Source organism: Nematostella vectensis, chromosome 5 (assembly GCF_932526225.1).
Source record: "Nematostella vectensis chromosome 5, jaNemVect1.1, whole genome shotgun sequence".
Classification (NCBI taxonomy): domain Eukaryota; kingdom Metazoa; phylum Cnidaria; class Anthozoa; order Actiniaria; family Edwardsiidae; genus Nematostella; species Nematostella vectensis.
In genome coordinates this window covers 11,622,833-11,737,357 of record NC_064038.1, presented here as the reverse complement: position 1 = coordinate 11,737,357, position 114,525 = coordinate 11,622,833, and the positions used below count along the sequence as shown (strand labels likewise).

The window sequence follows — 114,525 nt, the reverse complement described above, 5'->3', positions numbered from 1 at the left end:
AAATTCATAGGTATTGAAATAATTCGTTAAATCGTCCAGGATTGAGTAATAAAGGCCCGTGGGAAAAGGCCGTGGATTTAAAAGGCAAAGAAAACATCTGTTTTCATTTAAATCTTGAATTTTAATTGTCGAGGCATTCGGCGATAATTAAACAAATTTCTTATTCAGAATGCATCGGAGCTATTCTATTTAGCTCTTGCCGCCTTGACTATGACTAAGATCATCTGCGCGCCATCACGACGCGCGGTGGTTGATAATATGCTTTGACGAAGTGCATCATGGGAAGGGTGTCAACCACCCCCCCCCCCCCCCCCCAATCCCCGGGTTTTGTTGTTTGTGTTGTAATTACTGCGTAGCTACCACGCCTCGTAATTTCACAACATTTTGATCATGGGGTGACGAATATCGTGGTGTATTAGAGTACATACCACGAAAAACTATGGGAAATTTGTTAAATATACTTGGCGGGAACTTCATAAGAACGCGCGCTCTGATTGATTCGCTATCTCGGAATAATGGCAGTATTCACTGTCACTGAAATTACCATAAAATAAACTTGCTTTTAGCACCCGAAATTATCGAGCTTCACATTAAAACGGCTTTTTTGCTAAAATTTATTTAGATTCATTGTCCTTAACGGAAAATCGGCTTCAAACTCCATGTGTTTTGACAATTTTCCGCCGAAATAATTTTGCATCGCGCGCGACAAATTCAAAGTTTGCTGAAATTTTATTTGCAATAAACAAGTGCAGCACATCGTCACTTTATACAAAGGAAAACGACAAGATACTCAAAGTTTAGGCCTGCATAATGTATCCACACTCAGGGAAGTATTTTAGTAAATGTACCTTCTCGTCTGTGGAGGATTCAAAGCAAAAGAAATATAATTTCTAAGATCAAATTTGTGAAAACGACGTGTGAAACGGGACTAAATTAGTCTACAAAATAATATTGGTCAAAATTCGTATATTGTCTTCATTGGAGGTTCTGTATTTCGTGGTGGTTAAAAGCAATGTGTGGAAAAACAGAATGGATTTGGTGCCCTCAAGTTCAGAGAGCGAGCAAAATCTTCACAAAGATCATCAACAAATCTCAGAAGCGATACCTCGTTTCGCGCGACCATTACTTATTAAAGGTAAACAGAGTTGGAAATTCGATAAAATAATTACAGCAAAATGTGACTTGTTCAGTCCCCGCCAAGTATATACTGAAACAATTATTCACATCAGGATCAGTAAATAGCGGTGGATAGTCCCCGAGACGGGAAGCGTCGACTATCCACCGCTATTCATTTCGGCTTCGGCGATTAATTGTTAAATAGTCTCAAGTGAGGTTGCACATCTAGTAACTTGGTTTCTATGTGATCGAATAGTAACCATACCGTGAGTTTGGCCTTAAAGTCCCCGACATCGCATAAATTTAGGCTTTCTAGCGTCATAAAAATTTTCACCATATAAGGTAGGGTGATAATTGTATAAAATTCTTAGATCCGATTTGAACATTATAAAATCATATATATTGTTTCTAATAGAAATGCTACTTGAGATTATAAAAAAAAGAAGTCCCGCTTTGCAGATAGAAGACGGCTCACCAGGGCCCATAAAAGCAAAATGTACCGGGCGTTCCTCGCTTTAAGTGGCCGAGAGGGGCTTGGGCCCAAGGCGCAAAATCATAACGGTCCAACGAAAGCCATTATCACAGCCTCCAAACGGATAGCCGTTTATTCCCGTCTTTTCTACGCGTAATTCACTTTTTTTAAGGATTTGATGGCAGAAAATGGATTGAAGTAAAAGGTTAGTGTGTAATCGGCTTTATAATGTGATAGGTTCAATAGTAAATGTGATTTTTGCGACCACCTTCAGCATCAAATCATCGTTCGTGAGCGGATTTCTCGAACTAGACTGATATGTTTTGTGATTCTTTGTTATCTTCCAAAGCAATACTACCTTCTTATGTGTTTCTCTTATTATCTTCGCAGGACATTATGATAGAGATAGTAAAATGTGCTCGAGTTGCAAAGCCAGAAAAGAAAGAAGTTTGAGGTATAAGGAATGTATCAATGCGTAAAGTTATTCGCTAATCACTGTACTTACATCTAAAGCGCCTATGCTTTATAAACTGTTACTTGAAGCACAAAATTGAATAACTTAGCTTAGTAAAAACCTAGTAATCAGTCTTGCACCTAAAATTTGTCCAGATATTTATTTTGAATATCTAATGTTACTGTAGTTGGTTTTTGTCCGTATATTCTGTTCACAGTAAACCCTTTATATGAAGAACCTAGTTATCTTTTCAAGCTAGCCTACCAGGTTCAAATTTAAATGGTGCATATAGAGGCATTAGGCTTCTAGCTTCTTATCTGAATATACAAAGATGGAGGAGGAGGCAGTTCTTTTGGAAAACCGTAATGACGCCAAAAAGGGTAATGTTCAAAAGCTGTTAAAGTTGTTATAGAAAAATAATATTGTGTATGTTTGTTTCAGCTTTGTTATGTTGGAACACTTGTTAGTAATTTTGCCCTGGATACCTTATGTCAAATGACTATTATTTTTCAAACATTTTTTCAACTTATATTTTGTTATTTTTTAAACTGAATTGTTTAATTAAATGATTTGTCAAATTCATAATAACGTCTTTTCCTTGGTGTTTCTAAATTACTCTGATTTCTCCAGTATTAACCCCTGAAGTAGGTGTAGTTTAAACAGCCATTTTGTAAAAACGGGGGAGGGGGTTGAAATCATCCCTTTAGTTACCCAATTAGTAGGGGGAAATAACAAAATAGGGAGTAAAAATTGACTCCCATTTTGAGGGTGAATTGTACTCTTTTAATGGAGTAACAACAAGCAACTTAGTAAATTACTCCACTTAGCTACCCCCTAAAGTGGGTAAAATTTACTCCCCTAAGAGAGTAGGAAAAAAAGGAGTAAAAAATAACTCCATTTTGAGGGTAAATTGTACTCCTTTAATGGAGTAATAGCAAGCAACCTAGAAAATCACTCCCTTTAGTTACTCCCCTACAGGGGTAAAATCTACTCCCTTGAGAGAGTAGAAAAAAGGGAGTAAAAGATTACTCCAAAAAGGGAGTCATTTTGTACCTCGGTTTTTTACTCCCTTTTTGAAACTAACAGTGTACATTTGAGAATAAGAGACAAACTTATAATGGAGCAGAAAAATTATGAAGGCTTCAGATTTCCAGAAAAATATAACGGACAGGATAAAAAATTTAGGGATCTTGTTGAGATCGTTATAAATTATTTTTATCAAAAACACTTTTGCACTAACTCGGATAAGTTAATATAAAGAATAGCACACTGGATAAAACTCTTCTGGAGTAAAAAATGAATAACTTTTTGTTCTGAGATGAATTTCAGACAATGATTTTTCTCCTTCTGATTCCCGATTTCCTGTGTCCCTAGAAAAAATTAATTGCCATTTCTTACATGACCGATAGCATATAAAAACCTGGTTTCAAAGCTGACGAAAAATGGCACTATACTAGAAATCACTAAAAAAAAAATCCGGCCGATGTGCAAAAATAATACTCGAAACCGATTTTTTTAGATATATTTCACAATTTGGAAAGCCTCTAGCTCAAGGGTTTTGAAAGAAATAAAGAAAACTCATCTTTATTTTATCTTCCACTGAATTATTTCATAAAACGTTTGTGCGAGAACAGTTCTGACTAACGTCCTGTTTCAAAAAGACATAAAGACAGAGAATTTTGTAAAACCTACCGTTTTTTGTTTGTCGTTGGTGTAGTAAATGTTATAATCATCAGGGACCAGTGCAACTGTCGAGGAATCCTCTTCGTTCATCTCACAATTCACGTCACCAACAAGCTTAAAGTTTATGCTATTGCACCGAGGCTCTTGGTGGCATTCGTCAATGCAAGATCGTATACTTTTTACCGATACTTTTCTCACTACTTTTTTGCTCAACAGTCGCCGCTTTTGCAAGGTTTGTCCACTTATAACTTCCGCAACACATTGGCACGAGATAAATAGAAAAACGGATAGATAGAGCTTCATATCTGAAAACAAAAACGCAATTCAGAATATAAGTATAGCAAAATACATTTTTATAGTATTTGTTTATAAACTTTTACGATATTATTTTACAACCTTTACTTATTTTGTATAGTACAAATTGTGAAAAGCTCTCTGTACGTTGGAAAGCGCGGAAAACGGATAGATAGAGCTTCATCTGAAGACAAAAACGCAATCAGAATTTAAAAAGAAAAGTACATCGTCATGTCCGTGGTCTTTGTAAAATGTTATTATTCTACAACCTTATGACTTTAATTTTTATCAGATTAGTATCAATGCAAAATAGTAGTAAAAAGCTCTGAGCAAGTACTTTTTTCAAGCAGAAAGCTATCAAAATCTTTTGAAGCAAATAGTTTAGTAGGGCTCACCAGTAATTGGTACCCATATTATTTTTTTAATACACGGACACTCTTTCAACTTACCTGGTTCTTTAAAACTTGATAACAAATCAACTTGGTCGGGAGTTTGGTTTGTTAAGTTCGGCTTTAAGACGCTACTTCTTAATAATTAATCAGTTTCCCCCCCTAAATATTTGATTGTATTCAGAGTGGAACTAATGGCAACAACAAAAATAGGCCCGCAATGAATGCCTGTAACTACTGCAATAATACAGATCTTTTAGAAGTTAACGGTACAGCTGTAATCTCAAGTATACACATTAGCACGTTGTCAGTGCAACGGCAAATGGGGATTGACAAGTTCAAAATTATAAATAAAAATGAGTTGAATAAAAATTTTGAGCTTATTTTCACCTTCATTTTTACAAATAATTACTGTCTATAAGCACCTTTGGTCGTAGAACTGCCATTTTGGCAATTGCCATTTGCCTTTTGCGCTGACAACCATTTTTTAAATAGGTGTATACAAAGTACATATAACAATCTAAAATAAATATTAGTGTGTACATTTAGATTATAAAAAGCAAGGAAATGTTTTCAAAAGGTTTACGCTATTTGAAAGAAATATGTTTGCGTTATTATTTATTGATTATGGATTAACCTGGACCAAAATGTCTAGAAAAAAAAGTCATCACCAATGTCATCTGTTGTTTTGACAAAATCTTTAAATCTTCAGTAAATTTAAACAGTATCTTTTTTAAGAGGTTCTAGCTAATCAAAGACACGATCATAATCCGAATCTAGCCTAACTTCCCAGGAAACCCTGCGAAAAGCGAAAACGCTAGAGGAAACGATTTGGGATTATTTATTTGACTCAGAAATCATGCATCAAGGAACTCTGCCTTACAACCCTCCCCCCCCTCTCTTTTCCGAAGTATTTTGACTATCCTTCCACGACACATTTTTGTAACACCAGACAAAAAATCTGAAAGCGGTTCTGTGAGATAGAAAGCACAGAGCTGCCAATCATAGTATGCCAGCGTGGTTATGCCTGGTGCAAACTAGTGACATTACGATATAATGACATAGACGCTTGCATCCTCATGTTCATATGTTCAAGGTGAATGGTTCGACATTTTGACATAAGCCCGACATAACGACATGAACATAACAACATAAGAGAAAAAACACGGTTTTTTTTTTTCTTTCATGTCATTATGTCCATGTCATTATGTCGGGCTTAAAAGAGTGCGCGCGACTATGTTGTTATGTTATTATGTCACTAGTGTGCACTAGGCATATTACCAGCGCGTGGCTAACTGTGTGTCAAATTAGCGCGTTTGTTAGCGTCATAATCAGTAATTGGCGCGCGCATTGTAGGCTGTAGACAAGTCTATTGGACTTTTATTAGCATGACAGAAAATTTGTCAAGATTATTAACTAATGAAGAAAATGCGGTGGTCAAGGAAACGATAGGGGAAAAACGAATCGTAAGCAATCTAATTATCTCTCTTGATTTCTGTTGCCCAGATGAAATTTCCTGTTTGTAATTATGCTTTTACGGGATATTTAATTTTTTCTTGTTGATTTCTATTACCAGACATTCTCACATGTTTCATTTTATTTATTTTTAATGGTATTCCAGTTCCTTATGTTATGCGTTTTTCATGGTAATTCTGTTCCCAATCCCTTATGCATTGAAAGTGTTTCCATAGGGTTCCTTGCCTGGGATATATTTTCATAGCATTGCAGTTCCTTACATGGGTTGTGTTTTAATGGTATTCCTGACTTTGCACGTGGCATGTTTTTCATGGAATTACTGTGTCTTCAATGTCATTGCTTTTATGCCATCCTAATGTCTTTCATAGGATGTCTTTTTTTATAGAATTCCAGTGTCTAACATGTTATGTTTTTTTCCATGGCATACCTGTGCTTTGCACGTGGTTTTTTTTTATAGAATCCCAGTGTCTAACATTTTTTCCCATGGCATATCCCAGTGCCTTGCTTGTGCAGTTGTCCAGCTCTTCCTGGCCGTACCAGAAGATCGCACCAGATGGCAGATATCTGCTATTGGTGTGGCGTGCCTTGTCAAAGATGGTATCGCTCGCTCGTACTACATCCGCATTGTAGACATAGACGTAAGTGCTAGAAATGACTTAATAAATACGATCATGTCTAGCTATTCTTTCAAATATTGCCTAAATTATCAGATATCGGGTTGAAATCATTTTACATCATTCAGATATGTCAAAATCATCCTTTTAACGGGTTTTCAACGCAAAAAGGTCATAAAAACGTTATAATCAATTTTTTGTAAGAATTTCCGCCATCTTGTGTCCGCCATTTCCAAATTTAACCACCCCTCCCCCCAAATATCCGAGGTAAAAATATTCTAGCGCTGTTGTGAAACTTGTCACTTAGACAAACTAATAAAGTCAAAAAAGGCATATAATTCTGAGAAAGAGGACCAAAATATGAAAAAAAAATCATTACATTTTAGTTTTTGGGAAACCTATGGGTGAAAAAACGGCTGTGATTGTATTGTGCCATGAAGCGTCTCCTCGACATGTCAATAGCATCAAAACGTCCGCAGATAAGTTTTAGGAAAAGTCTCCAAGATTTAGCCTCTTAGCTGCTATGGTTCACAAGTTATAGCAAATTTTCCGGAGGGGGGGGGGGCTTAAAAATCCCCCCCCCAGTTTAAATAGGGTTAGGCCAGGTCCTCCTCCATGTTTCACCAGTTTTCCCATACCACTCTATGCAGGCACATAAACAGTGTGGGTACCACTCCATACAGGCACATAAACAGTGTGGGTACCACTCCATACAGGTACATAAACAGTGTGGGTACTACTCCATCCAGGCACGTAAACAGTGTGGGTACCACTCCATACAGGTACATAAACAGTGTGGGTACCACTCCATACAGGCACATAAACAGTGTGGGTACCGCTCCATACAGGCACGTAAACAGTGTGGGTACCACTCCATACAGGCACGTAAACAGTGTGGGTACCACGTCATACAGATACATAAACAGTGTGGGTACCACTTCATGTAGGTACATAAACAGTGTGGGTACCACTCCATACAGGCACGTAAACAGTGTGGGTACCACTCCATACAGGCACATAAACAGTGTGGGTACCACTCCATACAGGCACATAAACAGTGTGGGCACCACTCCATACAGGCACATAAACAGTGTGGGTACCACTCCATACAGGCACGTAAACAGTGTGGGTACCACTCCATACAGGCACGTAAACAGTGTGGGTACCACTCCATACAGGTACATAAACAGTGTGGGTACCACTCCATACAGGCACATAAACAGTGTGGGTACCACTCCATACAGGCACGTAAACAGTGTGGGTACCACTCCATACAGGCACGTAAACAGTGTGGGTACCACGCCATACAGGTACATAAACAGTGTGGGTACCACTTCATACAGGGACATTAACAGTGTGGGTACCACTCCATACAGGCACATAAACAGTGTGGGTACCACTCCATATAGGTACATAAACAGTGTGGGTACCACTCCATCCAGGCACATAAACAGTGTGGGTATCACTCCATATAGGTACATAAACAGTGTGGGTACCACTCCATACAGGCACATAAACAGTGTGGGTACCACTCCATCCAGGCACATAAACAGTGTGGGTATCACTCCATATAGGTACATAAACAGTGTGGGTACCACTCCATACAGGTACATAAACAGTGTGGGTACCACTCCATATAGGTACATAAACAGTGTGGGTACCACTCCATACAGGCACGTAAACAGTGTGGGTACCACTCCATACAGGGACATAAACAGTGTGGGTACCACTCCATATAGGTACATAAACAGTGTGGGTACCACTCCATACAGGCACGTAAACAGTGTGGGTACCACTCCATACAGGCATGTAAACAGTGTGGGTACCACTCCATATAGGTACATAAACAGTGTGGGTACCACTCCATACAGGCACGTAAACAGTGTGGGTACCACTCCATACAGGCATGTAAACAGTGTGGGTACCTTTCCATACAGGCATGTAAACAGTGTGGGTACCACTCCATACAGGCACGTAAACAGTGTGGGTACCACTCCATACAGGTACATAAACAGTGTGGGTACCACTCCATACAGGCACATAAACAGTGTGGGTACCACTCCATACAGGCACGTAAACAGTGTGGGTACCACTCCATACAGGCACGTAAACAGTGTGGGTACCACTCCATACAGGCATGTAAACAGTGTGGGTACCTTTCCATACAGGCATGTAAACAGTGTGGGTACCACTCCATACAGGCACGTAAACAGTGTGGGTACCACTCCATACAGGTACATAAACAGTGTGGGTACCACTCCATACAGGCACATAAACAGTGTGGGTACCACTCCATACAGGCACGTAAACAGTGTGGGTACCACTCCATACAGGCACGTAAACAGTGTGGGTACCACTCCATACAGGCACATAAACAGTGTGGGTACCACTCCATACAGGTACATAAACAGTGTGGGTACCACTCCATATAGGTACATAAACAGTGTGGGTACCACTCCATATAGGTACATAAACAGTGTGGGTACCACTCCATACAGGCACGTAAACAGTGTGGGTACCACTCCATCCAGGCACATAAACAGTGTGGGTATCACTCCATACAGGCACATAAACAGTGTGGGTACCACTCCATACAGGCATGTAAACAGTGTGGGTACCACTCCATATAGGTACATAAACAGTGTGGGTACCACTCCATACAGGCACATAAACAGTGTGGGTACATCTCCATACAGGCACATAAACAGTGTGGGTACCACTCCATACAGGCACGTAAACAGTGTGGGTACATCTCCATACAGGCACGTAAACAGTGTGGGTACCACTCCATACAGGTACATAAACAGTGTGGGTACCACTCCATACAGGCACATAAACAGTGTGGGTACATCTCCATACAGGCACGTAAACAGTGTGGGTACCACTCCATACAGGTACATAAACAATGTGGGTACCACTCCATATAGGTACATAAACAGTGTGGGTACCACTCCATACAGGCACGTAAACAGTGTGGGTACCACTCCATACAGGCACGTAAACAGTGTGTGTACCACGCCAAACCCCCACTCTCTGGCCGCCAAAAAGTGGGCCATTTCAATAAAGGGTCTTCAAATATTATTACTTCTCCAGATGATACCAATGACTGCGCATCCACCTTAGTCACAGGGTCTGAATGTGGGGGTCCGCATGTCCGTAGTCAGTTAAAACTTCCATAATTTGTCGGTAGTCGGTAAGAATTATTGGTCTTTGTTGGTAGTCGGCAAATCTATCCTAGTACGTCGCTTTTGTACTAGATTTTTATGCCGTTTGTCGCTAATCGGTTAACCCCATCCATACCTGTAGTCAATCCGGGGTACCCCCACCTTGCCAAACTTACCCACTGCCACCCCCACTGTCACCCCTTTTACCCTAGGTGCCATAGTACAAATTCCCATAACTATAGTGTTTTATATATATCCCAGAACAAGCAAATAAGCTGGGAGCAGGAGCTGTATAAACAGTTTAAGTATCGAGCCGCCGCGAGCTTCTTTCACACATTCAATGCTGAAGTAAGTAGTGACATAACTCAAATACGAGAAATATATCAGCAAATAAAGGGTCCATTCACCCTAACAGGGTCCTGAAGATGTATGACGGGCATGCCGCCATTTTACGTTCACAAACTCAAGAGATTCAAATAAATTGTCCATCGGCTAATTCAAACAAGTAAGACTTCAATCGTTATTTTGAAGTTTTCCTTGCTAGTAAGACTCTGCATTTTCAATTGTAAAAAATAACAAAGGAATGGTTGATCGACGTTCTTTAAGACCATGGAGAAGGGGACTGGGTTTCTAACGACGTAATTTTAGATAATACTGATGGGAGCAGGGAACGATTTGGGTAAAAATAGCAATCAGAAAGAAGAAAATTGGCCTAGAATTTGATCCCTTACTCCCGCCAGGAATTTGATCCACGCAAATATTCAGTTCACGGCGGAACTTAATAATGATCTCATTAGGATCAGGTAATACGAGTACCACGATACTGACATCGTTTTTATGTAAGATCACAATATTTTATGTAGATATTTAAGTATAAGTATTTTGTTTAAAATATTTTAGTTCGATTAATGCTTATATGTGTATTAAGCCAAACTGATGTTTTCCTTTTTTATTTTCACTGTCCTCAGGGTTGTAGGGCGGGTCTCAACTTTTGTGACGAGGTGGAAGCCCAAGCCTTTCGCGTTGCTGTCAAAGAGAGAATCAAAGCATTCAAGAAAAAACGAGAAGGTATCACCGGTTACATACATTGATACTTAGTATTGCCTTGTCTTTCTTTGACAATTCGTCATGTATTTGATGGCTTGGGGAAGTTTTTAGCGTGATTTGGCAGAATACAAATTGCATTAATATGTTATATTTGCGTGTTATCCTAGAGGCTCGGGCGCGCAAACTTATCGCCCAGCAACAACAACAGATGATGATGATGGGATCGACCGCCTTCGTGGCACACCCGAGTGGAAGAGGGATGCAGATGGTGCGCATGAACATGCCGGCTTATCCTAGCTTCGCAGGGTTGATCCCCATGCAGTCAGGGATAAGAGGAGGCATGAGAGGAGGTAGGGGGAATTAAGAGAGAGAACAAGCCGTGGTGTAGGTAGGGGGGACCTAATGGAGAGATAGGGCCGTGATAGAGATATAGGAAGTCCAGAAGGGGAGAGGGAGCGGGCCGTGGTGTAGGTAGGTGGTCCTAAGGGAGAGAGGTGTCGTGATGGAGAGATAGGAAGCCCTGAAGGGGAGGGAGCGGGCCGTGGTGTAGGTAGCTGGTCCTAAGGGAGAGAGGTGTCGTGATGGAGAAATAGGAAGCCCAGAAGGGAAGAGGGAGCGGGCCGTGGTGTAGGTAGCTGGTCCTAAGGGAGAGAGGTGTCGTGATGGAGAGATAGGAAGCCCAAAAGGAAAAAAAAGAGAGCGGGCCGTGCTGTAGGTAGGGGGACACAAGAAGGAGATGTCGGAGATGCAGGTAGGGGGACACAAGAAGGAGGGTCGTGAGAGAGAGAGAGAGAGAGAGAGAGAGAGAGAGAGAGAGAGAGAGAGAGAGAGAGAGAGAGAGAGAGAGAGAGAGAGAGAGAGAGAGAGAGAGAGAGAGAGAGAGAGAGAGAGAGAGAGATAGGAAACCCAAAAAGGGAGAGAGATCAGGGCGTGATATAGGTAGGGGGACACAAGGGGGAGAGAGGTTCATGATGGAGGAAGGAAGACTCGAGAGGGAGAGGTCATGAGGGAGAGATAGTATAAGATACCACAGACGGAGAGAGAGATGAGCATTGAGGGAAATATAAAGACCAAGGTGGGAGAGCGGAGCCTGTAGAGGGATAGGGAGGCCCAAGGGGATGAGAGAGGGTCGGAATGGAGAGGTGGGGAGACAAGAGGTGGAGAGAGAGGGTCGGAATGGACAGGTGGGGAGACACGAGGAGGTGAGAGAGGGTGGAATGAAGAGGTGGGGAGACACGAATGGTGGGAAAGGGTCGGAATGGAAAGGTGGGGAGACACGAGGGGGTGGGAAAGGGTCGGAATGGAGAGGTGGGGAGACACAAGGGGTGGGAGAGGATCGGAATGTAGAGGTTGGGAGACACGAGGGGGTAGGAAAGGGTCGGAACCGAGAGGTGGGGAGACACGAGGGGGAGAGAAAGGGTCGGAATGGAGAGGTGGGGAGACACGAGGGGGTCGGAAAGGGTCGGAATGGAGAGGTGGGGAGACACGAGGGGAGAGAGAGGGTCGGAATGGAGAGGTGGGAAGACACAAGGGGGAGAGAGATGGTCGGAATGGAGAGGTGGGGAGACACGAGGGGTAGGAAAGGGTCGGAATGGAGAGGTGGGGAGGCACGAGGGGGTAGGAAAGGGTAGGAAAGGGTCGGAATGGAGAGGTGGGAAGACACGAGGGGGTCGGAGAGGGTCGGAATGGAGAGGTGGGGAGACACGAGGGGGGTAGGAAAGGGTCGGAATTGAGAGGTGGGAAGACACGAGGGGGTGGGAGAGGGTCGGAATGGAGAGGTGGGGAGACACGAAGAGGTGAGAGAGGGTCGGAATGGAGAGGCACGAGGGGGTGGGAGAGAGTAGGAATGGAGATGTGGGGAGACACGCGGGGGAGGAAGAGGGTAGGAATTGAGAGGTGGGGAGACACGAGGGGGGAGGAGAGGGTCGGAATGGAGAGGAGAGGAGGTACGAGGGGGATAGACAGGGTAGTGAGAGGAGAAAAAGAGACATGAGTGGGATAGAGCGGAGCTTAAAGAGAGCTAGAAAGTGCATTGTACTTTGTCTCAAAAGTGCTTTGCAGTTTGTCTCAAAGTGTTGCATGTTGTTTGTCAGGTCCGAGAATGCAGCAGCAAATGAGCATGATGCGACCGCAGATGAGTATGATGAGGCCACAAATGAGTGCCATGGGTGGACAGATGCGCGGGAGAGGGAGGGCGAGAGCCAGAGGGCGTGGCAGACCACCAAGGCGTGGCGGAATGCCAGCGAGAGGCGGCCAAGCGGGAGGGGTACCTGTCGAGGGTGAAGCCTCCAAGGCTACGGCTCATGGTCACCCTGATTCTGCCCCTGTTGAGTCGGGCATGATAACTAAAGAGGAAGTGGATGTCCCTAAGCCCCCGCCACCTCCCGCCCCTAAACCACCAGAAATATCAAGCAAGTAGCCGTTAAATTAAAAAGTAGTTGTTCTGTTTTGTTATAGCGTTGGAAGAACTAAAATTTAGATCAGGTTCCGGAAGTAATAAATATTTCTAAAACAATCAGTTGACCGTGATCTGATTGCTCCGTTGACTCATGTATACAAAAGTAGAACATTGATTTGGGTAACCAGATTGGTGAGAAATTGAGCTAAAAACCAATGGAACGGGGATTTATAGATGACATAGTATAGTATTTCTTTATAATGTTAACGAAATGAATTAAACAATAATGTCAAGGTTTAACGGCATAAATGAAGCCTAGCGAGTGCGATTGCAAAACATAGTGCTTATCTCACATTTTTCTGCTTCCACAACAGCTTCAGAAGAAAAGATAAAGAAAGAAAAGAAAGGAGGTGAGCAAACATGTCAAACGTTGATCGCACGTTCTTTACAAAAAAAAATAATTTTCTGCGGAAAAATTGATACAGGTCGAGCTACAGTGTATATAAATTCTCGACAGATATGTAATGGCGCAAAAGTACTATCTTAAAACAAGTGACCTACAGCCATATAGAGAAGTGCAGAAGTCCGCTCGTAAGGAATAACAGGATTGGCTAGATTACCTCATTGTCCTATTGTATTCTCGTTATTCTTCTGAGGTGCACCAATCCAATGTGGTGAAATCTTTTGATAGCTTCTTCATGACCCGACATAAAGCTGACGCTTGAAGAGTGAATCGTCGTTTAATGTTTCAGGTTTCTTCTCGTCGCTTTTTAAGAAAAAGAAACAAGCTCCAACGCCACAAACACAAGCCTCTACGGCCCCACCCTTAGTACCAGCTGGCGTAGAAGCACCAACTCCTACCCCCATGGTAGCACAATCAGTAGGTAAGTAAAAAGTACCACCCCCACCCCCTCCTCCACTGTAGCACCATCAGCAGGTTAAGTAAAAAGTACCACTCCCTCCTCCACGTAGCACCATCAGCAGGTTAAGTAAAAAGTACCGCCCCCTCCTCCACGGTAGCACCATCAGCAGGTTAAGTAAAAAGTACCACCCCCACCCCCTCCTCCACGGTAGCACCATCAGCAGGTTAAGTACACTTTTTTTGCTCTTCATTAACCGCGAAGGGATATTCAATAAGTATATTCAATAAGGATTTTATCAATGAATTTGACATTCATTAGTATTCTTCCGTTTGCTCGTTTACATTTCCAAACTTTTATTAGCGCTTTTGTGCAATCAACAAACAAAAGCACGCATTCGATAAAGTGTTTTTAATTTCTTTTCGACAGCCCCTCCGGATCTAAGTACAGCAGCAACTTTACCTTATACTGCTAAAGTATCTCAACCACCACCAGCAGCGCCTACACCTGCGCCACCACCAAGAGCACCCGAAACACCATCTCAAGCTCCTCCCCCTCCACCACCGCCCACATCTCAGGCTACAAGGGGACCTCCACCACCACCGCCTATAGCTCCGGCTACAGGGGTACCCCCACCACCACCGCCTATAGCTCCGGCTACAGGGGTACCCCCACCACCACCGCCTATAGCTCCGGCTACAGGGGGACCTCCACCACCACCGCCTATAGCTCCGGCTACAGGGGGACCCCCACCACCACCGCCTATAGCTCCAGCACCTACAGTTCCTGCCCCAGCCGTACCCTTAGCGGCTGCTTCCCCGCCACCTCCTTCGGGGGGACCACCACCACCACCACCCCCGCCGCCACCACCACCCCCTCCGCCTATACTCGAGCTTGCGGCTGCCCCTCCTCCCGGATCGGTGCTTGGCGCAGCGCTAACCGGGATAAAGAGCGGAGTGGTCTGTGGAGGGGGTGAATCCCTGATGGACAGCATCCAATTGGGACACCAACTGAAAAAGGTACGTGCGGGAGCAAATGGGGTAGGTGGTATGGTAGGAAAAGATTGCATGGGTAATGCGGGAGGAGTTCAGATCGCACAATCAGTTCTTGGGAGGGAGGGTACACAAAAAGCAGATCCGGGGTCTTGTGGGAGGAGATGAGGGGGTACCTCAGGGCAGATCAGGAGTCGGGTACCCGGGAAAAAGTAGATAAGTAAAGTACAAGGACATAGTAGATCAAATGGTGCCTGAAAATATGATCCGGTGTACTCCAAAAGTTGATAAGTAGGACTTAATCCCTGTTGCAGACCAGGGAGGCGTGAAGGGAGGAGGTGTGTAGGGTAATAAATATTTCAGAGAAAGGCTAGTGCCGTTGTGGTCGGTGTTTGCTTATGCACGGCTAATGCGCGTGTTTGATTCTCGGTCTACCAACTTTCGACTTTCAACAGCCTAGGGGTTTCAATGTTGTTCACGTTTAGCCGGGAGCTCGAATTATCCGTGTTTGAGTTATCTCGCCATCAACTTTATCCTGCCATGGTAGGCTAAACCTTTAACGGTCATTCAGGTTTGGCGCAGACAGGTCTTTGGTTTCGGTGTTCTTGCTCATTCGCGATGTATTTTAAGGCTTGTTCTGACAAACTTGCCACATAGAAGCTGTCACCCTTTACATCACTTTTCAATCTAAAAGATTGGTATAACTGTTTATTGCCGATGTAATTGTCGCTTCGTGTTGTACAGGTGGATCGAAGCAGGCCTTTAAAGCCAAAGCCTGAGCCCGAGGATGGGGGTATGGGAGGAGCTATTGCACGCGCAATGGACCTCCGCTCTAGAGTAATGCACTCATCAGGTATTTATGATAATACGAAAGAGGTAAATGTAAATTTTTAGTAAAAAGTAATACTGCAAGACCATATAAAAACACGCTTCACTTGCGACATACATACGGCATACTCCGCTGAGTTTACATTTGTGCGCGTGTGCAAACAATTATTGACAATGCGGTAGAACTGACCAGCGTCCCTCCGGGAAGCTAATTAGAGGCGATAATACCGGCTTGACATTCTTAGCCGAGAAATCAAAGGCTTCATACTTCCAAATAAAAGTGAATTCAAAATAATGCAAAATATACCAAGTGAAAAATGTGCATAAAATGATTGCTGACCTAGTATCTTTTACCGCATTATGAACAGTATTTAAGTTTTGAAGGTGAGCGGAACAACGCTCGCTATACCTGGTTATAGAACTTTTAGCTTGGCTAAATATCGCAAAGCCTCATGGGCTCATTGTTTGGCTTGTCTTTAACTGAGACTACGTTTACACGAGATATGCTTTGTTTGGAACCCGGCGAAGTCTAGGGTCGGATCTTGCGCGCGTTCTCGCGAGGACTGTGGATCCGGCTTTATTTTGGGTTAAAGTTATCCAACTCTGGGCTGGCAAAAGAAAAGCTCCATTTCAGCCAATCATTGTCTAAAGGAAGAAATGCCATAACAACACCATGCCCCCATGCAAACACTTCTTCGCTCTTGTGCTCCAGTAAAAGTAGTAAAATTACGAGCGTTGAGTTTGCGTCCTATTAGGAGACGGTAACGTCGTCTTTTTAGAAAACTATTCTTCAGAGCGCGCACCGTTCCTATTGCTATGGTTGCAATAAGTCATGGTACAGTAACATTCAATTCCTCCCTTAGATGAAGATGACGACGATGATGACGATGATTGGGATGATGACGATGATGATGATGACTGGTCGGACTAGCCGTTATAATCACCCAGCTATCAGCATCTATATGATGTGTACGTGTAGCTTAGCATTTATAATAATAAAATACACGGGCGTTTTTATTGATTTGTTTAAGAATGATATTGGTTGATATTTCTGATTTAATTAAATAATTTTAATTTCTTTGCTTAAACAATTGACTGACAGCTTTGAACCAAAAGACATATCATCATTATAAGCAAATTTCACTTTTTGGAAATAGTTCACTTATTATTTGAAAAAAAGTAAGGATTTGCGTGACAACAAGACTCGTTTCAAGATCTGCCACGAGTAGTGTGAGCTTGCGTGACAAGATTTCTAGTCACCTGTTTTCGGATCACGAGAGGATTGTGTGACAGGTTTCGTGACGAGATGCATAGCCCGTGACGTAAAACACGTAAGCTGACAGGTAAACAACAGGTATTGTAATCTAAAAACACTCACCCTAAAAGAGGCTATACAACAAAACAATTAAATCACCTTAGAAACCCTTGAATGGGTTTACGATATCCCAGCATGAAGCGCCACTCTTTGGCTCGGATAGCACAGTCCAACAAGCATGATCTTTATAGCATGGATCATGATCCTGGGAAACCCTTCCTGCTCTGATCAATATGGCGCCGTCAACATCTTTGCCTAACTTGTCATTGTTTAGTGTTTTGTTAACTGCCAGTGTTGTGTTTTCTTCCGTGAGGCCTCAGTCCCCGTATTTGTACCAACCAGAGATGCGGAAATATGGCCATCAAGTCGAAAAACGACAAGCAGAAAAACAAAACCAACAGTTGAGCCAAACTAAGATAAGACTGATACAGAGTCTCAGCAATAACAAACCTTTACGGACACTCAATTTTCCGAGAAATATCAGCGAATTCCTATGGCAGCTTGACCAGTCTTACTTCAAACATGGTGTGTACCCGCGGAACACAAGACGTCTACAAAAAGTACTTCGCAAAGCGCTTGATAAAAAGCCTGTTAATCTTCTTATCATAGGCGGATCTAACAGTGCGGGTGGCGGAATTGACCGGCGAGAGGGGAACTTAGAGAGCACTTATTATGGCATATTCACTCGATGGTGGAGACGAACGATTGCCCCAATCACTGGATCGGATATCAAGGTCTTCAACATCGCTATCGGCGGCACAGGGGGCGCACTTTTTGCGTATTGTTTCGATGCGTTTATCCCTGTTAATCAAATCATTGACATTGTCTTGGTTGAACAGTCGGTGAATTATAAGTTACCAGGGAAGGCGAAACCACTTGAGCAGTTGACCCGTCGATTACTTCGCTATTTTTCGGCTCCTGATGTTCTTTATGTCAATGCAGTGGGGTCATTCAGTGGGCAATCAAATCCTGAGTGCGTGAACCTTGAAGACCTGGGACAAACAGAGTTAGCAGAGCATTACCAGATAACCTCGTTTAGCTTACGGGATATTATATGTCCGATGGTCGGCGGACAAAGAGTCAAGAATTCGGACATGGCGTCCAAAATGTCGAGCCGAGACTCGAACCATATATCGATAAAGGCGCATGCGCACATTGGGACACTGTTGATCAATTACATACGTAAAGTGTTCCTTGCTCAGATACAGAACAATCAGTTCACTACTGCAGTCCCACGATTGCCTGAGCCGCTACTGTTAGATAATCCATTAGAAATTATCACAAATCCAAAGTGTTCGACAAGTGTCACTCCAAACTACAAACAAGACTTCTACCATCGCACGCTAAATTTAAAGCCCTTATCAATCCAAGGATTCACGTTTATTGTCAAGCCTTACTTGAACTTCGACAAGAACACTGACTATCAGGAAATGGCGAGAATGGACCGCCAGCGAGGATGGGTTGGGAGTGGTCCCGGGGCAACTATCAAATACGGGGTCCTTGTACCCCCTTGGAGACCCGGCACGGAAGAGGTCCAGTCTAGATCAGTTAGTCTCATAATACACTTTGAGAGCGAGGGAAGTGAGGGACTAGTTTTCCTGGACCAACAAAGAGATACAGGAATCACTGTTAACGCAAAGGAAGTACGAAGTACGAACGATGTTTATACGATTGCTACACGAGTACCTCCCGGATATCATACGATCACCATCGAAGTTCTGTCAGAAGGAAAGTTGATGATAACAGGATTAGTTGTGGGACCCCCTGAGTTTTGCTGCCACTTTCTGTGATATAAAGATACTTCGGGAAAAAAAAGTATATAATGATTGCTACTCAAATACCTTCCGAATATCACACGATCACTATCGAAGTGCTATCGAAAGAAAAGTTGATGATAACAGGGGTAGTGTTGGGAACATCTAAAGTTGCTGCCTTTTTCTTTGATATAAAGATTCTTTCCGTAAAAAAGAAGTATATAATGATTGCTACTAGAACTCCTTTCCACGATCACTATAGACGTCCTTCGGAGGAAAAGTTGATGATAATGTCTGAAGCCCGGGGTAACACAGCGTATAGCAGAATCATTTATACACAATAGCCACTCCCCATAAGTACGATAATGATTTCCAAAACACACTTGCAGGTTCAAAGACTTTTTATGAGATATTAGTAAACGCTTTTTTTGTGTGTGTTTTTTGCGTAATTGTTGCTTATTTGGATTTGTATTTTGCGCTGATATACGAGTCATTAAACGCGTCTCATTTTGGGCAGGTCTCCAGCGTTGTTCTGCAAGTTATCAATGTTTTTGAGGGTCCATCTTATTATAAGGATATCACATAACATCGTGATTGTTTCACGGACAAACCAGCTAGCAGACGACACTGGCTGTTTCGTCGACACGTTTCAAAGGGGCAAAATCTTTGCTCTGTAGAATCAAAACTATAAACACAAACGCCACTCGAACTTAAGCGGTAAAAGTAGAATAAATACAAATTATTGTTTTTTCACCTGCTTTTTTTTTCATTTTGGTTTTTAGCAGTTCGTATCAAATAATGTTTTATACAAAACTTATTACAATAAAACATGTCATCTGTATGTGATTAAAGTGCTTAAAGACTTCAGCTAACAGGCGTTTGAAGGCCACCTCCTCATTTCCGTTTGATTGACAGTTGTCAGGTGACACGTAGTTCACTCCAAGTGTGTTATAGCAGACCTCCGCGCATGCTCTAACTGTATCTTGGACGCTGACTTGCTGTTTTAGCTCACTCTACACACAGGTATCCCAATCGTTGGTTGAGATCCACGCCTGCTCTAGCTGTTGTCGTATTTCCGAGACTCTGAGCTTCCAATTGGTCGAATCCCAGTAGCACATGTCAATCACCTCTCGTATCTATGGATACGATATGCATTAGCATGACAAACGTCAATCAAATATCTATCTATGAAGACGATGTTTAAGTAATTTCAATCGCTTTTCGTATATATTATGGTGATGAATTATTAGCACATGTCAATCAATTCACAGGCATAAAACCCTATTGTCACTATTCGCAAAAAAATAGATTTTAGCGAAATTTACGGTTAATTGTCCAAGGAAATTGCTCTCAAAAAGGAATGGTTTGAAAACTCTTAGACATTTCCCGAAAAAGGAATCAACGACTGGCAAAAAGTCATTCAAGCAACCATAACACAGCTACAGTAAAAAAAATAGAAATGTACTGAAATATAAATCCATTGCACGTGTAGTTTAAAACTTCTGCATTGAAAATTATCTCTATGTTAATACATAACCCCCCCCCCCTATCCCCCCGACCTTGTTTTGGTCACCTGACCTGCGCACTTAAGTCTTTGTCGTGTCCACAGCTGCGCAGAGTCAGTTGTTGAAGCTTTCCAAGTAGGCGGACGTCTTTCCGATAAGCATCCGTACCTCTCCCGGAAATTACCCGAGCTGTCTCGTAACCTCCGATACATGCTTTGCTGAAAGGAATCTGTGGTTCACAACATAACGTCAAAAGCTAGGACGGGTATACCTTAGTCACACTGCCTTCAGGCCAAACATTTTATAATCACGCTAACGTCACGTCACGTTACACCATGTCACGGTTATAGAACGCCACACTATACCATGTCACGGTCACAACATTGTCACGTTTCAACTTGAAACAGTCACACCGCCGCTGCGCTTACTCGTCCAGAGAATCCTCACGCTCAAACCACTGCCATGCGATAAAATGCTTTACAACACTGTCACGGAGGCCGTAGATGGTGGGTGGGTATGAGGGGGTTGGTACACGCCCATTTAAGTTGTAATATGATAAAGGATATACGGAGGAAAATCCTCCTTTTCCCTTAAACCCTCAACCGGACAAAGGTCTCTAGCTACTACCATAGTCACGCTCACGGTAACGTTGATCCACACTTCGCCGCAGTCACTTCACTGTAACACCATGTCAGTTAGGAAGAAGCGCCATCCTCATCATGTCACGCCTAAGGCACCGTTTCAAATGCAGTCCAGCCTCGCGATCACAGACCTTACCTTTCTCGTCTGACAGACAAGCACAGTGTCTTGATTGATGTTGCCATGGGCGACGCCATGCTTGTGAAGGTGCTCGACCCCCATCAGAGCGTCTAAAAAGATTGCTAGAAGAGTCTCTAGGCTCACTTTGAACCCAGCCTCACGCAGAAAGACCCTCAAGGCTGACATGGATGGGGAGTAATCGAAGCAGATTACCCTGACGAGACAGAGAAACGAGATGGAGGGAAAGATCTTCGTAAAGTGCAAATCAGCATCGCCATACATGATCAAATAGCTCACATACAGCTTCCCCAGTTCACTTGAGACTGACTTAACTCCACGCAGCTTATATTCATTCACTTCTCAGATACATGTCAATGAAGTACGAGGATTCACGGCTCCCATTTAACACCTCTAAAGTTCCCTTAGCTTGACTCTGGATTGAACCCGGAAGCAGCTCCTTACAAGAGGACTCGCGCAAACACATACTTGTTGTATGGCATGCGTATCATCACATACGAGAAAAGGTTCTGATTACTTTACAAGCATACCTGTAGTTAGAGTTCAAATTAATCCCTTTTGCGCCGTCCAAGTCAAAAACAAGAGATTCTCCTGTAAAGAGGATCATAAGCAAGGTGAATAGCTAGCTTTTTATGCAAACAAACAAAAATACAGACACATAGACGGGACAGACAGACTGACGGCCTAAAAAAACAGCATGCGTTTCCTTTGGCACACCTTTCTGGTGCCAGCGATAGTTAAGCAGGTTGTCGTGGTCTCGACCCGAGTTTATTTTCGTCAGCACTGCTACCTCTCGTTTGAATTCTTTCGAGTTCTGTCCAGGAAACACCTTTAGCAATCGCTCTGTCGTCGCGCCAGAGACCAAGCATTTGATATAGCCCTTGAGAAAGATAAAGAATAGGACTATGAAGGCAGTAAAAAGCTATAACAGCAAGGAATCACAATTTATCATAAATAGTAAAAAGAAGGAAAAATTTAATCTACAAAGAAGGGGATAATATTGCGTAGAGGCAATCGTGTAAAAGGGATTTGCTTTCATTCGTCTTGATAGAAAGGTGTCGAGCATCAGGAAATAGTTCCCTATCAGATATCATTTTCCCGCCCCACCTACCTCACGTGACCTTATATGGCTCATTTCTCTCCCATACTTACCACCCCGTTGCCTGTTTCCGGTAAAATCTCTGCTCTTCCAGTGATCTTGAGAGTCGTTAAGGAGCCTATAGGCGACACTTTTTTTGCAATGACATGTTTCTTGTCTGCCCTGCGGGGACTGTGACCAGGACTTGCTTGAATGGAGGCTGAATTGGGAGAACACAGTTGAGGTGCAGCTTTTTTAAGTCCTTAATTTTTGCCGTTAGAAAAGTGAAGGGGGGGAGGTTTGAGTCGTGAATTTTTCCTTGTCTCCAAGACGTGCATGAATCCGTTAATCCCTCCCAAATCTGACCTTTCCTTCCCCTTATTCGGGAAGGAAGAGGGTTATGTATAAAAGTCTCTCATACCTGACCTTCCCCTCTGACCTGTAAATGATATTGTGCTCTGTACAAATCTCCCTTATCCGGCCCTCCCTGTTCATCTCACCTGTTGATGACATCGTGTTCTGCACGAATCCCGACATGCTTCGGCTGTACTGCGTCACCCGCTTCTTGACATGCGCAGTTGAAAAAGTGTACAAGATGGGGTTGATGCTTGAGTTTACGGGCAAAACAAACACCGCTATCCAAACGTATGCTAATTTTTGCGGGTCATGAAAATTTCCAGTAAGCGATAATATCCCAATAAGAATCACGGGCATCCAGCAACAAAAGTCAGTCAAAATGATAACCATTAACTTTCTTGCCAAAGCAGACTCTTTCTTAGCGTTCCTGGATCCAACCGCTGCTGAAGACTTCCGCACTGTCCAAAACATGGCGATGTAAGCCAGCAGTATGAACATGAAGGCGATAAAATTTAGCCCAATAAAGAAAGAGACAGAGTACTCCCATCCAGCCGGGCGGTCTGAGCTAAGCTGAAGAGGAAGACACACGGAGGAACGGCCATAGAATCCAATATCCAATTGCTTGTCATGGAAATATTCAATCCCCAGAATGGGCACAACTGAAATGAGAGTCCCAAATGTCCAAAGAAGAATACATATTGCAATAGCTTTCTTTAAGCCAAGTCTGCCAAACCTCATAGGGAACACGATACATATGAATCTGTCTAAAGTTATGATGGTCAGCATAAGCACCGAGACTTCGCTTGAGATCATTGAGAGCGCCCCTGCGAACTGACACAATCCGCTGACTTGCCAACTCAGATCGTGCTTGAAGTACTCTCCTTGCCACTGCACATCTTTGAAGGCAATAATAAGCAAATAGAGACCCATCATGAAATCAGAGATAGCGAGGTTCGTCAATAGAAGGGAGTGAACCCGATTATCCTCACGCACGACTAGACGGTAAGCCACAACGAATATATTCCCGAAGAACGCAAAGATGCCAAGCACCCAGATGCAGACTTGAAGGGTCTTGTCTTTCATCAGGTCGTCACAGCTCGAGAACTCGTTAGCTGGTGCTTGGCAGTCGACGTTTGGAAGAGCTAGCGAGGCGTAGCAGCAAAGAGTGAAGTGGTCAAGTTTCCTACGATTGATAAAGTATGATACTTTCATGGGTTTTTATAGGGTGATTGCAGTGCCACAAAGAAATGTAACGGTGGGTGCTACAAAAACAGTGCCCTAGAACAGTCATTTTGGGGCGGGGCTGAAATTTAATGGGTTTTAAAAGTATAAGGGGACAAACACCCTTGGAGCAACACTTTTTGTCATAGTCCTTAAAAGAGATGGTTGAAACAAGTCTGTTCAGAAGGTACAGGAATTTGTCAAGAGAACAAAAATCTGGAAAGTTGTAAAGATTCTGGGTCCTTGTTTTTTTCCAAATCTATCTAAAGAAATGTCTTAATTCCGCCTTTGGGCTAGGATTGGTGTGAAAATATCAATCAAAAGTACGTGAAGGAAGTGGCAACATAGACGGTGGACCAAGGGGTAGAGGGGCGTCAACCTATTTTCAATCTCACAATTTCTATTCTGAGTCTCGTCTTGAGTTTTTCGACCAAAGTTTAAATATGCAAAATTTAAATCAAACTAGTAATGAGACTCGTTTCTATAACAAATCAATCAGCGATTTATTGATGCTAAGATGGTAAGAGAAAAAGAGAAGAGGTGGATGAGTGTAGAAAAAGTGTGCAAGAGAGGTAATAAATCATAAAGACGTTGCTTCACAAATCTTAGTTATTTTGATTAAGTACGATTATTATAACTTTTTTTTCCTCGGTACCTTATGAGAACTTACAAATATCGAAGGCGACCCATACTTCTAAACGAGTCCTTTGTGATTGTTGAAATCTTGTTGTTATGCAGATATCTGTTTGATTAACCAGGGTTATAAATACCCAACTGACAGCACAATTGAGTGATTAACAGGGTTAAAGGATGTTATAAAGCATGATTTTATAGGTACAATCTTCGAGAGAGGTGTGTAAATGTTGAGAGGTTGTTAGCGGTGTTCACTGATCTATAAACAATCTTTATAGTGGATAAATAAGGTAAACGATTTGTAAAGAATTAAATAGCCGGGACGAGTACCAACCCCCTACCCCTCAGATATATAATTGTCCCTCCCGTATAGAGAAAACGAACAAGTACTGAACTAAAGAAGCAAAAATAAAATAAATTTCGGTGGGATCTCATAGTAGCAAGGGCGTTTTGTTACAACCTTACCGAACTATGGATATCTTGACTGGATTTAACAAGATTTAACTCAAATAAGATTGAACTTAACAACATGAGTTTAATTCCAAGATGGACACTGTACGCTCTCTACTAATCGTGTCCAGGCCCCCACGACCGGCACTGCCACAGGCCTTTACAGACACAACAGGCGTGGTGAGGGAACACGACACAGAATGAAAGATGGCCATCTATTTTCGTATTACTTGTAGAATCCTTTCTGGTTGCCTATACTTACAGTGTTTGCAGAGACTCCAACCCGAGGAACGAGTCTTGGCTGATTCTCTTGATTTTGTTGTTGTTTAAATATCTAAATAAAGTGAACTTCCGTTTTGTCATGTGAAATATTTCGACTATGGTACTTGTGGGTGGTTCAGCCACCAATTATGAGAGCTTAACAAATGCTACCACGTGTGTTGGATGAGTCAGTGGGAGTAATCGACTGTAAGGCGATAAGGAAAAAAAAGGTGGCCGATTAATAAATAAACTATACACTAGGCGGCAAAATCATACTTACAGAACTCTTAGGTTTTTGAGTGATTTCAACGTCTCGTCTGATATCTGCTCGATTTTGTTATTTTGAAGGTAGCTGCAAACAAAAAACAGTTTTATATCAACCTTTTTACAAAAGTTGCAGGCAATAGTACACAGTGGGTATGCGAAACACTTCACTCGGATCTTAAAAGTTTACTCACAGATGCGTTAGATTAGTGCAGTTCTGGAACAAATCCTCTAGCAACGTAATGTGATTGTCTCTCAGACTCCTGGACAAGAAATGAAACAAAAAAGCCTTTGATAACTTGTTGTTGGTGGTTGTGATATTCTTGCGCTGTTGACGATGTGGTTGTTCTAGAATTTTCTCTATTGTGTTTTTATCTGTTTATCTATTTGTCTATTTGTCTTTTGTCTATTTGTCTCTTTGTCTATTTCACTACTGGAAAGTAACCTGTGAAAAAACCTGTGAGAAACCTATGAGAACCCTGTGAATATGTAAATCATGTGAAAAAAAACCCTGTGAATTGATATTGTTGTCTATTTGTCTAAAATAGACAAATAGACGAATTTGTCTATTTGTCTGTTTGTCTGTTTGTCTCTTTGTGTTGGGCACTGGACACATGTTCCCTCATATAATTAAAAGCCATAGTGCACTGATAACTAAGTATACTTACAAAACTCTGAGGCTGGTCATTGAGCTGAAAGTGGCGGGTCCAATATCGTCTAGAATGTTGCTCGATACATCTCTGACAATTATTAAAAAGAATCATCACGTTAGATGACGACGACATTGGTGATGCAGATGGCGACGACGGTGGTAATAGTGAAGGCGACGCAAATGGCGATGGTTATATTTGACGATGAGGATTGCGATGGTTATGACGATGGCGATGGCGATTTTGTCAATGACAGTGATAACAATGATGATTTTGAGCTTATACTCACAATGTTTCTATGGATGAAAGACCCTTGAAAACTTGGTGCCGCAGCTTCTGTATAAAGTTGGAGGACAGCTTACTAAATGGGAAATAAGTATTCAGGTAATTATGATACCGCACTTACAGCTGTTAGGATTCGGATACGACTAATAATGCTTTCATTTGTAGCTTACATATCCTTGATGGAGGGAAGATTAGAAAATGCTCCATCTTGAAGGCGAAGGATGATGTTTCCGCTGAGATCACTAGAGAAAAAAAACATTGATAACCCAAGGCACTTGAAATCTGTTGCAAAGCAAAACCGCTGTTATGAAATAGCGGCCATTCGCAACAAAAACGCGAGTAGGCACACGCCTCTTCCACCAAAAAGCGATCTCTTCATATTGAAGAATCGGCGGATTATTTTTTACATATTGTTTTTGCTTGGCATGTTCATATATTTGCCTGTTCGAATCTTGTCTAGGCACCCTGTGATTTAGAGTGAATAACAGAGTGAATAACACGCATTTCAAGGATGGGAGCGAGAAAAATGCAGAGAAGCGTAACTTATTACAGGTATTCCAACGATGCGAGCGAGGCAAAGTCTGACTTCTTGACTTCGATGATGCGACTGCGTTTAAGTAACCTTGAAAAAAAAAGAATTTTATAAATTAAAAACGTCTTCTAATTGTTGTTTTTGTGTTGTTGTTGTTGTTGTTGATGGTGGTAGTATTATTTATTATAGTGTATTATATCAAAAATTGAATTATTAATTTTTTGATATTTCATTCGTTAGTTCTTTATTTTTTTATTTTTGGGTGTCTTATTGTTTTGCCGTATATCGAAAAAACTATATATATCATCGAATTTATAAGTGCAGCGCATACCTACATCACCCTATGCCCAGCCTAGGCCAGACTTCCTGGTACTTACAATACCGCGGTGTATTCTGGGATGTCACGTGGTACAGCGGATAGCAATCTGCCCTCAACCACGAAGCGAGGGGTGTTTCCTGACGACTGGTAGCACGTGCAGCTGGCAGGGCATTCAGCTGATGGTAGTACAAACATATGGATTAAGCCCTTGAGCACTAGATGCTCTAGGTCATTATATTTATGTTTTTTAAATTGAAGACAAACAACAGTAATACAACTCCCTAGGAACACCAGGTCAAGGGTAGCCTGGGACTACCTCTGTAAGGGTAATGTTCGTGAGGTTTTCATATCTATCAATGGCTGTCGTTTTTCTAAATGGTCTAAAAGAGCCTGGGGCGAGCGCGCGGGAGACCTGTGATATTCTAAAACGTTAGGGACTAGGGCCATTTCCAATATGGCTGCCAAAATCGTAGTAAAACACGAGTGAAGAAAAACGACAGTTTTTAAAACAAGATTGACTGATATGTTTTAATTATCGTGAATCGTGGAATGGACGAATAATATTTATTGATTACTGCCATTGACCTTACTCGTGAACATGGATATCTTAATTTTTATGTTTTATGTTGGTTTTTCAATCGAAAATCTGATTATCAATTCCTCAATTCTTCATGAATCCTGAATGCTCGGAAAAAAGTGTGGGAACCCCATTCCCCGAACTAACCGCCCCTGTTAAAAAGTAGACTTGTACATTTTTCTTTAAGTTAACACCCGGTAATAAAAGCAGTTTATTTTAGTTGTCCCGAAAGTAACCTGCAGCCGGCTCGCGCACGCCACAGAATTCCCAATATTCGAAAACAAAATATTTCCGAATAATCCCGATGAAGAGTCGGCTAGCAGGATCCCGAAAGTTCCCTTATAAGCTCGGATTTTCAATATTTTTTTTAATAATTACCATTACTCCCAGAACATGATTTTACGTCTTTGTTTTCTGCAACAAAATAAATCAACATTGCAATAGATAAAATGGTAAGATAGCTAGAAAATTTTTTGATCATATGTGACGCAATATATTCATTCGACTTGGCCTCGTACTTCACTGAGACGGTTCCGCATAATTTCAAGTAGTTTCAAGCTTACCAAAATAACGATGAAACCCTAACCCTTCAGCCATGCAAGTGCCCTTCAAAAATATTTACCGAAAACCTCTGAGACGATTCCGCATATATTTCAAGTGATTTCGGTATTACCAAAATTACGATAAAATCTGACCCCAAACCTCTAGCCATGCAAGTGCCCATTTTAAACATCAAAAATATTTACCGAAAACCTCTGAGACGATTCCGCATATATTTCAAGTGATTTCGGTATTACCAAAATTACGATAAAATCTGACCCCAAACCTCTAGCCATGCAAGTGCCTATTTTAAAAATCAAAAATATTTACCGGAAACCTCTGAGACGGTTCCGCATATATTTCAAGTGATTTCGGTATTACCAAAATTACGATAAAATCTGACCCCAAACCTCTAGCCATGCAAGTGCCCATTTTAAAAATCAAAAATATTTACCGAAAACCTCGTAATAGAGCCAGAATCCAGATGCTGCGGCAGCGCCGCTGCTGCTGCTTTTAAAAACAACAGCCATCTGATTCGCCGACGACTCAACGACAGGTGCGTAGTAATTGCCGCAAAATCGTCCAATCACCGACGATTTGTGAGAAACATTAGGTATCCCGTCATGCAGCTCGAGATAGTCTCCCGTGCAGCGTAGTAGCTCAGCCAAATGGAAAGACCGGAATGTAATCCTGATCACATGGTCGACAGGGGCGGTTATCCGCCACTCGCAATTGGTGTCACGTGGGTAATATCCGGGGTAGTTTGGAGAAGTGATGTTCCCGTATGGCGCTGTGAAGTGTTCATTACATGCTGCAACAAGCAACAAATAATAATTTACAATGCAAAAATTGTCGTCTATCAACACTTTACTTTTTCGAATATTTAAAGTTGATAGAAGACAACAAAAATCAATGTTCTGAATGTGCTTTATACCTGAACCTGCTATTGGAGGCGTGGTTGCGCAATACCCAGAGCTAAACCAGACACCCCCCAATGCAAACACGGACGAGTGGTCAGCGGACTCCGCTTTAAAGGAGACCTGAAAATCAATTTTAGATTGTTGATTTAGAGAAGCAGATTAGCGAGTTACAGGAAGGCGAAAACAAGTGCTTCCTTTTATGCTGGACAACTTGTGCGTACAATTCAGTGGCGGATCCAGAAATTCAGCCAAAAAATTATAAAATCAGCCATAAGCACCAAATTCCCATGTATTGTTCTCTGTGACTCATTTTAGAATTTAAATATAGGGTGGTTAAAGTTGTCCTTCTTGCTCCCTTTACTAGCTACGACTCTGTTGACATACCTGATATCTAGTGACGGTGCCGATCACTACCTGTCCGTACCGCCACGCCCTTCCGTCATCTCCTCCTACCCCCCACACCGGCCTCTCGCCCATAGGATCCCCCTCAACTCTCAACGAGACGACGAGTCTAGCGGTTCTTCTTCCCGTTGCTAGGTAACGAAATCTCATGCAAGACTCGTACTCTGAGCCGGAACGGTTAAACCACGGACTGGATAGAACAGTAGCATTTGAGGAAATGTTCAGAAGCATCCCGCCTGAAATTAAACCAAACTCGTGAAAACGATCGTGCAGTGGCTTTTTCGTGGACGAACCGTGCCTATACCAGCAGATTGTGCTAATTTTTTTACAGAATAATAATTTGATGGACGCCCAGCTGGTATTGCTGTTATTAGTTTCAACCCCGCACTACAAAGAAAAGCTAAGCACAATACATATGAGACTGCCATGCATCTTATACCTTTTGCAATCCTACAATCTGCTTGTCTCTCTGTCCGATACGATACTCTCATTAGTTTGAAGAGACTCTCCCAGTTCATAATGTCTCCCTTGACGTCACCACATCCATATGACATGCGCATTATCTCCTCAGGTACGATCACGTGACCCCATGCGGACAGGCTGGTCAGTTTCGTAGGCGAGGACGAGTTGAACGCATCATGGAATATGGAGATGTGCGTTGTTTCTGTAGACAATTAAAAGGTAAACAAAATACATTTATGCTTAATAAAGGGAGACTTCCCTCTCTTAACGATAGCGTCACCGATCAAACGAAAAAGAGAGTTAATGAGAGCTCATTCATGACCGTTTGACTGTGCACCCAAAAGTAAGCCCCTTTCGAGTATTATGACTTTGATAGATATTGCCATACCTGGTAATGTTAAGCGTGCACTGAGCCAGCGACCAAAACCGACGACCTGCCCATCAAGGTAAATCTCCCAGACTCCGGCATGTGACTTCCACGTGACACACACGTGACGCCATATTTTATTGCAAACACAGTAATCGCAGGAGCTGCCATGAAAACCAAGACTGATTTAAATAACTCTAACATTAACAGCTCGCTCAAGTATAAGATTGTTTTAAAAGTATTGTCTGACAGCAAAGACAACAGGCAAGCTGTAGAATTACAAGGTGGTCTACGGAAGCGAGGGGAGGCAATGGGTATCTCGAAATTGCGCAAAAAATTTGCATTCTCGAAATTTCGGCGTTTTTTTCGCGAATCTCGAAGTCTTGTTTTTTATTTCAAAATTTTAGGGGTCTCGGGAGCCTCGCTTTTTTTTACCACGGTCTCGAACTCTCGGATTTTCAAACACAATCTCAAGGTCCCGAATTCTTGTTAAACGCGATCTGTTTTTTGTTGTAACTATGCAACGGGTTTTCCTTTCTTTTTCGCAGTGTAGCATTGTAAAGAAAAACAAGCTCGAAAAAAAGCTCGGGCTAGGTTGTTAAGAGACCGGTGAAAGCTCGGATTCCAAAATTGACAAAAGTCTCGGGCTTGGATTCCACGGGTCTCGGCAAGTCTCGGATTTACCCATCGCTACCCCTTCAAGGCTGTACCCCTTGAGCGTGGTGGAATCCGGGAAATAAATCAAATGGAGGTTTCAAGGATAAGCCTATTTAGGGGGCGGTTTTGATTATGAATATGCTCTAATTCCCTTGGCGCCTAGAACAAAGTGGTACTACCCCGAGCTTCTTTTGATTATTAATAAAACTGGCAATCAACTATTCACCCATTCAACTTTATTTCTAGACCTTTGTCATGTTATTATAAAACCTAAGTAAAAAGCACTTCATTCTTTAAAATATCTAACAACAGTCTATCCTCAGTGTTCTGCCAGTGCGAGGAATGTGTAGTTCCAGAAAATATCCATACCCCCCCCCCCCCTATTGAGTGGGTCGGAGGTATGACAAGGGATCACACTGTGGAGAGACGAGATCGAATAATTGTACTTACATCGTATTTCCAAGAACTTTGAGCTGAAGTGCGCAGTGTCTCTGGGTGAAGCCTATAACAGTATTTCCGTCCTGTGTTTCCATGGCAACCTCAAGGCGCGAAAGGTCACACGTGACCCAGTAACATAGAGTGATTTCATTAGTCATTTTGATTGGCAGTCTGGTATTGAGCTGTGTTTGGTTGGGGAAAATTACTGTTTCTACGCCATCATCATCACCTAAAATAAAAAGAGGTATTCTCTAAGCGTCATTAGATCTATCTGACGTTTAACGAAAATTATTTGAGGCATTTGTGCGGGAAACCTGTGATATTCTAAAACGTTAGGGCCTAGGTGGCAGGCACAAAAATCGTGGAAACATAAATTCATGTAGAATTCTCGACTTACACAGCGCTACAGCAATAAAAACAGATTAATCAAAGTGGCTTAAATATGGTGGTATTTGATATATCCTATTAAGGAATTGAACAAGCGAACTAAAAAAAACGACAGTATAACGTTTCTGGACGACGAGATCTTGGACATTCTCTTTTTTCACTTACCCCCTTTGAAAGCGTCCCTCAAATCCGTCACATTAACATGCATCCAGGTGCCGTTACCGCCCTTCGATGTCCACGTGCAAAGCTCGTGACCCCACGCACACTCCCTGTGGATTCTATACACTTCGTTAGCACCATTAGCACCGCGCCCATTATCGGCACACTCAAGCGAGCCACCATTTCCGCCATAGTCAGACATGCCTCCAGCCACACACTTGCCGCCATCTTGGATTCCGAAGACTTCGTAACCGCGATGGAACGCAGCGTCAGCGCAGCGCAAAATGGCGCCAGCTCGCTGTTGGTATCCCCCCTCAAGGCCAGGATCAATGTTCTCAAGGGAGGGGAGGGTGGGGTTTGGTCCCTTGCTTTTAAAGCAGCCGAGATTTTCTATTGCTTTGATTCCCTTGGTGACTAAAACACAAGGAGCTCTGCTAAGATATATAGCATGACGAGAACATGACTGATATGAAATAACCGGAAGTAACGTCACAGCATGTCGTTTTTTTACCTACTGAGCAGCTATGCATTTGTATAAACCGGAAATGACGTCACCTTACCTGCTCAGCATCCAAACATCTTCACACGCCTATTCTTAACAGAAAGTGACGTAAAATATGTGTATATACCTGCTAGGCAGCCATACATCTCCACGCGCATGGCAGGGTGTTCGTTCCACGTGACCGGATGAAGTCTGAAGTACCGCCCTGTGATTTGTGGATTCACGTCATTATGCACAACGGAACTGATGTCACTGTTACCGGAGAACTCCTGTTAAAACAGTATGAGGGGTTTATTGCTTAATGGATGGGACACGGAGGAAAAGGCAAGCATGATTCTTATTAGCACGAAACAAGTCATAATAATGGTAATAACAATAGAGATAGCTGTAAACTGCCATACACAACGTTGTCGAGGGCATAGAAGGCACTGTTGGCCTAGCCATTTTTTAAGCCTATAATCTAAAACAGGCTCTTAATTCAGAAATTACACCACACCCTATTAAACTATAAATATTAACTTTAAGCTTTATTTACCTTGTGTATCATTCAGAATTACTTCCTCCACTTACTTACCACGATCGAACCGTTAATTTTATACCACTCGTACGCTCTTCCCAGCTGACTGAAGGACACCTTAAACCTCGTCACCCAGTGCTGAGGTCCACCGCTCACCAACTCCTCCTGCCCCACGTGTCTGCCCTGTGTTGCTATGCGCGTTACCATAGCGACACCACCAAAGTCAATCTGCAGCCACTGGCTTAAATTGGCAACTCCTGAAATTTGGCAATATAATGGAAATCGCTGAAACTTTATAGTCCATATAAACTTTTAGATAAGATTTTTTATTCCGGTTGTTACAGGTTTTGGTATTGATTGGATTTTCCAATAGGTGACATAAGCACCACCTTTTTTATGCTTTACAAATGCTTTAACTTTCACCAAAATAGCAACAATCTTCTGAGAGTAAAGAATTGAGTGGATCCAGGATAGATCCCAGGGTGTCGGCACTGGTGGCCATGACTTTTCCACAAAACACACCACCACCTTCCTTATCGAAGATATGTCTAGATTTATGGGTTATGGACTTCAAGTATCCGTGTCGAAGCAACAGCATCTCATTTCACAGCATCTAACACCTACCTGCAACCCAGGCCCCCGGCTTGCCTCCCTCCCCGACCGTATGTAGCCGCGCGCGATGAGCGGCGCCCTGGGACGAGGAGGCTGTGATGGCCGCGTCGGTAATTCTGCCGTTTTGAATACCCAGCGGAATACCACATTCGGTCTTGTTACTTATCGGAGGGTCTAGAAATGGTATTAAACGAAGAAAGTAGCTATAAAGTAAAGGCTCGATCACAATGTTGTCATCAGAAGTTAATAGTTGATGAACGTCGTCACGTTTTTTATCCGAAAACCAGCGTTAGTCAATCATTTGATTCATCACTCATGTAATTACTTGCTAAATCTTACTTTGTGAATACTGTTTACCTTTATATTCTCGTCATTACCTCTCACACAACGTGATCAAACGGCTCATATGCCGGGTTTAATGTTTAAAGTTAATGAAAGTCATAAGAGATGAGAGTGGTCAAACGGCAATGAGAGTTAAGACTCTCATTTAAATGTGTCTGAATGAAATTTAGACGAAGTTAAACCGAGTCACGGTCGCGCGCCCTGGGGCCGAATGCCGGCCCCTGGTCAGGAGAACGACCACCCCGCGCCTTTATTGCACTGGCAGCGTTTCGAGTGAAGCAAACCTATATGATCCACGCTTTTTAGTCCCCACCCACCCTCCCGAAGCTTATGCTAAGTACATTCCACTGAGAAATCAGTGTGACGGGTATCCCTTGTGGCGGGGAGCTGTGGCCCGGTTGCCATGGTTCCCTGGGTAGCGCTTGGTCGGGCGACCAGTACGCGCTCCGATACCTAACCCCAACTTATCTGACGATGAGTTTAACTATCATTCACCCGTTTGATCGAGGCTTCAGCCTTGTTGCTGGCTTTTGCCATTGATAAGTGCCGCACGATCAGCACGTCCAATCGAATTTTGTTTAATTGTTTTATGTGTTAGTGCATTGCTAAAATTTATTGGAGGGCACTTGTTATCAAGCATTACAATACGAAAAAAATTTGAACAATTTTTTTCTAGATTTCATAAAAGTAGCTTTTAATTTTCATATTGATAACAAGTGAACAAAGAAATAACACTCAGCTGTCTGTCGCTAGTTGTTTGGATAGTTTTAATAGCTTCTATAAATAATCGGGTTTTTTTCTCCAAACACTGTCAATGTCTTACCGATTGAGCAGCCGAAGAAATCGACGCGGAGACACGCATATTTGCTGTATTGCAATGGGTGGATTCGTATATATCGAGTTTGTACAGACGGAAGCAAACGGTGCGATACCACGGTATGTCTGTCAGAGTTCCCATCAAAGTACTGTCAAGAGAATAAAAAGTACCAATTTATAAAGGCAGACGTTATAGACTATCAGCGGACACATAAAAGCACGAAAAGACAGACAGACAGACGACAGACGGATGTACGGACGGACAAACGGACGGACGGACAGACGGACATACAGAAAGACAGACAAACGGGAGGACGGACGGACAGACAGACACTTACCCGTATCTTATTCGATGAATCTATGTACCATGACCACGAACCGCCTTTCAAAATGCTAAGCACGTACTCCGTCACCCAGAAATCGAATTCCTGTTTTCCTTGAGTGGAAACCTTTGTGATTAACTTCTCGCTACCAAGATCTACTTGTAAATACTCAAAACTGCAAGAGAAAAACGGACATTATCGTTTTCAGTATGCATGGTAGACATATGACGATTATGATGCGATGGTGTTTGTGACGTTGTTGATGATTCTGAAAAAGAAAGTGATGTCGATGAATTGTTTTTTGTCTAAATGACAATGATAATGTTCTTGATAATGATGATTAGGAGGTTGTTTGATAATGATGATGATGATGTTGCTTGTTAATGATGATGATGTTGTTGGTGGTAACAGGATAATTATGATTATGAGTATGATTATCAAAATGATGCAGGCGCAAGTATTTGATGACCCATTTTTGGCGGCCTAGGGGACGCGCGCGCACCCGGCGTACTACCCCTCGCCAATGTTATGATCGCATAATCGCCATCATGCGCCTGTGATAAAAGCATGGATTACCCTACTGATTCTGAGAACTACATCCCCCCCCCCCGCACCCCACCCCCCACCCCCTCTCACCAAGGTAGGCGCCTGTAATGGCAATGGTAGCAAGCGTTCCCGTGTGTTTTGGGCGCAAAGAAACCCAGAAAATGACGAGAAGTTTGATGAGCGAGATTTTGACAGCGCGAAAAATGGGGCGAGCGCAAAGGAAGAAGGGGGAGGGGAAGGGAAAAGACAGGAATGCTTGCTGCAGCCCTTGTGGTTTTGAATTATCCCGTTCGCCAACGAACGGGGAAATAGCGGCCTGTGATTGGAGCGGTATCTAGACGGATGATTGACATATCGCACATCAACTCGGCCTTGTTCTTCATAACTTTTAAGATGGCGACGGGACAACAAGACCGAGATATTATAGAAGCGGTAGAATTTCTAGCTACGAAGGGTTTCAGTCGGGAACTGAGGCAAGAGCAAAACTCTGCAATTACGCAGCTGATGAAAGGCGATGACCTGGTGGCTGTTTTGCCCACAAGTAAATACGTCTGCAAGCAAGCGTTCCCTTTTTTCCCCTCCCCTTCCCCGCAAGTACTTTTTTGCGCTCGCCCCATCTTTCGCGCGGCCAAAATGAGGCATATCGAACTTCTCGCCGGTTTCCTCTGTTTCTCTGGGTTTCCTTTCGCTCAAAACCCACGGGATCATTTGCTACGCAGGCTATGACAATGGTAAAGTGATGACTCACCCTCCTGCTCCTAAGCACCAGCCCCCTGTGTAGTAAATGGAGGATTCTCGATATGCGAAGTTCAATCACCCCCCCCCCCCTCCCCCTCACCAAGGTACGCGCCTCTTACGGCGATGATCACGTGATGACTCACCCTCCTGCTCCTAAGCACCAGCCCCCTGTGTAGTAAATGGAGGATTCTCGATATGCGAAGTTCAATCACCCCCCCCCCCTCCCCCTCACCAAGGTACGCGCCTCTTACGGCGATGATCACGTGATGACTCACCCTCCTGCTCCTAAGCACCAGCCCCCTGTGTAGTAAATGGAGGATTCTTGATATGCGAAGTTCAATCGGCCCCAACAGCCCCCCACCCCCCTCACCAAGAAACGAGCCTCTTACGGCAACGATCACGTGATTACTCACCCTCCTGCTCCTATGCACCACCCCCCTGTGTAATCAGTGGAGGATTCTCGATACGCCAGATGCAATCGGCCCATGCGTGGCGCAGATCTTTCTCTTTGGAATGAAGAGGCTGTTATTGCTGAGTCGGGGATTTTGAAGTTCTGCATTCCAAGACTCTCGCTGCACTTTGGCTGCGGCGGAGGCAAAAAGTCTGAAGAATAAAGATAATGAGTATGATATACTTGTGTATGATATACTTGTGTATGATATACTTGAGTATGATATACTTGAGTATGATATCCTTGAGTATGATATACTTGTGTATAAAATATGTGTACTGCATTGCGGCTTCAATCAACTTAAAGAGCCATATCGAGCCACATCTTTTAACTGTTTCCAGAGCCAATGTTGGAGGACAAACTATAAGAAGCAATATTGAAAATAACTAATAATATGACATCTTATGCTGTATTTACCAGATTTTATGGATATTATCGCAACCTAAATCAGCGAATGGAAATGATTTTGGATGAAATTTGTTTATTAGATTGTTTGAAGCAAAGAAAAATGCTTTGCATGTTGCATGTACTGTTGATCCTTGAGAATGGTTGGTTTTACCCGCATAAGGTGTCCAAGGCATGTCTTCACACTGTGTCTCTAGGAATGACACGTCATCTAATGCTAGCGCTGGACCGGTTGAGAACGCTTCAAAGGTGACCTGAAATGGGACGAAAAGTCGTCAGGTGTTGTATGACCATAAGGGACCATTTGACATCCGACGGAAGGGTCTACCCATAAGGAGTTGGGTTAACCTTTATAAAGCCGGGTTTTCACTAGGGAAGGAAAGGAGACGCAGAGAGAAGCGTAGACTAAAGCGTGTGAATAAACATACGCGAGCGCAAAATAAAGGACAGGATTTTTTTACTCCGCTTTCGTATCTGATGCACCGATTTTCACACGCGAAATAAGCATCTTACGTCTAGCCATGTCCATCTCCGTTTCCTTTTCCAGTCGAAATAAACTTTAAAGAAAGTAGAACTATTCATATAAGAAAGTTAGGTCATATAAGGAACTAAGGTTTACCCTTATAAGAAAGTAAGATCTACCCATATAAGGAAGTTTGGTTTACTCTTATAGGGATGGTCGCTCTACCATATGAGGAAGTTAGGTTTACACCAGAAAGCTAGATCTTTCCAAGGAAGTTGTTTAATATTCATTGGGGATATCCCTCTGTAAATTAGGGTAGCTTTATGCATTACCTGTACTGTGTGTGACACTTTTTCCATCGACAACTGCACAAATGTCCATTCATTGGTTCGTCGACTAGTGGCGCCAAGCTGGGCATCAGTCTCATTACCCTCACGCCTCAAGCGTATGCGTAGTTCAGCGGTGTTGCCGAGCCCAATGTAGTACCAGAACCTCAGACAGCGCCACTTACCAGCCGGGAAGATTGGGGAAAGGACCTGACTGGGAGAAGATGCCCTTTTCTTCAAAAATAGATACCTGCCTTTATAAAAAAAAAATGCATGTCTTGCTTTGACAAACAGACTCTTTAAGCTTAAGGTGTCAAGGCTTATTACAACAATAATGTTGTAATTTTTCCATACCTTCATTTGGGCGTAGCGGAATTGCGCTTTCACTGCTTGACATCTCCCAGTCTTCACCGATGTCCCATCCTCCACAAGAACTCTCAAACGAGCAGGAGACGGGCACTTCAAATAAATAGCCGAAATACGTATGAAACTTGCAGCCCCGACTATATTTTACTGGTGTGCCTTTCAGAGGGCAAAAGATCAAGTGCTGGTGATACAGGGGAACAGGCGGATTGGTTGGCTGTCAGCTCTGACTCACGATAGCTACGGCGTCACTTACTTTGCTGCTCAACTTTGTTACATCTTCCCTCCAGCAAGGCGAGGTCATCAAGAGCAATATCACCCAGATTACCGTCACCCCGGATTCCCTCAATAACAAACTGCAAGAAAAAATCAAGGGATCTTGAACATCGTGAAAAGCCATCTATATCGGGATAGCAATTGATAAAAGGAGCATACCATCAAACAGCACTCACCTTGAAATCGCCTTTGATGTATATCATAGTTTGACCAAAAATCCAGCGGTCTCCCTTATTCCCTGCCATGCGCCACACCACCAGTTGGTCAGTTCTAGTCACGGCGAGTACGCTAAGTGAGCCCACGTGCACTCCATACATGTGATACCAGAACTGGATGCACACCGCTGAACCCGGATTCATCCAGTCACTGGAGAGCCAAGCCTTGGATCCCGAAGCCTCACGGGACGCCTCAATGTAAACAAAGGAGCCTAGAAGATTTAGAGGTGATCACGTGAATCAAAAATGAGTATATCAGGTAGGGCGGAACGGGTAAAATAGCTGGATTTGGAATTCCCCCACCCCCTCCAGGACTCTTTTCTTATAAGTACCTTTGTTAGAATACGTAGTATGGTCAAATGACGGACCCGTGTCTTCTGTGGGAGTGTTACCAGTTGCCAGGCTCCAGCGCATGCGCGTAGTGTTGCCATGCCGCAGACCGCAAAGACCACTTTCAAAGTCGCATCGACCTTCAAAGAATATCAAGATGTTGAAATGTCCATGGTCCAGCAAAACAAACGAATGATATGGTATTTAACAGGCCAACATGCTAGTGTGGCCTCCTTGATTGCCGAAGAGGTTATAGCTAATTCTGCGAGAAACTCACATTGATTGGCAGCATACTCAACTTAACTTGAGAACAACGATAGCCTACGTTGGCATACTAATCAGTAGAATTTCTACCTTATCTTAACAAAACAATCTTTGTAGCTGCTGCCTTGTGCTTTTTACTAGTGTAGACTCACCTTTAAATGAGAACCGACACTTTTCAGCATTTTGCGGTATGTTATCCTTGCAATTGAGTGAATTCAGTGGGCAAACACTGGAACCTGAAACAAAGACATTTAAAAAAGCCGTCAAACCTACCAACAATACAAAATCGACATGAAAAATTACAGACACAACTAACCGCACACGGCTGGTCTATCGGCTTCGTCTTGGCAATGGGATGCCTGTGTTGATTGATTGCACGTGGAGCTCCATGGAATGCACGTGCTATCAGGGCACAAGAACTCACTATTTTTACACCCGTCACCTGTGAAAATGAGGGAAGCTTTTAATATTATTTTAAATTTTTATGTTTTTGGAAAAACCAAATAATCAAAAATATAGCAAAAGATATAGCTTTCGATATGTCATTCAAATAATTTAAATGTTTTTAATCTGCCTCAATACAAGGTTTTAAATTCTACTGATTTCAAGCGATAGTATTTTTTTGCGCGCCTTTAGTAGTTTAAAAACGTCCGGGTCGAGTGCGTTGTATTTTCAAATCTGTCTGGTCGCTTTTTAAAGATCGTGGGCAAAACAAAAACGTAACTGATTCCTGTGAGATCCTACGCGTAAATTCTTTACGCGGACAGTTCTAAAGTGATAAAAAAGCGAAAAGATAATTGAAGGAAAATTGACCAATCACTGCTTGCCGAGTAGAAAAACTACTGCTTTGAAAAAAAGATTATGCTTGATATGAACTCACCGCATCTAAGCTCATCAAGACCGTACTCGCAATCTCTGACACCGTCACATAAATTGATTGACTGGACACATCGCCCGGATGAACACGTGAGTTCATTGGTGAAACATTTACACCCATCCTCGTCAGAACGATCCATGCAGTTATAATCACCATCACAACGAGAGCTGCCGCTGATACAATGACCGCTGGTGCATTGAAACTCGTACGGCGCACACTTGTAACCTGGAGCAGTAGGGAACACATAAGAACGGGAAAAAGAATTACTGTATGCTTTTCGTGAAATTACATACACCAATTTAAAGAGTAGATTTGATTTTGAAGAACCGACATATTTTAGTTTAGGGCCCTGAGAAGGAAAGGAGGCAATGGGAAGGTAAGGGTGGGGGAGGAAGGGGGGGGGGGGGAGGGGTGATAGGGCTAATGGGAGGAAGCAAGGTAGAGGCGGATTATAGGGTGGGGAGGGATAGAAATCTCATAGAGGATGACTCCTGACGGAAGTTCGGGTAACATGTGTTAAAATTGTAGTAAATGTATGAAACAAAAATTATTATTAGTTTTTTAATGCTTCAACTGTTTTCAACTGTATAAGACAGACTGCAGCGTCTATTCACTCTTCAAGGGCCCAATTTTATTGTGAGTGGTGCTTATGATGGTGGCGCCGATGACGAGGACGACGATACTTACCAGGCGCAGCATACAAGGGGCTTGTGGCGCATTTCTCTGTCGTGATCATGATGTCATCTATTGCTATGGCAACTGATCCATTAATTGATGAGACACCCATGAACTCGATCTAAACATGTGACCATTGAAAAAATGAAACTTGGAACACGTGCTGCATTTTTACAGTATTTTTTTTCTAATGTACATGTCTATTCAAGTTTCCAAAATACCTTTGTTCCCTGTTCTGCATCCAACTGTACGCTGCCTTGTAACCACTCGGTACCATGGTAACCACTGAGTTTCCATAGCAACCGGGGTTTGGTCGTAGTAGAGTTTAGGTATACTTGTAACTCTGGCGAACCCTCGATTTGTGGCATGAGATAACTGAATCGGACGCATGCGCCGGAGACACGAAGAAAAGGCTTCCATTCCAGGATCGGACTCTCAAGCCGGCTTTCAACAGGCTCAGAGATATATGCATAGGGTTCTGTAGGAATCAAATTTGAATATGCCATTTGCACTAAAAGTAGATCACGTGACCTTTGGCTTGGCGAGCTCGCGCGCTCCAGCTTTTAGCAGAAAATTAACGACAACAAAAAGAAGATAATTCAGCGCTTAACGATGCCAGAACGTTTTCTTCGCCATAAAGGGAATTTTTATTTAAATATATTTTTTCGTCGTTCTCTGGCGTGACGGGCGCAGCCATTTCTATGTTTATTTTGGCTTGAACTCGACACTTAAAAAGTCACGTGAGCGAAGTGCAAATAAGTAACATGGGCAACATGAGTGCAAAAAGCCTTTAAAGAAATGTCAGGGGAATCAGCTTGTGCTGCTAGAAATTCAACACACGATACCTTTACCCCCCAAAAAAAATGTTTATCATTTGAATATCGTGAATTAACATGGCGAGACATGATCCGAGCGTCACATGTAACTGAATTTACTCTTCAGTGTGTATTCACACCGTATTCACACTGTATTCACACTCAAGAGTGTCTGACTCCCCCACACAGTTTACAATCATGAGTGAGTTAGTGTGTAAGCGTTGTCACTGAAGATGGCACCGCGGGCGAGCGTCTCCAGCGGATCTTGGACAGGACAATGTTTTTAAAAATTAGATGGTAGTACCACAATTTAAAAAAAAATTAGAATTGCTGATATTAACATGACTCCACCTTTATGATGTTTCATGAAGAAACCTATTTTCCAGCCGATTAGAAACCATCCTTGAAGGCCGTCCGCAAAAGTAAGATTTTGTAGAAAAGCAACTAGAAACAGATAGGGAATTAGTTGGGAAACGATTGAAAACGTTATTTAAAATTTATTTTACCTTTAACCTGTATCTCCCCCACTTGTTTTTTGGTTGCCATGACAGCACTGTCGTTCACAAAGGAGTAGGCAACCTTAATAGTGAATGAAATAGAACATACTTAGGCGCGTAGCTAGGATCTACGGGGTGTAGTCATAGATATCATATGGGAAAAGGATTTTTGTTGTTATTTTTTTTTTCTATAAAAAAGTTCGTTGCTTCTACTAAAGATTGCACAAAACAACCATTCTTGTGCGCTAAGCCGCCTTACAACAATGTCTCACCTCTAGTAGATGTAACCCCGGTTGAACAACAGCCTCTAAGATGGTCGTAAACACCATCTCCGTGCACGTGGGACGCAGTCCATCGCTGACCAAAAGCGCGTTACCAAAGGCTAGAAATTCCACTTTTATTGTACAGTTAGGACAGTAAATTCCAACGCAACAGAATATGTATTTTGCTGCAAGATAAGGTGTGAAAACATTTGGTTGCTATTATTGTTGTTGCTCTTGTTGTCATCATTATTGTTTTTGTTTTTGTTATCGTTGCTGTTGTTTTTGTCGTCTTCTTAGCGCTCTAGGCCCTTTGTTGTTATGAATACTTACTTGTGTTGTTGTTGTTGCTGCTGTTGTTGTTATTGTTGTTATCATTATTGCTGTTGTCGTTGTTATTGTTTTAGTCGTCTCCTGTGCGTTTAGGAGCTTTGTCGTTATATTGTTACTGTTACTTGTGTTGTTGTTGTTGCTGTTGCTGTTGTTGTTATTGTCATTGTTATTGTTGTTATCATTATTGCTGTTGTCGTCGTTGTTGATGCTGCTGTTGGAGGTGGTGGTGGTTATTGGTCCTTATTGCCATTTACATTGTTCTTTGTTGGTTTAGGTCCACGGCTCTTTGCTTATGTGGTACATGTACTCTGAAGGATGTCAGAAGGCGATATAGTTGATGAAAATCGTAGGCGGGAGTTTCAAAATATTTAAAACCTCAGTAATGGTTGAGTGGGATGGCTTTCCTACCTTTGACCGCGAGGGTAGATCCCAAAGCAGCATGTATTAATGTAGGTCCAATGATGTCGAATTCCATCTGTCTGACGCCTGTTTTGATTGCAGAGTAATAATTAACTCATTATGACGATAGAATACTTGTGGTTATGTATGGTTTTGGTGGTAGTTATATTTAGACTTAGTTATTGCAGCCTACATTGACTTTTGAGGTAAATTTTCCTTGATCTTTATTGTTCCCGAGGCGAGCGTTGCAACGTAGCCTGATGGATGCAACAACTCAGCCAAAACATGACCACAATCTGAACATACATGACTATTATCTAACCATACGTGACCACCATCTACCCATACATTACCACCATCTACCCATTCATTACCACCATATCTAACCATACATAATCACTATATCTAACCATACATAACCATCATATCTAACCATACATTACCACCATATCTAACCATACATTACCACCATATCTAACCATACATAACCACCATATCTAACCATACATAATCACTATATCTAACCATACATAACCATCATATCTAACCATACATTACAACCATATCTAACCATACATAACCATCATATCTAACCATACATTACCACCATATCTAACCATACATAACCACCATATCTAACCATACACTAACACCATATCAAATCATACATAATCACTATATCTAACCATAGATAACCATCATATCTAACCATACATTACTACCATATCTAACCATACATAACCACCATATCTAACCATACATAACCACCATATCTAACCATACATTAACACCATATCTAACCATACATAATCACTATATCTAACCATACATGACCACCATCTAACCATACACAACCACCATCTAACTATACATGACCACCATCTACCCATACATTACCACCATATCTAACCATACATAATCACTATATCTAACCATACATAACCATCATATCTAACCATACATTACCACCATATCTAACCATATATTACCACCATATCTAACCATACATAACCACCATATCTAACCATACATAATCACTATATCTAACCATAGATAACCATCATATCTAACCATACATTACTACCATATCTAACCATACATAACCACCATATCTAACCATACATAACCACCATATCTAACCATACATTAACACCATATCTAACCATACATAATCACTATATCTAACCATACATGACCACCATCTAACCATACATGAACACCATCTAACCATACACAACCACCATCTAACTATACATGACCACCATCTACCCATACATTACCACCATATCTAACCATACATAATCACTATATCTAACCATACATAACCATCATATCTAACCATACATTACCACCATATCTAACCATACATTACCACCATATCTAACCATACATAACCACCATATCTAACCATACATAATCACTATATCTAACCATACATAACCATCATATCTAACCATACATTACCACCATATTTAACCATACATAACCACCATATCTAACCATACATAACCACCATATCTAACCATACATTAACACCATATCTAACCATACATAATCACTACATCTAACCATACATGACCACCATCTAACCATACATGAACACCATCTAACCATACACAAACACCATCTAACTATACATGACCACCATCTACCCATACATATATTATCAAACAATACAAAACCACCATATATTATTAAACAATACATAACCACCATATATTATCAAACAATACATAACCACCATAAATTATCAAACTATACATAACCACCATATATTATCAAACAATACATAACCACCATATATTATCAAACAATACATAACCACCATATATTATCAAACAAAACCACCATATATTATCAAACAATACATAACCACCATATATTATCAAACAATACATAACCACCATATATTATCAAACAACATATAACCACCATATATTATCAAACTATACATAACCACCATATATTATCAAACAATACATAACCACCATATATTATCAAACTATACATAACCACCATATATTATCAAACAAAACCACCATATATTATCAAACAATACATAACCAAAATATATTATCAAACAAAACCACCATATATTATCAAACAATACATAACCACCATATATTATCAATCAATACATAACCACCTTCTAACCAAAATTTACTGTCCTATCGCTAGTGGTCGAACCCAATTTTTTTTAAAGTTCTTTAGGAACTTAATTCATGTAATTTGTAATGATAAACGTCAGCCTTAAGGGTTTGATTTAACAAGGTTCATCTGTATTGCCAAACAGCAAAATCCGCCATGCGACTGCCTTGAGAATTCGAGTTAACAAGGTTCAACCGTATTGACAAAGAGTAAACCTCGCTCACCTGGCGGGACTGCAAACAAATGCTTGTTGCTGATTGGCTCTTCTATGGTGTGTTCAGGTGTTTCCATGCCAACGCCCAGACAATTAAAAGTCGCACCACTTTTGACGTAAAGGCTCAAGACATACATCATACACGATGCGAGACGCACGCGGGAAGAAGAACGGGCCTGAAGACATCTACACATATAGATAAATACAGTGAAACCCTTTTAATAAGGACACCAGTAACAGGCCTGAAGACATCTGCACATATAAATATACACAGTGAAACCCTTTTAATAAGGACACCAGTAACAGGCCTGAATACATCTGCACATATAGATATACACACTGAAACCCTGTTAATAAGGACACCAGTAACAGGCCTGAAGACATCTGCACATATAAATATACACAGTGAAACCCTTTTTATAAGGACACCAGTAACAGGTCTGGATACATCTGCACATATAGATATACACAGTGAAACCCTGTTAATAAGGACACCGTTACAGGCCTGAAGACATCTGCACATATAAATATACACAGTGAAACCCTTTTAATAAGGACACCAGTAACAGGTCTGGATACATCTGCACATATAGATATACACAGTGAAACCCTGTTAATAAGGACACCGTTACAGACCTGAATAAGACATCTTCACATATATATACAGTGGGAGCCTCGTTTATAAGGACGATCGTTACTGGCCTTTTTTAGGAAACGCCTCTGCATCCGCAAGCTCTATATTAAACCATACCGAACACCTCCCTGCTCTTCTATATTTTATTAAATCTTACAATGTCTTACCCTGCGCTGTCATTATAGCCATCCCATTTCTGGATCTGAACTAACATCCTCCCCACCCCATCAAGGGCGCCTTCCATACGCATGCTTGGCTCCTGGTATCCGCTGATCCATAGCTCGCACTCGTCGTCACATGACACCAGGAAATCATACAGACCGCTGGACGGAGGCTTGAAAAGCAAGACGCATGCTCAGAATGTCATCCAACGTCAGCACTGAGCTGTATCTAACCGTGTGTGCTCCGGTACAAAAAAAACAGTATAACACGTAGTGTATAATGGCTCAAGTAAAGATGCGAAGACTGTGCACTTACCGATAAAACAACAGCTGCGCAGTTGCTGCTTTATCAGTAAATGTACATATCTTAAACCATGGTGAAAAAGAAGATGGCTGATTTGATTGTTAATAAGGACGCCGTGTATAAAAATGTATCAACGAATTTGCTTTATATTTCCTTTTTTTTTCAAAAAATGACAACTTTTTGTTCATTAAAATGCCTTATTTTAAAACAAAAAGACATTCAGAATGTCATCAAACGTCAACATTTATGTATATCTAACTGGCAGTGCTAAATAACGCTGGACAGGTTTGTTCTTTTTATGAATCAAACAGGCTGGTTTTAACCCCACAGGTCTAGAAATAGTCTTGATCTTTCTAGCAAAGTCTATCTATAACCTACCACTTTAAAACAAAGATTAGTTTAACCGCACAGTTATAGATAAACAGTCTTGATCTTTCCAGCAAAGTCTATCTCACCTGAAAGTAACTTGTGATAAGCTGACCGTGGTCCTCGGAGACCTCCTGCGAAGTTTCAAAAACTCTGCCCCAGGAAACTCCCTGTGGGGATGAGCTGTACACGTGATTCTCTCGCATGGTAGCCAGGCCTTGCGTGTTGATCAGCTTATACCAAATGTCCTGACGAACACCGCGAAAAACCTCGGCAGATTCTATGGGATATATTTAAGCTTAAGAAAGGGTCGATCCGGCAGCATATCAAATTGTCGTTTATCCAGCTCGATCGGTTATTTCCTTCCTGTGTAAGACTAAAATCTTCACTTAAACTAGTAGGAATTTGTTCCTATTACGTCTGCCGCCCCTTGTAAAAGAAGCAAGGACCAGACATTTTGGATAATCACGGGTCTCCCGCGCGCAAGCCCCCAGGCTCTTTTAGATCATTAAGAATTAAAAAAACACTTTTGTTTGATATGAATGATCATGAGGACGTAAGCGCAACGCACGTAATTTTACGATTTTCACTGGAACGTAAGCGCACAAGCAAGCGCAAGGGAACACAATCGCTTTATTTTCTTGGGCATGCGCTTGCGTTTGTGTTTGACCGATCTACGCTTGTGTTGCGCATGCGTTTGTACTTGCTCTTGTGCTTCCATTCTATAGCTGAAGCTAACCTTGAATTTCTATTAATTTGTTCGAATCGCACAAGCCCACAAAAACTCTTTTACACAAACTCCCACCTTACCATATGCCTGCACGGTGACTTTGCAGAGAATCAGGGTAGTATTCGCACCATCTAACGTAATCATGACGCTGCGGCCTCTGATTGGATAACACCCAGCTTTGAGCCAATCGGTGCTTCCATAAGGCATGACGTCACCACAGCGCTGAGCACGTGCTCCCTGAATGACTAAGACTTCCAAATTTGACGGTCCCACGTGACAACAACCCATGTTGCTTGTTATCTCAACAGAAAAAACGTACATCGACCTCAATAAGTCAACGCTCCACCAGGGGCTGGAGGCCTGAAAAGAAAAGAGATGTCATGACAACGCGTTATAATACACACATGTTGGTATGGAAGTCATGATCCTAACCCGAACTTGCGAGACACCCGTGGCACTTAGAGCCACGGGTTCTTTTCGCGTGACCAGTATATTCGCGTGACTATGACTTTTACGTGAAAATTACCTTTGAGTGATGACGACATTCGCGTGTCTATGTCTTTTGCGTGACAATTACCTTGGTGTGACCAGTATATTCGCGTGACTATGACTTTTGCGTGACAATTACCTTGGTGTGACCAGTATATTCGCGTGACTATGACTTTTGCGTGACAATTACCATTGAGTGACTAGTATATTCGCGTGGCTATGATTTTTGTGTGACAATTACCTTTGAGTGATCACGATATTCGCGTGTCTGTGACTTTTGCTCGACAATTACCTTTGAGTAAGTAGTATATTTGCGTGACTATGTCTTTTGCGTGACAATTACCTTTGCGTGACCCGTATATTCACGTGTCTATGACTTTTGCGTGACAATTACCTTTGAGTGATCACGACATTCGCCTGTCTATGACTTTGACGTAACAATTACCTTTGAGTGACCAGTATATTCGCGTGACTATGACTTTTGCGTAACAATTACGTTTAAATGACCAGTACATTCGCGTGACTATAACGTTTGCGTGACAATTACCTTTGAGTAATATTCGCGTGTCTGTGACTTTAGTGTTGCTATTACCTTTACGTGACCCTGATATTCGCGTGTCTATGACTTTTGCATGACTGTTAATTTTGCGTGACTAGGATTTTCACGTGACACTGATTTTTGCGTGACTATTACCTTTGCGTGACCAGAATATTCACGTGTCTATGACTTCGGCGTGGCTATTATCCTTGCGTGACCATGATATTAGCGTGTTTATGACTTTTGCGTGACAATTGCCTTTGCGTTACCAGAAAATTCGCGTGACTTTGATGTTTGCGCTAATTTGTACCTTTGTGTAGAAGCAGGTATTGGGGAAGCCGTCAACGGCGAATGATGATCTAGTGTAGTTGCTCTGTTCAGCGGAGCTGTTTGTTGGCTTCTTGGCAGCCATGTCCACTTCGAAAATAGACAAAACCGTCAAATGAAACACTTTTTACACTTGATAAGTATAAAGAGCCAAATCAGGCACGTTATCAGGCGCGGACATAAACATCTTATGGAAAAAGTCTAACATTTGATAGATGTTCAATAAAAAATGACCGCTCCTATGCGGTCGAGATTTTAGCCTGCAAATACAATCAAACGTAGTGGGAAAGTGCGGGTCATCACCCCCGATTCATCCACATAAACCAATCAAACACCGTTTTTACCTGAACTCCGCTGACAGATGAAACCCGTAAGCAAAGAGCACGCATGCAAAACAAGTCCCGGATGTATCTCCGTCACGCCTGCGCACAGAGGGTTGTCACCAGTCTTCGGGTACCCACTCTTCCAAAGTCCTCTCGGTACTGTTTTACCGTCTATCCAAGTCAAGTGTTGCGTTACATTAGTCACGGTGTCACGCATTCCTACATGGAATGGTGCCAGTGCGGATGTGATAGTTTCGAGGATTTTCGAGGTGTCAACGAGTGCGTTGCTGTCGTGTATTGTGGCAAGATCGCCACCGATTCGCCGACATTCGACTCGAGCGCCATCCCAAGTTCGTTTGTCGTTCACATAGAATCGTAGACAGCCCGAGGATCCCGAACTTATCCATCCGGGAAAACACGAAGACTGGTGGTCTGGAACGTATTACAAACAAGAGAAATTTACAATACAACATCTCTAACAGGAAAAACGGAGAAAACATCGCATAGACATTTAATTTTTGTTCACACTCGCCTTAAGATACGGTAAAACGAGCAGCAAAATCGTACAACTTTTGTGGTAGCATTGCTGCAAAAAAAAGTTCGAAAGCGATGCTGTGCGTTTAACTGCTGGTGAACCAATGTTTTTGCTGCCAGTTGGAGCAGAGAGCAGAGAGTAGATGGTTCTTTTTTTTTTTTTTTTTTGCAACAAAGCTCGGAGATAGAGCCCGTATTACTATAACAACCAAACTTCATGCATACGCAAGCGCATCCATTAGCGTTTGTGATTTGTTGGACGAAAGTCACACAACAGTGTCACAAAGGACCTGTCTACCCTTTGCTGCGACAAAAATTGGTTCGCCGGTAGCTGCGAGGTAAAAAGCGCAACATCGCCTTTGAATTTTTGTTGCAAATGTTGCCACAAATGTTGCCAAAAAATGTTGCCACGATTTTGCTGCTGTCCATTCCTTGAACAAAAAAAACTTGCTACATATAGAACTACTTACCCTCTATAACTTGTACATTTATGGATAACACAACAGTCCCCATGCAACATCCTTCGTAATCTCCCCTCGCTAAAACAACCTGCTGAGCTTGCCCACTTCGCTTAACGGCAAAAACAGGTCTTGAGTGATAAAGAGATCCAGTAGAGTCGTAAAAGAAGTCCATAGGAAATCTGTTCGGGTGAATAAATAAGTCTGTCTGTAGAATATCGTATCCATATGGCACCCAATAGTCATCATAAACATAAAACATTTGCTCCTTCAGGTTGCCTGTGGTTCGACGAGCCAGGAATGAAAACTGGTTAAACCAGTTATCTGTCTGAGGCTCGGTGTCGATTCGGTAGATTCCGTTAGTTGAGGAAACGTGAAACAGCCTTGTCTCTGCAAAAAAAAACATAGTATAAAAAGATTTGCTCAGTGACTTTTCTATACTAGAATCTTGCACATAAGATAAACTATTATCAAAAGAAATAAATAATATTAGGTTTGCGAGTAAGATAGCAAACGGAATAGCTTTAAAAGATCTTAAAACTGTTCTCCACGCTCCTGGCTTAGAAAGAGTATTGATCTCTGACGTAGATCTGATATTCGCGCTTTCTAATATAGATAGCAACTGGCTGCGTAGCTGAAGGGTTTGTTCTGTTTCGGAGTTTCGGACTAGTTTTTTTTTTATTTTTCAACCTCACAAGCACCCCTGCCCAACCTCTAGGGCGCCCCCTGAAATCTAGACTGAAATGTATGAAATCTTAATAGATAGGATCTGGATAGATGGAAAATACAGTGAAACTCCGCTCTACGGACACCCGCTTAATAAGGACACCCCGTTTTTCTGGACAGTGTTCAAAGTCCCGACAAAAGTCTCATATATTCTTTTTTAATTTAACCGCTTTATAGGGACACCCGTTAATACGGATAACGGACACTTTTATGTGTCCCGAAACAGGCCCGTACCCAGGGGGGTGCAAACGCACCCCCCCCCCGATCCACAACGGGGGGTGCGTTCGTTCGTCTTTGAGGGCAGCCCGCTTAATACGGACACCCCGATGATACGGACACTTATGAAAGTCCCGAGGGTGTCCGTATTAACGGTGTTCCACTGTAGATAGATATAGATGTATGGAATCTGAAATCTAAATAAATGGTATCTGAATGAATAGAATCTGGATGGATGGATGGGATCTGGATGGATGGAGTTTGTAGCTTACCTTGTGCGCATGACCCGTTCGTGAATGAAATGTCATCGATGGCTGCATCGCCCGACCACGACCTTCCTTGCGTGACCTCTAGAGTGACCTTATAGAAGAACAAACATGAGGTAGACGGTTACGAATAGGTAAGCTTCAAATAGGTCGAAAACAACGCGAGTGACAATACAACCATGACCGGCCTACGCAACCTCGATAATTTTCAGTCAAGTAAATAGAACAAATATAAATCATGAAATTATAGAGTGACACACGGCAAAGTTGGCGATGAAAAAAAAGCCATCGACAAGAAGAATTTGAATAACGGTTACCAGTGGGTGGCAGCAACATAGACGATGACGGTGACGGTGACGATGACGATGACGATGACGATGACGATGACGATGACGATGACGATGATGATGATGATGATGATGATGATGATGATGATGATGATGATGATGATGATGATGATGATGATGTTTGTAGTGGTGTAGATGCTGTTGTTCAATTAGCAATCACGTTTTATCTATCAATAACTCCAAAAAAGGTAAGAAGAAAAATACAAACCATATACTCCCCAGTCTCGTTAATAAACACTTGCTCCATAATCCAACGGTCCCCTCGATTTCCCGACTTGAGCCACGCTAAGGTTTTACGACCGCTGACTGTGACGTACACGCGAACGAGGCTCATCCACTCGCCGTACAGGTTACTAAAGAATGTCATACACTTAGGACCCGCCATCAGGGGGCTGTGCAAGCGCGCGGTGTGCCCTGGACGTCTATCTGCTGCGGAGGCTTCGTTATAGATGTACCAGCCTTGGCCTGATGGCGAAGAGTGAGATACACATGTTGTATTTACCAGAGTAAGGCTCGGGAAAAGATATACTGTGTTAAAGCCGCATTGTCACCAGTTTACTTCCGGTCGATTACCTAACAATCTCCGATGATTTTTGACGGAAAACGCGAAAAATATTTCAAAATATTAAAAGTGGTGTGTCTATTGGAAGTTTCCTTGAGGATGTTATTGATATTTTAGAGCGGATGGCCTGTTTAATATCCCGGATTTTAATAGATTCTTTTGTCTTTTAACGTTTGAGGTTTCCGACAGACCTCCGGAAGTAAACTGGTGACAATGCGGCTTTAATTAAGCAACACCATCATCACCATAGCCATCATCAACAATAACAACACTATCATCACAAGCACGATCATTATCACTACATAATTACCAACAACATAATTAGTATTTCCATTAAGACCATTAGAAAAGTGATGGGGAGGGGGGGCTAGGAACAAAATAAATCATACACGATTTAAAGGAACAAAATCCAGGATTTTTCTTTGAGGGGAGGTGGGGGGATAGGCAAAATGATTTCCCAAGAACATTTGTTTCGTACTGAGACGTAACGTCTAAGACATAATTATAGCTTTATTGGACCAGAAAGGGGGGAGCTGGGCCACCCCCTGGCTACGCCCCGCGGAGTAAGGCTCGGGTATAGAGATACCGTGTTGATTCATGATATGGGATGTGATCGTAATCATCGTTTTTATTATCATTATGTGGTTATGTGGCTTTTGTTTCGGTCATTTCATTGCTTCCACTATTGGGTGCTAAGCGACGGGCCATTAGAAAACACCTGGAAAACACGCACGACTAAAACCTCCCCCCCCCCTCTTCGCTTTTCTATTGGTCCGTCTCTAAGCGCGAACTTTTTCCAGCTCATGTCATCATCATCATCATCATCATTAACAACTCATCATCACCATCTCCATCATCATCATAACCACCAGTACAATTGCCAATTAAGAGCCTGCGCACCTGAGGTGTGGTCAGCTGATGGCCCGGTGAATAGAGATGGGCTGGAACCCTTTTCTCGTAACCAATCAAAATCATCTGTTCTTTGTTCGTTTGTCCAATTGCAGAAGTCGCGATCGAAGTTGCAGTCCCCTGAAAAATCAAGCAATGAAAATTGCAAGAATTAGAGAAAATAATGACAGCAAAATCTGCAAAATGGGGGATAATTTTGCCATACTGACATAAAAGCCTTTTACTGTATGCATCATTCTCCGTTAATCAGACACAAACATTCAGTGGATTCCTTCAAAGAGCGGACACTTCCTAAAGTCATGATTTTCCGGACAGAGCAAAAAAGTGGCAAGTTTTGCCAAAATAAGGTCTGGTTAACTTCGGTAAGCTTGAATTTTTGCAAAGAGGTTTCTTATGTTATGTAAACCAACATATCAAAAAGTGTTTTTTTCTTATGGATTCGTCTTCGAGATATGAGGCTTGAAGTGCAATTTTCAAATGTTCAAAGTATGAATTCTCCTCGGTTTTATGGAGAAGTTGGGCTCTGATAAGAAATTAAGCCAACTTTGCTCGCTAATATCTAAATTTCATATCTTCTAAAAAATTTTTTTTAAATTTGGAATAAAGCTTTTGGTCAGAGAAACTTCTTGTATGCGGAATCTGGAGCTTATATATTGAGAATTGGAAAATTTCATGCCATTTTTTTCTGTCGATTTTCCTGACAAACTCTGTAAATAGGACAACACATTAAGAACACTTCTCGAAGACACAAAGGATGTCAAAGGAAACGACGCTATAATATTTTTAATGCATCAAGGGCACAAAACGGATCTGTTCCGCAAAATATCTGTTTCGAAGTTCGTTCTTTTTTTATTTGTTTTTTTATTGCTGGCTGGGAAGATGTTAGGCCCCTCTGTTGCTAGGGCGCTGGAGCGGATTCTTGAGAAAAGAATCGTCCTGATCGGTTGGGCAATTATTCATGTGCAAAATATGTCTAACCACTGCTTGCTGGGAAAAAAAGGAATAGTCCTCCTGGGAAAAAGGAACAGATAATATTTTCCAAGTAACTTTTCAAATATTTTCGGCATCAGAACATATTCAAACGAACAAATATGCCATTTTAACGTGTTTCGGCAAAGGGGGTTCGCTGATGCCCTTGTATTATGTATATTTTATATATAATGGTTCCTCTGTATTAAATCTCACAGCCCTAAATAAAACAAAACCTATAAAAATATTTTTTTTCATTCTTATTTGTGTGGCTAATTAATGGATGACAAAATGGTCCCTCAATTTTTTAAGTGCTTGCAAAATTTAGACGTTGGAAGTCATTTCGTTGATGTTAATCTGTGTTTTTTTTTTTTCATTTTTTATTTAATATCCAAATAATTGCTGCTACAAAGATAATAAAATTTTAAGTGTGCCACGGACTATTTGCTAAACCTAATTAAGGCACGTCACGGCACCTGTTCCGAAGATACCCCTTCTTTAGGGAAATGGTTAACTGGTTATTTATAACCCTGTCTGGTGATTTACCTTGGTATGCTTTAGGTTAAGATATTGCGTTCTAGTATTGGCAAGTTTTATGATATTTTTGGCCAAAAAATTTGCCCTTTTGGAAAACCGGTCAAGGGCTTGTTAATACGGTCTGAGATAAATCATAACCTATCAAGGATAATTATTGCTCGGAAAGTTTTTTTATTCGATTAACAAATTAATCGGAAAAATGTTAAAGCGCGTCCCTGTAGCAAGAACAATCCGTTTATTTGGGCCTTTTTCCTCGAGCAATCAAGAACATAATTAAAAAAATTAGAATGATAATAAAATATATTTTAAATAAGATGATAACATGGACTTAACCATAGCAAGCAGGTCCTTATTTTCATTACTTTTTTACAAAGAGAATGCAAAATGAACAACTTACCAGGTTCGCTTGAAGACACCAAAGCGAAAAGACTAAAGAGAAGATGAAGCTCATAAGCCATCAGGAAGACGACCAAAAGTTCCCTCTTGAGGAGAAATGGATGTTCTCTTCGGTTCTAAGCGCTCATTATCACCAGCAACCATCAATCACCATGAGTTTTGAGATGACAGCTAGATATTATCATAATAATATGTACAAGTATGTAACTGTTATCATCATATTGATATGTATATATATATGTAAACTAGACGCTGCACCAGCATTAACTCGGGCTACAAAAGGAATCACCGAAAAATGTAGTCTGCATTTTGTACCTGCTGGTGAGCTGTTTTCTCAAGGGCTCGTACACTTAAAAGCCCCGTGCAAACTGCACCAGCACCAGCCAGCATTGCTGGCGAATTTCCGCTCGACTGACTATAGGACAAAGCAAATGTCAAAATGGAAATTGACTTCAAACGTCAAAATGGAAATGGACTTTCTGACATTTCCTTTGTCTTGTGGTCAGTCGAGCAAGAATTCGCCAGCAATGCTGGCTTGTGCTGGCGCAGTATGCACGGGGCTTTAAGCCGTAATACGGTGCTACACATACTGAAAAGTATGGGACTTAGCATAACGAGACCGGCATTCTTGTAATAAATTTGACTCTTTATTGGGATAAGTCACGCTCGCTAATGATAGCGAGCGATTAACGAGCGATAAAATGCTGTTTTGTATGAAAAATTGCATACAAAACAAAAAGCACAAAACTTATCCAAACTTATCTTCGCTGTTATTGATTCTCTTCTTTTCGGAATCACATGTGTCCTTTGAAGTTGTTAGAACTAAGAAATATTTGCATTACAAGTTGCAGAGAAAAAAGGCCGAGGCGGAGCGAGTCTTTTTATAGCAAAAAAAAAAATAAAATTTCATCAAATATCTGGTTATAGAACATGCTAGACAGTCCTTGAAACAACCCTGGCCATAATATACAGTTATACACATCTTTTATTAGTGTGGGTCTACCGCAGACGGCGTTTGCATTTGTGTGAGTAGTGAGCGCCCCTTCGAATTCGCAAATCGGCCGTAAAACCCCCTCGAAACCACATTCCTTACAACTACTTTCTTCCACCCGACTCCCCCTCCCTCCATCCACCCCGGCTTCGCTAAACGGCAAAAGATTGGTATGAAACTTACCAGTAGTCTTTTAAGAAATTCCTGACTCTAGAGACTTTGCGAAATTCTAGTGATTTTGTTGACTGTCAACGTAAAATTTTTAGCCGTAATATTTCGTAAAACTGTTGTGCGTCTCTCGAACTCGCAGGATCTTCTAACCAAACACATTTTTGGTTATCTGAGTTTTAGTGTTGACTTACGTTCGTCATTGCTGTGTGGACAACACTGACGCCATGATTTGATAAATAGGATTCATTTAGTTATACAGAAAATAATATCAACAGATATACACAAATCTCTAGCCGTTTTGTGTACTCAATGGGTTCCGTGGTATTTTCCATATGTAAATATTATGTTAACAGTTCCGTCTGCGCCAGTTCCTAACATTTCTTATGGTATTGTAGTTTTTGTTTCTTTTTTGTTTGTTTTTTTTTCTTTGGTGGTGTTTTCCATATGTAAATATTATGTTAACAGTTCCGTCTGCGCCAGCTCCTAACATTGCTTATGGTATTGTAGTTTTTGTTTCTTTTTTGTTTGTTTTTTTCTTTGGCTGGATGAAAAAAGCGTGAGTTAATATATATTAGCATAATCGAATTTGCATGAAAGTGAATAATGAAGAAATATCATTATTCACAATTGATAAATTCGTGATACGGTTTATCGAAACAAACCTATTGTAACATTAAAATAAAAGGATCTTGACATTTTTTGGCTCTAATTACAGGAACGGTCGCACGACAAATAAGTGGAAATACTAAAATGTTTTTCTACACCTATTTTTAATCTCCCAATCAAGTTCCTAAAATCACACTACACGAAGAATGTTGCTAAACTCCTCTCTCGACATTGATCCACCCGCTCAAACAATGAAAACTTTTAGCGAATATCTGCCCTAGTGCTTTTCCAAAATTATTTACAAGACTCGTCTAAAGACACTTCTTTGATGGGAAATCATTCGTATACGATACCAGAAGTAACAGTTTAGCAAGAAAAAGCTGAAGTTTATGAATATACTTCATGTAGGGTGATTTTAGGAACTCGATCTCTCATACGAGAATACTTATGACATCCACGAAGTACTAGCCTTGTCGAATGATTATGTCGATTGACAGAACATTGGAAACCCGGGATTCCGCATACATTTGAAAACAGGTGTAATAGTTTGTTTGTGTCGAAAAAAAAAAACTTGATTGTGGGAAACTGCAGAAGATTTCCAGAAATTCGTCAACGAAAATGCATAAGTTATCAAAGCTATACTTTTTGAGTCAAATAGTTCTATAAATAAAAACTACCTCTGCTCATCTATTGGTCTCTGTTGGCAGTGTTTTTGATAGAAAAACGTACAGTACACGTAACACAGAACATGAATCGCGCTAGTTACTCTGGTCCAAGAGAATGTATCTATAAGACATTGCATTTTACCCGACAATAATGGACTAAAAGACATCATAAAATCGGGAGCCAAATATTGTACGAAACACTAAAGTTCTTGGAAAATAAGTCCTTTAGTAGATAATTGCTTGCTAAAAGTTTTCCGAGTTCTCGCAAAGGTCGGGAAGCCATTCTATAGTTTAATACCCACGCCATAATGCTCGCTACCTTATTATTTAAGAAAATAAAATATTACTAACCTGGTTATTGAAAAATATTGGCCCTCGGATACCTTATGTAACTCGAATCTTACAGTTTTCTCTAGAAATGGGTGCACGGAATAAAATGTCACCTTGAAAGAAATTTTGCAGGTGCAACATCCCCTTAATTTTCCACTTGAATTCGTGCCGATCATTTCATCAGCTCCCCACTCTCTTTCCGGCTTTTAAAAGAAACTGGTTATAATCAAGCCAAAGAGGCGAGCATTGATCAATGCCTAAAAACAACAACAACCCGAAATGTTACCTTGAAAGAAATTTTGCAGGTGCAACATCCCCTTAATTTTCCACTTGAATTCGTGCCGATCATTTTATCAGCTCCCCACTCTCTTTCCGGCTTTTAAAAGAAACTGGTTATAATCAAGCCAAAGAGGCGAGCATTGATCAATGCCTAAAAACAACAACAACCCGAACGGAAGAGCCAATCGGCGACATGGAAATTCGTTGACAGGCGCCATAAAGTAAATGGGCCAGTAGGCTTTATTTTCATAAGTATTTTTCTAAAGGTGTTATTATCCTTTTGTTGATAAAGTTGTTTCAAGGCAAATTTCGTATCTAAGACCTGAAGTGTAATAAATCTGATAATGTTCATAAGCTTTCTAATGAAAATAATTACCTTTCACTCATTTTTAGCAAATAGATGGTACTTAAGTGTTTAAATAACCAATCAGCAAAGTTATTAGTTATTAGATAATACATATTTTCTTTTTTTTTAAACTGAACAACCAAGAAGAAAAAAAAACCTTGCAAAACACACATTTGTTAATGGTGGAATTTTCCCATCCATTTCGATTGTTCTAATTCGGCAAACGAATGAATTAGAATGAATCTGTTGAAATAATCGTTTAGAAGTGCGTAATTAGTAATTCGCCGGGTATGCAGCGCAAAGAAAGCCGCGTAATTCTTAATTCTTCGCAAGTGAGTCCGTGCTTTTCAATCAATTTTGTACAATTTAAAAAAAAATTGAATATAATATTAGATTCTAAAAAAAGGATCCTTTTGAAACCTATTTAGAAAGGACCAGAGAAACCGCTGTCCACTTTGTCGCTATCAGAGAGTCTGGTACCTAGTGTATCTGAGGAAGTGTTTGATTACCTCAAACCTTTCCAGGTGGTTTTGATATCCTTTTAGCTTCGTTAACTATAAGTTTAATTGCGTGCTATAAAGTAGCGAGCTCTGTTACGTGCTAGAGAAACTTTTAAAACGCTATAAATCCGCCAATCATGCTGTTTATGAGTATTTAAATTTGGATGACCTCATCCTATGACGTCACATAAGCAAATTATGATAATCTAACCTGCTGAAATGTTCCGCAATAAAAATATTTCACTTTCATTAGTTAAAACATTCCAGATGCATTTTTTGCAAGTATTCACTATCATTTTTAATATCATGTGAATATTTTTCTATTTAAAAATATCAGAAAATCGAAAAGCGACCATTCCTCGCAGACTGTAGAGCTAGAAACGCAAACCGGCAAGTTTCCATAAAACTAGCTGGTTAGTAAAGTCAACCGCTTGTTTTTCCGCCATACTGATTCTTTTCGAAAGACCTGGCTATAAATATAGTACGTGTGATAAAAAAGTGATTAAAAAACAGCGATTAAATAACCATACAATGCTTGCCATGACAGATAGTAGTAAATGATAATTGATAATCGAACACATTTCTCTGCGTTCAGTAGAATGTTTTGAGGCCTAATGTTTCTTTTTTCGGCCTTAGAAATGCCAATTTGAACAATGGACTAGAACGCCCTCCCATGCCCGCCGCCAAGACTGTTCTGTTTACTCGAGTTTATGATTTTATTTCAATTTTCAAAACTCATCCTCTCTTATGAGTTTATGCTCTCACTGAACAAGCATTTTAATGCTTAAAAGTCCAGCTGCCCGAAAGAAATAGAATTTAAAGCTAACAAAGCTAGTAAATCGCTTCACTTAGAAACTAGGACATAACATAAGAAAAAACTACTAGAAAAATATAATACATAGAACTCTCTAAAAATATACATAGTATAAGAAAAAACAACGCTTACGACTGAGGCGAGCTTTATTTCCAGCCGTCGCTATCGGGTAACGAGCTGAAATTCGAGCCAAAGGCGAACTTAAAAAATTTTCACAACTGCGCAAGGGTCTTTTTTTGCCCGACTATCAAAATAACCATACCCTGGTTCCAGAGCCTCGAGCGTCTCTTTATTTAGCTGGCAACTAAACTGCTAAATAGTGAGACGCTCGAGGCTCTGGAACCAGGGTAAAATAACCTTGAATCGTATGGAAAAACAAACAAAATGACAGTAAAAATACCAAAAATATATTACCCGAAAGCAAAATTAAAAAGAACATAAATATGTATCAAATAAATAGTGTAAGTTGCTTATGAAAAAAGAGAATAAGGAGAATTGTATAGGAAATATAAACAAAGCGACGGTAAGAATTAATCAACCACAGAATATTTAAAAAAAAAATGAAGGAAAAATTTGGGTATATATGAATCGGAGAGTGTATGTTGATAAATGAAAAAAGAGCCATAACAAATACCCGAGAACAGTAAAGAAATTTCAAACAGTGCGATGGTAAGAATATCAACAACAAAATTTAAAAAATACTAGAGACAAATGAATAAAACATATGACAATGTAGAAAACACGCGTTACCTTACAATTATGTGATGCCTCATTGGTCTCATTGAGTCTCATTGATAGGTACTATTCTCTATTGCTCTTTTACCGATGTCTCTTATTAACCTTATGTGCAAATTACCACAGCACCTCTTTGCTAATCCAAAGGTCCTGGATGGGTGAAATCCATCTCATCTGTTGTTGTGTAAACATAAAGTTCTCTAACTCCGACAAATATATAAACACAGTGTGATAACCTGTATTCTGATTAAACGGAAAATGCGAATTGACTTTGTTCATAGTTAAAAACGATAGGTGACAAACTAAGCAAACACATTATTAGAAGCATGTTAGAAAAACTCCCTAAATTTTGATTTTGTACTCTTCACTGCATGAAGCCTGAGGTAATTTTGTCTCCCTATTGTTGTTTTTAGGTAACACAGGTTAACACATTTACATTTTTCAATTTTACTTAGCGGTAAAGTATTTTAAACAAAAACCTACAGGGATTAATTTTCCTTGATGAAATATACAGGAAGTGATACTTTTTGTCAGCGTGTGCAAACAACAGGATATACAAAAAAAATAAAAAAAATTTCATCCCCAATTTTTCGCGGACGTTTTTGTCGAGTCAACAAAAAATCTATATATATATATAGATAAGCTCTTTTAGAATCAAATAGACGTCAACCGTATTGACTGGAATTTATCTGAGGAAAAATGTTAAATTGTAAGTATATTACAGAAAAATAAAGCGACGCATCTGGACGTTTTGCCGCCCAGCGTGACAAGTCCAAAACGGTAGAGAGGGAGACGAGCCGTGGGTATCGAAAAATGGAGTATCGAGATAATATCGTACAGAAAAAAAATCAGATAAAAATAGTCTCTAATTATCCAATACATAAAATGAGGTGTCCCTCCCCTTCCATTTCACCTGTCCTCCCCCTCTTCCCCTTTCTATCCCGCGCGATAGATCAACAAAAAAACACAACTTAAAAAAGTGAATACATAATTTTACTGTAAACACGTTATTATTACAGAAACATAGCTTTCAAATAAATATATATCATCACATTAAATGCTTGATGATTGGTTGTTCTGTAGTTGCTCTCCGATGATTGACAGTCGACGACCTGGTCTTGTGAACGAGGCCGCGGATGGTGTATCACAACTGAAAGGGATTTGACAGCATTGGTCACAATTGAATCACAAAAAGCGCCCATTTCGATCAATTCAAGGAAGCAAATGATATATTCTTATCAAATATTATCACTCAAATATCGAACTTCCATTTTATGCAAATATGGCAAGTTTTCGGGCAAATAGACTGCTGTATTCTTTAAACGTTTGTGTTATTCGTGTAAGGGCACGAGTTGATCATGTAACGAGTATTTAATGTATATTTTGCGTCATCATTAAGAATAAAGAAAAAATCTAAATGCTGCATCAGAAATATTATTCAATTTTTTTACCCTAAATTACTTACTGTATATCGTGGTCGGATTTACGCATGCGTATTTCATGCAGCATGTTGGCGCGCGCGTTCATGAACTTTAGGTGGTGCATTTGCTCTTTGACTGACGTCATCTGGGAAAAAACAACACGTGATCAGCACATGGTCAGCACGTGATCAATATGATCGATCAAGGTGTCAGTTATCCCCATCTCGTATACAACCCTACCTATCTAGAGATTTACCTGAACATGTGACATGACATCCAAAAGCTGCCTTTGCACGTCAATCAGGGTGTCCATTGCCTTTTGTTTGGGTGAGTCGTCATGGGATAGCTCGCTTTTCGACTCCTTGATTCTCCTGGCCCGTTCTTGGGCCTCCTGTTGGGACACCTGCTTGCTAAGGGTCTTGTGGAGCAGCTCCTCGTGCATAAGGGCCTTACGGTCCTCTTGCTCGTTATGCGTGGTTTCTTTCAATAACTTCTTGTCTTTCTGATAAAACAGGTTCAGAAGTTTAAAGTTGTAGAGTACTAAATACAGTGGTACTTTCATTAATAAACGCGCACCATTGTATTTTAATGTACTTTGCTTATCTCGGTCCCAAGATTGCTTAAAAAAGGGGTACCCCATTGAGATAATTTGTCCCGGGGGAAAGGGGGACGGCTCAAAACAGACGGGGGCTGATCGTTAGCAAAATAAGTTTTAACATGAATAGAAGGGATAGACCGTTGTGTGAGAAATTCTTACCTCTAAGAAATAGAAAAATTGGGATAGCGCAATCGAAAAAATCCTTCAACAAACCCCTAAGGGATAGCAGTTGCTCGAAAATTTATACCCTAAGAGATAGGACGATCATCCCCGTCTTCTTTTTTTTTGTAAAATCCCCCCCCCCCCCTTCCCCCCGGGCTACTTGTATACTACAATTTCAGATAAGCATATAAAGAAAATTTAGCCAAAAATTGTCGTTTTTGGCAAACACGGTCACTTCCATATAAGGAAACTAATATATTCGTTATTTGGAAAAACTGCATGATTCTTGTCATTTTTAAGGTTGCCGTACCGCAGGTGCTTCGTTAACTTTATGAATTGTAATCAAAGAGAAAAACAGTGACTGTGACCATCCTTGGTCAATGGAGAAAGTATCCGAAAAGAAACTAAGATTCCTCGGTACCAGTCCCTCAAAACGACAACGTTTTTTTCATATGGTTGCACTCGAGTAACTTGTAACGTAACCCGCATTGGTTCAGGGTCTAGTTTAAATAGCTGAATGCTGGTCTTTGAAAGCCATGTAAATTCTTACAGGCCCATAAAAAGAATAATACAGCTGAGCTTTCTATGCCTGGAATATTGTTTTTTTATTATTATTTACGCGTATTTATCTATGTGATACCTACAAAGCACTGCGGGTTACGACACATGGAATGCAACCATATTTGAAAAGGGTATAAACATAACTAATGATAAAACTTCTCGCTAGACAGAAATTGTAAATAAATACAAATAGGTTCTATTTTTTTGTTTTTTCGTTACAATACAATACTTTTCGACTTTTCATTAGTTTGTTACTTTGCTTTTCAGTGTGTTTGTCTCAATATTGTAGTTTTTAAATAGCTTTTATTTTATTTGTCTGAACTGATCCGTCCAGATTAGTGTCAGAATAGGGAACAGGCAACAAAGTCATAGCTAAAGAAATAATAACTTTGACTAGATCATTTCCACGATTACTGGATGCCAAATCATTGTCTTTCCTCTTACCTTGATTTTGCCAAACAGCTTCAGAAGGTCTTCTTGTACTTGGACAAGTGTCTCGTCGGATTTGTTATTTGTGAGGATGCGTTCCCGATACATTTTGATCCTGTTCTGCCGCTCCTGTTCAAGAAGCTCTTTCTGCTTTTTCTTGCTCGGAAATCTACGGATCTCCTGCAACAAAAGCTCTTTTCTCTCCTCAGTCACGTGACGCTCCTTGTCCTCCTGCGCCTCCTTGGCTTGCTGAGTCAAAAATAAAATACATAGATTTAGGAACTGCTTAAAGGCGGAGCAAGCATTAAACACCATTTTGTGTTGACTGTTTGAGGTAGTTCCTCATCTCTAGAATGGATTTTTGTAATGAGTTAAAAAATACAGAAAATTATAATTATAAATTGTATTGGCATCTTCAATATTCAGTATGCCGAGTCAAAAATAGTCACTTTCAGCCTGGCAAAATACCAAGTGCAAGGAAGCAGCCATTTTGTTCGCGTGATTGCGCTATTTGCTATTGAATTTGGTAAATGAGGTATATTTTCTTCTTAGGTGGTTATTCAGAGATTTCTTCACATAAGTACTTTATATTTCTTTATTGGATGAAAACAATCACAAGTAGATATACCAGGTTAACTGAAGAAGGGAGCTGTGAGGGAATGGACACGAAACTCCGGGCAATTCTCATTGACTTATTGTGTAATTTAGATGCTTGCAATCAAAATCTGCGTAACATTGCTACTTCACATATGCATTCGTGTAAGACAAAAATTAATGGTACAATTTCTAGCGAGTTATCATAGTCACTTGGATTTAGGGGAGGCCCGAGCGCCCCCCCCCCCCCCCTATTTTCAGATATTTTGATTTGTAACAAAAAATATATAAGGAAATACACGGAAGAACATTGAATCCGGCTCCCCCTTTCTTGAAACTCTTGCTTCGGCCCCCCATTTTTGGGGCTCCTGGATCCGCCCCTGAATTGAAATGCAAAGCTCAGGTAAAATAAAAACTATTGAATTCTTATTGCTGTAGATGGCCAAGTTTGATAACCAGAAAAACCTGTTCTTACCTGCATAATCTGGAATGCGCTCTTGAGATCCTGATGGACTTCAGACAGCTTGTCATTGGTCTCCGCCATAGCAAGGCTCTCCTCGTCACATCCGGTCATCATATTTTCCATTTCTTTGATCTTCCTCTGTCTCTCTTCCTCAAAAGCCTCGCGGGCTCGTCTTCGCGAAGCGCGCATGAGCAGCTCATCTTGCATCTTTTGTTTCACGGCTTCTGCTGTTTGGCGCTCGCGCTCACACTCAGTTTGGTACTTTGCCTAAAGCGGGAACCAAACGGTGATGATAAAAAACTCATGTAGGATTTTCTCGTGCAGCGTCTTCGTGTGATACTCACATCAGGGTCTGGATGTCGGTAGTCAGTAAAAATTTCCATCATTTGTCGGTAGTCGGTAAGAATTATCGGTCTTTGTCGGTAGTGTCGGTGAATCAAAGCTTTTGTACTAGATTTCGCTTTTGTACTAGATTTCACGTATAAACAAGATTCAACATTGTTTAGGATTGATTAATAATTAATAACTTATTAATAATTAATTAATTATTATAATTATTAATTGACTAAAAAGTTGATGAAACAGGAAATACATAGTGCAGATTCTGAAATGGCCGAATTTAAATAGATTGACGATGGAAGTAAAGAGTAAAAATACCGGTTTTAAAAAAATGTCGATAGTCGGCGAATATTTTTTTGTCGGTAGTCATAGTTTTTTTCATGTTTTGTCAGTTAGTCAGTTAATTTTAAAGCCGTTTGTCGCTAGTCGTTTAACCCCATCCAGACCCCTTCAGATGATGCCCACGTGAACACACCGTGATACTCACATCATGTATGGCAAATAAGTGTAGCAGCTCCTCGTGCAGCGTCTCCATGTGATACTCACATGTTGCTCACGTGATAATACCGTGATACTCACATCATGTATGGCAAATAAGTGTAGCAGCTCCTCATGCATTGTCTCCACGTGAATCGAGTTGTCTTCGAGATCCGCATCTGTAGTATTCGCCATTCCCGTGTAGGGGATGGACATTCGGCGTTTTCTTTCATGATCCTCTGCTTTATTCACAAGCTGCGCGAGATAGAAATTTAACTCTTTTATGTATCACAACGAATAACATAACAATACAACAACTATGATGAAATAATGACAATTGTTGAGATGATATGATAGCAGTGGAAGCATAGCAGCTTTAGGGAGGTTCTGCCCCTTGCCTACAACACTTACTTTTACTGTTTGCTTGATGGATTCTCCCTCCAAAGAGTTGCAGTCCTCGAACACGATCGGGCTGACCTCCCAGTGTCTGTGTGTGTCTTGCAGCAGGGCCACATTCTACTCTCGGAGGGACAAGAGCAATGGGTAAATGATTTTTTAAATCATTTTTACTTTAGACCTGTAATTCGACATCTATGTAATTGCTAAGGTTGTATAAAATAGTTGTTGTTGTTGTTGAAGTTTCCCTTTTCCTTGATGATTACCTTATGTTTCCCCACTTGTCGATGAAGAAGTTCTTGCAGGTTCTGTAATTGACTCAAGATCTCCTCTGGATCGAAATCCGAGTCGCTATCTTCACCCGACATTCTACCAGAAGTGTGCGTAAGCTACGCCTTGGCGCCGAATACCAAAGACTACTGTATCCTAATTGTGACGTCTTTGATTGGCTTGAGAAGGTATCAGTAAGCGCGCGCCTGTGATTTACTTAGAGCGCGGGAGCGCTTGGGCTTAGTGTTGCGCGCTTGAAACAATCCCTATAGATGCCCAATGGGGTCATACGTAAACGGGGACGAGGCCCGAGACGTACCCCCAAATAGACAAATTGGATATAAATATAAATCCCGATTGTGGTGGCAGCCATAGTTCCGTGCGATGGACCATCTACAGGGTAAGTCTATGGGCTGCGGTGTCTATGGGCAAACGGACAACTAGTAATATCAAAACAAAAGGCTATAAATTTTTTTTGGAATCCTTTATTTAAAGCTCAGGTATGCCTTTTGTAGTTTTACCTGTTACTCCGATACTAATTACTACTAGGCTTGATATACCCTGGGTACCAGAGGCTCCGAGCTTCGCGGCGACAGCGATTTGAGAAAACGTTTTCGCCGCGAAGCTTGGAGCCTCTGGTACCCAGGGTAGGCTTGATGGCGCCTTCTGCTAGTAAAACCGCATTTAGAAAAATAATTTCAAAGTTCTCCTTTTTAGCCCCCTCAGTATTCTAGCCATTTCGACCATCTCAAACTATAAAACAATTTTCTTCCTTTTTCTTGAGTTTCCTATGGCAACTACCTCAGTACGCGGAAGTATATTTATTATGAAAGACAGGGCATTGTTTTTAATATATATACCCATTTCGACCTTCTTAAACAATAAAACAATTTTCTTTTTTTTTCTCGAGTTTCCTATGGCAATTACCTTAGTACGCGGAAGTAAATTTATTATGAAAGACAGGGCATTGTTTTTAATATATCCACCCATTTCGACCATCTCCAACAAAAACAATTTTCTTCTTTTTTTTCAAGTTTCCTATGGCAATTACCTCAGTACGCGAAAATAGATAAATTATGAAAGACAGGGCTTTGGTTTTAATATATTACGAGAAAACATCAAATCATATATCTGGAATTATTAATTAACTAATTAATTCCACTTTACATATCTTTTTCCAGATGTGTTATACAATTTACACTTTTTCTTAAAAAAACTGTTACTCCAACTATTGATTATATATTCTCAATCTGGAATATTGTATGGTATTATGGTCTTTCAGTTGCTTCTTTGCGGTTTAGCGAGAAGAAAGAATAAAATTGATAACTGTAAGTTATACCAAGCCATTTGGAATTTTTTTACAGAATGACCTTATTTGGTATCCCTGAATTCCCCTCCTTAAAGGAATGACTTTATTTGGCATCCCTAAATTTGCTCCCCAAAGGAATGACCTTATTTGGCATCCCTAAATTTGCTCCCAAAAGGAATGACCTTATATGTTATCTCTAAATTTGCTCCCCAAAGGAATGACCTTATTTGGCATCCCTAAATTTACTCCCAAAAGGAATGACATTATTTGGTATCCCTAAATTTGCTCCCCAAAGAAATGAACTTATTTGGCATCCCTAAATTTGCTCCCCAAAGGAATTACCTTATTTGGCATCCCTACATTTGCTCCCCAAAGGAATGACCTTATTTGGTATCCCGAAATTCGCTCATCAAAGGAATGACCTTATTTGGCATCGCTAAATCCCCCCCCCCCCCAAAAAAAAGAATGACCTTATTTTGTATCCCTTATAGGTCCAGAGCAAAGCAAAATATGTTCTACGGGTGTGGCTACAAAGACAACATTACTCTAAACTATATTAAGCACATTTTTCGCATCCACCCCTTTTCATTTTTTTAGTTTCAGTAACTTTTGGCATTTTCTTGGTAGACACAGCTCAAATTTCTGTAGTAGTTACAGTACAAATTAACAATTCTCACATTTGCTTGGCAAACACAGTACAACTTACTAATTCTCAGATTTCCTTGGTGACAAAGAACACTCTGCTAATTTTCTCATTGACTTGGTAGATACAGCACAATTTTAATTCTCACATCTGCTGATAGGTACAAAACTGCATGGTAGATACAGCACACAGACAGGAATACCAGCATTGCACACGCAGTAGTCAGTAGTAAGCCCAAGCACACCAGGGTCGGCATTGGTAGTGTCGCCTTTGTGACTCATAACCATCATGTCTGCACTGTGTTCCTTGGCTGCTTTACAGATCTCCTCACATTGGGTTTTCTTGTCTGCGCCATGATTCAGGGGAATTTTATTAATGCTCTTAGAAACCTGCAAGTAGTATAAGTAGTACCATATACATTGAGTTATAGGCCTTATTTCTCATTTTCAGAGATTGCGTGACTTCAATTTTCCGCCAAACGTAGCGTAATCCACGGGCTATAGGATAATCTTACTCCAAAATCATGTTTAATGTCTTGTTAATGTTGAATAAAGCACGCATTCCTACCCAAGACTTACGTTTTTGTTGCATGAAATATACCAATCCAGCATCTCATCAACTGAATCTTCTGCTACTCTTTTGTCATACATCCAATCCTCATAGGGCCCCTTTATTGCTGTGGCAGAAATTAAGTACTTTAAAAAAACTCACAAAAAAGACAATAGTAAACATACTTTTTTTCAACATTGCTATAGAGCTAGGACTTTTTGTTTAGTAGAGGGACGGGCCAGACTAAGTCAATCCTTGAATTAGCTGAGGGATGGACCTGGCACCATTTTTTTATATATGTTTCGTTCAATTCCGTGTCTACTGGGGAGGGGGAGTGAGGGGGGAAGGGGGTGGGAGAATCAATCCTTACACTTGCTTGGGGAGAGGACACCTCATTCTCTTACATTTGCCTTTGCTACATTTCAGGTGTACTAAGAGAGGAAGATGTCCCCCATTTCCCAGTGGATGCTACGGCACTGAACTTCAAAAATCCTTTTCTTTATCTCATTCAAACATCCCCTTAGGGATGTCATGCTCTAAGCCTAAACCAATCAAGAGCCTGATATACTTATAACAGAAACTCCCTCTCTTGGAGATTATCCTATTTTGTTGTGTTTTTTTTTTCTATTATTATTTCTTTTTAATTTTGCAATATATGTCCCACCCTAGAAAACAACGTTCCCGTCCCCTGTCAAGGGTGAGTTGGGTGGCTATCTGCTATCTATTTTGAAAAATTTCTGGTAAGTTTTGATTTATCCACACCATTTTTAGTTGGCCAAACTATACCCCCTCAACCACTTCCCCACCTTTCCCCCAACCCCAGTTAGTGTGCGCCCAGAGCTGGGTAATTACCTGGCCATGTAAGACGGTCATGATTAAAACTTGGAACAAACCAAACGTGTATCAACAGCACATGGTCGCCTTCTTGGATGATATGCTTACAAAACCCTGCAACAATAACCATCAGAACTCATGATGCATGTATCTTAACACTGTAGACCGTGTTCACAATGTTGCATGCATCCAAAATTCCACAGATTGGCAGGCCACAGCTGATCCAAAATATCTGATCCAAAATGAAGACAAATAGAAATTTCCCATACTCCCAGACTCCCATACTCCCTCGAAAGAAGCACTCTGACAGCATTTTCAACTAGACTCCGGAATACAGGGCCACATCCAAACTTATTTGCATTTCCATTGTATTTATTGTGTCGTTCTATAGATCAGCCAGGGCCCGCCAGTCTGTGGCTTTTTAGATAGTTTTTTTTTACTTATAAGTATAGTTTACTCTATGGCAGAAATAAGCAGCAACAGGTTGTACTTTATCCCGACTTTACGTATATGAACATAGGAAGATACGTTGGTATTTGGCGTATGTATACCAAACTCTACCCGTTTGTTCTTCGCTGAAAATCGCCTAATGCTATCTTACAAGGTTTACTTACAAATGAATGCATCCTTGCTTCGTTGGCTGCCATCAACAGGCATAGCCACAGTTCGCTTGGCCTTGATGTTTTTGTCCGCCATGTTTGTATACCACAGGAAGCCCAAGCGAGCAGCGACATTCTTTATTAAAATTTGTCTCAAGTCAAACTCTGTCAAATTGTAATAAAATAAAATTTAATAGGTAAAAAAAGATGCCAAACAGATCCCGTTTCTCACGTGCAGGCAACAGAAATATATGCCGAATAAATTTATTTACATTTACAAAGCTACGTCTGCAAAGCCTTGGGCTTGGAGATGGGGTTTTATCTAATTTTCACCAAAAAAATAACCGCGGTGATCCTAGAACCTTAAATTTCTAAGAACCGAATCAGAACCTAAACAGAACCGAAACAGAACCTAATAGCAAGGGGGGGGGGAGGGGGGTAATTGTTAACAAAAAAATTACCTATTTTCCGCATAAAATTACAGAGTAGGGCCGGAAATACGTAAAAAAAATTTTTACAGCGATTAAGCGCTATTTAGCGGATTTAGGCTAAATTTCTATTTCAGTCATCACTAGCGTGAAATATTAAAAGGCGATCCTACACATACACATAGCTTATTACTGAATTCCGTATTACCCTACGAAAAATTTGTCACAATCTTCTGTTTTTTTTTAATTTTTTTCCACCTTCAAACTGCAAAACGAGCGACAGCAAACATTCGAGTAGCGAATACTCAGAAGAAACAGAAATGTTTAATCAGCGGACCGTCTTTTTCCGTATTCGGAGCGGGACATTTTGTGAGCTTTTTTGTGTTGCTTTGTTCGGTTGCACGAATTTCGCTAAAACAAAATCGACCAAAAAACCAAAGCCACCAAAAAAAAAAACAAGAAACAAACAGGTCTTAAAGTTGATAATGGGAGAGGACGAGCACTTTGAGTCGGAGTTTTATTATCCTGAAGAGATTGAAGAGGAAAATTTTGACACAAAGAAAAACAATAAGATCACGAGCCGCCACCGATAGCCAAAAAATACAAAGCTTAAGTTATTTATATCGGATAAACAAACAAATGGATAAATAACAAGGGGGTTAAGACCCAGAAAAGTCTCTTTAAGATAAGTACTACCTGTTATTTGTGAATGCAATATTTCCATCAAATCATAAAGCAGCACAAAGCGATTGGCCTTTTCATTTTACTTTAGAAGTTTGTTCTCTACATACCGTGGAGTTTTCGAACTAAACAGTCCATTCATGCCGTGAAGACTGACAACTCAGCTTTCTTTGTTATTGTTTGGATCAACTTCACCTATGATAAAACCTGTAGCTTCCAAAAGTCGTCCTATTACTTGTTGTTGAATCTTTTTACTAATTTGAATTTTTGATTTGGCAGCGCGCGAGTGTTTCTTGTTTTCCCGCCTTTTTGAAATGGATCGATAAACTAATCGAATATTCGCGCGAAAGCGAAAGTTAATTTGTTTTCTTGTCAGTTTCATTTTATAAAGCCATATAATAAACAACTTACAAACCTCGACCGTTCGGTCATACCGGGAAATATCAAACCTCGGCTTTGGCGCATCGACCTCACAAAGCCTCGGTCGATACGCCAAAGCCGAGGTTTGATATTTCCACTGCGTGACCTCACTCTCGGTTAGTAAGTAGTTATGATGATAGACCGAATCAGTAATATTATCGTTGTATCGAGGTTAAAATTACACTGCGCTCAGGAGAACAGATTTGTATCGTAAAAACGAGAATATCGTTGTATTCGATATCGTAAAATCGAGGTAATTTCTTAACCATTTCACTGTATTTCCTGCGGGAAAAAAAGAATGTCATTGGAAAATCGAGTTTATAGTAAAATCCAGGTTCCACTTTATCTTACGCCTTAGGGAGTGTGTTTATTTGTAGAGTGATGCTTAAACGAGCATTTACGAACACCTCCTTTTAAGGCGGTGGGTGGACGCTGGTGGTGACCATCAACGCCTCTAACAACGATCATCTTCAGAAAGCTGAGAACAACTGCGCAGACTCCGCCACGGCGTGACCTTCAACGAGACTGACACCCCGGGCAGTAAGCTCTCTGATGAAGACATCCACGAGATCGTTGGAACCGATGGTATGAAGGAATATGCGACTTGCAACAAGAAACCACCTGTGACACCATGCCAAAATAAATCCCAGAACGACCCAGAAATGGCGAAGGCTGTCACGCTGGAGAGGGAAGAAAAGATAAAACCTTTTTAATGAAATAAGCCTTTTTAAACAAATAATTTTTTGGCTGATTCGTTAGCACTAAATAAGTCGCTTTTTGTTTTGTTATTTTGCTCTTAAACACCCTGAGCGCGTGCGAGTTTGCAACCAAAAAAATCACATGAGGCTTTTCTTTGTGCAATTCGTCTATGGAAGTATTAAAATTGCGTGATGCATATGGGATACAGTAACGCATCAGCAATCAGTAGCGGGGTGAATTGCGGTAAAAAGACATTAACAAGTTTACACAAAAGTTGTCGCAGAAACGCATCTACGGGTTACTCAAATGATTTGGGGCAACTCTCCCGACCAAGCCTCACCCACAAATAAATCCCATCCCCCCCCCCCCCCCCCCCCCCTCAGCGATCTTATCATATGAAAAAAACGTTGTCCTTATGGGGGTCTGGTACCGAGGAATCTTAATTTCTTTTCATAGACTTTCTCCATTGACTAAAGATGGTCACAGTCACTGATTTCCTCTTTTGATTACAAGTCATAAAGTTTACGTAACACCTGCGGTACGACAACCTTAAAAATGACAAGAATTATGCTGGTTTTCACAATAAGGAATATATTAGTTTCCTTGTATGGAAGTAACCGTGTTTGGTTAAAATTTGGCTTTTTTTTAGATATGGTAAAACGTTTTTAAAAAGGGCTAATTTTTTAGGTCCACACACATACTCTCAGCCACGGCCCACCAAGCCATACTACCCCCCATACCAGCCCCTTTTACCTAACATGGTACTAAGCGGGCTAATGTTTATTACTTTTTAGGCGTATTCATGGTAGAGACGGCTTACAGTCCGCAATCTTTGAATAACAAGGTCAAGGACGCGGTGTTCTACAAGGTGCAAGATCGCTTCAAGTATAAGACAGAGCTCTTACTTATTTCTAATTTTATTTTTGTGATGCTGTCATTTACTTATATTGTTATTTCCTTATTAGATTCCAACAAGAGAGCATGCTCTCTTGATTCCAAGCGGCTCTCGTCATGCAGAAGAGACATAATGTGGGCAAAATTAATTAATCATCGATCAGCCATGTACGTTTATTAACATATTAACCCTATTAGCCTGTTGTGAGTTGATAAAATATACCATGACAACTTGGATCATTTGTTTATCTTTCCATTACGGCCCTATGTTATTTTTTAAATCACAATTGTTTCCAAGACGAGAGCCTCGCTCTACCCCATGCTAGTTACGGGCCAAAGCGGCCAGTATATAGATCGGCAGTGGTGGCTGGCGTTTATGGATATGGCGCTCAAAACCATCTTATCGTTTATAACTTACATAGAATAATTCTGGCTTACGTCAGGTTTGGGCCTAAACGTGTCCTACTAAGGTTGACGCTAGTACCGTTGACACTAGAGTTTTTGTACACTAGTTTATAGCACCGTCGAAGGAAAAATCTTCTGTTTGGAAAAGAAATCCCAGCGGACCCTGCACACAAGCTAGCATACGCGCATCATTCTGAAAAGTCTCTTTCAGTTTATTTCAGAATGACTTTTTCCCTTTATTACAATAACGGTCCGCCGATCCCGATAATTGCGATAATCGCAGATTTAGAAGAAATACATTTAAATTTAAGACAAAAGTTCATATTTAGTAGGTTATTTACATTGTATGTCCTTGATAGATAAAGTATGTGCCTTTTTTTCACCTAAAATACGCGATTTTATGAGGTGCTTTTAAGCCAATATAAGCCGCCAATATAAGCCGCCATCTTGGATAACTGTGAGGGGGATTGGGTCTAGCCTCGAAAAATTTTTCTCTTAGATAAAGCGTTTTAATGCAGCCGCCGACAGTTTTATCTTGAAATATTAACAAATAGCGTCATATTTCCCCTACTAGAATAAAAGAATCAGATATTTCGCCTTAGTTTTGGAAATACAAGGTCTTTTAAATTTCACCACAGGAAGCGTGATGGAGGCTTTTCTTCTAATTTTTATTCCGTTATTATACAAAATCCTCAAGTGGTACCGGTGGGCACCGGTCTCAATATTAATTAGCATCCTCTTGGCTATCTTTGTGCCAAGTTTGGTGCTTTTGTCCGCTATGTATAGATTGAAACACTAAGCGACCGGACTATATTCAGACTGGGCTTTTTTGAGCTGTCTGTAACCTGTGGGGGTCTAAAAGGCACCCCTCCGTATTATTTCATGAACCGCTTAGGCTATGACGATCAAACTTACAGACAATTATCACCAGCATGCAAAAAATCGCCACGCCCTATTTTGGGTGTGGTCGATTCAATTATGAAGTCACAATGACGTCATAAATACGATTATTAGCTATTCTTTTAAATATTGCCTAAATTATTAGATATCGGCAGGGGCCTATAAGTAGGGGCAATCAACTTCCCCATGTTCTGGTACTATATAGGTGTCACGGCGTTTCCTAGGGTCAGGCTATTTTTAGACGCGCGGATGAGCCAATCAGATTCAACCTTTGTGTTGACATTTTGGCTGAGCTCAACTGCACGCGCAGTCTCAGACAAAAAGCTATGTTCTCTCTTCGGTACTTTGAATTTTAGTTGCTCTCTTCTTAAATATGAATCCAAGCCTACCTATGACTTTGAATTCTAGCTTGCAATTCTTTTGGTAAACAAACAAAACATAGATAAAAATATATTCTTCCTAACTGCAATTTGCGCGTGCAGCCTCACGTCACTCGCGCGCGCGACCAACGTCAAAGTAGCTAATGGGCCCGTTCGTGCGCGCGCGTCTAAAAATAGCCTGATCCTAGGAAACGCTGTGACATATATATAATACAGATGATTGCCCCTATTTATGAGCCCCTGTTATCGGGTTGAAATCATTTTGCATTATTCAGATATGTCAAAATCAACCTTATTAAGTCTTTACAGTGCAAAAAGACCATAAAAACGCTTATAATCAATTTTTTTGTAAGAATTTCCGCCATCTTGGGTCCGCCATCTGATCCGCCATCTTGGATTCTTATGATTTTTGCAAAAGAAAAAAATCTGGATTTATTATAGAAAAAAGTATTTACTGCAAGTGCAATCTTATAAATATAGTGACATTTTAACAACCGCTTTGAGAGAGAAAAATTGACCCACCCCTCCCCCCAAAATATCGGAGGTAAAACAATTCTAGCGCTGTTGTGAAACTTGTCACCTAAACAAACTTATGAAGTCAAAAGAGGCATTTAAATCTGAGAAACGGCACCAAAATATCAAGAATTCACTACTTTTTAGTTTTTGGGACACCTGTGTGAAAAATACGGTTGCCATGGTAACATGGAGCGTGTCCTCGACATGACAATGACATCAAAACGTCCTCAGACCAATTTTCAGCCTCTTAGGCTGCTATGGTTCAGAAATTTTAGCAATTTTCCCTCCCCCCAGTCTGAATAGGGTTAAGCCTTGTCACAGCCGACGGCTGAATTACAAGGTCTTCAGCAACATACAAAACAAAAATTAAACACGAGTTATCGATAAATATATGTATCACTGGCATCTATTACTGACATATTCCGTTACGGTCTCATCGCATAACATCTTATTTACCCAGTCATGCGATACTCCTGTAGGCCTTTGATTTCTTCGCGCCATTAGCCTGCTTGCAGGCTGTACTCGATGTTATTATTGCGGAAAACCCTCTCCGTCGGTGATCGGGCGCCATCTTGTATTTTAAGCCGCGTGGTTCCTGGGGGCGAGCGCAAAAACGGACGCAGGGTAGCTGGGAAAAGAGAGAGAAGAGGGAAAAACTCTTCTCTCTTCCAGGAACCACGCGGCTTAAAATACAAGATGGCGCCCGATTGCCGAACTGATCGGGTTTTCCGTGAACACCGAGTACCGCCTGCAAGCAGGCTATCCCGCCATCGTTTAGAGTTTGTCATTGTGTTCACTTTGCTTTGCTGCATAGTGACACTTCCAAGCAAAATAAAGCTACATGGCGAGCTTTTTAGAGCTTATTGACAAGTCCTTGCACTAGCCTCGACCAGGGGTACAAGTTAGTGGGAGGCTTTCAAAGCGGTTAGTTGTGGATAGCTATTATTAATTCTTATGGATTCGTAATTACTGGATTCCTCTACTATCTAAATTTTTTCGTATACTTAGCTCTAGTATTTGACGGACATATTCACAAGTAAATTAGATATATCAAGCTAAACTTGAAGTTCTTGAGATAACCACCTCTCAGAAACCATTTCATACATTATCAGTTAACCTAAACTTTAGTCATTGAGGATATGTTGTACTTGTGGGCTTATAACTTTTTAATTATTTATTCAAAGTATAGCAAACTATACATTTTTGGAAAGCTTAGATAACAAGGATAACAAATAATATATTAATAATATTCTGTGGATTATTGTAATTTGAAACCGTGCATTTTTATTGGTCACATGCTGTGAACCACCTAACCAGCTTCAAAAAATGTTTTGATCATAATGATAGAAGATATATAAAAAAACTTTATGTTTTCTAATACACTACAGAGTAAAGAGTGTTTTAAGCGAAGGATTATTTGATATTCTAAAAATTTGGTTAAATTTTCTCATTTTTATCTTAAAGGCCAAATTAACATTGAAAAAAAAGGTTAAAAAATTTAAAATGAAAACACGAGGCACATTGGGCTAGAGGCACGTACAACATAAGCAAATGCGACCCCTAAGGCGACAAGCACCGCATGGCACCATAGGCAACACGTGACACCTTAGGCAACACATGACACATTAGGGGACACGTGATACCTTAGACACCACATGACATCTTAGGAAAAAAGCACCGCATTACAACATTAACAATACATCGCACCTTAGGCAACACGTGACACCTTAGGCAACACATGAGACATTAGGGAACACGTGATACCTTAGGCAACACGTGACACCTTAGGCAACACATGACACCTTAGGCAACACGTGATACCTTAGGCAACACGTGACATCTAAGACACCACATGACATCTAAGACACCATACGAAACCTTAGAAACAAGCATCACATTACCACATAAACAATACATCGCACCTTAGGCAACACGTGACACCTTAGGCAACACATGACACCTTAGGCAATACATGACACCTTAGGCAACACGTGACACCTTAGGCAACACGTGATACCTTAGGCAACACGTGATACCTTAGGCAACAAGTACCGCATGACACCATAGGAAACAAACGACACCTTAGGCGCAACATGACACACCTTAGTCGACACATGACAGCTAAGACACCATATAACACCTTAGAAACAAGCACCACATTACCACATAAACAATACGTCGCACCTTAGGCAACACATGACACCTTAGCCGACATACGACAACTTAGACAACACCTGACACCTTAGGCAACACGTGACACCTTAGCCGACATACGACACCTTAGACAACATCTGACACCTTAGGCAACGCGTGACACCTTAGGCAACACGTGACTCCTTTTAGGCAAAACGTGACACTTAGGCAACACATGACACCTTAGGCAACACGTGACACCTTAGGCAACACGTGACACCTTAGGCAACACATGACACCTTAGGCAACACATGATACCTTAGGCAACACGTGATACCTTAGGCAACACGTGATACCTTAGGCAACACGTGATACCTTAGGCAACACGTGACACCTTAGGCAACACATGACACCTTAGCCGACACGTGACACCTTAGGCAACACGTGACACCTTAGGCAAAACATGACACCTTAGGCAACACGTGACACCTTAGGCAACACATGACACCTTAGCCGACACGTGACACCTTAGGCAACACGTGACACCTTAGGCAACACCTGACACCTTAGGCAACACGTGATACCTTAGGCAACACGTGATACCTTAGGCAACACGTGATACCTTAGGCAACACGTGATACCTTAGGCAACACGTGACACCTTAGGCAACACATGACACCTTAGGCAACACGTGACACCTTAGGCAACACGTGACACCTTAGGCAACACGTGACACCTTAGGCAACACATGACACCTTAGCCGACACGTGACACCTTAGGCAACACGTGACACCTTAGGCAACACCTGACACCTTAGGCAACACGTGATACCTTAGGCAACACGTGATACCTTAGGCAACACGTGATACCTTAGGCAACACGTGATACCTTAGGCAACACGTGACACCTTAGGCAACACGTGACACCTTAGGCAACACATGACACCTTAGCCGACATACAACAGACAGAACAAAAAAATGACAAGTTTTCCAAAAATAATGTCTGGTTAAGTTTGGTAAGCTTGAATTTTTACATAGAGGTTCCTTATGTTATGAAAACCAACATATCAAAAAGTATTTTATCCCGAGCAAGTTTTTATCTTAATATAACATAAATTTTCAGACATGAAGGCAGGCTGATGGGGAGGCGGAGGGAAATTTCTTTTGAGATGGCTACTCTGCACGTCTGTATCGTTCGTTATCTCTGAGGAGAAGGCCGCACCCCGGGTTCACAAAGATTCTTATAGGGGCCAAACCACGTGCATCATGTGAAAATGATATCCGGATATTCCCCGCTGTCGCCATCAACCTGTCAAGCTTATCTAGTGAAATTATAATTAAACCTTACTCGAGATAAATTATCCCGTGGGACAATGTTTATTTTTTATTTCTAATGGATTCGTCTTCGAGATATAAGGCTTGAAGTGCAATTTTCAAATGTTTAAATTATGAATTCTCGTTTTTAGGGAGAAGTTGGGCTCTGATCAAAAATTAAGCCAACTTTGTTCGCTTATATCTAAATTTCATAACTTACATCTAAATATCTTTAAAATTTTGAATTAAGCTTTTGGTCAGAGGAACTCCTTGTATGCGGAATCTTGAGCTTATATATTGAGAATTGGAAAATTTCATGCCATTTTTTTTCTCTGTCCATACAACACCTTAGACAACACCTGACACACATGACACTGTTGCCAGTACATGACATCAAAAGCAACACCTTTAACTGTGTCCCTATACCCATCAACCTTTCCTGTTTGTTGCAGATAAGCGCATGTTGTATGCCTTCAAGTACGGATGGCACACAGGAATCTTTGACAAGCGACAAGGCTACCTCAGGGTGAAGTGATGCACGGAATATGTAGCAAGCGACATGGTTACTTCTGGGTAAAGTGAGGCACGGAAATATATAGCAAGCGACAAGGCTACCTCTGGGTGGAGTGAGGCACGGGAATCTATAGCAAGCGACAAGGCTACCTCTGGGTGGAGTGAGGCACGGGAATCTATAGCAAGCGGCAAGGCTGCCTCTGGGTGGAGTGAGGCACGGGAATCTATAGCAAGCGACAAGGCTACCTTTGCGTGGAGTGAGGCACGGGAATCTATAGAAAGCGACAAGGCTATCCTGGGTTTAGTGATGCACGGGAATCTATAGCAAGCGCCAAGGCTACCTCTGAGTGAAGTGATACACGGGAATCTATAGCAAGCTATATGGCTACCTCTGTGTGAAGTGATACAAGGGAATCTATAGCAAGCTGCAAGGCTACCTCTGGGTGAAGTGATGCAAGGAATATGTAGCAAGCGACATGGCTACCTCTGGGTGAAGTGATGCACGGGAATCTATAGCAAGCGACAAGGCTACCTCTGGGTGGAGTAATACACGGGAATCTATAGCAAGCGACATGGCTACCTCTGGGTGAAGTGATGCACGGGAATCTATAGCAAGCGACAAGGCTACCTCTGGGTGGAGTAATACACGGGAATCTATAGCAAGCGGCAAGGCTACCTCTGGGTGAAGTGAGGCACGGGAATCTATAGAAAGCGGCAAGGCTACCTCTGGGTGAAGTGAGGCACAGGAATCTATAGCAAGCGACAAGGCTACCTCTGGGTGAAGTGATACACGGAAATCTATAGCAAGCGACAAGGCTATCCTGGGTGAAGTGAGGCACGGGAATCTATAGCAAGCGACAAGGCTATCCTGGGTGAAGTGAGGCACGGGAATCTATAGCAAGCGACAAGGCTGCCTCTGGGTGAAGTGATGCACAGGAATCTATAGCAAGTGACAAGGCTACCTCTGGGTAAGGTGATACACGGGAATCTATAGCAAGCTGCATGCCTACCTCTGGGTGAAGTGAGGCACGGATATCTATAGCAAGAGGCCCCATACGCTGAAGCGCTAACATCCTGGGCCACCCGCGATTCCTGTCGCGCCATAGTTGCACGTAAATTTTTTTGTACTAACTCCCCACGCTGCTCGGTATATAATTGTTAAATATATTCACTTATATTTTGGTGTACCTAGAAATAATACTCTCTGTATGTATTGTTTAAACTCTTTATTCAAAGGCGGGGATAAATTTTTATTTCTTTTTTTCATTCCTAGAATGTCAGTCCGAAAGGAAAAAACGGTCTTGGATCCCCCATCCCCTGGTGTTGATTTTGAAGATGATGGTGGTAAATGGTGTTGATGGCGATAGCGATGGCGTTTGTGATAATTGATGTCTTTGGGGTTTGAGTGGGAGTGCATATGGTAGGGGATAGGAGAGTTGTTAATATCACACTAACAGCCGTTGTTTTGAATTGTATTTGATTTCATTAAGCAGAAGTATACGCGCTGTTTCAAGTAAGTGTCACCTCCTCGACATCCACGCACGCAACTCTAGACTTGTCCACGTTGTCTTTAAGGTCAAACCTTGCGCTCCATGTACCCTGTGGATTATTAGATCAGACTTGAAACACCAATTGTCATATAAATTGATTCTCTTATCGTTTAGTCCAATCACCAACAAGATTAACATCATCCTTATCATCATCACCTTTACCATCAGCAAAATAATCATCACCACCACCATCATCATTATTATCATCATCATCATAATCACTACCATCACCAGCATAATAGTCATCATCTTCAAAGTCATCATCATTATAATTCATCATCATCTTTACCATATCTTTAAAAAAAAAGAGTAAAATAGGACAAATAATTATAATTTTTATGATGGTGATTATCTATATAGATTGTAACGTTATCCATAATGATTTTCGAACGTGAAAATGAGCTATGATAACAAGATAGTTTTATTACCTTACGAACTACTCTCTTCCCTCTTCAGCCACTAGGCTGTAATCCATGATTTATGACAGCTGTCATATGATGATAATACTTACACTTGTCAGGAAGGAAGGAATAGGGATGGATGGAAGGGTTATGGTCTGTTTGGGAATGGAGTGAGCTTGGACAGGAAGTGGGCATTGTTCTTTCTGAGCGGGATTGATTGTGGATAGCTCCTTGCAAGTGAGATCAATTGATGGGCTGCGGTAAAAGCACACATACACTTGCTTTAAGGATGCTGTCCGTACAAACAGTGAATTGGAATTGTTTAATAGCAGCTGAGCAGTCACTTAAGATAACAATCAAAGCAGCAATTTCCAACGGATAATTAATAGAGAACCCTATCGCGATACCTTCGATTGAATCTATAACTAGGAGTCTTTAACTAGGAGTCTATAACTTGGTGTCTTTTACTACGGGTCTTAAACTAGAGGTCTTTAACTAGAGGTTTATAACTTGGGGTCTTTACTAGGAGTCTTTAACTTGGTGTCTTAAACTAGGGGTCTTTAACTAAAGGTCTATAACTAGGAGTCTTTTACTAGGAGTCTATAACCCCCCCCCCCCCTATAACTTGGTGTCTTAAACTAGGGGTCTTTAACTAGAGTTCTTTAACTACTGGTCTTGAACTAGGGGTCTTGAACTAATAACTAGGAGTCTTTTACTAGGAGTCTATAACTTGGTGTCTTAAACTAGGGGTCTTTAACTAGAGGTCTTTAACTACGGGTCTTGAACTAGGGGTCTTTAACTAAAGGTCTATAACTAGGAGTCTTTAACTAGGAATCTATAACTTGGGGTCTTTTACTATGGGTCTTTAACTAGAGGTCTTTAACTACGGGTCTTGAACTAGGGGTCTTTAACTAAAGGTCTATAACTAGGAGTCTTTAACTAGGAATCTATAATTTGGGGTCTTTAACTAGGAGTCTTTAACTTGGGGTCTATCTTTACATTATCATTTGAACCATCGATAAATTGAACAGCATGCGTTACCCTTTAATGCTCACCACAGGCCAAAACAGGGTACTGGTGTCCACCAAAGCCATCCCTTCCTATACAGCCTACTGATTTCCAGGTGGTAGCTGTTCCCGGTGACTTTGTTGACCACGAAGTTTCCTGAAAATGTTATCTGTTTTCCTTTTTCGAGCGAGATGGGTTCGGGACTTACACTTACCACCTTGATCTGGACGGGGGCACTGCTATCTGGATTAAAATAAAGTGAAAAATAAATAGAAATAAATAGTTTAGTTAATTTTACTGCATTCAATATTCCTGCGAACTCTCGTCATTCAAATGAATGGGTAATACATTTGGGTGACCTTTCGTGTGCCCGCAAAGCAGGCTGGATCTTCGAGCATGACATTTGGTGCTTTTTGATTGGTCAGTGCCTTGCAGAGAGAAAGCAGTGGCTGATGGGAAACCTATTTTATTGTTGGCCAATGAGAACGCTTCAAGGATTTTTGTTGGAAACCGTTAGAGATAATTTACGGAATACCTTATTATAGGAAATTAACACTCCACATAATTAACCCGCGTTATTTAAATATGCCTTTATTAAGTTAAATGTTAATTTGAAATGTCTTAATAAAGTCAAGCGTTCATTTAGAAAACGTTAATTAATACTGAATGTTATCAAATATCGAAAACAAAATTCAACGACTTTTAAAACAATTGTGTTTATTGATAAGGAGCTTCACGTACGTTTAAATGTCTTTTTTTTGGCATCAGATAATTATTTCCGAGTAGTAAATTGAGAAATAAATCCTGCCATCTTTTTGGATCTGTGTTGGTGTAGTTTATCTGAATACGTTATACTCAAATTCGCGTTTACATTTAATAGACGTTAATATCTACCAGCCTTCATTTTCTATAATAAGGTATTGGAAACTGTGAAAAGTGTGATCACAGAAGAATATCGATGCCTCCCCAAGGAGGGTTAAACCAATTCCGTCAACAAAAAGCCTAGTGGAACTTCACACTTTACTCTTTAGAAACACACTTACACTTACACTTTAGAACGAATAATGCGAGGTCGGTACACACTGTTAGTTTCAGGGAGTTATTTTTACTCCACTCAGAGAGTAAAAACTACTCTTTGCGATGGAGTACTTTTAAAGGAGTAATTTTAACTCCTTTATTGGAGTAAAAACTACTCCACTGAGGAGTATTTTTTTTGTTTACTCCCTTAACGGAGTAAGTTTTACTCTGCTGAGAATTAGTATCGAATGTTTATTAGAAAAAGAGTAATTTTCACTCTTGTTGGTCAAATAATGGAGTAAAAAGTACTCTTGTCTGGGAGGTAATTTTAGCATAGTAAAAGCTACTCAAACTATCTCAAGTGAAAAGAGTTATTTTTACTCCAGATGGTCAAGAAATGGAGTAAAAAAGTACTCCTTTGGGGGGGGGGGGGGGTAGGTTTTGAAGAGTAAAAACTACTCCAGCCATCTCGTGTTGAAAGAGTAGTTTTTACTCCAGCTGTATCTTTTAAGAGCAGTAACAGACCACTCCAAATATATAAAATAAAGGGAGTTGTTTTTTTACTCTGAATTAGCTGAACTTAAAAAGAAAACGATAGTCTTTATTATATAAGACAAAAGATAAAAATAATAGTTTATCGCATGTGCCCAGAGTACGTCTAGTGAAAATGAATCTTATGTTTTAGCTTTTATGTCGCGACTATTCTTCTACTGAGATTTAGCGAAGAAAATAAAAAAGGATTACTTGAAGAGTATTATTTTCACGTTGTTTAGTATTAGATTAAACCTTACCACAGTTTTTCCACTTTAAGGCCTTCGCCGAAAAGACGCAGAATGCTACCAAGACACAAATTTGCTTGAGCATCATTTTCCGCTGACGTACCTCACTATAAAACATCTAAACCATGTTCCGCTTAAATAGTACTTTTAGCCAATCATTGTAAGCATATTCACTAACCAATCAGGAAGAGACTTCAAAATTTGATAGCCAATCAGATTCTTTATACAATCTAATATTGCTCAATCACAAACGGCTACCCGTTTCGTGTAACATAACAAAGATATCAGTAAAACAATAAAGCTGATTCTACAAACTAAAACTTTTGCTGCCTGATGAATGTAATGTTTATTGAATGAGCTTAGAACGTTTGGTTTAGCAACAGTAAACTGGTAAGGCTGAGTTCACAAGGTAATGAAAGAAGTTTCTCTATCAACCAAAAAAGTGACAGGTGATAGACATTTCAACAATCTAGCAAACCCAGATGTGCATATGGAACAAAACTTGTTTTTTTTTCTCATTGCATCTTTGTTGTGGATATTTTTTTACTCTTTTGATCTTATTGTTCTATATTGTTCTATAACTTTATTAGCCTTATGCTATTATTTTAGATGGACTTTTCACTGAAGTGAAAAGATTTGGATGGATGGAATTGCCTTTTCTAATTTTAAGATCAGAGGAGACTTACCATTTGAGAGTTGACCAGTTGAGGCTAATGAAAACGCTTCAATGACGGAGGCCCAGGGGCCGGTTCCTAGACTTTTGATTGAATATAAAGGGCTTTTATCCCTAGGTTAGCGTTAACCTGCTTTCTAGGAACCCGGCCCAGAAGGTGTTGGAAATCGTTGGCTAGAAATGTTGATTCCCATCAACAATAGGCTCGTAAAATAAATACGCTAAGAAGCCCTAGTTTCCAAACAAATCTTGCTAGCAAGTATGAAGGTTGTATAAGAAATTGTTAGTAATCTTACTTTACACTCGCACATTACGACATTTAAATTTAGCGCTAGAGGTAAAAAATAGAGCGAATAAGTTATAAAAAAAATGGGCTAAGAAGTTATTTAATTGCATGTTTCTTCAATATCTATACATACGAGAAGAAAACTCATGCTGCTAAAGTGCAAACTGACAATATGATTGTCCACAAAGGCTTGTTTGGTTGTCTTTGTTTATGTTAAAAGCACTAATGAATTTCGTATGATAATCAATAAACGCTACTAATTATACAAACGTTTAATTGAATTTCCATTACGCGCAAAAGAATGTTCGTTCAATCCGAATTGAATGTCCAATTGCTTTGTTTCTCCATTGATGCTAATGAATGTTCACGAATATTCAATTATAATTGTTATTAACATTCAAGTCACTCTAAATGATGTTTCGTGTGATTTTGATTATAGTACAATACATGTTATCGATGTAAACTTTGGCACAAATGTGGCACAAATTTTATAATTATCCGCAAATGTAATAAGGTTTTACCCGCAAATGTAAAATGGTTTAACCTGCAAATGTAATAAGGTAATGAATGAAATAGTTAGTTTAAAGCCTATAATGGACAATAATAGATAAATCCAGGATGTGAAAGTGGTCAATTTTTATATCCTAATTATCGTGCCATAATTCATACGACAGATTCGCGGGGTTCACGAAAAAGAAAAGGTAGCTCTAAGGTTAGGAATAAAGATAGCATATTGCAAATGTGGTGAAATCTGCGATATATATTATATAATATAAATACTATACTATCCCTCGAACTTGTTATTTAATTATTTTAATTATTATTTATTATTTTAATTATTATCATCATCATCATTATCGTCATCGTCATCGTCATCGTCATCGTCATCGTCATCATCATCATCATCATCATTATTATTATTATTATTATTGTTGTTGTCGTCGTCGTCGCCGTCTCGTCGTCGCCGTCGCCGTCGTTTCGTTGTTGTTGTTGTTATTTTTTTTGCTTTTTTTGGTTATTGCTTCAATCACAATTGCAGAGAAAAGAACCAAGCGGTCCAAGCGGTCGTTAACTAATAAAGTTGTTTTTTTTTTAAAGCAGATTCTGAGAATAAGTATTAAGCTTTCTTGTTCTCTTTTTCTTTTTTGATCGTCAAAGCACATAAAAAAAGTTTGCGGATAGTATATATATGTTAAATTCACCAGGTCCGTATCGTGAAATACCGTGACCGAGGTCTTGAAAATACTGACCGAGGCCGACCCGTAGCTGGTAAATAACATATTTATTTTTTCCTCAATAGAATTTCCAACGTTGTTTACCTTACGGGCTTACGGCTTACGGCGAGGTTTCACTTTGACTTTCGTCGTTGTTCGTGAACATTTTGTGCGCTCATGATCATTCAATAAACTCCATTTTGTATTTCCACGCAACGCTTTAAATCCTCCAGAAATACAGAACCTCCAAGGAAGAAATTCTCTGAGTTTTGACCAACAATTTTGTAAAATAATTTAGTCCAGATTGATACGTCGTTCTCAACTCGAATTGATCGTAGAAATGTCTTCTTTCGCTGTAAATCCTCCACAAGGATAACATATAGTCACTAAAGAACTTCTCTTGAATGTGGATACGTTTAAGCTGGTTATGCAGGTAGATTACTAGAGTGATTTGTCGTTTTTCTTCGTATGAAGAGACGATTTGCTGCTTTTTCTGTCCCAAATAAACTTTCAGCAAACTTGAAATTGTCGCGCGCGTTGCAAAATCATTATGGCGGGAAATTGTGAAAACACAGGGAGTTTGAAGCCGATTTTTCGTAAAGTGAATGATTCTAGATAAAATAACAAATAAAATGCCGTTTTAAGGTAAAGATCTATAACTTCGGAAGTAGAAACCCAGTTTTCGATGGTCATTTTACAAATCAACTTACTATTTCGAGCTTTGGAGTTGAGCGGGCCGGTATCGCGGGGTCCGGATCGTAGGTTACCGGACCTCACGAGAGCCAATCAGAGCGCGCGATTTGATGGATACCGCATCCCGAAAAAATTAATATATTTATTATATACATACTGAGAAATACTCACTGAAAGATATTCAGAAACTTTCATTCGTTCACTGGTCTCAGTAAATCAGAGGCGCGAACGATGTTTTTTCACCGTGAAGAAAAGTCGTTCGCGGTTCTGATTGGACGAACGATATTTTTTCACTGCACTTGATTGGCTTCAATCCCAACACATCAACGAGTGCATAAAAATCATTTTCCATTTAGTAATTTATTTATTTCATAGATGTCGAGATTTTAGAGATTAAAAAAGTGCACTACTTGTGTGACATGAGCTACAGTCTCGTGCGTGACATTAGCGAGACAGATTCATTTCAATGTAAGTTTCTGTCTGTCTTCAAACCGTGGTGATCCTGGTTCCTAAAACTTCAGAATTACCCTTCTTTCGGATGATTCAAATTATATTCCGGTCACTTCAGGTCTAGTTTCTATTTTACTACACCTTTTGCTGTTCAATAACGGGAAAGGGGCACTCATTTGTGCCAAACGTTGTATCGTTAACGTGCATTGTATGTTAATGCTAATGAATGTTCACGAATATTCAATTATTGTTATTGAAAGTCGAGTCACGCTAAATGATGTTTCGTGCGATGTTGATGAACGTACAATACACGCTATCGATGTGACTTTTGGCACAAATGAATTCCCAACAGCAAAAGGGGTAATCGTAAGTAGATGTAGCCTCCCTCCCTCTCAGGCCCCTGATCTTTTTTTATCACGCCACAGGAGGTCCGAAATCGATAAAGGCCCTTTTCCCAATGCACGCGATAAAAGGCCCAAAACACTAGAAGCTAGCAGTGTTATAACTACTTGAGGATTGTTTTCGCTTGTCTGCGTGCATTAGTCGTCGAAATCTGAGTCACAATCTGAGTCACAAAACGTTGCCAATCTACTTATCTGATGTGTTTGTATGTGTGGAATTTCAAGGGTCATTCTCCAATAACCCTGATTAAGTTAACTCAAACTCAATTGACACAGAATCGGCAAATTAAATACATATCTGATTTGAATTAAACATTTTTATAAATGGATTTGCACTTACAATTATGTCACAAAAGAACCAAAAATTCGACTCTTTCTGAGAACAATGATTTGTGGAATCTTAATCATCTTTACGGACTGTTTATTTTCATGGACTGACACTAGCCAGCAGGTACACTCTGCTATTTTGCCCCGTTATTATTTTTTATTTTTATATATAGCATCTTCGTAATATATCTACTATAGCATTCATCAAAACTTCACAATAATAAACTTTTTATCCTATCATTTTTTCACATATACACTTTTACATGTTCACCCCCAGCCCCGAGAAAGTTTAAGCTTCGTGTCATTTCGTCATCTTATCATTTTTTACGCTACTGAGCACTCAAGTGCGCAAATGTTAACATAACTTGTGAAGCGTAGCAGACATGCGCACCCTAGCCTAACCCCGCCAGAATCTACTCAGCAAAAGACCCCGCGTTGAAAGGGAGAACGGATTTGCGAGCAGTATACAGCATGATTCGTGTGGATACCCTTTTAGTGTTCGCCTTTTGTTTGGTCGTTCTGACAGGTATGTCAAATCCACGTTAGCATTTTCTAATAACTTGGCAATGCATGCTGCAGAGTAATAAGGAAAGATTAGAGCAAAATCAGCCAATATCCATCTAAAAGAAAGAAGTTTGTTCAGAGCTATTTTGTCCATATGAGCGGAATTTTGAGTCTTTTCTGAGCGCACGATTAAATGTGTTTAGATCCAAACACAAATGCCAAATCAAAACCATAATAAAATTTAGACGGAACCTTCTTAAAAAAAGTGTTCTGCTTTAAAGAGTCAATGTGAGTCTACACATACCAGAAATGGACCGATTTCTTGCGAAATTTACCCTAACTGTGTGTAATCTTTTTTGGTACTGATTGACACAGACACGATACTCGATATAATATTCTTTGTTCGGCCGCAAAAGACCGCTGGGTCATCGAGCATGTCATCCCTTGCGTGCTATAACGAAATTTCTATAGTAACATCATAAGGCCTAAAGCCTCTTGTGTAAATAACGTTTAGTATTTTCAGACGCTGGCAAGATGTTGCCCAGCAACGCGGGCGCTGTTTGAACACTGTTGGGAGGTGCTGGCTGGTGCTGTCGAGTGTTGTCAAAATTTCGATTGAGTTCGATCCTCTCGTACCCTGGTCCCAGAGCCTCGAACGTCTCTCTATTTAGTGGCCAGCGAGGTTGAGCCACAGAATAGAGAGATCGCTGGCCACTAAATAGAGAGACGTTCGAGGCTCTGGAACCAGGGTAATCCTCTCGCCAGCATTTCACACGAACACTGTATTTTTGTGCTCACTGAGGGTTGTCCAACTCACCGACAAATTTATGCATTACATTGTCAGAAACAATCAAATCGAGGCCAGTGGAGCGAACCATATTTGGGACTCCGCTTCAATTATTGTTTCACTTTTTTATCGATCTAGAACTTTGTAGGTAGGGAATGTCCACGTGAACGTGCAGAAATTCGTGTTTGCTACGATTTTGCTGGCAGCCATCTTGGAAATGGAGCCTAGTCCCTAATTTTAAGATATCACAGATCTCCCGCGCGCTCGCCCCAGGCTCTTTTAGACTTTAAAAAACAACAGCCATTGATTGATATTATGTTTTTTCAAGAGACCATCATCAATTATTTAAAAAAACAATAATTTCCTTGCGTAGCGCAATGTATCTAACATCCTCATGAGATAAGTGGATTTGTGTGCGAGAGCTTTCCTTACGGCAAAGGCATACCCCACCCTTCCCCCCCCCCCAAAAAAAAAAGAATCTCAAGCCTTGAGATTTTCGGAGGTTGATAGTTATTCATTCGCCCCGTCATCAAACACTTGTTACCAGGGAACGTAAATTTAGCTAGTAATAACGCAAATAAATTTTATATGTTCTCACTTTGCGATAATCTCAGTAATTTTTTCTTGACATCTAGACATTTTAAACCTGTCTAATGCAAACAGCGCCAATGTCTTTTTATTTCTAGGACATTACATACCTTACTTGGGAGTTCTCTTAAATCGCTTTTTATTTTCCTTAGAACAGTGTACGTCGAGAAATTGCACTTGCAGTAATTCGTGTTTACTACGATTTTGTTGACCGCCATCTTGAAAACCGGCCCAGCCTTAACGTTTAAGATTATCACCGATTCCCGCGCGCTCGTCAAAGGTTTTTTTACCATTTAGAAAAATGACAACGGTTATTTCAAGTCCCTTCGCCTTATCATTATATCGACGCTTACCTGTATTTTCTGTTGTTTTTCTAGCTCCCTGTTTTGTTGTTGTTTTACTAACTCTATTTTTTAGCTCTCTCTTTTATTGCTATTTTACTAGCTCCATTTTTGTTTTTGTTTTACTAGCTCTATTTTTGTTGCTGTTTTACTTGCTCTTTTGTTGTTGTTTTACTAGCTCTGTTTTTGTTGCTGTTTTACTAGCTCTATTTTTGTTGCTGTTTTACTAGCTCTATTTTTGTTGCTGTTTTACTAGCTCTATTTTTGTTGCTGTTTTACTAGCTCTATTTTTGTTGCTGTTTTACTAGCTCTATTTTTGTTGTTGTTTTACTTGCTCTGTTTTTGTTGTTTTACTAGCTCTGTTTTTGTTGCTGTTTTGCAAGCTCTATTTTTGTTGCTGTTTTACTAGCTCTATTTTTGTTGCTGTTTTACTTGCTCTTTTGTTGTTGTTTTACTAGCTCTGTTTTTGTTGCTGTTTTACTAGCTCTATTTTTGTTGCTGTTTTACTTGCTCTTTTGTTGTTGTTTTACTTGCTCTTTTGTTGTTGTTTTACTAGCTCTGTTTTTGTTGCTGTTTTGCAAGCTCTATTTTTGTTGCTGTTTTACTAGCTCTATTTTTGTTGCGGTTTTACTTGCTCTTTTGTTGTTGTTGTTTTTCTAGCTCTCTGTTCAGGTGATGTACCTGCTTCGCAGTCCAACAACCAATGGTTCAAAGATGGCGTCTCGACCGTCAAGAAGCACCTCCTCCAACGCCCAAACACCAAGCCGGCTAAGAACCTAATCATCTTTGTCGGAGATGGATGCGATATCAATACCAACACTGCTGGTCGGATTCTGAAAGGACAGCTGAAAGGGCAGGTCGGTGAGAAGGGTTGGTTAAGCTACGAGGAGTTCCCGTATACTGGATTGTCGAAGACTTACACCACGAACCGCCAGGGGTCGGACTCGGCAGGAACTGCGAATGCTATGTTTACTGGTGTCAAGACGAGATCAGGTGAGAGTTAGACAAGATATGGGGAGGGGGGATCAAACTATGTACTAGGGAAGGAGGGGGTAGATATAGACGATATCAGGTGAGTTTGCGACAAGGTAGGGGGGGAGGGGATAGAATTAACTATGTTCTAGGGAGGGGAGGGGTATAGACAATATATCTAGGGAGGGGAGGGGTATAGACAATATATCAGGTGAGAGTGATAAGACAAGGTAGGGGGGAATAGGATCAAACTGTGTACTTGGGAGGGGAGGGGAGGATAGTTATAGATATCTGCAGCGTAGCCAGGATTTTTAACAGGAGGGGGCCCAAAAGGCTCTTTCAAGGCATTTTCTCCTGTATTTTAGATAATGTCTCATACATTTACTGTATTTTAGGCTGCTAAAAGGGGGGCTCGGGCCCCTTGGGCCACCCCCCTGGCTACGCCCCTGGATATAGACGAGATCGGGTGAGAGTAAGACAAGATAGGGGGAGGGAATTGGGATAAAACTATGTACTGGGAGGGGAGAGGAGGGTAGTGTAGATATAGACGAGATCGGGTGAGAGTAAGACAAGATAGGGGGAGGGAATAGAATCAAACTATGTACTTGGGAGGGGAGGGGTAGATATGGAAGAGATTAGGTAAGTTCGCGACAAGGTAGGGGCAGGGGAAAGAAGAAAACTTTGTACTATGGAGGGGAGGGGGAGATATGGAAGAGATCAGGTGAGAGTGAGACAAAGTAGGGGGAGGGGATCAGACTATGTTGCAGGGGGGAGGAGTAGGGATAGACGAGATCAAAAGCTAGCTTTTATGTTCTTGCTCTTAACTAATGCATTATGTGTCCATTAAAATTGACTAACCATTCTATTCTACTCTCTCATGTTCTTTTGATCCTCTTTCATTCCCTTTCAGCGATGATCGGCGTGAATGAAGAAGTCGTGACCAATAAATGCGAGACACTCACCGAGGACCGTAAGGTCGACAGTATACTGAAGCTCGCAGAGGAAGCCGGGATGGCAACAGGATTTATTACCTCCATGCGTCTAACACACGCGACACCCGCGAACTTGTACGCGCACTCCGCAAGCAGGTACTGGGAAAGCGACAAGGAAATGGTATCTAGAGGATACGGCAATACTTCATGCAAGGATATGGGTGAGCTAAATTGATAAATAACGTGACACCCTCCTCTTTTTAGTGAGCCCGCAGTACGCGCGCCCATCGATTAGGCCTAGCGACGGCTTGAAATAGAGCGTGGCGTGTCCGTGAATCCGACTTGCGTGACACTGTTGTTTTGTTTTTGTTTTGAATGTTTAGAACTCCCACCATTTTCAAAAATATAACTTACCCAGCATTGTTTGATATCGTAGAAATATAATCGAGTCGATTTTATAGTAGGGTGGATTAAATTTCAGCATGATTCAAACGGATTTAATTCACAAGCATGGGGTTTTTATTGCCTACAAAACCACGCAAATCGGATCGACTGGCTTTAAAATAAAGAAACAGCGGTACTCGGTTTCTGTGTACAGAAGTACCCCGCTCCACTTGGAGGTCAGCGAAAGTAAAAACATTTATCAAATTCTGAAGTGGATATCATATATTCCCGTAATTTATCCCCTTATGGTGTAATATATTTAAGGTTTTTAGAGCTTCGCATATAGAACAATCGATGATGTCTTGTACTATAATTCGCACGTGTTTACGGAATGCAGGAATCTGAGTTTACCTTTTATTAAAATTTTGAAGGCAGCCACATTAATAAAGAAGTGTGGTTTGTATTCCCACACGATCGCCTTAGGCTCTTTTCGACTTTGATTGATATTTAATTTTTGGATGAAATGATTCATTTAGATTTGTTATCGATGACGCAGACAACAACCATGAAGTGCATTATGGGTAGAGTAGGATACCCATTCAAATTTACCAAATTCTGCCCTTCTCTATGAAGCTCAACAGTTAGTTGACTTCCAAGGCTCAGTGGGTGATGGTATCGAGGTCGTGATGGGCGGTGGTCGCCGAAGCTTTCTCCCGAACACTACACGTGATCCTGAACACGTGAACAAGACAGGCGAGCGGTACGATGGGCGTAACCTCATCCAGGAGTGGCTCAACAAGAGGGAGGGGTCCGTCTACGCCTGGAACAAGACCCAATTTGACGCAGTAGATCCCAAAACTACCAAACATTTTCTAGGTAAAACGCGAATATAAGGCAAATGTGATTCTCCATGGTAAAACGTACACTATGGCTCTGAAATTCCGTGAGCACGGAAAGGAGTTCCGTGTGTCAGATGTGTATTGCCGCACGGAAAACCATAGTGTACGTTTTCCCATGAAGGGTCACAAATGGGGTGAATTATATGCTTCACATGATTAATAGATGAATAAATACGTGTTGCATTTAAATAGCACAAGTATCTATGTGGGCACAAACGCCTTACTCCGATACACACTGACTCGTGTCTAAGCATCATCGTCCATCGTCATCATCATCATCAACATATTTGTCATCGTCCATCATCATCATCATAGTTGCCATCATCATCATCATCAAATTTACGATCATCATAACTACTGCCACAACCATCATCATCATCATCATGAGAATCATAATCATCATTATTTTCTTCCCCATAACCATAGCTACCACCGCAACCGCCATTATCATCGTCATCATCATCATCATAACCAAAATCATCCTCATTATATCTGCCGTCGTGCAATATTTATTTCACCACTATTGTCATATCATCAAAACCACTAGCACATAATTATTGTCTTCATAACTATAACCACTATGGCCATCATCATTTTTCCTCTTCTTCCCCATTACCACCACCAACATCAATATGCAGTCGTCCCATATTTATTTCACCCTCATAATCATTCTCAACAATAACAACAAGCTGACAAGTTCAACATTACCAACATCGTGCTTGACCACGTGATACCGTTTTGTCTAGGTATGTTTGAGAGCAGCCACATGCAATTCGCAATCGACCGTGACGAGGATGTAGGAGGAGAACCCTCCATAGCTGAAATGGTGGAGAAGGCTGTCTCCATCCTTAAGAACAACGACAATGGCAAGGGCTTCTTCCTCGCTGTTGAAGGTACGTTAACCCAGCCAAATATGGTACGTTAACCCAGCCAAATGGTACGTTAACCCAGCCAAATATGGCACGTTAACCCAGCCAAATATGGCACGTTAACCCAGCCAAATATGGCACGTTAACCCAGCCAAATATGGCACGTTTACACAGCCAAATATGGCACGTTTACACAACCAAATGGTACGTTAACCCAGCCAAATATGGCACGTTTACACAGCCAAATATGGCACGTTTACACAACCAAATGGTATGTTTACACAGTCAAATGGTACGTTTACACAGCCAAATGGCACGTTTACACAGCCAAATGGTATGTTAATTCAGCCAAATATGGCACGTTTACACAGCCAAATGGTATGTTTACTGAGTCAAATGGTACGTTTACACAGCCAAATGGCACGTTTACACAGCCAAATGGTATGTTAACCCAGCCAAATATGGCACGTTTACACAGCCAAATGGTATGTTTACACAGTCAAATGGTACGTTAACACAGCCAAATATGGCACGTTCACACAGCCAAATATGGCACGTTTACACAACCAAATGGTACGTTAACCCAGCCAAATATGGCACGTTTACACAGCCAAATGGTATGTTTACACAGTCAAATGGTACGTTTACACAGCCAAATGGCACGTTTACACAGCCAAATGGTATGTTAACCCAGCCAAATATGGCACGTTTACACAGCCAAATGGTATGTTTACACAGTCAAATGACACGTTTACACAGCCAAATGGTATGTTTACAAAGTCAAATGGTACGTTTACACAGCCAAATGGTACGTTTACACAGACAAATGGTTTGTTTAAACAGACAAATGGTACGAATACTCTGTCTTCTTCTTAGGTTGATTGGCTATTCATTTCCTTTTATTTGAATAGCTCCAATTTTTTCCGTTTTACTGTTTTCTGACTCCATTTTTGCTAATCTTTTTTTTTCTAATTCTATTTTTCTAGTTTTACTAAATGATTTTTGCACTTCTCCAACTCAAGTCTTACTACTGTAGTTCTCTACTTCTTTTTTGTCTAGTTTTCTTTGCAGTTGCTTTGTTTTTATAAGTTTTCTATATACCATTTCCAAATTCTATATATCAAATACCATATATTCTGTCAAAGGTAATCCTCCACTACTAACGTTACCGAAAAAGTATTACTAGCTTCGTCCCCAGGCTCCTTGTCGCTGCGTGGGATCTTGTTAGTGACGTCACATTTGATTTACCACTTACCCAATACACCAACCTGCCATTTTTATAATAAAATATGACCGCGTTGCATCATGGGGCCTATGAAAAAGTGCTGACAAAGGAGAAGCCTGGGGACGGGGTTAAAGTATTGCCATTTATTTCTCAGCTGGATTGATTGACATCGGCCATCATAATGGTATCGCCCGCCAAGCCCTTAATGAGGTCGTGAATTTGGAAGAAGGTGTTGCAAAGGCGGTCGAAATGACGGACAAAGGTGATATTTGACAGCTCTTCAAAAAGTGTGATTTTATTAATAATTCTAACTTATTCTTGCCCTATAAAAAGCCACACCAATTGTGTTTACAGTCGATGCTTTTTAAGTCTTTTTCTCCGTTCTACCTTCCCAAATGAACTATTCTTGCTTTGCTTTAGTGAAAGAAAGCACAATGAATATAACATAGTTATAGCATAATTATAGCATCCAAACAAAAATTCAGTGTCAACAAAGAAGAAAATAAAACATGCCCGCTCTTTAGCCCAATTATTCTTTCCCTTTGAGATTAAAAAGGTGACAAAAAATAAACAATATCTTATAACCGTACTATCTCACACAGAGGACACACTGATTATATCAACCGCTGACCATGGTCACGTGTTCACCTTGACTGGGTACCCGGATATAAATAGCCCCATATTTGGACTAATGAAGCAGGACGGTGAAGTGAAGCTTGCATTGAATGACAACAAGCCTTATACCATCCTGGGCTACATGAACGGACCGGGGGCAGTCAAGGGGGTAAGGGCGAACCTCACAGGGGTGGACACGGGAGCTAAGGACTTCAAGCAGCAAGCGCTGTACATTGGTTATGATTATGACGAGGCTCATGGAAGTCAGGATGTTGGTGAGTACGACATAGCAAAAAAAAAAATGGCATGAATTTTTTTATTCTTAATATATAAGCTCAAGATTCCGAGTACAAGGAGCTCCTCTGACCAAAAGCTTAATTCCGAATTTTAAAGAAATTTAGAAGATATGAAATTTAGATATCAGCGAGCGAAGAGCCCGACTTCTCCCTAAAAACGAGGAGAATTAATACTTTGAACATTTGAAAATTGCACTTCAAGCCTCATATCGCGAAGACAAATCCATTAGAAAAAATACTTTTTGATATGTTGGTTTACATATGATAAGGGACCTCTATGCTTAAATTCAAGCTTACCGAAGTTAACCAGACTTTATTTGGGAAAACTTGCCATTTTTTGCTCTGTCAATGAGAACTTAAATGCACCGCAAAATATAACAATAGCTCTGCATATTAATCAGTCTTGCTTGTAAAACTGCCGTTTTTCTAGCTTACTCGGACAATTCCTTATAAGGACATTATATTTTGAAGTCCGCGTCAATCATTTTTACGCTATTTTTCCTCCTACAACAGTTTTGGCGAAAATTTCCACGTAAACTTGCACAAATTGATGTTAACTACATTTTGCTGGCCGCCATTTTGAAAATAGGCCTGTTTTCATATCGTCACAGTTTTCATATCGTCAAAGATTTCCCGTACGCTCGCCCCAGGCTCATTTAGACCAATTAGAAAAACGATTGTCATTGATTGCTAGGAGCAGCATTTGTTGTTTTTTTTTAATTCCGCGATAAATCAAACTTACTTAAAGTTTTTTGATACTAATCCATTAGCCATCTCTATACTCGGATAACTCGAACTCCCTGGTTCAAGTTTTCTTTTGGGGTTCTATTTTACAGGGCTCAATCATTTTTAGTAGTATTGAAGAACTTATACGAAGACAATATCTTTGATTTTAACATTATTTTAACACTAAACCAAACCATATCCTCCCAGGCATATACTCGCGCGGACCGTGGGCTCATCTATTGACGGGCGTGGTCGAGCAGAATGTCATTTTCCACGTGATGGACCACGCCCTGTGTCTGTCAAGCAGTAAACAGGGCACGTGCTCCAAGCCCGGGGCACGTGGGGGGCCTATGGGAAGCTATTTTTCCTCCTACAACAGTTTTGGCGAAAATTTCCACGTAAACTTGCACAAATTGATGTTAACTACATTTTGCTGGCCGCCATTTTGAAAATAGGCCTAGGATTTAAAGTTTTCATATCGTTTCAGATTTCCCGTACGCTCGCCCCAGGCTCATTTAGACCAATTAGAAAAACGATTGTCATTGATTGCTAGGAGCAGCATTTGTTTTTTTTTAATTCCGCGATAAATCAAACTTACTTAAAGTTTTTTGATACTAATCCATTAGCCATCTCTATACTCAGATAACTCGAACTCCCTGGTTCAAGTTTTCTTTTGGGGTTCTATTTTACAGGGCTCAATCATTTTTAGTAGTATTGAAGAACTTATACGAAGACAATATCCTTGATTTTAACATTATTTTAACACTAAACCAAACCATATCCTCCCAGGCATATACTCACGCGGACCGTGGGCTCATCTATTGACGGGCGTGGTCGAGCAGAATGTCATTTTCCACGTGATGGACCACGCCCTGTGTCTGTCAAGCAGTAAACAGGGCACGTGCTCCAAGCCCGAGGCACGTGGGGGGCCTTCAGCATCTGCTGCCATGGTAACCGCACTATTCGCCCCTCTTGTTGCCGCACTTGTCACGTGCTTAGTGCTTTACTAATGCACCTACTGTTACCAGGAGAACGAGATATGGAATAACTGGTTTGACTGGTTTGACTATATCTAACTAGATATAGTGTAGTAATGTTACCAAAAGAATGAGATATGATAACTTGTTTTACAATATCTAAGTAGGCTGGGTGTAGAAGTATTACCAGGAGAGAGAAAACGGTGTAAAGAGTTTTACTATATCTAAGCAGTATAGTGTAGTAGTTTTACCAGGAAAACGAGATATAGCTGGTTTGACTGGTATAACCGTTTTGACTGTATCTAAGTAGTGTAGTGTAGTGCTGTATTTTCACAGTATACGTGGGAAGTCGAGCAGAAATATCACACGCAAAGTCTACGCGTTCACAATTGGTTACTAGTTTAGTTAGCATAACCTCCCTGTGTAAAAGCGCCGTAATAACAATAATGGAGAATTCGCGACCGGAAAATTCGCGAACCTGAAAATTCGCGATCTAAGGTCTTGGACCCCGAGGTTTTTTTGACCCCCCAAAATACTACTAATTTACATACAAAATAACTACAAAATACCCGCTGACGGTTTATTAAATCGCGGATTTAACCCTTGGACCCCAAGACCCGCGAATTTTCCAACATTTACTGTAATTATATAACATAATGTTAGAGCATAACCGCACCTATGTAGTACGTTCTTTATTATTATTTTTTATAAAAGTTTAAATAAAGGTGTAAGGTTAAAATGAGTGTTTACTCATATTTCTTTCTTTTCTTCTTTTTCACTGCCTCCGCGTAATGTGTACACTTTCGTCCCATTTTATAATTACATAAAAACACGTCCCTCCAATTCTTGTACCCCGCCATCACACCCGTGGAGTATTCATGATCCAAGTAACTTTCCAGCTTTCTAGGAAACCTGTACAATTTCCCTTCAAAATACCTCCGGCTGGTTGGGAAAATCATTCCCTCACGCACCTCCCACCAATTCATACCGTGATAGCGAACCCTGTTTCGATTATTTGGTAAAAACTCGTAAAACCACGCATCAATGTGCGCATCACAGAATGAATTCACGCAAAATCGTACGTACGAGCCGTGACGATGCCACGTCAAGTAATACCCGAGTTTTCTGAGCGCATGCGCAGTAACGTTTCGCAATTTTTCGCGGTCTTTTATAAAGATCATCATATCGAGGTCTGTGTCGTAAGGTATGAAACTGCCATTTTCCCGCGCAACCGATATACACGCTCCACCAATTAAAACGTATCTTACACCCTGAGCCTCAAATAGGTCAGTGGTGTCGCTAAGCAACTTGATATTCAATGCACGACAGCACGGACTCCAATTTATGCGCATGCGCAACTGTGTATCGAAATACGGGTCGATCGTTGTACATGAGTTCCTCTTTGGGCTGCATCCTGGAAGTTCTATTGTTCCATTAACGTGTACTATTCGATGAACGCGATCCGTTTTTATCGGATATGCGCAAATAAGATAGCCATTATACACGATTGGTGGTTCGAGCACATCCGAAAATTCCAGAGTCCAGTTCGCCGGATCCCAGCTCCATGTTTTACAAAAGTAACCAGGCGTGTCTAAATGTTGACACACAAGGACAATCTTCAAGTACTGGTAAACGATTCCGTACTTCTTTTCTTGGGCGCATCCCCTAGCACACGCGAATAAAGTGATCACGTGACTGCTATTGGTGACCACGTGACTACGAGGATGAGGTAGCAGCTGGGTGGTAATGTTCAGGATTTTGTCGCTAGGGAAAGGAGAGTAGGTAAGATCAGTGTCCTTGATAGTGCTGTAGTCGTCTGGGTAGTCTAGAGAGATGACGTGTTGAGATGGATGCTGATTGGCTAGATAAAAGTAAAATGTGACAGTTGCCATAGTTACGAGGCCTAGGCCAAGGCTGAGGACGAAGACACTTCGTAGAAAACTGATCATGCTGGATTACCTAGAAAAAAAAATGAAATAGCTCTTTTATTATTACGTTTTGTGTCCATGACTTGTGAACCGGGCATACACGACCGCAACACAAGTGGGAACAGAACATATACAAGGGCAGCGCAAGTGTGAACCGGGCATACACGACCTCAACACAAGTGGGAACCGGACATAGCACGGGGGGAGGGGCCTAAAATAACCACTGTGCTAGAGAATTTGAAGCCGCGCCTCGGCAAAAATAACTACTTCCTCTATTTCTCTCTGCATATCGGTCTATGACTAGAAAAAATCACCCCTCAAAAAAATTCTCTTTTGTATTTATGAGTAAAATATTTCACAGGTTGACAGATTTTATTTGGGAAAAAACCATTCTGAGATAATAATTCACTGTTGAACAAAGATGACTGCAGTACCGATAAAAGTATCGCATTTATTCATCTAAGAAATTCCAACCGCGCAAAAGCGTTTAATGACCAGATCAGGTTTCGTTTACAGAGGGGCCATCATTGTCACACAGTTATTACTTACAAATGAACGATTAAATTAACCGTAAGAAAAGAGATGATTTGTTTTACACAACAACCCATCTTGCTTTAAGTTCAGCAACTACCCACCGTTAAGATCTGTACCGATGCTTTACTTCTTTGTGTCTCGCAGGCTAGAATCCAGTTTAGCTCCGTTCAATTGTGTCGCTACGTCCTTCTTTAGTTATGACTGGATTAACTTATTCTATGCACACAAATTCATCGTAAGCCGCAAGTCCATCGGTGTAAAGACGTAATAATCTCATACTCCTTGTAAATGCTATTCTCACTCAGTATTTTGAGCATGAACTTGGGGAACAGTAGGGTTATATGTGTTGTATGGCGAGTTACGGCGGTAGGTCAGAGTTCTGTACAGGACCCGAAATGATCCCAGGACCCGAAACGATCCCAGGACCCGAAATGATCCCCAAAAGTACCCCAACTGATCCTCGGACCCGAAACGATACCGAGGAGTCCCCGAAATCAACCCCAAGGAATTACGGTAATGGACAAAGGGAAAGCAGAAGAAATACTTGCAATTCTTGAAGCATAATAAAGGGTTAACAGCGACTCGGTTTCTAAACAACGTGACTTAAAAATATTAAATTCCAACACAATACTTTTATTTATTACATTGCCCGGCGTTAAACCCATAAACAGAGTCCAAAACAAATACACAACTTTAAATTGCTACTGTAAGGAATATAGCATAAACATAGCACAGCTTTGCTCAGATCAACCAAACTTTTGACCTTCCATCACACTCTTAACATTTTGCGGTTCCGACACATGACTCCGACACTATAAATCTCATTTCCGGTAAACATCACCCCTAAAAATTAATATTCATCTGACAACCAAACATGTATTTCACCACGAAATCCTTGTTCACACGAGCGAATATTCACCGACACATTTTAGGCAGCCGGTTTGGCCGAGAAGATGGAATGACAAAAGCACACTGAGTAATACACTCGAACAACCCTTCTACTACCGATGCAAAATATTAAGAAGATGTGAAAGCAATATTATGTGAGTTTTGAATTTCCTCATGTAGTCGTGCGTACACCCCGGCATGATCTCATGATATGATAGGTCTTTCATTTACCGGAAACAAACATACCAAAAAATAACTTTAAAACTTTTCGCTTCCTATGTAAAGCAGCATGTCCCATCTGTAAAGACTATCTTTTATGGCTTGTTATGTAAAAATGATTTATCCACGCCGGGCTCCTCAAATTACTATCACAGGAATTGTTAGTTGACCCCAATTTCTGACTCAACCACTGTATTTTCCCCGCAGTCGTATATAAAAATCTTAATACTATAGTTTTAGTTAATGTAAATTTCCTTTTAATAACACAAACAAAGCTAAATGTTTCATATGTTTTTAAAACTGAAAGCCAATCCTTACACATTCCTTTAGTTGTCCATTACTGTAATTCCTTGGGGTTCATTTCGGGGACTCTTGGGGATTGTTTCGGGTCCCGGGATCAGTTGGGGTACTTTTGGGGATCACTTCGGGTCCTGGGATCGTTTCGGGTCCTGGGATCATTTCGGGTCCTGTACAGTTCGCCAAAAAAAAAATCTTACGGGAAACCTGTGTAGTTTCCCCAATCTCTAGCGGCCAAATTTTCCAAAATGGCGTCCGAAGAGGAAAAAGCCCAAAGCGCCGTGCCAGGCGGTGATACGATATTTAGCCGCATTATCCGGGGAGATGTCCCCGCCACGTTCATACACGAAGATGACAAGGTAAATACCTACCATAAGATGGCTTTAAACTGCAGTTTTTTTTTAATAGAATGCTTTTAATTTTAGATTACTGTACCATCGATCGGTTTCACGCAACGTGGCGATCATATTGTGTAGTTCCAGAAAATATCCATACCCCATACCTGCCAACCCCCAGACTTGAAAAACCGGGAGATTATTTTAGGAGGGGGAGAGGAGGGGGTACGGGATGAGGGGGGGTGGGGTGGGGGGATTAGCAAGTCACAGAGTTTTGCTCGAAGATGTGTGTGTTCTTTTGTTCTCTTATTGTTGTTGGATACCCTATCGTAAAGCGAAAGAAAAGATGATAGGATAGATGATAAGTGAGTCTGTTTTTACAGAAATTTATTCAACTTTGTAACAATCTCAGTTTATATTTATTTGATAAAATATGATAAGATTGTGAAAACTTTGATCGAAACTTTCGCGATGTTGCCTTTCGAAATTACTTATGTTGCAATTACTTTTTGGTAAAACACTAGATTGACTGGACTAATTGTTCGATGTCAAGAACATCAATTTCGCCAGAATTTTATTCCATCGTATCCTAACCACAAAGCGCCTAAAAATTCTCTCTGATGAGCCTTGAAGTTTGTGGCCGGCGTGATTTACAACGGCAACTTACAAACTCCTGCGAAAACAGCTCCAAAGTATGAGCCAATTTCTCAACAATTCGCACGAAAATATGGTCAAACTTGATGGGTCGATATATGCAAGCATTTCAGTATTGCGGTTGTAGTCCTGTGGTCTGCAAGAAACGCCTGGAAAAGGCTCATTTAAAGTTTCTCGAAAAACCTCGAAAACGTCATAACTTGAATACAAACTATAAGAATTGCATAACTTTGTGGCTAAAATCCAACTTTTACTTCAAAAACAACTCGATTGATTAAAATTTGGTCATAAACCGGGAGATTTAAGGTAAAACCGGGAGACCGGGAGATTTGATATAAAACCGGGAGAGTTGGCAGGTATGATACCCCCCCCCCCCCCCATTGAACGCCCAGGAATTTCCAGAGGGGAAGGCGGGTAAAATGCCCTTTTTCCTTAACAGCTACTGTGTTTATTTTTTTCCAGGGGGTTGGAAATTCCAGAGGGGTGTGGGGTTAACCTCCGCCCCCCTCAATGGGGGGGGGAGGGGGGTATGGATATTATCTGGAACTACACATTCTTTTTCGGTTTCACAATGCATGAAATTAACTGACGGTAACTAAGCAAAAGTTTGTTTCTGTATTTTTGTTCTACGAAAGACACGTATTGAGCACTATTAAGGGAGGGAGGGAGCTCTCTGATATAAATCTAACCAACTCCGAAAGAACAAAAAGGGATTTTTTTATGCCTTTGCACCGTTTATTGTCGGATTTGGCTACATACCAGAGTGATCTAGGTTATGATTTTTTGTTTTTTCTACAAATAACATGTCTATTGAGAACCAAAAGTGGACTTTTTGTGGCCGTTCTAGGGGGGGTGCAATCGCGCCCCTGCACCCCCCTGGGTACGGGCCTGGTCCTTCCTCTAATAGATGCACAGAATGAACAAAAAAGTACACAACAAGACACAGTCGAGTTGCATGACTGTTGTCAGGGAAGACGCACAAAACAATATGATCTATTTGTTTTATACAACAATTTTAATGTTTTGTTACTTTACATTCTAGTTTGGGGGAGCTCGCGCACATGCTGATGCCAAACGTGTGTGTGTCCTCTAATAACACATGGACTATTAACCAATCAGAGCGTGCCATTTACAAGTGTCGTTGTATAATTTGCCTTTATTGATCAACTCTGTTATATGCGTAGTGTATTGCCATGGATGACATCAACCCTCAGGCACCTGTTCACTTCCTTGTCATACCAAAGACACCAATCCAAAAGCTATCACTAGCACAGAATTGGAATGCAGAGGTATGCTTGCCAGCTGAGAGAAGGTTGCAGCACGCAGAATAGTATAATATCCGGGTACATCCAGAGTTAAGCTTTCATCCCACCATCTAAATTTTGCTAATATATGGTTATTCAGGCATTTATTGGTATGTTTTTATTTGCCTTTTTCAAATCAGGTTAGATCTAGGCTTGATTGGCTTAAAGGCAAAATCCTGTATTTAAATTAGTGCAAAAGAATTGCTGTTGAGTAGTAAACTATCTGGCAGTGATCACCTTGATTATTCTAATGGTGGAGAAAACTGGATGAAAAAAAGGGGGAAGGGGAGGCCTTGCATTTACAAAAGCTCTGAAATATCAAGACAATGTTTTGCGATTCTAGCAGTATTTAAGGGTTGTCATTTTATCCTTTAGGTGACCAGGGTGAAAGAGATTTGAAAATAACTCCTTTAACATTCAGTCTTCAAAACATGCATTCTGTGTTGATACCATTCCCATTTTTGTCCCTGCCTCCAATTTATTGTTTCAACAACAACACTTATTTTTTCCTGAAACAGACTAACAAAAAAATAACAATTTCTCATCTAGCCCTCACCACTATTTAATATAAATAAATATTACCTAAAAATACACACACTTTTCCTTTCTGCTTATGGGAGTTGTTACAAGTACAAATAACTATTGTGTTTCTTTCCTTTCAGCTATTGGGGCACTGTCTTCTAGTTGCAAAAGATGTTGCCAAGAACAAAGGGATTTCAGAGGATGGCTTTCGAGTAGTCATCAATGATGGCCGGCATGGCTGTCAGTCTGTCTACCATTTGCACCTGCATGTCATTGGAGGCAGGCAGTTAGGATGGCCTCCTTGTTAGGGAAAATTTCTCATCTACGCACATGTCTAACCAACTTCCTCTCCTTTCTCCCCATCTATTATCCCTCAAATTCCTGAGCTTTTATTGCCAAGAAGGCGCAAAGAATAGACACACATTCATGTTCATTTATTTCAGTTAAAAAAAAACATTATAGTGAACTAATTTCAGTTAAAAACGATAAGAAGCAGTGGACTAAATTTTATTTGAAAAAAATCAAATGGTAAGCCAGTGGTTGGCATATCATATATAAAATTTTATTTACACAAGTAAACCCTTGCTTCACAGGCTTTCACTGGCAAAAGAAGGATCTGGCCTTTTTTAAGTGACTATTTGAAAATTGGTCCCAGCCACTTGATGTTTATTTAAACGATATTTTTTTTGTCCTCAGTGGACCCACATCATTACCATGAGATGTTAAAGTCATTGTTATTTATTAAGGCTTTTATTTTGATTGCAATTAAGTCTTTATTTAAACGATTGTGTACCTTTTTGTATTGTAAACTGAATTGAAACTACCGTTATTCCTGTGTTTGTGTAGCAGAAATGTGTAGTAAAAGATCATTTACTGTAAAGTGCAGTGGACAGAATTGTCATTGCTGCATGGCATTCATTAAATGAGCATCCAATTATGATGTTATTTAGTAAAACGGCAGTAACGGACTGCAAATGTGATATAAATAAGGAAAACGACAGTACGTTTGAAATAAAAAAGGTTCATAATCTTGGGGCCATTATAGAAAAAAGGCACCCCTTCTATTGGTATGCTGCCCCCTTTTAATGAGATCAAAAATAATTAAAATGAGATTTCCTGTGATTCAGGTTGATGCATCAAAGTAGTATACAAATAGTACTGTCTAATCTCATCACAAACCTGAGATGTTAAACCCGTCCCATCATACACCTGGTTGATAAACCCATAAACAGAATATAAATGTCAACAGGGTCTGGATGGGGATTATAAGATCAGAACCTTGTTCAGCACGACAGGAGCAAAAAATATCAAGTTCAAATTGTAAGGCAGTGTTAGCTTCAGTATTTTTTGGTAGATAATCCGTTCTTGAGATATTGCAAATTATAAAGACTCTATTATAAAGACAATATTGGCGAAATTGCCATTTTTTTTCTATTATTTATGGCAACTTTTCTCAATCATCAACCAAAAAGTACCAAAGCTTATTTTGTTTATTATCACGCAAGGAACCTCTAGACAAAATATCAACAAAATATACACAGCGGCGTAGCCAGGATTTTTAACAGGAGGGGCCCAAAAGGCCCTTTCAAGGCATTTTCTCCTGTGTGTTAGATAATGTCTCATACATTTACTGTATTTTTGGCTGCTAGAAGGGGGGGGCCGGCCCCCCTGGGCCACCCCCCTGGCTACGCCCCTGATATAAGCTAACACAACCTTACAATTTGAATTATGCATCTTTTTGCTCCTGTCGTTCAGCACAAAAAGTCTTGAAATATGTACCCTGTCTAAGATAATTAACTTTAAATATGTACCCTGTCAGAGAAGTTAAAAAACCTACCCCATCCATCGGCACGTCCCCGTTAGTAAGCCCCCCCCCCCCCCCCCCCTCCTCCTCCTGGTTAATAACAACATGCATGGACAACAAGTCTAATGGATCGTAAACATTTTTGCTGTGCGAAGAAGAAATTTTGGAATTCTGTGACTATTTGTGCGACGATTATACAGCCCGATTGGGTTATTCGGTAATTTGGCTATTCGCAAAGTACTCCCTAGCATACCTCGGTTTTCGCTCGCGCAACCACGGGCAAACCAGACGAAATGCTCGTTCATCGAATATTATATTTAATTTGTGCACCGAATATATATGTAATTAAGCCAATTTATTGTAGTTGTTGTCTTAGATTGATCTGGTTCCGTTTTAGCCGTGACTTATATCAGTTTAGGCGATTTTCCTCCCTCATCTCGGTTTACCTCCTCCCCACTCGTAATAAAATACGAGTGGGGAGGAGGTGAACCGAGATGATAGGGTGGAAAATCGCCTAAACTAAACTATTATGAATCACGGCTAAAACGGAACCAGATCATCTAAGACAACAACTACAATAAATTGGCTTTATAACAGATATATTCGGTTCACAAATTTTAAAAAGAAAATATTCGATACAAGAACGGTGCCACAGGACTCCCAATATTCGAAAACATGAGAAGCTAGAGGCTAGCAAGCTTTGACGATGACAACTAAATCTATTTATAGCAAGACACCGACGAAGTTTTCTCGCTTACTCAGCGCATTGCGTATCAACCTCTATAGCTCACAGAGCCATAGCTTACAATATGGAAGCGCGATTAGTCCAAATTTGTAGCCTTACTTCACTTGTTGTTAGCCATTGGGTAACAATCGCGATTGGAGTTTCTTTGCTGTTGTATTGGTTCGGGACGAAAGCAAACAGATCGCTAAAGAAAGAGTTTCCTAATACCCCAGGGCCTACACCTTGGCCATTCATCAGTAATCTCCCAGCTTTGGCGAAGAATCGTGGTCAAGTTCATTTGCTTTTGGACGAGTTCTATAAGCAGTATGAGGGCCCTGCCATTCGTCTGAGCTTCATGGGAAAGCCAAGTATACTCGTCAAGGACACAGCGCTTCTCAAAGCAATCATGGTCAAGAATTTTGACTGCTTCCACGATCGACTGGTAGGTAGGAAAGAATTGTCGTTTGTATGTCCTGTGGGGTTTGTGTACAATAGTACAATGTAAAAGTACTAAACAGTGCTTACGTAGCCAATAATTTGCGTGAAGGCACTATGTTCTGTTGAGCTTTTTCTACTGTTTCGATTTTGACCAGGTAAAGTTTTTTTAACAAGATCGATGTATTATCTGCGTAAGCTTCGAAATTGTAAATAATACGTGACTGTTAGTGCGTGACATTGATAAGCGATATGTAAATTAATGCTGCAATGCAAGAGAGCAAGATAGAGAAACCACAGCTTTTTCTGGCTTTTCTTATATAGAAGAAATGTGCTAATTCATCATCTAGTGGTCGAGCGCTTTGATAAGCTGACGTAAAACTTCCTTCTCGCAATAAGTATTATAAACAAAAAGAAATTGGAGGAAAAAGAATGTTGGAGAAATATGGCCTATGATGAAGCTATCGATAACAATCGAAGGATCTCTACTAAAACGATTATCTGTTTTAAGCTCTGTAAATTTGTGCCGTCTCTGGAGTCTTATATGGGATTTTTTCAACAAAGAAATAACGAAATATGCCAGAAAGAATTGGGGGGAGGGGGAGGGGGAGGGGGAGGGGGAGGGGGAGGGCTAAGTTCATGATTGGTGGGTTCTTGAATCGAAATTACAATATTTGATGGTGATTTGTATATTTGCTCTTCAATCAGAAAGCCGATTTCTCCCCTCCTCTGGACAAGATGTTGACCATACTGCCTGGCGAAGAATGGCGAAATTTGCGGCATGCTTTGTCACCTAATTTCAGTGCGCACAAGCTGAAAGGCATGGTCCCTCTGATGAACAAGGCATGTGATGTGTACATGAAGAAGATAGCCTGCGCCGCGGAGACTGGGGAGACAATTGACGTCATGAAGTCAGTATAATTGTTGTGACAACAACAATAGGCCATTCCAGCTATAATTTTTTTTTTCAGAATGCAGCACGCGCATTTTTAAGCTTGCACCAAATGAATCGCGCGCTGCATGCCGGTAGTTGAGGTAGGTTTCCATGATGAGTGGGCGCGCATGCTTATAGCCGGAATGGCCTATTACTAGACCCATAGAGTGCTTTTAAAAGTGACTGTGATAATGTGAGAATCAAAGTGACGTCATGAAGTATGTCAATGTGACATCATTTAAGTGTAAAATTGACGTCTCGCCAGCCTTAATAGAATAAGTGAACTTAATACTAGCTATACACACATCGCAACAGTCGTGCAAATGACGGAGCACCAGGGGGCGGATCTAGCTTTTTGCAAAAGGCGGGGTTTGGCTCAGTGACAAAGGGGGGAAGGGTTTTTTTTGTTACATATGGCTTTCTGGCAGCCCAAGGGGGGGTTTAAACCCCCTAAACCCTCCCCCTAGATCCGCTCCTGAACACTATGGCTATACACACATCGACACCAGTCCGGCCAGTGATGGAACACTAGCTATGCACATTTCGGCACTGGTCGGGCAAGTGACGGAACTATAGCACAGTCTATTACTCGTGCAGTTTAACAATCATGGTCAGCTGTTTTGTTATAGTTAGGCATATGGCATCGTCGGTTTGCCTTAGATAAATTCCATTGGCAAAAAAAAAAAACTTCAGGGCGACTTCAAAACGAGCGAAGTGCATGTCGCATCTAAATGGCGGCAGTTGCTTACGTTGCAGCGGCGTAGCCAGGATTTTTATCAGGGGGGGGGGGGGCAAAAGGCACTTTTTAGGCATTTGCCTCTGTATTATGGCTAATGTCTCATACATTTACTGCATTTTTGGCTGCTAGAAGAGGGAGCCCGGGCCCCCTGGGCCACGCCCCTGGCTACGCCCCTGAGTTGGTACTAATGTGCGGATCACTTCACTTACCTGACTGGTGATGATGTCTCTAGCTATATAAGTAGTGTCCTATTAATGCTCACGTATTGCCAATAGGCCATTCCAGCTATAAGTTTGCGCGCGCATAACCATAGAAACCTACCTCAACTACCAGAATGCAGCGCGCAATTTTTTAAGCTTACATCCAACGAAGCGCGCGCTGCATTCCGGAAGTTGGTTATGTGCGCGCGCATATTTATAGCTGGAATTGCCTATTCAGAGGGCTAGATCTCTGCATCTATGTCCACAGGATTAACCCTGCTCTGACACTCGACATTATAATTTCCTGCGCATTCGGGGTGGAGTCAGACTGCCAGAACAACCCAAAAGACCCTGTGATGAAGAAGGCCACTGCCGCTATGAGACCAAGTCTGATACGCACCATTCTCGCCAATGCTGTCCTGCCCTTGCTTCCCGGCGGACAGAAACTCGTATCCTCCAAGATTGGGGCGTCACTTTTCTTCAGAGAGGTTCTCGAACTAAACAGCTTTGTACAGGGTGTTATTCAGATGAAAAAGAGAGAGGGCTCATCACGGAAAGTAAGGGATGCTTGAATGGTCTGTTGTTCCAATACCATGCCCGCTACTTAGCGAGGACAAAATCATCCTAAAGTGAAAAGCCAACCCCTTTTATTTAAAAAAAAAATCAGGATTTGATAATTAGATTTCTACAGACATTCTCCCTCTCCCCCTTTTCCTTCCTGCTGAGCTGACCGTGACTATAGATTTTACGAGCTCAGGTCCTCCCTTTTCTACGTTCAGGACATGTTGGACTTGATGCTTGAGGCTGCAGCCTCTGATAACACTGATGGCGGCAAGGCACTTTCACTGGATGCAATCATTGCCAACACAATCGTGTTCCTGTTAGCTGGACACGAGACCACTAGCAGTACTATCGCATTTGCTTCCTATTTCCTGGCCAAGAACCCAAAAATACAAGAGAAATTGCAGGTAAAAAGTCTTTATTGCTTTTAGAGTATATCACATACTGTTGAAAATAACACCCTATGATTTTCGTCGTTTTTTTTTTTGGAAACTCACCGAAATTTCTCCCTGGTCAGTCAATTTTTATTAACCGCCTGTCATCACTCAACTTATAGGTTGTATACGAGTATACTCGTCGGGTAAGAAAAAAAATTCACCGGGTGCCGGGGAGGCTAAGAGCTCGTCGAAAATTTCCTTCGGGTTGGGTTTCATCGGGTCTGTTACAGAGGGAAGTAAAATAAGTTTTGATGTCATATTGTGATTACAGCAAGAGATCGACAGCGTGTGGAGCGGCGAGGAGGAGATGCCATCGTACGACACCGTGCACGACTTGCCGTACCTTGAAATGGTGATATCAGAGACGCTAAGGCTCTGCCCGCCAGGTGAGGAATATACAATTCAGGTGCTCACATCCATTGTCGAAACCTGCTGTTGATAACACTATTCTTTTGTGATTTTCACTGCGATTTGGATTACTAGGAGTATACGGAGAACGCTCACCAAGTTTTACCAATAAAAATTGATTGAATGATCGATCGATCGGTCGGTCGGTCGGTCGGTCGGTCGGTCGGTCGATTGATTTGATTGATTGATTGATTGACAATATTTCCAAATGCTAAAACCGTATTGCTTTCGTCAATGAAGTTTATAATTCCTATGGAACACTCTGATTGCACAGCGCATTGTAGTTTGATTCGAGATTTGACTGGAAACCATCAAAATGAAGGCCTTAATGAAAAGCTGATAAGACTTTTCAGCGACGTAGCAAGGATTTTTAACAGGAGGGGGCCCAAAAGGAACTTTCAAGGCATTTTTTCCTTTATTTTAGATAATGTCTCATACATTTACTGTATTTTGGCTGCTAAAGGGGGGGGGGCTTGGCCACCCCCCTGGCTACGCCCCTGCTTTTGACAGACGGAAGCCATAATTTTTGCCTTTTGGAATTCGCGGGCATGATTTCCCAGATTAATCAACAATCTCAGAGGGCAGTTCGGTAGAGAAATGATGTTGTCATTCACTATGAGTGCTTTCTATCTTCGTGTTTTCGCGTCGATTGATCGAATTGTTGCCAATCGGAGGAAGGGGCGCACATAAAAACAGTGAAAACAGACGAGGGTGATAGCTATTGTAACCCCTAAACACATTAAGTGTGGTCGGCAATTTCTAACTCTGAAAGAAATTGCCATCACCCTACTTTTATGGAGAGCGAGTTTGTTGTTGTCATATATTGAGTGTGCTATATCTTCAAGGTTTCGCGGTCATACGGGAATGCACAAAGACCTGCATTATCAATAAACTACGGATACCACAGGGTAGCCGCGTACTCGCCTCAGTCTACAGCATACACAGGGATCCCAAGTACTACCCTGACCCCGACATATTCGATCCGGAGCGGTTCAGCCCTGAAGGCAAGGCGTCACGTGACCCATACGCGTACATGCCGTTTGGACACGGTCCCCACAACTGTATTGGGATGAGGTTCGCGCAGATGGAGATCAAGCTGGTGTTAGTGCGCATGCTCAAGAGGTACACGCTTTGTGTCACGCAAGACACGAAACCTCTAAACATCATCTCGAACCAAACACTAACCACAAACGAGCCAGTCAAACTTGGAGTAGTGCGTCGCTAGACGCTTTGTGTCACGTTTGTGTCACGCAAGACACGAAACCTCTTAACATCATCTCGAACCAAACACTCACCACAAACGAGCATTCAAACTTGGAGTAGTACCCCGCTAGACGCTTTGTGTTACGTTTGTGTCACGCTTTGTGTCACGCGAGACACGAAACCTCTCAACATCATCTCGAACCAAACACTCACCACAAACGAGCCAATCAAACTTGGAGTAGTACGGCGCTAGACACCAAACATGTCAACGTTTTTTTAACCGGGTGTATTTCACCCCCCCCCCCCTCCCCCCACTTCCATTTCGCAATAGACGTACTATTTGTAAGACTAAACTATACAAGCATAAGCAAATTAGATAGAAAAAAAGGCATTCTAGAACACTCTCGTATGTTATAAATCTATAAGTCAAACCTTTTTTGTAGCCAAACCGATAATAAACGTCAAAAGAATTAGGTGTTTTTTGGATTTCGCACCCTCTAAGAAAAATACTGGGTACGGCCTAGGGACGAGTCGATTGAGCTAGAAAACTGGGGTAACCCCACCCCCCACCCCCCCCCCCCCCCCCCCCCCTGCTAACCCTAACGAAGAGCCTGGTTCCTGGATACCCTGTGATCGTAAGATCGTAAATGATCACATTTCCCTTATGGTTGCCCTGTGCCATGTGTTACTGTGGTATGTGTTAACGTGGTATGCGGTTGTCGCCATGAAATGTACTGACAGTAAAATTCGAGGACATGGCCAAGAATCTTCCAGATCAGAACATGCGCTGACACACCGTATGGCTAGCATAAAAATTTACGGCTAAGATGGAGAATTCGGCCCCAGCACCGCTAACTAGCTAACTGTACAACACAAAGGAACCTGAGGTACCCGCGCATTAATGGGAAGGCAATAACCAGGATCCTATCCCTGTCTTAGTCGGTTACGCCACGCACAGCTCGCTCGCTGATGTAGACTGAAACTGAAAAATATCAGGTTCCAACTGATTTTGCGTCTGGCGAGGGGGGTAGCATTATATCGATTATTGTTGAACTGTGAGACTCCATGTTTCGACTTGCGCTGTGATATGCACCATCAGTAACGTATAAGCACAGGGATCCCACTCAACTCAACGCATTGTTTATTTAGCATTTGAACTTCATTTGTGTATCAATTAGGTCGCAACATTTTCAATAAAACTCCTTTCAAATACACATGTCTTACTCTTTATTGCGTCTATTTATGTTTGAAACACTTATTTTATACCCCTGCGTCGATTGGCCTTTTTATGAAAAAGAAAACGTCCTTTTTAAAAATTCGATAGGCATCTGATAGACGTTGCTACAACAGCTACTATGATCTTCGCTAAAACAAGCCACGACTTCAATTTAACGGTTATGCATTATAATCTATAGCAGTAGATTTATTTTGTTTCGTCTTAGATTTACGGAAACTTGTATATGATCCTTGGGCAACCGGAGGTATTGCTCTCTGATTTTCTGTGGAACATAGCATTTTTTAACTTT

General features: G+C 40.9%; 10 protein-coding genes and 3 long non-coding RNA genes across 25 annotated transcripts; 8 read left to right on the top strand and 5 right to left on the bottom strand.

Moving 5' to 3' along the window:
• The first annotated feature begins 579 nt into the window (after positions 1 to 579).
• On the top strand, positions 580 to 16,804 carry LOC116601421 (neural Wiskott-Aldrich syndrome protein). 2 transcript variants are annotated; one of them, XM_048727359.1, is made up of 11 exons: positions 580 to 1,135; positions 6,382 to 6,522; positions 9,924 to 10,010; positions 10,631 to 10,730; positions 10,877 to 11,059; positions 12,803 to 13,120; positions 13,482 to 13,517; positions 13,860 to 13,991; positions 14,397 to 14,986; positions 15,704 to 15,812; positions 16,651 to 16,804. In XM_048727359.1, exons 1-11 carry the CDS (start codon positions 1,013 to 1,015, stop codon positions 16,716 to 16,718), a joined length of 1,887 nt encoding a protein of 628 aa, XP_048583316.1. In that variant the 5' UTR covers positions 580 to 1,012; the 3' UTR covers positions 16,719 to 16,804. The 2 variants fall into 2 exon arrangements, with proteins under 2 accessions (XP_048583316.1, XP_048583317.1); XM_048727360.1 differs by lacking the exon at positions 580 to 1,135 and adding an exon at positions 5,757 to 5,874.
• Positions 1,655 to 2,453, top strand: LOC125562968. The gene is made up of 2 exons (XR_007308021.1): positions 1,655 to 1,793; positions 1,979 to 2,453. It is a non-coding gene; the product is annotated as an uncharacterized LOC125562968 (long non-coding RNA).
• Positions 16,805 to 16,928: 124 nt separating the features above from the next.
• On the top strand, positions 16,929 to 19,369 carry LOC116613348. Its single transcript, XM_032373941.2, has one exon. The coding sequence runs from the start codon at positions 17,336 to 17,338 to the stop codon at positions 18,890 to 18,892; it is 1,557 nt and encodes a 518-aa protein (XP_032229832.2). The 5' UTR covers positions 16,929 to 17,335; the 3' UTR covers positions 18,893 to 19,369.
• Positions 19,370 to 19,598: 229 nt separating this feature from the next.
• On the bottom strand, positions 19,599 to 61,241 carry LOC5517708. Of its 6 annotated transcripts, none has more exons than XM_032362187.2 (57): positions 61,049 to 61,241; positions 55,598 to 55,767; positions 53,686 to 53,814; positions 52,432 to 52,688; positions 51,883 to 51,970; positions 50,681 to 51,058; positions 49,698 to 50,108; positions 49,337 to 49,443; positions 48,080 to 48,359; positions 47,359 to 47,549; positions 46,606 to 46,772; positions 45,815 to 45,990; positions 43,452 to 43,529; positions 42,723 to 42,898; positions 42,460 to 42,532; positions 42,305 to 42,397; positions 41,360 to 41,616; positions 41,151 to 41,259; positions 40,467 to 40,688; positions 39,903 to 40,028; positions 39,739 to 39,822; positions 39,325 to 39,462; positions 38,954 to 39,204; positions 38,758 to 38,857; positions 38,493 to 38,597; positions 38,145 to 38,392; positions 37,504 to 37,603; positions 36,907 to 37,096; positions 35,225 to 35,384; positions 34,894 to 35,035; positions 33,741 to 33,902; positions 33,174 to 33,373; positions 32,727 to 32,868; positions 32,104 to 32,511; positions 31,564 to 31,780; positions 30,478 to 30,620; positions 30,067 to 30,291; positions 29,610 to 29,863; positions 29,240 to 29,345; positions 28,760 to 29,116; positions 28,144 to 28,179; positions 27,247 to 27,364; positions 26,888 to 26,959; positions 26,508 to 26,579; positions 26,342 to 26,413; positions 26,071 to 26,142; positions 25,597 to 25,665; positions 25,419 to 25,490; positions 25,140 to 25,211; positions 24,465 to 24,536; positions 22,717 to 23,756; positions 22,291 to 22,436; positions 21,856 to 22,018; positions 21,669 to 21,729; positions 21,139 to 21,334; positions 20,435 to 20,590; positions 19,599 to 19,992 (listed from the first exon to the last, which is right to left on the bottom strand). In XM_032362187.2, the coding sequence occupies exons 2-57, from the start codon at positions 55,656 to 55,658 to the stop codon at positions 19,870 to 19,872; spliced, it is 9,723 nt and encodes a 3,240-aa protein (XP_032218078.2). In that variant the 5' UTR covers positions 55,659 to 55,767; positions 61,049 to 61,241; the 3' UTR covers positions 19,599 to 19,869. The 6 variants fall into 6 exon arrangements, with proteins under 6 accessions (XP_032218078.2, XP_032218074.2, XP_032218076.2 ...); XM_032362183.2 differs by lacking the exon at positions 61,049 to 61,241 and adding an exon at positions 58,381 to 58,940; XM_032362185.2 differs by lacking the exon at positions 61,049 to 61,241 and adding an exon at positions 58,473 to 58,940.
• Positions 24,454 to 26,584, top strand: LOC116601422. Its single transcript, XR_004290018.2, has 2 exons — positions 24,454 to 26,436; positions 26,503 to 26,584. It is a non-coding gene; the product is annotated as an uncharacterized LOC116601422 (long non-coding RNA).
• Positions 61,242 to 62,004: 763 nt separating the features above from the next.
• On the bottom strand, positions 62,005 to 66,880 carry LOC5517644 (trichohyalin). Of its 2 annotated transcripts, XM_032362179.1 has the most exons (8): positions 66,740 to 66,880; positions 66,489 to 66,593; positions 66,180 to 66,332; positions 65,274 to 65,528; positions 64,220 to 64,453; positions 62,711 to 62,956; positions 62,499 to 62,599; positions 62,005 to 62,183 (listed from the first exon to the last, which is right to left on the bottom strand). In XM_032362179.1, exons 1-8 carry the CDS (start codon positions 66,839 to 66,841, stop codon positions 62,087 to 62,089), a joined length of 1,293 nt encoding a protein of 430 aa, XP_032218070.1. In that variant the 5' UTR covers positions 66,842 to 66,880; the 3' UTR covers positions 62,005 to 62,086. The 2 variants fall into 2 exon arrangements, with proteins under 2 accessions (XP_032218070.1, XP_032218071.1); XM_032362180.2 differs by lacking the exons at positions 66,180 to 66,332; positions 66,489 to 66,593; positions 66,740 to 66,880 and adding an exon at positions 66,088 to 66,173.
• Positions 66,480 to 80,556, top strand: LOC116601416. Of its 3 annotated transcripts, XR_007308019.1 has the most exons (7): positions 66,480 to 66,620; positions 66,767 to 66,931; positions 69,671 to 69,984; positions 72,625 to 72,791; positions 73,700 to 73,773; positions 73,871 to 73,967; positions 79,899 to 80,556. It is a non-coding gene; the product is annotated as an uncharacterized LOC116601416 (long non-coding RNA). The 3 variants fall into 3 exon arrangements; XR_004290012.2 differs by lacking the exon at positions 79,899 to 80,556 and having other exon boundaries at positions 73,871 to 74,036; XR_004290014.2 differs by lacking the exon at positions 79,899 to 80,556 and having other exon boundaries at positions 66,767 to 67,143; positions 73,871 to 74,036.
• On the bottom strand, positions 67,454 to 72,753 carry LOC5517643. 2 transcript variants are annotated; one of them, XM_048727357.1, is made up of 5 exons: positions 72,614 to 72,753; positions 70,693 to 70,842; positions 70,097 to 70,192; positions 69,274 to 69,371; positions 67,454 to 69,084 (listed from the first exon to the last, which is right to left on the bottom strand). In XM_048727357.1, the coding sequence occupies exons 1-5, from the start codon at positions 72,672 to 72,674 to the stop codon at positions 68,833 to 68,835; spliced, it is 657 nt and encodes a 218-aa protein (XP_048583314.1). In that variant the 5' UTR covers positions 72,675 to 72,753; the 3' UTR covers positions 67,454 to 68,832. The 2 variants fall into 2 exon arrangements, with proteins under 2 accessions (XP_048583314.1, XP_048583315.1); XM_048727358.1 differs by having other exon boundaries at positions 71,897 to 72,625.
• Positions 80,557 to 81,419: 863 nt separating the features above from the next.
• LOC116601415 lies at positions 81,420 to 84,858 on the bottom strand. Its single transcript, XM_032362182.2, has 4 exons — positions 84,727 to 84,858; positions 82,966 to 83,161; positions 82,021 to 82,165; positions 81,420 to 81,558 (listed from the first exon to the last, which is right to left on the bottom strand). The coding sequence occupies exons 1-4, from the start codon at positions 84,830 to 84,832 to the stop codon at positions 81,469 to 81,471; spliced, it is 537 nt and encodes a 178-aa protein (XP_032218073.1). The 5' UTR covers positions 84,833 to 84,858; the 3' UTR covers positions 81,420 to 81,468.
• Positions 84,859 to 89,091: 4,233 nt separating this feature from the next.
• On the top strand, positions 89,092 to 99,612 carry LOC5517641 (alkaline phosphatase). 2 transcript variants are annotated; one of them, XM_032362138.2, is made up of 8 exons: positions 89,092 to 89,284; positions 91,639 to 91,971; positions 92,861 to 93,103; positions 93,900 to 94,142; positions 94,912 to 95,058; positions 96,414 to 96,521; positions 96,862 to 97,149; positions 98,104 to 98,429. In XM_032362138.2, exons 1-8 carry the CDS (start codon positions 89,230 to 89,232, stop codon positions 98,343 to 98,345), a joined length of 1,659 nt encoding a protein of 552 aa, XP_032218029.1. In that variant the 5' UTR covers positions 89,092 to 89,229; the 3' UTR covers positions 98,346 to 98,429. The 2 variants fall into 2 exon arrangements, with proteins under 2 accessions (XP_032218029.1, XP_001637718.1); XM_001637668.3 differs by lacking the exon at positions 98,104 to 98,429 and adding an exon at positions 98,686 to 99,612 and having other exon boundaries at positions 89,096 to 89,284.
• Positions 99,073 to 101,739, bottom strand: LOC116601392. Its single transcript, XM_032362139.2, has 2 exons — positions 101,437 to 101,739; positions 99,073 to 100,832 (listed from the first exon to the last, which is right to left on the bottom strand). Exon 2 carries the CDS (start codon positions 100,820 to 100,822, stop codon positions 99,620 to 99,622), a length of 1,203 nt encoding a protein of 400 aa, XP_032218030.1. The 5' UTR covers positions 100,823 to 100,832; positions 101,437 to 101,739; the 3' UTR covers positions 99,073 to 99,619.
• Positions 101,740 to 102,945: 1,206 nt separating this feature from the next.
• Positions 102,946 to 106,582, top strand: LOC5517707 (adenosine 5'-monophosphoramidase HINT1). 2 transcript variants are annotated; one of them, XM_048728044.1, is made up of 4 exons: positions 102,958 to 103,098; positions 104,771 to 104,806; positions 104,913 to 105,017; positions 105,695 to 106,582. In XM_048728044.1, the coding sequence occupies exons 1-4, from the start codon at positions 102,988 to 102,990 to the stop codon at positions 105,860 to 105,862; spliced, it is 420 nt and encodes a 139-aa protein (XP_048584001.1). In that variant the 5' UTR covers positions 102,958 to 102,987; the 3' UTR covers positions 105,863 to 106,582. The 2 variants fall into 2 exon arrangements, with proteins under 2 accessions (XP_001637717.1, XP_048584001.1); XM_001637667.3 differs by lacking the exon at positions 104,771 to 104,806 and having other exon boundaries at positions 102,946 to 103,098.
• A 1,401-nt stretch (positions 106,583 to 107,983) lies between these two features.
• On the top strand, positions 107,984 to 114,211 carry LOC5517640 (cytochrome P450 3A2). Its single transcript, XM_001637666.3, has 6 exons — positions 107,984 to 108,524; positions 109,226 to 109,428; positions 110,659 to 110,947; positions 111,170 to 111,358; positions 111,660 to 111,774; positions 112,642 to 114,211. Exons 1-6 carry the CDS (start codon positions 108,168 to 108,170, stop codon positions 113,019 to 113,021), a joined length of 1,533 nt encoding a protein of 510 aa, XP_001637716.1. The 5' UTR covers positions 107,984 to 108,167; the 3' UTR covers positions 113,022 to 114,211.
• Positions 114,212 to 114,525: the final 314 nt, after the last annotated feature.

Excerpts from the sequence above, each read along its gene's own strand:
- LOC116601392 (XM_032362139.2), bottom strand. The coding sequence starts at position 100,822 with ATGATCAGTTTTCTACGAAGTGTCTTCGTCCTCAGCCTTGGCCTAGGC.
- LOC5517643 (XM_048727357.1), bottom strand. The coding sequence starts at position 72,674 with ATGATCGTTGTTAGAGGCGTTGATGGTCACCACCAGCGTCCACCCACC. Across the intron at positions 70,193-70,692 it reads AAGCAAGGATGCATTCATTT|GGTTTTGTAAGCATATCATC; the intron begins GTAAGTAAACCT and ends TTATTGTTGCAG. Across the intron at positions 69,085-69,273 it reads ATATTTCATGCAACAAAAAC|GTTTCTAAGAGCATTAATAA; the intron begins GTAAGTCTTGGG and ends TACTACTTGCAG.
- LOC5517640 (XM_001637666.3), top strand. The coding sequence starts at position 108,168 with ATGGAAGCGCGATTAGTCCAAATTTGTAGCCTTACTTCACTTGTTGTT. Across the intron at positions 109,429-110,658 it reads GAGACAATTGACGTCATGAA|GATTAACCCTGCTCTGACAC; the intron begins GTCAGTATAATT and ends CTATGTCCACAG. Across the intron at positions 111,775-112,641 it reads GCTAAGGCTCTGCCCGCCAG|GTTTCGCGGTCATACGGGAA; the intron begins GTGAGGAATATA and ends TATATCTTCAAG.
- LOC5517707 (XM_048728044.1), top strand. The coding sequence starts at position 102,988 with ATGGCGTCCGAAGAGGAAAAAGCCCAAAGCGCCGTGCCAGGCGGTGAT. Across the intron at positions 104,807-104,912 it reads CACATGCTGATGCCAAACGT|TGTATTGCCATGGATGACAT; the intron begins GTGTGTGTCCTC and ends TTATATGCGTAG. Across the intron at positions 105,018-105,694 it reads CACAGAATTGGAATGCAGAG|CTATTGGGGCACTGTCTTCT; the intron begins GTATGCTTGCCA and ends CTTTCCTTTCAG.
- LOC5517644 (XM_032362179.1), bottom strand. The coding sequence starts at position 66,841 with ATGTCGGGTGAAGATAGCGACTCGGATTTCGATCCAGAGGAGATCTTG. Across the intron at positions 65,529-66,179 it reads ACTTATTTGCCATACATGAT|GCAAAGTACCAAACTGAGTG; the intron begins GTGAGTATCACG and ends TTCCCGCTTTAG. Across the intron at positions 62,957-64,219 it reads AGCTGTTTGGCAAAATCAAG|AAAGACAAGAAGTTATTGAA; the intron begins GTAAGAGGAAAG and ends CTGTTTTATCAG.
- LOC116613348 (XM_032373941.2), top strand. The coding sequence starts at position 17,336 with ATGGCGCCGTCAACATCTTTGCCTAACTTGTCATTGTTTAGTGTTTTG.
- LOC116601415 (XM_032362182.2), bottom strand. The coding sequence starts at position 84,832 with ATGTTTTATAGTGAGGTACGTCAGCGGAAAATGATGCTCAAGCAAATT. Across the intron at positions 83,162-84,726 it reads CTTAAAGTGGAAAAACTGTG|ATAGCAGTGCCCCCGTCCAG; the intron begins GTAAGGTTTAAT and ends ATTTTAATCCAG. Across the intron at positions 82,166-82,965 it reads GTACCCTGTTTTGGCCTGTG|CCCATCAATTGATCTCACTT; the intron begins GTGAGCATTAAA and ends CTTTTACCGCAG.
- LOC5517641 (XM_032362138.2), top strand. The coding sequence starts at position 89,230 with ATGATTCGTGTGGATACCCTTTTAGTGTTCGCCTTTTGTTTGGTCGTT. Across the intron at positions 94,143-94,911 it reads AACTACCAAACATTTTCTAG|GTATGTTTGAGAGCAGCCAC; the intron begins GTAAAACGCGAA and ends CGTTTTGTCTAG. Across the intron at positions 97,150-98,103 it reads TCATGGAAGTCAGGATGTTG|GCATATACTCGCGCGGACCG; the intron begins GTGAGTACGACA and ends ATATCCTCCCAG.
- LOC116601421 (XM_048727359.1), top strand. The coding sequence starts at position 1,013 with ATGTGTGGAAAAACAGAATGGATTTGGTGCCCTCAAGTTCAGAGAGCG. Across the intron at positions 6,523-9,923 it reads TCCGCATTGTAGACATAGAC|AACAAGCAAATAAGCTGGGA; the intron begins GTAAGTGCTAGA and ends TATATATCCCAG. Across the intron at positions 15,813-16,650 it reads TAGAGTAATGCACTCATCAG|ATGAAGATGACGACGATGAT; the intron begins GTATTTATGATA and ends TTCCTCCCTTAG.
- LOC5517708 (XM_032362187.2), bottom strand. The coding sequence starts at position 55,658 with ATGGCTTATGAGCTTCATCTTCTCTTTAGTCTTTTCGCTTTGGTGTCT. Across the intron at positions 46,773-47,358 it reads TTATCACAAGTTACTTTCAG|CCTCCGTCCAGCGGTCTGTA; the intron begins GTGAGATAGACT and ends TTGCTTTTCAAG. Across the intron at positions 32,512-32,726 it reads GATGTATGGCTGCCTAGCAG|TCACCAAGGGAATCAAAGCA; the intron begins GTATATACACAT and ends CTTGTGTTTTAG.